Below are 133,984 nucleotides of genomic sequence, written 5' to 3' on the forward strand. Positions count from 1 at the left end.
GCCCCTGAATTGTCCCTTCCCGGGACTTCAAATTATCGCCGAAGATTAAGTCCTTAATTTTTTTGGCTGCAAACCCGGTAACAAAATCGCTCAGACTTTGTTTTTCTACTGCGCCCGGGGCTTGATTTATTGTGTCTCTGTTATCGCGCAATCAGGCTTCGTTCAAAATGTTTTTTCTGGGCTAATTCTATACCCCCGCTATTTATTTTGACTGTCCCTTCTCATTAGTGTTACTAATTTTTAATCGCTCCCCGCTCACTTTTAAATCACCCCTCATCCCCTCCGTGTTTAAACCCCGCGTTTGGACCCACGCGTGTGGGTCGGTCCCCACGGGGCGGGGGGGTGGTCCTGGGCAGCCACGACCCGCTCCCACCTTGGCTGCGGGACGGAGCCTCGCCCGGGGGGGGACCTCGGAAGGGACCCCCCCTGCTGCCCCGGGAACCTCCGGGAGCCGGAGAAGCGGCGACGGAGTGGAGAGAAACAACTCGCTTTTAACAAACCGTCGCCTGAGCCCCCAGCCCAGCGATTCAGTTTCTCTCCTCCAGCAAAACCGTTACTTTATCCCAAGAAAAACAGCGGGGACGGGGCGAGGGGCAGCGCGGAGCGCCGAGTCCCCCCCTCCCCGCTTCCCTCCCGGTGCGGCGGGGCCCGGCCGAGGGCCTGGGGGCGACCCGCGGGCGCTGCCGGTACCGGGGCCGGCAGAGAGGGAGGCGATGGGCGATGACCCCCCCCCTCCGCCCCCGACAGCTCCGTGATTAATGAGCCGCCCGCCCGGGAAGGGGCGGTCGTTGCCGCCCGGGCTGGCGGGGGGAGAACCCGGCCACCAGGTGCCACCCGGCCCCGCCGCACCCACCGCCCGCCCCGCGCTATAAACGGCGCCGCGGGGCCGGGCGCGACGGGACGGACGGAGCCGCACGCACCGCACCGCACCGCACCGCACCGCACCGGGCGGGAAGGGTAAGTTCATCACCGGACCGGGGACCGCGGGGTTATTTTCGTTACCCGAGTTACGCCAAGGGCAAGGTCTTTTTAAAAACGAAGCAAAATAATCCAGATATACCATGGTTTCCTCCTCCGCCCCACCCCACCCCAAGGAACAAGTGAAAAGGCTGTGGAGAACTTTGAGTTTTCCACCTGTTTCTGTTCAGTTTGCGCACTCTGCATCTTTTTTCTTCCTTTTCCTTCTCCATGGGGCAAGCTGCCTTCATCCCCATTTCATTCACACAGAACACAGGACTAAAATAACTCTTACGCTGTTTTCTTTGCTAAACTAACTCGATTTCAAACCGATCGTGTCTCTGTAATGTCATGTAAAAACAGGAACGCATCTGCCTGCATTAGAAATACTGCAATAGAAATGCTTTAGAAATTGTATAAATGCTTTGACTTACTTTCACGCCCCCATTTCCAGGTCTCTGCACACCAGGCAGCGAGTGGGTCCTGCAACAAATATTCCAATTATCATAAAAACCCCAAAACTCTTCTTTGCAAAATTTTAATGGAGATGAGATGGAAACCGACTGTTGCCCAGAGACATTTTATTTACTTTAGTTTTCAGCAACGGTTTTTTGGGCAACTCCTCGCTTTACAGAGAGCGCAGCACCCAGAAAGTCACCCAGTGTGACGAGTCACGCTCCCCAGCCCCACTGCGGAGCGAACCCAATCCTTAACCCAGGAGCCACCGCATTTCAGCTACACACATGGACATACCTGGAGCAGATCCCGTGTTTCTGCGTACTGGACTTTCCCGGGCCGTTGGGTATCGCTGCATGTGCTTGATGGGAAAATCTAATAGTGAAGAAATTAATTCAAAGTGAAATCTCTCACCTCCACAGCTGAAATTTTGCCTTTTTTTTTTTTTTTTTCCTTCCTTTTTTTCTGCAGGCTCGGGATTTAATCTGATGTAGATGTGAAGCTCCTCAAACAGAAACTTCTACTTCAAGGGGCGCCCAAGGAAATGAGGTTTTTAGGTATGTGCATTTCTATATACTCTTATGTCACACAAAGTCATTCTAGCGCTAAATTTGGTTCTACCCCAACACAGCAAAACCCAACCTGTGTGTAAACCAGCCTCAGCCCTGTGTTTCAGCAGATGAGCAGGTATTTATACTAACCCAGTTGGTCTGTATCCGTGGGTAATTGGGATTTTTCCAGTCATCAGGGAAGAATTCCTTGTTTCAGTGGGATTTCGACGGGATGGCAAATGAGAATTCCTGCTGATACACCTGAAACGATAGACTCTGCTGCCGTATTTCATGATTATATTGAGAAGTGGCAATAGAGATGATTTTTTTTTGCCACTAAAATGCATCTAGATCTGACTGTGACAGTGAGAAAAACCAGAAAAAAAGCACATGGGATCTTTGTTACTTTTAAGTTAAACGAAATAGCCAGTTTAAGGACCGTTTTTCAGCCCTCACTCAAGACTAGCTCATGTAGACTTAATGTGAGTTTTATTTTATATGGGTCATAATTATCACAATAAAAAAGACTTTTTTCCTTGGATTACAGTTATAACGCACACGGAATATTTCACAAATAATTTCAGTCTAAACTGTACTACTGTTTAAGAGAAGATTACCGGATAAAACTCTGATTATCAGCAAATTAATCACAATAAAACACCAAAAATATTAACGCCTTCTAAATACCATCAAATTAGAGCACTGCAAAAAAGATTGTTTAGAAATATTTCCTCTTTTCTGCTATAAATCTTTGACTTGGTTCATTGGCTCGGGGTTTTTTGGCATTGTCAGCCGCAATTACACAGGGACATCAGCAGGACTTTAGCACGTGGCTGAAATGCTTTGCAAAATACGGCCTGATTTTTGTAAATGCAGATCTTCAGTCATTCACATGCATCAGTTTTATTTAATTTCCTAAAATTATATTATATTTGAATGCAATTAAAAGTTTTAATAGCTTGTTCTTGCCCTTGTCGTCCAGCTGGGCCATCACAGAAGCAGCTGCTCCCAGGACGTGAAAGCCGGGATCTGCCCGAGTCTCCTGGAAGGGCTGCTTGACCGAGGACAAGAGGGTCAGGTATTATTCTAGCACTTTGGGGAATATTGATTGAATTGCATTTTGCTGTGGAATTGAAGGAATTAAAGGACTGAGGGTTTTACTCCAGGCAGAGCTGCCTGACTGTCTTTTCTGGGAGTTGGGAAAAGACTTTGCCATCATTCTTTTCGGTTTTGCTCAAAAGGAGCATTTTGCTGTTGTTTTTAAAAGGTTCTTTTGCCCCCCAATGGCCAAAAGCCAGTTTACAAGATGCTTTTTATGTTTGAAAACGTAGAAGCTACAGGATAAGCACGGAAATTCCTGAGTAGCATTAGGGGTGGGAGGACAGAAGTCGGTTCCTGAACCTCTAAAACAGCGGACCGAGCTTTGTTCCTTCAAAAACTCCGTACCGTGCTCTGTGGCTCCACTCACTGCTGCACCTGAACAGGGTATTTTTCTTTCTGTACTCCATGGAGCACTGGTCACTTAAAAGACTGTCAATAAGATGATGGCAGGTAAATCGAAAAAATATACAGACGGTCCCACATCTGAAGTTATACAAATAATGTGTTTAAAAAAAATAAAAATAAATAAACCTCATCTTTAGTTGGTTGTAAATGGAAACCGCTGTGGCAGCGCCACTCAGCGCTGCCTGTTGGGTTTCCTCAGAAGAGCCGGGTGACCTTTGGGCTACAATTCATTTCAGAGAAATTGCTCTGTGTGTCATACTGTCCCAAAGGAATTAATCTTTACGAAGAGCTTAACTTCTGTGTGTGTGATATCAAATTGCTAAGCAGGGAGCGGAAAAGCCACTCGCCCAGCTGCCCGGCGGCGTCCTGGCTTTTCCTGGCAGAGGCAGCACTTGCATTTCTGATAATCTTTATTTTTAGAAAGCATTGGCTTCGGCATAGCGCGGGTGGCTGCCTTTAGAGATGCTCTTGTTGGTTGCAGGACCCTCCCTGCCGGGGAAGTCACCGATGGACTGTGGACACTTGGCTGAGAGCAGTGAGGAGGTCTCCGGCCCAGGCTCGGAGCCCGATTCCCTGCTGCCTTCTGCTGCCGGCAGCAATTCCTGCCCGCCCTCAGCGGCTGGGCAGAGGGCTGCGACATCTCCTGGCAGACCCGCCGCTGCCAACGCCGCTCGAGAGCGCAGCCGGGTTCAGACCCTGCGCCATGCTTTCCTGGAGCTGCAGAAGACTCTCCCCTCTGTGCCGCCTGACACCAAGCTCTCCAAGCTGGATGTGCTCCTCCTGGCCACCACCTATATCGCACACCTCACCCGCAGCCTTCAGGATGAGGAAGAGTCACCGGGAGAAGGCTTGGGTACCCTCCGAGGGGACGGATACCTCCACCCTGTCAAGGTAGGACAGTTGAGGAGCAGCTACCACCTTCTCTCAGTGAAGTAGTAAATAGGTGTTACAGATACTTAGATGAATAAAGATTTCAAGCTTATTTACCTTGCCAGAGGTAATGCATGAAGACTGCCTAGACTAACCGTTGCATCTAGGTGCTAGGGGCCTGATGAAAATGTCCTGGAGCTTTGTCCCTCCAGCTTCAGGGACTTGGCACAAAAATATCAAATATAGCATACGTCCAAACCTAGTGGGACTGGTCCCTCGGAAGTGAAGGCGGAGGGCAGCACCAGAGGAGTACCAGCACCTCCTCGGTCCCCATGTGGAAACCTTGGTGATGCCCCACCAAAGCCATCAGAACCGGCCGTAGGAGATGTGTAGGAGGTGATGCTGCTGTCCCATGGCTGGCCCTGCTTTGCTTCTCCTGCCGAGGCAGCCAAGGTATGGGAGGTGACGGTAATTACCAGCCATGTGTTAATTCCTTCTGTGAAAGTGCTTTTCTGATTAATTGGTTTAATCTAGTTGGTATACGCTGCTCTTGCTCTCCCCTTCATCAAAAAATAAATCATGCCGATGCAGAGGGGACACGGAAGGGGAGCTGCTCTTGGAGGAGACCTGGGGCTGGAAACGGTTCTCAAATGCCTTGCTCACTGACTGACAGGACTCAAATACCACCCGGTATTTTCTTTGGCTCTGGTCTCAGGGAGTGAGTTAGAGCTCTGGGGTGTTTTCTTTTTTTGTTTGGGTTTCTTTTTTCCTTAAGAGTTTGATGAATTCAGAACGATTTTAATTAAGATTAATTTGTGAAATAATCTGCAATTCCTGTAAAGTGACTAATGCACAGAGAGTTTCTCGTTCATAGTGTTGGTCGTTGTAAAAAGCGTGATGTGAACGTAGGCTTCTGAGGCCATTTAAATGATTATCAGGCTCATTAAGAAAGCAAAACCTTTATATCGATTAGAAGATGTCTATAATTTAAGACAAAAAAACCCCTTGTGATGTATTTCAAAATAAGTTTGAAGCAGCTTCTGTTAGTTCCCTTGGTCGGAGTGAAAGGACACAGGTCTCTTACGGTACTTCTTATCAGCTGCCAACTATTACTGGCAGAAAAGTACTTTTAAATAGTTATTACAGCAGTTAAATGATCCAGATGCACATTTCCCGGGCTACTGTAATACAGCAATACTGGATTTATCTAGCAATTATTTTTTTTATAATCTTATTTCTGTGCCATTTACCTGTATTTCGTTTTGTAAAGATTCTGTGAGTCTAATCAATCTTTCTAATATTCCTGGTAGCAAATTAATTTTTCAGTTGGCTCTAGATCAAAAGAGTCACAGATAAATCATAGTACATGCTTCAAAATACCCCGAAGTGCAGGATATGAGACAACCAGTACAGATAAGGACTCTAACTACATATATCAAGCACAGTAAATACAAATAGTGAGGACAGTCAAATATCCAAGTACAGCTGTGTGTACAGCGAACAAAAAACATGGTTAATGACTTTAAACTCAGATGTCTTATTGGTGATGAATTCATAACATCACACTTGAAATAAAAACACTGAATGAGATCGTACGGTCTTTCCGAGAGAGAATATGCTGCTGCTTTATGTCTTTAAATAGAAGAGCTGAGATTTAACTGCAGTATTCAGCTCCTCTAGTTTTTAGAGCTCTCTTTCATTACCCAGCCTGTTCCCAAAAGTGTCTTAAAAAACCCTGTATTATTTTGGAACAACGTGCTGGCTGTGTTTCAGGTGTTTTTGCATCCGATGCGTATGACACATCATCTTTTCAGACATCCACCTCTCTACTAATGAACTTGGCACATCCAACTGGAGCTGAGTGCTTCCTCCCAAGGGAAGGGCACCCAGCGGCGGTCACCCTGCAGCCACCGCGGGGCCGTTTGCAGTAACTTGCTCGGGTTAAGAAACTGGAGCTAAAAGAATAAATATTTAACCCAGGCTGAGGTTCTCTTACCTGGCTTCCAATGACGTTTTCCAACAAATGAGAAAACGGGATCTTTCTGGTGATAGCAACGGTTTTCCTATTTTCTCGTACTGTGATTCCAACAACACTTAAAGTTTTGCCGAGAACTGCATTCAGACTGCAAAGGTGGCGGGTGTCTCAGCGCTGTCCTTGTCTCTTCTCTTGCAGAAGTGGCCGATGCGTTCCAGGTTATACATTGGAGCTACGGGACAGTTTTTGACTCACTCGGCACAAGGAGACGGCACAAACCAAGGAGAAACATCAACAACTTCCCAAATCTAATCTCCCTTCTCACTTTAAAAAAAAAAAAGTTATTTATTACACCTTATATATATTTAAGTTAAAAAGTAATATCTACAGACAAACTAATTCCTGAAATACTGTTTGTAGAAGAGAAGGATTCTTAAATGTAATTAATACCTCATTAAGTTAATGTGACGCATGGTGGGTTTCAATCATAGAGGATGTTGCTGGGATCTGAACTGCGGGGTTGGGAGGAGGCGACGGGTCAGGGCTTCATCCTCCGGGTAATCTTAAATGTGTGTTGTTATCCCTGAAAACGCGGGCGGGTGTTCACCTGGAGTAAAAATGTGCTGAAATCTGTCCTGCGCACACACAGCTGTGCGTGCCGCAGGCACAAACAAACCGCTCCATACATTAAGTATCACTTGTATTGATCCATACGGTTGTGTTGCATGTTGCGGGGTTTAAAATGTGTGTGTTAGCCCCAAAAACTATTTGTCTGCTGAAGGAACCACAGTTCCTTTATCTTGTCTTTTAACAAGTTCATGCTTTGAAGCGAATGATCCCAGAGGGCTGGCTTGGTCACAGCACAATTTTCTTCTTCTATATTTAGGCAAGAAAAGCTGAAACTAAATGCACAAATGCCATCTGATGTATCTGTCCTGTAAACCACTGTACTTCCCATATAGTCTGTTATTGCTGAGGTAAACGTTTTATTAAATATTATTCAGTGGACATTATGTATTTATTGAGTTGCAAAATCTGTATCCGTTTCTTGTTGTACAGGACTGATAGTTTCTAATAGCAATATTCTGCATTTATAGTAGCTTCTTTCGGAAGACTTCACAGTTTAAGTTTTAAAATGACACTTAGGAAAAAAATAATTTTATTGCTTTCAATCTTGAGTCAAACTTGTGATGTCTTTCAGAGGTGCTGAGCACGCCATCGCACGTCACTGTGAGTTGAGTGTCCAGCACCACAGAACATCAGGCCTCCAGTGTAAGAAAGAGCTTGGAGCTTCCATTTGGAAAGAGCTGGACAAACCATGTAGTAAATCACGTAAAAATGTGAACCATCATGTGAAACACGGTAAAATCTGGAACTCTTCCAGCACCCCTGCAGCATTCTGAGCTTTTAGCGAGATTATTCGTTTACATAGTAAACATACTTGAAATATTCTAAATACATTTAATATATATATTTATTTTAGGCATACATTTCTTATCTAAAATTGTAGTGTTTTAATAAAAGATTATAATTATATAGCCAGAGCACCACTCAACACGTGAGCTACTGCATTTTGTGAAAAAAAAAATATAAAAAAATATGTAGACAAGAGCTGCTTTGCACAGACAAGTATCTACTCATAAATAAGAGTCGGACTTTTTAAAGAACTGTACTTTCTGTAGGAGCATAAAGGGGTGAGCACAACCTCTTATTCTTGGGAAAGCTATTTGTATTGAGAGATATTAATGAGGAGACATGAAGGAGTTGTAAAGGTGACAATAATAAGTAAGATGAAAGAGTGAGAGAACAGCGAGGGTTTCCAGGAGTACTTTGCTGTACAAGATGAGGGTGTACGACACAGGCTACACGTCAGACTGATAAATGTCAAGGAGCAACACAGGAGCACAGAGAAGTCAGACAAGTTTTGTATGTAACTGAGGTCTAAGTGAATGGCATCAGGTCAGGGGAAAAAGGGCAAGCGAAATCTCAGCCAGAAGTCAGTATCAAACCTCAAGCTGCTTCAGTGTAGCAGCCGTCTGATAATAACAAACAAAACATGTATGAATCACGCATACGAAATGGCATGGGGAAAACACAAAATGTGGTAATGTTTTGCATCAATTGCACGCTTTTACCTAGCACAGGGGTGCTGGTCACTTCACAGGTTCTTAAATAATACACCTGGGAGGGACAGAATTCAAGCAAGAAAAAAAAAAAAAAAGAGACACCCTGCAGTTTTTAAAGGCTTCTTCTATTAAATGTAGTTGAAAGATTCTGATGGCTTATTCATGAAGCAAGCAAGAAAACTGGATAGGAATAAGGGCTAGAAACATGGAAAGTTATGAATGGGTGGCACAGAGAAAACAGCTCTACTGACTATAATATGGGTGGAGTATTGACAGCCAGTGAAATGCAGCAGCAAAGACAGGAGCTACTTTGTACCCACGACGTTGGTATAAATTGTGGCCACATCCATAACAATGCAAAGACCTCCGCAGCAGTTTATAGACATATTAAAGGCCAGTAAGAATGTGCAGAGTAACAACAGCAGATTTTCCACTTCAGAAGAACTCCCCATATCTATGAGTTGGGATTATTTATTTTTCTGAAACAAATTATTCTGCGTCAGCTGCAAATTTTTATGCCTTTTCTTCCAGAGTCTGGACACCAGGTTAGGCAACCCACTTCCTTTGACCAGTGCAAGAGCTCTCGTCTTCCAGAAATTTACACCAGGATCCAAACAGATCCTCGGAACCTGTTTGCTTCAAACCTGATATTTGGATCAAATGCTCATTTCTTAGGAACAGTTCATATCCTTGTATACTGAAATATAATAGTTCCACATTTGGCACTGGAAATAAGCATGTATTTAGGAATAAAATTCTACAATGTTGACACATTGTTATCAAAAGGAACCATTCTTCACAGAGTAACTTAAAGATCTTCGCAAACCTCAGTTATTGTTATCACAGCTTTTCCTTCAGAGGGATGTGACCAGTGAACTTCACGCGGCCATATGCAAATAACCTGCCTACACAAAACCTGCTGCATACAGATATTTTTTTCCTCATACACACAGCTGTAACTACAATACTGTGCCCTCCAGCCATATATTGCTTTATCTTAACACATACCCTGCCAATCACTCCTTTTCCCCTTAGAGACCTCTAGGCCAATGTATTCATTGTGCTTGTGTAAAGTAAAGAATGACAACACCAAAAAAAGATGAATTTTCCACGGCTTTGACTTCTAAAAGACTGACTATTCAGTGAGAATGGAAGCACGTTAAGGTTGAAAACACTGGGTTTTATTAAGAATATTGTTGTATATAAGACACACCAAAAAGAAAATGGACGAGCTTCCATCTCAGGTAGTCTCGTTTACTTTCTTAACCCACCTGCAATAAATTCTTCGCTTTTCTGAGTGAAACCGCGACCCCACAAACTGTCCAAAAAATACAGACTGCCGCGTTGGCTGCTGGCTCCCCAGGACCCGGCCCGGCACCGGGGGCTGCAGCAGGAGCCAGGCCGGATCCCGGCCCCGACCCGGCCCCGGCGCTCCCCTCAGCGGCGGCACCTCACCCGGCCCCTCCGCGCTCCCGTTTCACACCAACGAGGAGCCACTGTGGGTGTTCCGCTCCCTAAGCCACACGCCGGGTCCCCTGCCTGAGCTCGGCCGAAACCGCCGCTGTGACAGGATTCCCGCGGCCACCGGCCTCAACGGGTTGGGCCGCCCCTCTGCCAGGCCTCACAGGGCCGGCGACGAGCGCTGCCGAGGCAGCCTCAGGGCGGGTGCCAAGGCGCGGGGGGCGCAGCCAGGACGGGTGTCCGACCCTCCCCCCTCAACGCCGCACCAGCCTCCGAACTGCCACCCGCGGCCCAACCACCGGGAACTGGGCCGGTCACCGGGAACGGGGCCGGGCCGCGCCGGATCGTGCGCATGCGCAGAGCCGCGCCCAGGGCAGGCACCGCCCCGCCGCAAAGCACCGCGGTGCCGCGCGGACTATTTAAGGAGATCCCTCCGCCCACTTGCCCCTTCCGCCCGCTGTGCGGCCCTGAGAAGGGAGGACGCGGAGACATGGCGTGCGCGGTACCGGCCTGCCGTGGGGCTCCGGCGAAGGGCGGCCGAGAGCCCCCGGGGGCTCCGTGCCTCAGGGTCCGGTCTCGGGGCGGCCGTGTGCAGGGCCCTGCGGCAGCGGCAGGCCGCGGACTGGGTTCGCTTCCCTTCCCGGGAGCGGCCGGGCTCCGACCTGTCGCCGGCTGGGAGCGGCCGCTGCGCTCGTCGGTGCGAGCACATGCTGGGCTGAACAGCAGAGCCATCCCTGATGGGTGCTTTTCGGTGGAATTGGAAGTGTTCCCTGCTGTTTAATGTAAGAAATCCAATTCGGGCATTTCAAAACGATATATACAATCTCAGTAATTGACGGGACGGCGTGCTGGCACTGTTTCCTAAACAGCATAAGCCACCACTTGAAAGGTTGTAAAAGTCACGCTGTTGTAGCTGTGTCCTGGTTTCAGTTGCCGCCCATCATGGCTGTGTGCCACAACGGGCTTAGCCTGGGTGCCGGAGTGGATCAGTTCTGGCTGACGCTCATTAGCCACGCAGGCTTTCAGGGACCCGCGTGTGTCTTGAGACAAAGAGGGACCTAATTAGTATGTGCCGTGCCACTGGCAAGCCGTGGTGGTTACTTTGAATTATCTCTTGGTTTGTCAAGTCTTCAAAGCAGTGACAGATTGGACATCCAAAGGGACTTGGGTTTGCTGATAAATCACTTTCATCAGCAAACACATGTCCTAATTCTAAAGATAAATTACCTCTTTTTGCTTTGGGGAATTTGGCAAGTGTTGTATGGTGACCCTGACCATGCCCTTTTTGGGTTGTCGGCATGGATCCATAGTGGTGGGTTGTGACGGGGCAGGACCCCGGGGGTCTCTGTGGCCATGCTCTCCTGGCAGGGACACGGCCCCAGTGCTGACCTGAATTAACAGATAGCAAAACTCATCAGCAAGTTCCCCAGAGCGTGTCACGTTAATGAGGGTTAAAGGCCGTACCCTGCTGCGGTACTCCTCTCCCCAGCGATGGTTGTTCGTTAGGAGCAGTGTAATAGCCTTGCAATCAGTCATTTTTCATGCTGGAGCTTGCTTTGAGCAAAACAGTCATGCCTCTCTTTAACCTGGATCTCAGCTGATGCTGCCTGTGCTTTTCTCCCCAGGTAATAAAGCCAGCCATGAGGTTGCCCGGTACATTGGTATTTCTTTGACTGGTATATTTTCTCCAAGGAAGCAGTGATGCTTTCTGCTCCTGGCTCAGCAGTTCTCCAAATCAGGTATCTTTTTCTCTTTTCATTGTTTTAGGCAGCAAGTGAAGTTGAGAGATTAATTTGTTACTGACTTTGGGAATCTTCAATCTGGACTCTGCCACGCTGTTACCTTGCAAGCAGAAAGATGTCACGTGAATTCTAGAGCTACAGAAGTAATTATTTCTTATTGTACTTAAAGTTGGGGAAAGCCTCCTGAAACCTAGATCTCTAAAGCGTTTTATGGCTTGTAAACTCTCTTGCAGATGGAACAAGGAGGAATATGATTGTTTATACGTGCAGGGTTAAGAGGTTGAAGCTCTAACAAGAGGTATTATGACAGCTATAAAACCTCTAAGACTTGCTCCCTAGAACAAAGGGGGTGCAATCCCAGAATCCCAAAGGAATCAGGGGGGAGAGGTTTGTAATGCTACCAGAGCATCCAGTTTTTAACTGGGGAGAGAACCAGGACTTCTGTTTTGCAGAATTAACAGATGCTAGTTGGAAGTGAGAGACTTAAGTGATGAAAAGTGTGTTCAAATCGCTATCCCTGCTGGCACTTAGCCGTTTTGGCCTGTTGGAATATATTCCAAAGGGAAAGGCAGTGACCTTTGCCTCTAGAAAGATACTTGGCACCTGGGGCTTGAATATAACAACATGGAGGGGCTTGTGTTTTTGTGTTCCTGGCTATACTGAATCCATTCTGTGCTTAACTGTTAGAAACAGGGTGGTTCTTCAGTTCATAGAGACACATCTCTTAAAACAAACTTAACACATGCCCTTGTGTTTGGTACCTGGAAAAAATTACACCAGTCTTACCACAGGCAGGAGAACTGTTTGCTGGCATAATGATGATAACTCTTTGCCGTTTACCCAGCTGAATTTTGTGATGAGCAATGTTGTATCTGATGTGCCAGCTAATGCGCAGGATTTTTCCAGTTTGATTTGCTACCATCGTTTCTGATTTCATGTATTCTTTTAAAGGTGCTATGACATCAGATGACCTGCTCCCCTGTCTTTGAGCCTTGTGTGTGCGCATACAGCCAGCAGTAGGCTCCATCCACTTCTAGAAGTACGGGTGTTTAAGAAAGTAAGTTGCTTTTTTATGTCAGCTGAAGGTGCGGCCTGTTAGTCAAGGACACTTTTGGCCTACTGACTGACTTTACATCCTTTACTTGTTGTACTGGTACTATCTTCTAATTTTTGCTTAAAATGGAAGAATCTGGGGAGAGGTAAGGATAAAGAGTTGGGCTCTTTTTGCAGACTTTTTTTTTTTCTTAGGATGTACATTCCTTAATGTGGCTTGTCAAAAATAGTGATTTATAAAGGAATTCTATTGTAAATCTGTTCTAGAAGTAATCTTGCTGGCATAATGATGAAATCTTTGCCGTTTACCCATCTGAGTGTGTTTTGATGTGTATCTTTGAATCTGAAATGCCAGTGAAGTTAATAATGCTGTATATGATTGATTAAGGGTACAGAAAACTGACTGACTTATTTTGAAAACTTTTTTTTTCCAGGTTGAAAACAGCAGCCTGAAATGTGGAGTTTTAGTGCACTTGAAAATGCTCTCATGGCCCTTCCTGTGTCTCAGAAATACTGCTTGATTCAATAGTAAGGCAGAGGAGTAGCTGTCAAGTGAAAATGTGTGAATAATCCTCAAATGACATTCAGGTGAGAGTGTCACTCTAGAAAGGGAGTGGATACTCTTAGAACTTAGTATGAATATTTGAATGTACTAAATAAATTGATCAAAATTGACTAAATAAAGGGTTAAAACATGGAGGGAAAACTTAATGTGTTATCTTGTCTAAATTAGAGTGTTTTCAGTGTTAATGGTGGCAGCTTTTCTGCTTATCTTCAAGGCAATGTGTATACGAATAAAATCTTGTATTTCTATGTTCAGTGACAATGTTTTGTTGTGGCTATGTGAGCAGTAGGACCATGATCGTGCTGGATGACATCCTGGGTAGGAGTCACACCAAGCCTTTGCTATTCAGCTTATCCAGATTGGACCATTTTTCTGCCTTTTTTTTTTTTTTTTTTTTTAACATAGACCTCTTGGATGTAAAACTTGCTCAGTATCATGTGTACTGCCATATCCTTACTAGGAAGATAAAGTACAGGAAAGTCCATAGTTGGAGAAGCATACTGTATCTCAGACATCTCATTTTCTATCTACCACACCATTCTTTACATTTGTTATTGCAGTGATGTAGAGTTGAATTCACTGAGTTGCCTACCTACCAAGTAATCTAATAACAGGTTGGTTTGGTTTTTTTTTTTCACTTTGCGCTATCCCCTGCACACTCTCTCTCTATATATAAAGTAATGTGGAAACACTGGAGTGTTTTTTTCAGATTGCAGGAGCACACCACCATCCTGGTCTAATACTATGTTGCTGTGATGTAAAACAAAGACAGAGAACATCAAGGAGTATAGTGATACTTTTATACACTTAAAAATTTACAGGACATGAGTAATAATTTAAGAAAGTTAGCTTACACTAGATAAAAGTTTTAACGTACTTCAAAACTATTTAACCCTCAGTGGGTGACACATCTGAAAAGAAGCAACAAGAAAAACTGCAGAGAGGTGATGTCGTTGAAATGAAACATTAGACTCTAAACTCATGGTTTAATTGTTAGTTGTAGTCTCACTAAAAACCCTGCTTTTTACTCCTGTCACTTAACTGGATGAACAGCGGTAACCAGGAAGAGAAGTTCAGGTTGTGGGTTTACTCTGATGCCATGGCCTCCCACAATGAAGATGTCACTCCTCCCTTCAACAACACTTGTAATTAAATCTTTTCAACCATGCTTTATTCCTTAGCAAAACATCACTGAACTGTCTTACAAAAATATTAAAAACCTTCTTAGTTGTATGTTTCTAACTGCAGTCTCTCAAAAAGCTAAAGTAGGAGCCTCAGGTTTTACTTACAGAGTGGCGTTTTCACTCTTCATTAGTGTTAATGTGAATTCCTGGGCCATATGCCCCAATAAACTTCAGCAGCTGATGGTGACACTGCATGAGGTAACTATCTCTCTGTTGCAGGGAGTTTTCATCACTGAGGTCAAATGGAAATACAGGATTTGGTGCTATGCATAATGCAGACTTGCCTAAGCAAAGAAAAAAATAAAAAAGGCTTAGACTAAAAGACTTGAATAGCTTTTGCTAGGACTTTGAAGGAAAAAAACAACTGTGACACAAATTATGTAGTAATGCAATCTGGTATGTTACTATTTTTAAGTGTTACATGATAATTCTTGTCTCAGTGCCAAATTCGTGCGTGAACAAAGTGGATTGTGATACTAGATAAACAAAAAAAACCCAAACCCAACCCTTGTCTTCTGTTTCCCCAGGGAGAGAAATCTGTCTTTAGTTTAACCTGGACCAGTGTCAGCGGAGCGCTGCCTCAGATACGCCAGCATGAAGAATGGAGGCTTGGGGCTGGCCTGTGGCCTCCGTAGGTACAGCACTGAGACTCTTTGCGGGAAAGTCAACTGACAGACTTTTCTTATGTCATCAACGGTGGAAGTTGTGGACTCCAATTTGAAAAGAACTAACTATTACTGCAATCGATTGATGTAACTTTTTCCAAACTGACAAAATAGGAAAATGATGTACCTAAGACTAATGACCAAGTTATATTAATTACCGTGTTTTAGTGTAAGAGATGATTCAAGTAACAAGATGGCAATCAACGCATCTTCCTCAAGTACTTTCTTTCTTAAACTTAGTTTAGTATGAGCCTTAGACAGTGAGATCCTAAGAGATGAATGTAAGCATGTTAAACAAAAAATACTGCAGACATAAATACAATATGTATTGCACTGTTTCAAGCATTGCTGTAAATCGGAAGTTAACACTGAAGTGGGTTTTTTTCCATACTTCAGCTGTGTAAACTTCCCACAAATACTGTGCAGTTATACTTCTTGACAAAGTACATATTATTATGCATAACTGTGCTATGAAAGCAGTAGAACTTGGCATAATACCTATTGGTAATGTTGTGGGGTTTTTTTGCTTGCATAATACAAAGCCGTGATAATTTAAGTCCCATTTTTCTAGATAGCTTTAATAGTGATAATTGTTTCTTAAATCACTGGGTTGTGCCTGGCAAAGTTCTTTTTTTTTTTTTTGGCATTCATAAATGGTAAAGAAGATTCTTTATGCTTGAACTTTTCAAAACTTGAGTCTTGTCTAGATTTCTATTTAACAAGCTCTTGAGCAGGTTAGCACAATTTCTATTTGAAATGTAGATCTGTTTCCTTTACTTTGAAAAGTGGGACATACAGAATTTTTAGTGCAGATGTTGACAATGTTGATCCATGAATAGAATCTCTTCTCACTCTGCGACTTGCAACATAGTAGCCCTGAATGAGGTTTTCTGCTTCCGAACTCAGTTCAACATGAAGATTCTTAGCAAACAAAATAAACTAGAGAGAGGGTATACATTTTAAATATTTAACTGGAAAATAAAGAATTTACATTTTTCACACCTTTTAACATACCAGTGGCATAGTAATATAGTTTGGACAATATATTCTGCCAATGTTTTTTATAAAGAAAGACAGCTGTCACCATTCAGTTATGCATCAGGATAGATCTTGGATACTAAACACAATCATCTGTTAATTATGCTAGAGATATTGACAGTTTGTTTAGAATGGAATATTAACTTTTACTATGGATTATAAGGTATTCTGGTAAAAAATAGGTGCTGGAGTTCTGTTCTCATCTGATCAAACTGAATTTATTACGTTGGTCCTTTTGAAGAACCGAAGCTAATTTTATCAATGATCCTTTTTAGTGCTAGTGGCAATATGGAATATGGCAATCAGAATGTGCAGAGAGAACCTTCTGATTCCAGAAATAGTATGACATTCCCAAGTACAATGCATTTCAAAATCACTGGGTAATATCTGTTACCTCCTCATAATCCTGCATTCTGAACTGCTGTGAGACTTTGTACAGCACGGCTTCAGGATTAACGGCTTTTTTCAAGGTATGATGTACGACAGGAGAAGACAGTCGGCACGAAGGAAACTCATTGTATATCAAAAGTCCAAAAACATCTAGAAGATTAGGTGGAACCAAACTCAAGTCCTAAAGAGAAGACCCAGAGAAAGAAAACAATTATTTTAGCCTTTTGGCTTGTAGAAACATTGCAGGTTTTTTTTCAGTCTGAAATGTTCAATATCAATATATACTGAATCCTGCAAAATTATCCAATAAATTTTGTTTCAATAGTAGTTGTCAAAAGCTATTCTAAATAAAATAAGTTATACCTTACTTTGGGGAAAGCTAGCTCATTTTAGAAGATACTTGATTTAAAGTCACTTAAGTTGTGTCTTTTTGGGAAATACTAACAAATTTGATTGTTTTCGTTATTTTATAAGTTGAAATGACCATAAACACAGATGACTGCTATAGTACAGTTACTGTCATAACAAGGCATGTGCTTTACCATCTGTCCAATTAAAAAATTATCCTTTTGTATATGTTTCTTTGAGGAAGAATCCACATCTACAAAAGACCAAAAATTGGTCTGAATTGAAATAGTAACTTGTTGATCAGCTTCTTCTCCATACTTCTTCCCAGGAATGAACACGTTTGTCGTTCTGCTCTCTAGCACTAGGACAGGACAAAACATGTCAGTTAGTTAAGATAATTGATCTCGTTTAACTATAAATTCTTGTCCCCCACACACATTATCTGAAGTCAGTCATGATTATGTATTTCACTGAAATGTCACGATCAATGGCTCTCTGTAGTGGAGCCTGTGTAGTAAATGTAAGCTTATAAGACCTTGGCTCTTTTGTCCTTGTTTCTTACGCAGAATGGTTAAAAATAGCTTATAGATTTTCCCAGCATTTGAGGGCCATAAGCTGGGGAACAAACCTAGCCATGAGTTCGCATGTTTGTTTTGTTCTGTCCCCTCATGTGTTTGCAGGTGTGAAATTACCAGACTGTAGAAGTTCAAGTTTATCCTTTTTATGTGAAGATAAGTCTCCTATGTAACAGATACCACCCTTAGCCAGCACAGCACTGCAAGCGTGAATACTGGCCCTTCCAGTTCCATGTTTATCTTTGGACACAGACGGAAAAATTTCACTGGAAGGTGGGTGTCGGATACCACGAGGCAGAAGACATATGCTGTAATTCAGAAGCCTAGAGGATTAAATAATTTGGTCAGTCACAAACGGTTAAATTATTGTTCAGTTTTTCAAAACTTTAATAATGATACTATACTTTATACTGGTGTTTATATATATTCAGACTCACTTAGCAACAACACACCACCACCCCCCAACAGAAAATCAGTGTCAAAACTAAATATTTAAAGTAACTTTGAATACAAAGGTAGAAGTCCAACCTTTCCCACCAACAGCTGCCAACAAGACTGTATTTCTTACGGATTTAACAATGAGGCAAATCATGGTTTGCAATAGAAGTAACTCCTAGGAAGTCAAAGTCGTCTCATAATTTAACATCATATTGTTATCTCCTATTCTAGAGAAAATTTTCTAGTGATTTAAAAGGCTAGAGGATTAGCAGTCTTGGCCATCTGGGAAAAATGAAAAGTCTGGGAACTTGAAAGCTCTGCCTGCCTGGGTTAACATCCCTTCCCCCGACCCCTCCCAATCTTTTGGAAAAAGCGCATATAGAATTTCTTTTTCATGCCCTGTACTATGTTCCTTGGCACAAAAAGGTTGCAAATTGTCTGTCTGGTTCCACGATCAAAAGCTCATAATGATTTTAAGATGTCAGAGCACGATTTATCCTATTATTAATAATGGATAAAATTATTAATTAAAATTAATAATTATTAACAGGCTATCAAATTGATAAAATTATTAATAATTATTAATAAATAGGCTATCATACCAATAGAATTATGATGTAGGAAATGCCTACTTTGACAGGCTACTGACAATAAAATACTATGTGCACATGCAGACGACACACATGACAGAACTGACCAAGATTTACAGTGTGCAACTGTTTTAATATTAACCAGATGTTTTGATTCTCAAAACACTCTCGAGTTCCTATGATTTCTCTTATGAAATCTTACTCGCGACCTGGGGAAAAGTGTCCTGCAGCCCACGTTTTTTTCAAATTTGAACTCATTTCTACCGATAAATTTTGAAATTGTTCAAGTATTTTTTCCACAACTAAAAATACCAATGAATTTGCTCTCAAATAAAAATAAAATTCATGCCACTTTCAAAATAATATTTTTCAAAAATAAAAACGAAGCCCTGTTTTGGGTTGGGAAAAGGGAAAGTAATTTTATTTAAATTAATGCAAATTTAAAGCTGTGTACATTGTACTTTTCTGCAGTGTATGTGAAAATGTGTTAGCGGTTGTGTGAAGGGGTAAATACATAAAATGCATAAATACAGAAAAACATTTTGTTAAAGGCAACAACAGCCAGATTTTTGACTCACTTGTAAAGATGTACATGACTTTTGATACCTAATCAGTATAGTTTTTATGAAAAAGAGTGACAAAGTTGTAAGTATGTATTTACGCGCTGCTTATTAACTGAAAATGCTGATGGCTGGGAAGTGGTGATGAAAAGGCTTAAGTGACAAAAGAGTCCTCTGCTTTTATCATTACCAGCTTCTGGGACAGTCTTCAGTTTTGATTTTAGAAGAACGTTTTGTTTGAGCTCTGCTAAACAGTGCTAGTGTTAAAACCTTATTGAGATCATTACAAGAGTGTTAAGGGGTTTTATTATTAGTGAAGTTCTGATCTAGATATATCACTTGAAAGAAATAAAAATGTCCCACAGATAAAAAATTGGGTATTTTTACCAAGTCGGAGCCCTGTATATTCTTTTAAAATATAGTCTCTTTAGCCTTTCACGCAAGACTGATCCTATTATCATCTTTGAAAATAGTCATGGTTTTAATTCTAATTTACATGAAAAATAAGGAATCTCTTTACCGATCAATGACTAGTGTGTCACTTGTCACAATCAACAGATCCAGATAATCTGCATTTTCTTTTTCACCTGTCTGTACTAGACTCAGCAATATTGCAAGTTTAAGAGTATTGTAAGTGCCTGGTGGGACAACTTGAGAAGCAAAGATATTGGCAAGGATGGCAGTAAACCTCCAGCATGAACTTGAAGTCAGTGAGAGCAGATACTTAAAATTGTCACCGACAAATGAAGGACCTAATTAAAACAAAGCACAGGTTAACAAACACTTCATAAGAGAGCTATGTAGATATATTAGAACAAGTTGCCATTATAGTCTTGATACAAAGCTTACAAAGAAGGAATGTTTTTGTTACTAAGCACAAATTCAGAATGTAAACATCTGGCACTATTAATTTTACTACTAAAAAGGTAGCAGACGTGATCTGCTAAAGCTGATAGAATAAGAAAGGAATAACCAACTGAAATATCGGGTTCATTTAATGTATGATTTCGAAGTACCTTCCAATGGATAGGAGAAGTTGGAAAGAGAAGATGAAGAACTGCAGTCAGTAATAGTGTAGTTTCCCAATGTATGGAAACTGGGCAAAAGAAGATATTCTCAAATAACAATAACATACATTTCAGACTGTAAAAGGGAAGTCCCAGAGTGGTTTTGTAACCTGGACCTCTAGATAATAGAAAACTGGACCAGTTCTCAGGATTTTGTTCCAGAATGTTTTCCAACTTTTTTTAGTCAATTTTTAAAGGGAACTTCCTTACCATTTGGTTTACAGAGCTCTATGCTATTGACTTCTATACATGCTGTAGCTTGTAAGCCATTTTGTACAGAAGCTGGAATTCCTATAATCTTGTAGTGGTTTCCTATTTTCATTTTATTGGTGAGTTCATCTAGAAATAAAGAAAAATAATAAAAAAAAAAGTCGGGGTGGGAGGGGGGAGACAGGAGCCTACAGATGTGTTAGGGCATAAAAAACAGTTTTAAAGAAGTGGTCGGAAAACTTTTCTTCGCATTCTGAACAATTTGATTTTATGATTTAATTGCAGAAAACAAGTTGGATACCAGGTTTGCCATAATGAACTAGGGTAAATGAAGCATACAATTCTAATTAATGCAAAAAGTAAGGAAGGCACACTGGGTGAGGAAAAGTAGATTCTTGATAAAGAAAATGGATGATGCATTTAGTTCTGCATTGAAAAGAAAATGAGCAGTTGTTTGCAAGTATGTGTTCCTTTTCTGAAATTTGTGGTGACACCATCATCAGTTACTATCCTATAAAACATCAGAGAAAAAAAACACAGTAAAAAAAAAAAAAAAGATCCAAACTAAACAGATTTCAGAGACACACACAAACAGCTTTGGGAACCTTTGTATTTCTGTGCATTTAAAAAAAAAAAAAAATTACATTTATTGTTTGGAAATGAGAGTTAGGTCCAACCAAATATGAATCTCAGCAGTAAGACCCTGTCTAATCTCATTGATCCCTGAAGCCAGTGGAAATATAGTGCATGCATAACCCATAGATTATGTTTTATAACAATATACATATAGTGTCACTTTTAAAATGTTTCTTATTATCTTGGAGCTATTTAGTTTTTAGAATTGTATGGTGGTGTTTTTTTGGTTTTGGCTGGGTTTTTTAATTTTTTTTTTCTTTTTTTTAAGAGAATGAATGAATGCATGTTGGTGAGTTGTGATTTTAGTTGGATAGTCACATTAGAAATTATTTAGTGTTTGCAGTGGAACGTAGCGGTAGCCAAAAACCCTGATGGAATGTGGAAAACAGCTAGATTGAGGAAGGATGTTAAAAAGGCATGAAGTTAGTACAACACGGTATGAGCAGAGGAAGTAGAAAGGAGGAAAAAACAAGCTATGGTTAGAATGTGATACTGCAGAGCTGGCCAGGGGATTTTATTTAAATGAAGCTATAAAAGTGAACACAACAGTTTTGCTGTGTGCACTCTTTAATCACCTGTATATACTGTTTAGTCACCTAGCTGATTTTATATATTTTTTTCCCCTAATTTTATTAAAGAACTGCAATATAAATTATGACTTTCACAATTTTATCCAGAGAAATGGACCTATAAGAAAAATGCAAGGGATTATTACAGTTCAATTCTAAAACATTTTTGACAAATCTCAGAAATTTATCTTACCTCTCAAGAAAACTGTAAATGTCTGAATCCTGAAATGTGATTTATCACTGGAATATCCTTTCAAAGCATTGAGAACTTTTGCATCGATCATTTCAACTATTTGTTTATCTTTCAAAACAAAGGCAAAGAAAAGGTTAGTTCTCTTGAAAACAGTACAGTTTTTTTGGGTTTTTTTTTTTTTTTTTTTTTAAATGACTGGTGTATTTTGGAGCTTTTTCCACTTAACTATTTTGTTTACTTATTATGTAACGAAAGTACGAAAGTAATAGATCTAAAAATAAAACTACATAGATCCTACCACCAAGTACTCTAAATTTCATGTCTTCCTGCAGTGGTGAAGAACACAAACTACACACAAAATCATTCCTCACTGTGGCAGATTCCGTAGCTCCAGGCATATGCACTCTTATGTACCTAAACCCTAAAAAAAAGTTACCTATTAACTTACCAAACATTTAGAATGAGTACATGGCTTTCATTTTAAATTTCCCATTAAGAATAGAAATGATTACAATACTGGTCAGTGAAATTCCAGATTTGTCATGTGTTTCTTCAGATGATCATTCGTTCACATACCACCCATCCACTCAAGTGATCTGTATAATTTATTAGAGGGCGACCACAAGATGGCAGAATTTCCTATTGGACATTCCCAAGCGGAACAGCCCGGCTTTCTGAGCAGCAGGAGCGAGCAACTGCAGCTTCCACTTCGCGTGGAAATGGATATTCATTGTTAGAGGTACGTGCCCTCATAGAGACATCGTTATGATTTATTCTGCAGTGCCCTAACTTTGGCATTTGACTTCTCTCTTACAATTTTATGGCCTTTGTTACAGCAAGGAGCAAACAAAACAGCCTTAAATGTACCTAAGGCCTAATCCTGCAATGCTACAAGCAGTTCCGTCATTTTACTCAAAGAGGTAGTTCCACATAAGTCAGGCACTCATTAAAGCAAACCTGTTCTGTATTAGAAGCTTTTGATGGTCACTCGACCATACCGTTCTGTGGTATTTTTAAAGAAACAGAAACAGTTTCCAAGGTGTGTGTGCGGGGGAAGTCTTCTACTCGTATAGCTTTTTTTCTTTCAGATAATTTACTGAATTATATTGGTGACATATCTTTTCTCACATAAACTATCTTCAGCATTGGGAAAATGGCTGGCTGGCATAGCTGTGCTCCTAAAACATTTAGTAATGCTGAGCAACCACTGGCAAGGTCCGCTGCTTTCAATTAATAAAAGTCATGCTGTGCTCATTACAAAAATGTCTGCATAGGAAAATGCCTTTTCATGCCTTTTTCATGCTAGGTTTTTAATCTCTGTTAAGTTATCAAAATGATTAAGAAGCTTTTGAAATAGTAATGTGGTTTGTTTTTTTTTTTGTTTTTTTTTTTTTTTTTTAACTACCTTCAGAAAATGGACAGGTTTCCTCAGTACAAAGAAATCTTGCTCCTTGGGTATATTTTGTTACGCATCCCATTGCAATTGCTATTCCTTCAGATATATAAAATCTCTGAGATGTGTAATTAAAGGGAAATGCAGAAAGACTGAGAAGATAACTTGGTAAAGGTGGCAAATGCGTTGGTTTCAGCAGTATGCTAATCTAACAAGAGACACAATTACATTAGTACCATAAAGATATATTTTTTTATTTAAAACTATTTTAGTTATACACAATGTGATATATAGCTATTAGAAAAAAAAACTCAGAAACACTTGAAGTGTAAGAATAATTCAGTTTCATATTAATTATCTCAAAAGTTTCACAATATGGTTGGGTGAGACTTCCAGCTATTTTTAATTACAAATAATACTACAACCAGGGGGAAAATTAAAACTGAAGAGCTAATGCAAAAATAATATTTATTAATACTTCACCATACTTACAAGATTTAAGATCTAAATGGAGGGAAACAATGCAGACTCACCTGGTCCTCTGTCTGCAATTGTTCAATTAATGATAATGTCTTAATAGCTATGAAACATACCTATGATTGAAAAAATAACTTCATTTTAGAAAGGAAATGTCCAGTTAAAAATCTAGAAGATGTACTTTTGTCTACTCTTGTCTATGAATACACACTTACTGACTGAAAAATCTGTGCAGCTTGTATGGGATTATGAAGAATGTAGTTTCCAAGAGTTGCATCTAATTCAGCAATATCAGAAGGATTTATTGAAATAATGAAACGATAAACAGCATAACTTTGTTTTGAGTCTGTAGGTGCAAGAAGTATCTTAAATAAAAATAACAGATTTGTGTAACATATTTTTATGTTACACACTAACATAACATAGATATTTAACAGAATATCTATTGAGTAATACCATTATATTTTTTGCAATCATGCACGAATTTCTGAAGGCCACCGCTTCTGTCAAGGTAAACAAGGGAAATTTCCCTCATTTTCTGTATTTCTTGATGCATCTTCCAAGAAAGATCTTTGCGCTCTTTATCAAAATGTTGGAATAAACTGTGAAGAAATGACGTTAGAACTGTCCATACTATGATAATAATAAAGGTGTGTATTAACAAATCCATACAAAATTAAAAAAAAAAAAAGTCTCTTTTCTCCAACTATGCAATTCGTTAAGGATTTTTAAGATACCACCATTCAATTTAAAGTTCTTTCCAATGGCTGAAGCATACTACATTCCCAAAGTAAATTCCTGAAGAATGCTCTAGCATTTTCTCAGTGAATTATTTCGCTGCCAAATTCCCTAATCCATGAAAGTAAAGCTTGCATTTAATTTAACCTCCCCTATGTGTTTTATAGGTATAATCAGCCTATCAAAAGGAAGACTTAAATATCTCCCTTATCTGAGAAGTCTGTTGTAGCTGTTAAAAGTGTGAAACTGGGCAACATCTTTAAATCTGACTTTCTTACTCTGCTGTTACCTCCTGTAGAACCCACTTAAGGTGTTGATCTTGCAAACGCTTATTTCCATCCATGTACACAGAAGATCAATTCTGATTCCCACAGATAAAACCTTCACAAGTACAGTTTTGGTTTGGGGGCTGACCGTGCTCTTCAGTGCTGTTTTCATTGTGTATTATCCACACCTCTGTGATTAGAAGCATGGTCTTTACTGAGTTAAGTCTCATACTTTGCTGAATTTAGATGGAGAATTACTAAGGCCAAAATATGGCATTTTGTATATACATATCTGTTTTACCGTCTTACAGATTTTCTTCTACAAAGTGCCGTTTGTCTTCTCTGTAGATCACCAGTATGAAATGCCACTTCAATCTTCAAAAATATATTTAGCTACCTGGAGAAGAACAAGACAAAGAGTTATTGGGCTGATGAGGAAGCAATGCTCATAGCTCATGAAAGATCCCTCTGTGAACTCTGTAGTTCTTCAAGCTTTGGGAGGACAAAGAGACCAACATCTAAGAGAGGAGTAACTGGATACTAGTGCACCAGCATGCACACAGTGCCATGGTTTGCGGCTGGCGGAGGTGTTTAGTGCCCTGAAGTAACAAATTTTAAGCACAAGTTGAAAGAGAATTTATAGTAGGAATTATTTTTTTTCCATTTTTCTTTAGGATTACTCCTACACGATTACTGCTCCGTCCTTTAAATCTTCAACAAGAAGGGATTAAAAGAAACACGCACACAGATCCACCATATCTCCCCGGACTCTGCGTTCCCTGGGTTAGAAGGCAAGGACACCAAACACAACTAGGAGGGTCTAAGCTATAGCCCAGGTCGTTGTGCACCAAACACTACTGTCACCTAAACTTCAGAAAATAAAGTCTGACCAGTCCCAGTACTGGGACGACCGCCTTCCCCAGTGCCCCCACAGCTGGGTAACCCCACGCAGCTGCACTCCAGCGTGGGACACAGCACGATGCCTAAAGCCACCCCCCTGGCTTCAGACTCCTGCCATCAGCATCCCCTCATCACAAACCCCACCAGCACTCTCCTTCAAATTCTCTCCAGGCTTCCTATGCCCCTCTGCGTCTGCAGCAACGGGCAGTGAGGGCCACCAGGCTGCCCACACCACAGCAGAGAGAGGGGCCATGGCACCTTCTCTTTACAAGGGCACTGGTGTGCCTTCAGGAGAGGCGAGCAGGGACATTTATGGGGCAGTGGGGAGGGGCTCGACAGCTGCAGAACGGGGCTACCGAATCTGCTCCCTCAGCTAGCACCCACCGGGCCCAGCAGCACCGCGCGGCCCAGGTGGGAAGGGCCACAGAGCTCCCCTCAGCCCAGCATCTGCTTGCCCCGCCGGCCGCAGCCACCCAAGGAGGCCATTACCAGGCCCCTGAAGGGCAGCACCAGTGCTAAAACAACTCATTTCCCCCTGCCGCGTGAAGACAAGCCCCAAGCCCACCCGTCACCCACAAGGCCCACCAGCCGCCCACCTCTTCTGGATGGCCACCCCCCTGAGTGCATGACTACTGCGGGGTGCACTACCTTGGCTTTACTACTGCCACTAGAAAAGCGCTGTGTACTGACAGCGTAATCAACACCAAAAGACAATGTATTTGTAAAACCATTTTCTCCCTTTCATTAATATAATACTGCATATTTTACTGCTGCCTTTAGCATGCCAGCCATCTGCAAACTTACCTCCCAGGACAGCACCTCTAAACTCTCTTTTTCTGTCCTCTTTCAAGTCACGTTTTTACAACTGTCATGCATTTCAGTCAGTCCGTCTTCCTGTTGTCTCTCGCTCTCCTCCCAGGCCAAGAGGCCAGAGATCAGAAAGGCGGCACCGCTCCTTGGCTTCCACAGCGCTGGGAGAGACGACCTACTCCTCACGGGGCTCAGCTGCACCTCTGGAAGGGGAGGACAATCCCCTTTCGCAACGGACAGGTGAAAGCCCCTGCATTAGTCACAAAAAGACACACTTTTACCTCCCTTTATTACCTATCTGCCAAAACAGGAAGGGAGTACCACAGGTGGTTCCTGTGTTGGTTCTTCGACAATCTCCTGTGTAGGCTTCACCACAAGTGCTTCAGATTCCACTTGTCAGCTCAGCAGGGGTGAAGGGGCTACTACTGTAGCCTGAACCCAGCCATCTTACTCCGAAAAGCAGCATCATGAAACGCAGAGAGGTGCGGAACAAGAGCACTAGATCCTGAGGTATTGTGAGGCTTTACTGCCTGATGTTGTACACAAAGCCCGTTACCTTCAGAAGTCCTGATCTGACCGAGGCATTCCATAAGATGAACTTGTAGTAGAAGAAACAAAGTGAATTTAAGTTTTGCGAGTGATATGTTTAACACATTCACGCTTTGCCAAAAAGGCAGAACCTGCTAAATGAAAAAGCTCAATAAGCAATTATTAAGCTGCTTTCCCAGAAATAACTTCAACTACCACTGCCATCTTTTTATATATATTTTTATATATATATTTAATTAAAAGAAAATAACCCCCAAATTTATGACTAAAAAAAACTCCAAACCAAACCAAACCCCCTCACCCAGTCAGGCAGCTAGGGATAGGCATCTTGGAAATACAAGACAAAGAAACTAAGAGGGGTGCTAGCTCCCACAGCAACAACTTCTGAAGCACGCCCTCTCCTTCCCATCTCCCTACAGTACTGTACTTCCTTGCTGGGAGAAGCAGAAAGCAGCTACAGAAGGTGCTTCCTTGCCATAAAGAGAAGGTAGTTACAGTAGCCCGCATCATTTCAGGAGTATAGAGAGTAAAAATTCAATATGAGAATGGATACTTCCTTTCTAACATTCAATGTCTGCTTTCCAGTCCAAAGGTGTATGTTTAAAAATAAAAACAAAATACAAAAAGGGCAAGGCTGTTGCTTCCAAATGATTACAGCTGCAAGAACAGGATTCATGTAGTTGTTGGTTGTGCCGAAAGCTGCATAGCCATTTCTGAACCTCTCAAAACTTCACAGAGAGTACTATGGAAAATAAGCCCCAAGCCACGACTCCGCTCCCACAAATGACACAGTTCTTTCTTCCCTTCCATGCCAACGTCAATTCTTACTTCTTTTACCCAGCCATTCCTTCCAACACCTCACATAGCAACTGCTCAGCATCATTTAAGCACTACGCAGGAGATGGTGCTGTAGGAGATACTGCGTGAGGTAAGCAAGGAATCCAGTTTTATTTTCCACTTGTCTAATGTTTCACTGTTGACACAACACTAATTTCAAAATAATTATGATTTGATATATTCTTCTCCCCAGTATTCTCAATTTTTAACTGATCTTGATGCAATATAGACAGTATTTCTCTTAGCTAGTTCTTATTTTGTCAAAAATCTGAGGATTTAAATATTGAAATTTATCTAATGTGACTCTGGCTACTCATCAGTGTCTTATCAGACTTCTCTCAAATCAAGGCATTTAACTGAATGTATTTTTGAACAAAAAACATGGAACATTTTTGAAGTAACAGACAAAAATAAGTTGTTATTTACAAGTAATATATATAATAAAACCACTACCGTGACAAGCCTTTATACACTGTAACTCCAGTCAATTTTTGCATTGTTTAAAAAAATTTCCTTAAACAGAAATTGTTCAGTATTATCTGTTTGTCCATACACGTGTATGTTATGAGAAATACAATAGCTTTTCACATTTTTAAAGTTATCAGCGTAATTTACATTTTTTCCCCCTAATATCAAGTGAAGATTTAAAAATGGTGCAAACTGAAACACAAAGACAAGTAGCTATGAATGTTGAAATACAATCGATTTGGAACATTAGTGTTTCAAACTATAAATCCGTGAGAAAAATCCCTAATATTTGGCATGATCCCCTCACCATCCACCCCCAAAAGGTCAAAGTAAGATAGCCTTTCAAAATAACAGTTATTATTGCATATTATATCTTTGGAAAAGCAGAGTTTTAACCAAAAATATTTTAATGTAATTGAAATATAGACATGTTTATCTCGGGGAGGAAAGAAAAGCGGAACACACGATCAGTAATGTTATCAAATCAATCCAGTTAATTTGTTCCATCCTTGCTTTGAGTAATCCCCGATACCTCAGATAATCCAGTTGAGTGAATGGGTACTTCAGCAAGCGCAAGAGCAATAATCCAGTTTTACATGACCAACTTTTCATTCTGTAGAAGTCCTTTAAGAATCTTGGTCTTAACTTATATTAGCCCCTCATTTAAGTGCTGACAGGTAAATTAACATGTATTTCAAACTGATATAACAGGGAAAACATTTATCTTCTTTAAACCAGGATATACAAAAGACAATTTGCATAGTTACAATTCAAGCACAAAGTCACTGTAAATAGGTACAAAAGCATTTATAAATTTACTAAATTTGCTGCTGTTTGCCCCAGCCAAATCTTAGATAGGTATGAATGTAAACTTGAAGGGATTGAAGAGAACAGTCAGTGTTTTTGCTTTAAAAATATGTAGAGAACACTTTTTAAAGGTTTTAAAAAATATTTTCTGCAGCAGGAACAAACAGTTCAAACCCCAAAGAAAGCCATCCAAAATGCCCAAGTTCCTCCTATACAGCAGAGAAAGTTTGTTCATAGGTTTCAAACCTACAGACAAAACGAGGCACTAGTTACGCTATTTTGGAATGTGTCCATGACCCTAACATTTCAGTTCACCCCAACACTTCCAAAACACTGTTGGCTTTTAACTTCCTAGGAAAACATATCTTCAGAAGGTGGTGCATAAGAAAATCCAACAAATGCATCGTCCGCCTCTAGGACACTGGCATTAACAATGTTGTAATCAGAAGAAACGCAAACTGAGTATGGGACCATTTCTTCTGTAAACACTGCATCAAAATTCCCAATATCATCTGGTCCAACCTAGAAAACAGAAAGATCCATCAGTTGTCATAGCAATACTGTATTTTAAACTTGTGCTTGCCCTTTAGATTTCAAATTTAACTCCTGAGGCAATCTACTTTATGTCGTTCTTTCCTATTTAAGTACAGGAAATTTAAGAAAGCACACCATAGCATCCCTGAAAACAGCTATTAAAAGCCTGCTTGCTTCTTTTGGGCTGGAGTTCAGGCCAAAGCCTACACACCTTGTCACCCAATGTCTCTTTCTTAAATGACTGTTAGGGAGATGCAAAAAACTAAAAAAAAAAAAAAAAAACCAAAACACAAACAAACCACCAAACACACATAAACGACACCCCTACCCCCCCAAAAATAATCAAACCCAAACCAAACAATAATATCAAAAACCAAACCCTATCAAATTATCTTTCTCCCTTTTCCATCAATAATACTTTAAGTGTTAAATTCTACCAACAGTACTGTTGTTACGATACATTAGCTTCCCAGTAACACACTTAAGAACTAAAGCAGAATAATATTAGTCACAGAGAGGAGAGAAGACAGCTAAGGCTTCTTCACCAAACAGACATAAGACTCAACAGATGATGCTCTGATGTGACCTTAGGAAGGACTTCCTCCCCACCACCATCCTTCCCCCCTGAGTTTTTGGACAAGCAGTCACAAGTTGGCACAGTTTAAACTGATGGGAGGATAAAGAAAAGCTGCAACTAAGGGTTAATAACTACAAAAAAAGCTGGAAATCAGTCTTTTGGAAAGTCTCTGAATAAAGAGGCTATCTGTATTTTCTTCTTTGGTCTTCAGACCCCCAAAAAATTGACAGTACTTTGACAGGAATGAGCAGAGGAAAGAGTGATATGTCAAACTGAGTTTTAAATAAAGAAAAGACAGTATCACTGCTCAAAAGTACAACTGCTCAAAAGTCCAGTCAGCACTGGGAGAGTCTCACTCTTCACCATTCAGAAACAAACATTCTTTGCAAATAGATCAGCCCTCATAGGCAGAAATTTGGCAGGTATGAACTAGAACAGCACGAGGCACCTACCACATTAGGATTAAATGGTGGTGGAATTTTCTTCTGGAGAAGATCAGTCCAGCTGAGAGATTCAAAGAACGGGTGCTTTTGAATTTCAAGCTGCAGTAAGGAATAAAGATTTTAGATGTTTCAGAAATCCATCCTGTGCATCATAGTAAATACTACTTCAGACTGCATGCACGTAAGGAAATCGAGTCCTTCATCAGTTTATTTATTCAGTTTACTTTGCAATAAAAGCTGTAGTTGGTAAAAGCATCAATTAAAATTTGTTACCCTGCCTCTACAAACTGGTTTTGTTTTAAGATCATATTTTCTGCTTTTAAGCCCACAGAGCAAGATTGTTTTCTGTTAGTATCTCTGCTCCTGCCATAAAGGCATTTAATTTTTGGAAAGCAGATCATTGAGAAGTGGCTGCTTCAACAACTCTGCAATATGCTTACTAATTATGAATCAGCAAACAGCTACGCAAAACACTACTATCCTTTCATCTTGGCCCACACTGTGAGAAAGTACCACGTCATAGTCTAAATGCTCTGTTACAAGGTCAACAGACTAACGTTAAGGATGCAAACACAGGACTATGAAAGATCTCACTATTAATGGACAGAAGAAGTCCTTTCTAGACCACTCCTCACTGCACAGTTCTGAAGATATATATACTTTCTCACATCACCTTCTTGCAAACAAAGCTTTTGTTGTTACACTGGGAAAACATCTGCCATGATTTTCAGGCTTAAAAAAAAAAAAAAAGAGCTGCTGTTTGCACTAGTGTTTCTCTTTAGCTGAAGACTGTTTTTCATGTAGTTAGTTAAACTGACATTACCAGAAAATAGCTTTTTCTTTAGATTATTTCCCAGCTTCACTACAAACAGTGAAACCTATCGTAGTACATCTTAGTGACTACTACACCAGGAATTGTGTTTCCTTTGCTGGCAGGTACAGCAGCAACCAAGCTCAAAATATTTGTATCCCATGATAATCATCCCTCTTCTACCCCAAAAAACTTTAGGGGATTGACCACACTGGTGTCTTTAACAAAGAAATAAAAAGGACGAAAGACAGAGACAGACAGACATAACAGAGCAATCTGTCTCCACTTATTAAACCTGTGCTGTGCACATAAATTTAGTGATATCCCTTTATATGAAGTAGGGCTTGATAGACTAGGACATTACATACAAAATCTTCCCTTGCTCCAAGTCTGCTTTGCCGATCTTTCTCCAAAAGTTCTTCCAGAATAGACCAGGCTGTAAGACTAATTCCTGGGCGCAAAACTAGAGGTTTATGAAGAATATTCTCATACATCTCAGCAACATCACGGCAGTAAAAAGGAGGCTAAAAAAAAAAAAAGTTATACATGAATTTAAATCCACATGGGGCATTTTGTTTCATGTGTATGGATCAGTAAATAATTCTATAAGAAACACAAACTGCTAGCAATAAAGAAGTCTACCTCTTCTTATGTACTAACTTCTAATTTGGTCATCACCATTGCCAGATCTTTACACTCAATAGCTTCCCCATCCACCTCCTCTCCTCCTAAGATGTTTTCCCACTCCTAAATAGCCATAGATGCCATCCAGCTTCAAAGATCCCATTGAACTTGCCTGGAAAGAACTAAGAGTGGAAAAGCAAATCTATCTCCTTATTTAAGGTCCTACGGCAGGAGATAATACTCAAGAAAACTAACAGAACAGATTGTTACTGGAATAATTACAAATGATTAGAAGCAGCATAGTAAGATTTATTTTTTTTTGTTCTAATGCTGCATCAAGAGGTAGAAAAGCTAGGAGAAAACCTGGGAAACCTAAGTAAAAAAAAAGTCTTTCCATTTTACTTATTCCAGTATTTGGCAAAATTTTACTTATAAGTTGGTTTTTTTATTGGGTATTATCACTGTTGATTCAGTTTACTCTCACATTCCCTCAAAGCAATGACTACTTGTCTTCATTGCAGCTGATGTCTAGCAGTTCACTGGAAAGCAAAGTTTTAGACATCAAGAGACAATGCAAAATTCAAGACAGAAAAACAGGTGCTATGTTAAGTATAAGACAAACTGTTCATCCACTTAAGTGGAGTATTTCAATATTTTGCAAAAGTTAGTATCTTTAACACCACTCCAGGGTTATTTCACATGAAGGGAGAGAGGGGAGGGAAGCAACCCCTGCCCCCCACATATTAAGTACATACCAGCCCATAAAGCATTTCATAAAGAACTGCACCAAGGCACCACCAGTCTACTGTGTTGTCATAGGGCTGCTTTTTAATGACTTCTGGCGCAAGATACTGAAATAAAAAAAAAAAAAATTAGAGCATTAGGATAACAAGAATAAAACCTAGGTTTTAGTCACATCACACACCTTCAGGAAAAGCTGCTTCGTAGCAATTGTAAGACTGCTATGTAATTATCTTGTCCTTCAACAAACCTGGCAAATACTTCATCACCATCTGGTCATTCACCAAGTAGGACAGCGGTTTTCCCAACTGAAACAATACTTCCCACACACTATTGTTTTGCCAAATTACTTTGCCACCTCTATTATGAAACTTGCTTTACATTTCAGATAGGTTGCTGCAGAGGCAACGCCTCTTCACAAGCTGGCTACTAGCCATGCCTGTTCTGCCATCCTAAGCCTCTATGCTCCCCATCCAGTACATAAAAATGAAAGAAGATATTAATTTTGCCTCAAATATATCATTATTGAGAAACTGTATGACCTATATTAAGTTTCACTGTAAATCTTGATGAAGGCATGAGTTGTGAGTTGCTAAATTAGAGATTCTTGTGAAGTAGTCACTTGACTGATTTGTGATAAACGTCCGATACCATTGAACACTAAATGACAATGCTAATTGGTTTCCATCTGCCTTGCAAGAAATCTACTCAGCATCTCAGAGCTCACTAACGCTACAGCACAAGGACAGCCACTTCATAATATGAGACTATTCTTGGTGAATATGTAATATAAAATTACTATGCCTGGATCATCGTCATCTCTCTAACCTCTCAAAACAAGAGAACACTCACTTCTATCATTCTAGTATCCAAATTCTGAAATTTAATTTACAAATAAATGATAGCATCGTCAGACAAGGCATAGCCTGGAACTCAGTTTAATTAGATCAGTATTTCTCAAACTTTCTGTATGTAGTGCCCTATAACTCAGTTGTCTATAGATGACCCTGCAAAAGCATGACAAGCAGCTGAAGTATTTTGAACTCAACTACTTAAGCTTTTTCTAATCTTTCACAACCTCTTTGGGCTTCTCAGGTGTTGGAAGTCACCAAGTCATTCAACTCAGTTTTGAGAAACACTGGTAAGATCATTACATTTCTCATAGGATTATGAAAGATTTGAATCTAAATCTTGGATTAGAAAGGCTAATACACAATTGCCATGTTTTGTCTTGATATTTTTAAGAACTCATATGAAGCAACAGCATTAGCATCCTCTTATGTTGCAATTCATACAAGTCCAAGTAAGTGTGAAGACTATGCCTCTGCATATCAGAAAAAATCCCCCACAGATGTTCTCAAACAGATCCAGAGTTACCAGTGTTCTATATATTGTCCTTTGAACTTTCCAAAATATTCAACAAACACTGTTTCAACTCAAATTTACCACTCAGCTTTATGGATTCATACTCTGATCATAACAAGGATACGTTGTCACATGTTGCCACCTGCCTTTTTTTTTTTATTATTTCAAATGTTTCAGCTAAATACTACTCCTTGCTTACCCTTCATTGCCTCTATTCTGTAATTTAAAGTATTTCTATAACATTATCAAAGCCACTAATCCTGGCATTTCAGTGAATCCCTCGTACGTGTTCAAGGCTTCCAGATTTTAAGTTTCAGTGTGGTTTTCTCAGTAAAAAACCAACAGAGTTCAACAAACTCAGCAAGTTCAAAGTTTCATTTGTTGCAAAATTTGCTCAAGACTCACAGATATTAAGCCCCTATAAACTTACTAAAAATCAGTGGCAGAATATGGTAAGCAGATTCATTTTGGCAAATGTGTTGCAGCTGTTACACAAGCTAACTGTCCTGTGTCTAGCCAGCAGTTAGGAGACATGGGAGGAAACAATGTTTGAAAAGGGTTGGAAAAAGGGAGGAAGGAAGAGATGAGTTATGGGGATGTGGGTAGTAAGTAGGAGACACTGTGTATTAAAGGACACTGAAAAGGACAAAGAACAGATCTGCCGGAAGCTTGTCTTTGGTTTGGTTTCATGGAAGAGCTTGTTGAAAGAATGCACGTCTCCAACAGTACAAAACAGAATATTTGACCTTCCAGTTACACAAATATTAATAATAGTCAACAGTCATTAATTACTAGCCAAAAAACCCACAAAAGTTGTCAACATACCTCTGGTGTCCCACAAAATGTTGCAGTGGTATCAGAACTTGCAATTCCTTCTTTACAAAGTCCAAAGTCTGTCAACACAACGTGACCCTGTTTAAGAAAGAGTGGTATTTTAAACAGAACATGCTTAACATGTGATTACACAAAAGTGTCAGTTTTGTGAGAGGATAGAGAAACCCCAAAATAATGTTGCATACTTACTAGTGAATCAAGGAGAATGTTTTCTGGTTTTAAATCCCTATTTAAAAAAAAAATTTAAAAATTGTATTAATTTAAAACAGCAGTCACTAACACAAGAGCTTCAGAGGCAAAGACTTTAATTCTTCAGCTGAAAGCTTCAAATTTTGGTGAAATTGTTATTTTCAAGTTTCCCATAAGATGATTTCATGTAGTGGCTTTTATTCAGTAATTTGTCCTATTTTGAACTTCTGCAGGACAAGGATACATTTCAGAAACTTACCTGTATACTATATTTATGGAGTGTAAGTAGCCCAGTGCACTGGCTATTTCAGCAGCATAAAATCTGGCTCTGTGCTCAGGAAAGGAACGTTCTCTTTGTAAGTGAAAGAACAGCTGTAAATATGCAAATAGTAAATAAGAATATTACACACAACAAATCAGGTTAATAATGTGTCATTTTAACAGTAAAAAGTCATTCTATTTAGTTGTCCACTTTTTTTTAAAGAAATATAAAATGAAGTAAAATTGGTTTTGCTGCATGACATTGTCATTCCTTTACTCTCTTCCTTTCTTCTCTTTTGTAGCTCAGAAATGGACAGGTAACTCAAACATATAAGGACATCGCCCTAAAACCAAGACTAGTCAAAAGGAACTAGAGTAAACCACTAATCTGTGAATAGAAGTTGGCAAGATTAAATCACGCAACATAGCCTCCTAACAGAATATAACCTAGTGTCAAATAAGTAATCTTCCATTTCTGTATATCCTTGTATTCAACGCTTTGTGTATAAGTATTTATAGAATTGTGTTCTGAAATGACCTAGATGTAGATTACTTTGGGAGATGTATATTCTAAGCCGATCCACAAATCTTCTCAACTACAGAGAGCTGTCTGGCTTCAAATAGATACGGAAGCCTAGCCAAAGATTAAATCATAAACATACAGATTAAACTATACTACCCATTCAACTTCTAAAGATTTTAAGTAAAGCAGAAATTTTCTGTTTTCCACCTACAAAGTTTGGGAAGAAATAAGCAGCCATCAGAGCTTTCCAAGCACTTCATTCAAATTCAAAAGCTGTTCTGAACTGTATTTTAGTTTGTCTGGAAGAATGCCCAACTAAGTTGTGGCCAGGAATTCAGAGTAGAGCAAACGAGAAGTTTGCTAATATTGTCTAAATAAGGCAATGGTACATTAGACAAGAGAAAGGCCCATCTTGTCCCAACTCTGACACTTAAAGGGGTCAGAACACCAGCATCATAAATTCTGATAGTAGGCCACATGAATATGAACTAACGTATACCCCAGTTCCTATCTCATCCTGGTTTACTCAGCATACTTTATACTTGCCTGTGTATATTCAGATGCAGTGACATAATAGGAAACCTTGCGATATGCCGAAACAAACTATTTAAATTCTACTCCTTCTCCTGTGCTCTTTCAGCTACCAGAGTTTTTTTCATCTACAACAGTATCCTGTCTCATCCTTCTTTCCTGTTCCACTTTAAGTACCTGTAAGACCTTCCGAAACGTGTACATTTTACACCAATAAATTACAAAATTGAAAATACAAGTGACAAGACATAACAGCTCTTCTTTAAAGCACGCAGGTTGGATAGTTCTGTTCATACAATAATTTTTCACTACACTTTTTTATTCACTCACAACTAATTTCCTAGATAAGTCTAGGTATAATTAGTCTACAAGACTCTCGATTTTCCACAAAACCTTTTGGGGAAACGGAAGCAACACTTTATACCTTTCTCATGTGTACTGGCTATTCAACTGATAAAAGATTCCTGAGCACTTCTGGAAGTACTGGGTACTTCAAAAAGCAACAGGTCTTCAGCCGAAGACAAACTGTTCCACAACATTTTATTTAAACATATACAGACTTTCTCCATTTCTTTCACAAGTTTTCCCCCAAGTTACTTAATGGCTCTTCAGATTCAATAGCACTGCTTCAAGGGAAAGAATCCTGAGGATAAGGGTGTTTGGCAATAAGTAATTAGACAGTGCAAAGCTCCAGAATAAAGGTTCACAAAAACATCCACGTAGTAAATTCACTTGCCAGTTTCCTTCCTTCCACTTAACGAGATAGTAGTATCTCAGCAAACGCAGATGCAAGAGGAAAAGACAGTTTTACGTGGTGAAAAACATCAATGTAAGATTAATTTGTAGTAAAGGTAAGCTTACGTAACTGTAAAATACCATATTTGTATCTGACAACCATGAATAAATTTGGGATTAAAGTTGTCGATAAGAGGAATAGGGTCTGTATAGCTATAGAAGTCTGTAGTAACACCAGATAATAATAGGATTTTCAAAATTGGGAGAATGCTGATCACAGCCCATTGTAAAGGATCATTTTGTTTCTCCCACCAAGATAGTAGAAAAAGAGAGAGTCTCAAATCCAACCACAACCACCACATACCTCTCCTCCATTAACAAAATCCAGGACAAAGTAAAGCTTTTCCGTTGTTTGGAATGAGTAATGTAATCCAACCAAAAATGGATGTTTCACATTTTTCAAAAGCACATTACGTTCAGCCATAATATGTTTTTGCTGTAAGGAAGTAAGAGATCAATAAGTAAACAGGAATGATTTCGTAATTAAAGGAAAAAGGAAGGGAGGTGGGTGGAGAAAGAATGTTTCTCTTCACCTCTTTCCTATTAAGAACAATTTTTTTCTGCAGCACTTTGACAGCATAGTATTTCCCATCCAGTTTTCGTTTTGCAAGAAGAACCTGTGAAATCCAAAAGAAATGAAGAAATGTGATTGTTGCAGTTCACATTTGATTAGTAATATTTTCTAATTTCAGCATAATTAGAAAGTATTTGTACTATTTTTTTCACAATAAAGTTTCTTTGCTTTTAATATAGTCAATCAGCAATATAATAATCAGTAGAGTGAGCTTACAGTTCAGTAAAATCTGTCATGCTAGTGATATCATGAAAGACTGAATTATAACATTTATTTTTCAGGGCCTGATGAATCTCTATCAAGATCAATTTCAGATGGTTTTGTAAGTTTTAAGTATAATTTCATGGAAGCCAACTTGAAAAATAACCCAAAACCAAAGATTTCAAGAGGGATTATCTGTTGAATCTCTGTAGAGTATCAGTATTTAAGTCACTTTTCAATGGGCAGTTGCTCGCACTGCTCCATAGCATTAGGGGGTTGACAAAACAGCCCATGCCAACAACGGGAAATGCACAATTCATACTCCAGCTGCTGCAGAAGCGCAGGGGTACCTCCCTTCCTCTCTGGGGGAAACAGAGGATCCCTATTGCTCTTAATGAGAAAGGCAAATGCTCCCTTTTGTTACTCCCAACAAGTGACCAGGGCAGCCAACAACTGCCACACTAGTGAAAAAATGGCAGGGCTATAAAGCAGCAGCAACAGGGAACCGATATGACAGTTCATACGCCACCCTAGACTGATACCACTTCCAAAACTCTGGCGAAGTCTAGCCAACATTACTACACAGAAGACACCAGTTGGCATCCTTCCACCAGGAGAAGGCACAGTAATAAGAAAACTCACCTTGCCAAAGCTGCCTTTCCCAATAACTTTCAGGAAATCAAAGTCTGTTGGCTTAGCACTGAAAGATATTTAGGAAGGAGACAGGTCATTTGGGTAGAAATTACAAGCTTTATAGCCATACAGCAGTCTAGAGTAACACTTGAGGTGTAACGTGAGAAGGACGGTCTGTTAGCACCTTCCTTTATTCTTCATTCTACCCAACACCTAGACTTCTACAGACCTTCCATCGGAGATGACTCTGTTGTCCTCCAGGGAAAGTGTTCAAATTGCATCCTTTGAGTTTATTCTGTTTTGTAAATTTAAGATGTAAAGGGGGAGCAAGACTGCTCTTTTATTCTTTATAGTCTAGGTTCTTGTTATTTTTAAGTCTCCGTTTCCCCACGACTTTTCCTGGAGCTTTTTTCTCATTTCCAGAGGGCCAAATGGATTCTCAATCTTAGATGAGGGAATGATGGACCAAGTCTGTTATCTATTCTCTTTGCTTATCCCATTCTTCCCTCCATCCATTCCTCTCTCATTTTAAATTACAGCAAGAGGAGGGAGGCCCTAATGCCTTCCTCTTCTGTACATGTACCTATGAATTTGCTCTCAGTTTTTCCACTTCCCATATCACCACTCCTTTCAGTTATTTCCCAGGATTCCCTCATTTTTTCCTAAATACAATGCAGGGATATTTTTGTCAGCAAAACAATTATCCAGGTTTTCAAATTCCAAAACAACAGTTACATCACCATACACCTCTCCCTTTATCGCCCCTGAAGGGAAGTACTCTTAAATTTCATTTCTTACTGCAATCTATTAAGCATTTCCTCCTGTTAGCCCAGAACAAATTTGTGAGGAAAACAAAGCGAAAATAGCAGTCATCTCCTAGATGAGAAAAGCACAGATTCACACAGAACTGAGAACAGAAACTCCGCAGAAGACACCAAAGAGAGAAGCAAGTTCTGAGTGCAGTAACTAGCTTTGTAGTATCAACAAGGCAAAATGTTCCTTTGCCATGCATTAACCCAAATTTGTTTTCATAAACCGTTCGCATTCTTAACTGTTGTGTGACCACTCCCAAGACAGAGAGGTCATCTTTGCTATAGCATCCTTAACTAAAAGGACAGCAGACTAACAAAATCTGAAGGTGAAAGGGGGAAAAAGAATGTTTTAAAGGTAGTTGTTTATGTAGCACAGGAGTCAACGTTTTGCTTCCTCCAGAAAAACCAACAAACGCACATATCCAAGAAATTCTTCATACTATTAACACTCAGTGTAATTTTTCAGGTTTTAAAATTAAATTAAATTTTATTAAAATAAAAATTTTACATTAAATTGAATTACATTTTAATTCAATTTAATTGAAACCTACTGAGGATTTCCAGATGGTCCCAAGTTGATATTCTGTGAGGTAGAGTTTAACTGTTGGGAGAGACAAAGAGGTTTATTTTTAATTTTCTTTTTTTTTTTTTTTAATTCTCCCTTATATTTCAACCAATATTAACTTCAAAATACTTTACTAATTTGCTCAATCTATACCTTCACACTTGTTACATCAGATTTTTTAAAAGAGATCTAACATCCAGGTTGTGAACTTCGTATGTTGAAATATCTGGCCATCATCACCTTGTCACAAATTATTTCTACACACATCATATTCAAGGATGAAGGTAATAAAATAATTGTGTCCAGACACAGAGGACAAGGTTAGGAACAAAGATTTAAGAGCATCTGAACGGACAAACTTGTTCCTCATCCAGAACTTAACCCTTTCTGTATTTGCTCTAAGAATATATTTTCTCCTGTTTATTGTAAATTTTCCAAGATCTTACCAATAAAATAATTTTAAACTCAAACTGTTTATACAAGAGTAATTAGTGAAAGACACAGTGCTTTTTTAAAAAAAACAAAATTGAACAGTCTCCCCACCCCAAGAAAAACATTACCAACCTTTTCTATCCTGACATTAAAGGTTAACTAACTCAGTTCTGGGAATTCCATGAATCCTACCAGTACACACCCAGACCGAATTTGTAAATTACAGGGAGGGAGATGAGGAAGCCACTGTCATTTAAGTAATTTTCTCTGTTTTGTTTTTGATTAAAAAAAGCAGTATTTGTACCCTTATTACGGTTTTGGGCATTATGAGAGAAGGATAAACTGCATCCAAATACAAGTTACCTGGGGACAGGCTGGCAGACATCACAAAACCAGTACTCCTACAGGAGCAGAGAATGCCCTGACAGCAGCACTGGATGCTGCTATTCTCTAACAAGAGACAATCACACAATGGCACTGGACAGTTTTTAAAAAAGCGACTATATAAGTTTTACGATTTTTCTTTTCTTGAGAGCTTATTTTTGTTCCTTACTCTTCAGCTTTATCACTTACACTAACTATGGGAAGGTGAATTTACTATCAAAAAGTATGGCCACCATGCATTAGCTCTCTTCCTATTTTGCAATTTGTTGTGGCGTCATTAATTTTACACAGAAGGTTTAGATCATTCCACATTACTGAAAATACCTTTCAAAGGAGGAGGAAACCGGTATTTTAAATTAGAATTTTGCTGCATGCTCACAGTGCTGTCAAGCATCTAAAAAAAAAAAAAAGGCAGCAAAGACTGGCATCTTTGGAAGTGAAACTTTCAGGAAACACTAAATCTCCTCTGGATCACACACAAACCAAAATGACAACTCTTACATCTTTAACAGGGGCTGAATAACAAGAGAAGTACTAAGATCACATCTGTATGCTAAGAAGTAAGCCATAGAGAAAACAAGCTTAAAAATGGCACTTCTGCTTCCTAGAAATACTCCTTTTTTCAAACAGCACTGTTTCTGGAGGCTGTAAATTAATTTTCAGAGAATGCATCTAGCTATGTAGTGGCTTTTGTGACAAAAGAGGCTTCAGACCTCACACAGTGTTCTATGTGAAATGAAATCAAATCCATCCTTGCTCCTGAGTGACTTTTAGAAAGACTGCAGTTTTTTTCCCCCGAGAGAATTATATTTCTCCTCCTATTTAAAAAAAACCAAACCAACACACAAGCAAACAAAAAGACAATTAAACATTCAGTCTCCCCTGCTCCTTGCCAGATGTTTTTAGAAAGAATCTTTGAAAAGATTACAAAAACTGAGACAGCTAAGCTATGACTAAAGCTGTGTTTCTCTAACTCATATAGCAAGTGGGGAAGAAGCAAGACAAAGCTTTTATGGATTCATGGAATTTTTCAGAGTTGGAAGGGACCTCTAGAGATCATCTAGTCCAACTTCCAGGCTAAAGCAGGATTGCCTAGAGCACATTACTCAGGACTGCATCCAGGCGAGTCTTGAAAGTCTCCAGAGAAGGGGACTCCACAACCTCCCTGGGCAGCCTGTTCCAGTGCTGTCACCCTCACCGTAAAGAAGTTTCTTCTCATATTTGTTCCGAACTTCCTATGTTCCAGCTTGTGCCCGTTACCCCTTGTCCTGTTGCTGGGAACCACTGAAAAGAGTCTGGCTCCATCCTCCTTAAACCCACCCTTTAGATACTTGTAAACATTAATAAGGTCTCTCCTCAGCCTTCTCCTCTCCAGGCTAAAGAGTCCCAGCTCTCTCAGCCTTTCCTCATAAGGGAGATGCTCCAATCCCTCACTCATCTTTGTTGCCCTACGCTGGACTCTCTCCAGTAGTTGCCCGACTCTCTTGAACCGTGGAGCCCAGAACTGGACACAGTATTCCAGTTGTGGCCTCACCAGTACAGAGTAGAGGGGGAGAATAACCTCCCTTGACCTGCTGGCCACACTCTTCCCTATGCAGCCCAGAATTCCGTTGGCCTTCTTGGCAACAAGGGCACATTGCTTGCTCATGGATAATTTACTGTCTACCAAGACCCTCAGATCCTTTTCTTCAGAGCTGCTTTCCAGCAGGCCCACCCCTAACCTATACTGGTGCCTGACATTCTTCCTCCCCAAGAGGAACGGGGAGGAACCCCTCTCTGCTGTTCACATCTGACAGAAAAATATCTCACAGCCCACAGTGGAACACATTTATTTAAAAGAGCATGGCGGGGATATATTGCAAAACCAACCAGTAATTTTCAGTAAAGAATATATCAAAGATTGCCCTCAAGTAGCGAACATTTAGAAGACTGCTTTACTTATGTTTTATTACCTTCCGACTACTCCTTTCATCTTCATCTTCAGATGGATACGACTGGTGTTTTGGGTTATCCATCTGAAGAAATGCTCTGACATCTGGGCTAGAAACACAGTTAACTTCATTAGTACACCAATAATCTGCACGATTTTCAGCCATAACCATAGGAAGCATAGGATTAATCAGCAGCGTATAGAGGAGTTACTCACCACAAAGTTTTACATTTAAGTTCTGGTAATTAAGGACTGTGTACAAGAAATGCTTTTATAGCAACATAATTCAACTGCTGAATGTGTTACATAAGAGTACATAAAATTTTCCACTTGAAAAAAAAGACTTGTTAAAGTATATTTATGTGAAGACTTCATAAGGAAATTCTCTGCAGAACATCATTAAAGGTAAGAAGAAAGAACATTATCCAAAGCATGAGTTCTAACTGGCTAGCAACCACCAGGAAACCAACTTTCAAAAAAACTGAAGAGCTTAAAACCATTTTTAGTTTTCCAAAATTAATTAAATAGCCTAACACGATACAGAATTAAATACACAGTCTGTCTCCCAAAGACAGATGCATGTCCCAAGACATACATGGTAGTAACGTTCCTGTCCCTATTCGCTTTAAAGCCGAAGATGGTGTTTTTGTATTCAAAGTGCATTCTGGCTGGGCACTGACAAGACAATGTAAGGAATCCTTCCAGTCAGCTGCAGGACACAAACACTATCCTTCAAGAACCAGCAAGAGAGACTACAGACTTCCCACAGTACCTAAGGAGGTGCATTTTAACTTCAGCATTAGTTTCTAGCTTCTGTCTCAGCGGGGGCTGGGGAAGGAAGGATAGAAGAAAGGAGAGAAAGTAAGAGAATTCCAAGAACTCACTCCCAGGAAGCAAGCCTTACCCAACAGTAAGTTCAGAAGAATCATAGAGCAGTTTAGGTTGGAAGGAACCTTTAAAAGTCATCTAGTCCAACCCCTCTGCAATGAGTAGGGACATCTTCAACTAGATCATGTTGCTCAGAGCCCCGTCCAACGTGACCTTGAATGCTTCCAGGGATGGGGCATCTACCACCTCTCCGAGCAACCCGGGCCAGTGTTTCACCACCCTCATTGTGAAAGATTTCTTCCTTGTATCTAGTCTAAATCTACCCTCTTTTAGTTTAAAACCATTACCCCTTGTCCTATTGCAACAGGCCCTGCCAAGAAGTTTGAATATAATGTCTGTCTTAACTGCAGCACAGTGAGCGAGTAAAGAATAATTTAGTAACAAGCGAGGCAAAAATCAATTAATTCCTAAACAAATAGGTATCACCATTTGAAGAGATGAACCTGAACCTTTCAAGTTCTTTCGGTTGACTAAAAGGCAGCCTGCTTATCAAGGAAGAAATCTAACCTAAATTGCAGAGATAAAGTTCTTTGAGAAGGTCTCAGGGCAGCCACTGATAGGAAACTACATGAGCCATTCAGTACAAGAAAAGCACTAACTATGGAGCTACTCTTTGAACTTATTCCTAGTATATATAAAATAGGGTAGTTTTCTATAAGAAGCAGATATACTTGCTTTGCTATTTTCAATCTATTTCACTCTCCACACTTCTGCAAAGTGAGGATTAGAAGAACAAGATGAGCCATTTCTGACATTTCTCCAGCTCCTGCATTTCATAACTGAACCTAACTCACGCTCTATGCTATGTGAGGCTCCCAGTCTCCATCACTTACATTCTGTATTCCTAAACCCTGTCTGAAATCTGTTTCAGTTACCTTCATCCCTTCAGGTTTTAAGTACAGCAACAAGACTGTTCACACAATGTCCCACCATCATTTCAGTTTGATTCTTCCCATCTTATATGAACTCCAAATTCTGATCTATTTCAGGGTCTGTCTGGTATCCCGAGTGCCAGGAAGACAAAATCACTGTGGTTTGAATATTGTAGTAATACTGGCTCATGATGCAACAATTTAAGTTTCAGAATCTTTGGATATCATAAAAATCAAGAACAAAAAGTTACAGTTAATGCTTTTCACTAGACAGAAAACAGAACCAGACCTTAATTACCTTTCAGCATCAATTATTCTGGACAACCGGCTGATTAAATAGAGCATGTTGTAATAAAGCTCAAATAATTACTATAGTAACTTTGTCCACGACTGAATTCACAGCAGGAAAAAAAAATAATAATAAAAAAATCCGTTCACAGTAAAAGGCTTCTGTACAGTTGCAGGGCATTCAACAGTCTCCGCAATATATGGTGGCCAGATGCATAACTGATCAATGTTACATTGTTCACATTTGTAATTTTAAGAGCACTGCAAAGAGGTAGTGATTAAAAATAACAATTTTAATGTATCTATTTCTTAGCCAAGATTGCAGCATGTTATGCAAAATGCTATATAGTTTGGTAGGACTTTTATGCTGTATTAGCTCACATATTAACTCAATGTTATAATGATGTCCAGCTCCTCCCTCATCTCCACATACTTTAAAAAAAAAAAAGTAACACACTGCTTGCTTTCTTACAGAAAGCAAAGTCTCAAAATGCCATAATGTACACTAATGTTTTAAAAAAGCACAACTAATGTAATGCAAGGCTTGCTTTCCCCTACATGGACTGCAAGATCTTACAATCCAGGGGTTTCACATTAATTTTTATATTCATCAGATTGGAAACCAGAAAAATCTATTCACTCTGATTTTCTTCGAGGGAACAAATGCAGACCCCCACTTCTCACTTAAAGAACTGATAACTCATTTCCCCACAGAGATTTCAGGGTATTGTCATCCTTGAGATCTTCAAGTGTTATGCAAATGTTCTCATTTTCATTAAGGAGCTACTTTGAACTATTTAAAAATAACTACGTTACATCTTTAATGCATCCTCTATTATACATTTGGATTCAAACAGACTTTTTTTGGATATGTTCTGATAGACAATTAAATACATTAATTTTTCAGTGAAGACCTACATTTGAGGGGGCAAGCAGCCCAAATTTGAATAGTTGCTCAGTGATTTAGGAGGCCTCACAGTGCTCATAAGTAACAAACTCCCAGCTCAAGACATCAGTCAGCAAGGGGGAGGCATTATCAGATCTCTATCCCTTCTGTCTTTTTTTTTTTTTTTGGAACATCTGCATTCTCTCCATGACAGTAACGTCTCTATCAAATACAGTGAGGTGAGTAAATGCAGGTTGAAGCTAGTCCACTTAATTCCCAATTCAGTCTAAGCTAACGATCCATCTCCCTCCATATTCCACCTGGCAGCAATTACAGGAAAATCCTTATCAACCATTACAGTGTCTCTCTAACACACTTTAGGTTTTCAGTGGGTTTATTATTGAGCTTGGCTTTGATACAATATTCAACAAAGTCCACTGAAGGGGGGTGGGGGAGAACACAGTGCTGCATGTTTCAGAGAATAATGTAAATAGTACCATCTTGGATGCACTGCATCTGACATTTGTGCTTTTCAATTCAGATGTTCAGATGCCTTCCATCCAGAAGGGAGGACATCATCATGAACCATCCCTGAGCTTTTAGTGAAACACTTTTCCTAGTTAGGACTTAAAAATATGACATCCTGATACTGGTTTTAATGCCTAGAAGATGTAGTGGAAGATGGACTTCCTTAAAGTTCTGTAAGAACGCATAGCCCCCTATGTCTTCCTTGTACATTAATAACTTTACATAAGTTATTTTCCTAATATAAAGTTTAATTAGCACATTAAAGTAAAACAGTCTAATAAAGCAAGGATGTGGACTATCTGTGAAGACTCAGCCACCACATACTCCGTGAGCAGTTCCTAGCAGATTTAAAAAAAAACAACAAAACAACAAACCAAACAAAAAACCCACAAAGATCATAAAGTTTTTGTATTTCTTCACTAATAACATTCATTAGCTCATCACATATAAGGTGACAGATTATGCAATTATTAATATGATTTGTTGCAATGGAGCACTGCAAAAAGTAAGCTTGCTCCAGAAAAACAAATCGCCCTGCACTTATTAAAAGAATCACAGAAATGACTACAAAATTACATGCTTTTGCAATGAATTGTAAATTAAAGACTTGCTTTTTCTCCCACATAAATCACTGTTACTTTAAGGGTAGGGAGGAGAACAGCACAAGACAAACTTCAGTCTCTATTTTGTTTTTACTGGAGAACTATGCCTAATAAGCTTTTTATTTAACACACTTCCAACAGCACCAAAACATTTTATACAACACGTGTCTCTTAATACTGGTTCAAGTAAGTTTTAGTGGATCAGATAGGCTAAATGTCATGTTGAAGAACAGAGGCTCAGCTACAGATGCATTTGAGCTTACAACAATTTTAAAAGCTCACAAAAAATTAAGGCGGCAAGTGGATTTGAGGTTTGGTGGTGGTGGTGTTGGTTTTTTTTGGTTTGTTTTTGTTTTTTGTTTTTGTTTGTGTGTTTGTGGGTTTTTTTAGCACACAATTTTGAGATGCACATAAAAAAAGAAAAGTACCATTTTACCTTTGGAGAACAAATACAGCATGTTTTGAGACAAAATATTTGGTACTTGGACACACTGACAACCAAACACGGGAGGGGATTGTGCTAAATAAAGCCAGTGTCCTTTCCTAATGTAACATAACAGATTAGCTTTCAATAATTAGTTATTTTAAAGTGCTTTCTATTCTTTCCCAGAGAAGAACACTCAAAAGCACACTCACACTTCCCAGAGAAGAACAAACCTCAAACGTATTTATTTGTTCTAGTAGAAAACTATTCCACTGTAAAGACTTCGTTTCGAAATTTTTTCCACTTAACATAAGGAAGTATATATTAAAACTCCTTTTTTCCAAAAAAGAAAAGTAGTACATATTTCAGGTTAATAGCACATTAAATAGCTCATTTGTCGGAAAAAAAATAAAAATTATCTGACTACAAGCCACAGCAATATTCTGTCAGAGGGTTGTTTTTTTTTCCTGTGGGAAAAGGGCAGTTTCACACGTACAGATAGGCTAGTTCAACAACGTGTATGTAGTAAAGACATTTACTCAACACTAAAGCTGAACATAGAGCTTTACCATTTTACTAGTTCAAGCAACATAGAAAGCTGCGTAGATTTCGTTTAAACTCATTAGATATAAACTGAAAACAAATAAATAAATTCACACCCAGATATAAGTTCACACCCAGAACCGCTATCCTCCAGAATTAACTAGAGCTGACTCCAGTATATCACCATCTCTCATTCATCACTGCCCCACTGACGGAGGTTAACGCATCTGCAGTTCTTCTGATGGTACAGTATGTGCAAACTTACTCATTTGCTTTAGGTGGGTCAGCCTGGTTATCTCCCAAATCACCTAAGCAAGCTGATTAAGCTGCCGGTTGAAATACTTAAAACAAGTTCTGGAATACACACACGAACTGCTCTTACAAAAGGATGCCGGCAGTGACTTACTCCCAGCAACGCAGTAGCAAATAACAGCAGAGCTCTCAAACAGTAAAGCCATCGTCAAAACAGACACCTGCCCTACAGCAACAGAGTTTACACTGGAATCTGCACCCCTTGAATTAAGATCAGTTAATTGCTTGGAAGTTTATTTGTAGATCAGTTTTCAGAAAACAAAAACCTTCTTATAGTATTTATCAGTCTGTAAATTTTTCCTGAAGGAACGAACAGCCATATTAAAATTTAGTTATTATACTTAAGAGCACTGGGCAGGTAAAATACATTTTCTGGCTAAAAGTACTTAATTTGCAATTTTGCATTTGATATCTCATGTCTTTTAAATAGTCCTTATAAAACAGAAATGAAACTACTTACTGGTTGCATAGCTCTGGCTGTCTAACTAAATTTTGAATGAATTCATTCAGTCCTGCTCTTCTCTGTTTAATAAAATCTGGAAAAAAAAAAAAAAAGAGAGTTGGGTTTATTAGAATGATCAGTCAGCTTACGAAAAAGACTTATTTTCAAATTTAGGTTTTTTTAGGACTTAAAGTGCAATTAAAAAGAGACTGGTTCATGACTGGTTCAGAACAGGATTCTACATATAAAAGTCACAAGCTTAAAACATTCAAGTGAAGTGCGTTCAAATTTCTGTTTCTCTGCAACACTACTTGAAAACATAGAAAGCCAGGTGGATTATAAATGCACTGAAGTGCTTCAAGAACAGTGTGTAACGACAGTGGGCTAACCTGTGCAGCCTTTGTTGCACGGGTGAGCCCTTCAAGATCTGATTCTGCTCCAATAAAAAAAATAAATCAAAAACAACACAGGCAAAATTTGACATCAGTTGCACCAGTCAAGTTTTTACACGAACAGTCCCACCAAGCAGCATATTTCCATAATATATGTATGGCAGTTGGAAAGTTGCACAATTCATCCTGCCAGCAGGCACTCACATGTAACCATTAAAGATAACTAAACAAAATGCTTTTCTTTCCATTTTGGACATCATCTCTAATGTAAAAATAAAATAAAATTATAAATAATAATTATAAAAATTATAAATAATAATAAAAATAAAAATATATATCAGAATCTCCACCCTCATCCAAACTTAACTTTTCTTTAGCAATATAGAAAGACACACAGGGAATCTGAAATAGAAAGAGAGCTCTAACGTGAAATCAAGTGCAATCCAGAATGATCTTATCTGTAATTACTCATATCAACAATAATTTGTATAGAAAAAGAATATTTAACTTGTGTATTATCTTTTAAGATATTCCAATGAATCTATCACATAGATTATTGACAACTATTAGAATTTTAAATTAAAATTTAATTTCACTTAAAAGACGTATTTTAAATATTAAGAGAAATGTTCATATTGTTTCAGGGATATAACTCCTAAACCCTTGTTAGGGTATTTAATAATCCCAAATTACTGACATCAAACAGGAAAGTAAATTTGCATAAAGATGTAACGGGAGTCACCACCATCAGCAATTTCAGTACGGTGGTTGTACTGATTACAACATCATTAGTACATCAGCCGCTCTAAGCTTGCAGAGCTATCCATGTTGTCGAAGACAGAACACCTGCCTCGTGTCAGCTCAAATATACTCTGTTATTTTCTAGTTCTGTATTCTGACTGGTTTCTATGATTTCCCTCTGCCCCATTTTTGAAGTTAAAACAAGATTAATTTTTAAATAACCAGGTGACAATGAAAATGGAGCATTTAGATGACAATGTATGTTATGACAGTATTTTTGGTAGATTTTGGAAAAAGAGATTTATAAGTTTCATGCTACTGCACTCCAATGTCATAGCACAATGCTGCATACCCAAGCATGGATTGACAGAAGTAAAATACCTTTTCAGCATTTGTAAAATATGCGACTTATTTCAGAAACCAGTAGAAACATTACATCAAAGCTTCAATAAATCAGTGTTAAGACAAAGAATTATTTAAATGAGCATCACGGCTCCATCTCCACCTTGCCCCCCAGCAAGAAACATCTTGAGAACTATTTAGTTTCTCATGCTTCAAGGATTTCAGCATAGTTCACAGAAATTTAAAACAAGTTTGAGGACCTTGTTTTACATATATAGTTTTAATAAAGTTTTAGATTGGGTTCCCCCCCCGCCCCCCATTTAAACTCATTTCCTAAATTTGACTCTAAGAACTCCGCCTGTACATTTGGCTGTATAGCAGACCAGACTGCATGACATTACCAGGTCTTCAGCCAGCTCTGAAAACTCCAAGGTCAGAGAAAAGGAAAGAAACCAAAACCAAACAAGAAATCTCTATAGATACAATACATGTAGAACTTTTGGCAACTATTTACACCTTCATCAGAAGGGACCATCAGAGCCTGGATACTTGCATTTGATTATTTTAATAAAATAAAAAAAATAAGGAGGAGTTTCATGTCAGGATCCAGATGATTTGCTTTAACTGTCAAAATTAATTTGTGTGAAAGAACTCTAAAAAACTGAAAACAACACATCCCAAGAGTTCAACACGTTTGGATCCATTTATTCTTTAGCTAAGGAGAAAATGAAATGCTTGAAACAGGTGCAGGCAGAGGTGAAACTACAAACAGTCTGATCACATCGGCAAGCCAAGGGAGGGTGGGAGGCTCTCAATGACCATCAGGAAAACCCTGAAGTAAAAATGGCCTGAGTGAAGGGTATAAAAACACAGAGCAAAGCCTTGCCTTCCCACTTGCCTTTTTGTTTATTCATTGGTGTGCCACCTAGGTTAATTCAATGCACTTTAAAAGTGATTTTTCATTAGTATTTTGATGTGGACAGAGCAAGCTTAATTGGGACCTATCACTGCTAACTGGATCACATCATGTTCACATCAAACAGGCTTCTGTAAGTAGAAAAACAACAGGAAGAGGTTCATTTTTATCTGAACTGTACGAGGAAGCACATTTAGATACAGAGAGTTCAAAAGCCTTCAAAGATAAATCCTTTAGTTATTTCATTTTTCAGAGGTGGTGGGAGGGGGGAAATTCACGCAAAGAAAGTTTAAAATTTACTAGATATACATTTAGAGAAGTCGGGGTTTTGACTTTTGCTTTTATAGAAGAGAGATTACACCTGACAGTTCAGAATCTCTCACAATCCTGCACACGGAAGGGTTGGGAGGAACTATAGCCTTCAGCGCAAGAGAAGCACTGGGCCACTAAGCAATACTTTGCTCACGATCACAAGGTAGAACAGCTACCTACGCTAGTTCCTGTTCTTGACTGAAGCATGACTAAACTTTGGTTTAGTCATTGTTTTGAGGACTGGTGGAAAACTCATAAGATAGCTTCTTGTAGGCTGAAATAGACCAATTTTCGTATAAAGAAACTGACAAAATGAGTAACAAGATAACAACTTACCAGGATCAAAATTATCTCCAAATATTCTTTTAGCTGGAATCTTCAGGTTCATGGTGGGAAATTGCTTCTTTAGCTGAAAAGAAAATACATACAATTGGATTGTGCTTAGACATCAAAGTACCTAGAAATAATTGCATTTTGTTTATTTTCTGACAAACAGGTTGAACATCTGATTATTAGTAATTCTGTTCCTCTCTGCAATCTTCTCTAGTCATACACTTCAGGGAAAAAGAGCAAACTCAAAACAATCTGTACTCAGCTTGTTTGTACCAGTCATACCTTTTAAATTCAAAGGCCTTCTCACTTTAGAAAGCTACGGACTGTTGCAGCTATCTTCCGCAGTATTGACAAAATGATTTTCCACTTGCCCCAGATTAAAAAAAACATAGGCTAGACTTTCAATGTTGGTTCTCTTCTCCTCTTTACTTCCTTCCTCCATCAATTTTCTCTGTTTTTTTTTTTTGTTTTGTTTTGTTTTTTGCTTGCTTGCTTGCGTAGGGCTGTATGCGTGAGATTTAAAATGGGTTGGGGATACAGGCCTCTGGGTTTTGCCCCAAACAACATTCTTAAAGCTTTAGAAACCAGAGGTGGCCTACCTCTAAGTCAAAATTGTAAATTGATGAACAGCCTGTTTTACAATGCTGCATTTGATAACTTGATTATATTCTACACTTGATAAACTGACCTGAAGATAGTATACAATAGCATTGAATTTATCAAAAAAACCCTGATATTATCCAAGCCTTGATTACATTTGCTTCTTCAAGCACTCCAGAAGAGCAATGTTACTCTCATCCTCTTTAAGAGAACAGTTTTCTAATACTGGCAATTCTTCTTTCCTTAGAAACATCAGTATCCCTTTCAGTTAGCAGCACGAGTTCTTTTCAGTGTCCTATACTACATGAATTACACTGAACAGAAACCAGACTAAATGCCCTCCTGGTTACGCTTCCCCAGGACCTCCACCTCTATTTGCACTAGAAAGACCAGAGCTGAACAAACTTCAGCAGAGCAATGCTAATCTGTACAGCAAGAGAATGTGGCAAAGGGAACAGGATCACAACACTCACTCTGCAGGTACTGAGAAGGGGATACTTTTTTTTTTTCCACATCACTTGCAAGTCTATCCCAAGATGCAGGTAAAGCATAGCGTGGTGTGTCCAGGTTGACTTCAGCTCAGACCTTGCAAGACAGCTCCAAGCTCACTGTCTGCATTTGTATACTGCTGCCACATATAAATCCACATGTAGTGAGGCAGAAGGGAGAAAAGCCCAACTACTTCCCATAGCGGCAATGGAAGGGAAATGGAAGCACAGATAAGCAGCTGGTCTTTTTTTTTTTGTGGGGATCACAGCGGAATTTTTTCTTCTTTTGCTAAGTCAAAAATTGTGGGGTCTAAACATGGAGAATCAGAGAAAAGTACAGACATAGGACACGTAACAGACTGCACATCTGAGCAAGTATTTGCCCCGCTTGCCCACTATGTAAAAGGGGCAAAATCCTCTTCTAGCAACAAACCTAAGAAATCCATACTTATTTGCTGAAGAGGCCTATTTTATTTGGACCACTGCCACAAAATTTGGCTATGAAACTGCAGGTAGGAATTGCCATGACTGAAACTTTTATATTAAGAAACAAGTATTTGTTCATTGCTTTCAGTACTTCAATGTAAAACACTTATTTTAAGAGAAATTTATCTATCCAGATGTTTTAAGTTTTGCAATGATTTTTACCATCATGAACAAACACACATTTCAGATGTTTTGACAACCAGTAAATTGGAAGTTTCTCTCATTACATTATAATCCCAAGCAACAATTAAAAAAGTAACAAATAAGTGGATTTTGAGTTTGAAATTCAAACAAACCAAAGTTTAAAAAACCCACCCTGTCATTTTCTTTAAACAGGCTCCTATGGTTATTGAATGTTGACTGAAACTCCTCAAGAGGGAATTAACTCAAACCATAACACTGCAAACAAGTGTTACTCTGTGCTATTCTGGCATGACTTCATAGCTTCCCTTTTCCTTACCGTATTGTAGAGTTTATCAAACTCTGCATACCGTCTGAAGACAAACCATTCATTTCTGCCAACAGAGACCAACACTTTGTAAACCTGTAGTAACAAAGATAAAGTTATTGCCAACAGCAAAGTTTAATACAGCGTCCCAGATTTAATCCTGTGGTGGAAATAAGGGCAGGTTGTTAAATGTATTGTGTAAATGTACTTGTTGAGCTATGTATTTCTTACGGCTAAATCACATAGACATGCACACAAATGATTAAAAGAATTAGAAGAGTCTGGTATTTTACAGATTGTTTGGTGGTGTTTTGTTGTTTTGTTTTTTTTTTTAAAACACTAGGTGAGCAAAAACTAACACCAAATCTGATTTAATAGAGTTTCATCAATTAGCTCATATCCAACAAGAATACCTGGCCATCAGATAGTAGCCTATAAAAATTTGCTACTAAATTTGTTAACAACTTGATAATCCATAATATAGACTAATATTAAGGAAGTAAAGCATTTAAACACCGAAGACTGCCTTCACCAAAACTTAACGAGAAAGCATTTAACAGCATATATAAATGGCAGTTATAAAGAGAACTGTTCCTAGTGACATCTCGAATACCAGTTATAGTCAGAATCCTGGCAGATGGTTGGGGATTTAGACACAATTGTTCAGGGGGGAAAAATGTGGCAGTGGCTGAAATACAGCACAGGCTACATAATACACAGCACTGGGATCAAGGGAGGTGTAGCCTGAACCTGCTGCACGGTTCTGGCCATTCAAATCCCGTCGCAGCAGAGGACTCGAGTAACTAGACAGAATGCCAATACCTGGCTTCATAAATCTGATTGACAGCCAAGCGTCCAGCAGGCTTCTCCTGTCTCTTGTGCAACTAGTTCACCTCTCTTCTCCACCTTCTGTTACTTCTGGAAGGAGCCTGGCTATTCCTTCAGGGGAGAGGATGGGCACAGCAAGGAAATGAGCACAGAAGGCTGCTAATTCCTGATGTAGAAAACTGGACCAATGCCCCAGTCTCCCTTCTATCCTACAACAGCAACTTACCTCTCTTTTTAACTTCCTCTGCAGAAATGGCAACAGCCGCCATCAGTTCCTTAGCCTAAGATTTGCATTCATGCTATGTTAACTGCTCAAATAAGCTGCTCTCAGTCTTCCCTGGGGAACAGAGGAGGCTAGATAGAAGCATCCAGTAGGATGGATGCTGCTGAGACTCTTCTTAAAAAGCTAACTTTCCTTTATACTGCTAAACAAGCATTAGCATAAAACCTAGCCACACGCCTTTTAGAGCCTCCCTAGACTTAAACAGCAAAAGCTTCAGCTGCAGAGACTTAAGTACTGTCCTCCTGAACTAGGTATCTTATACAGCAATCAAGTCCTGCAATTAATGTACAAACACACAACATCTTCACTCCCCATGAGTGCATGGCAGATCAATGCCAACAAGCTTAAGAAGCAGGCCATGGACAACTTCTGAAATTAGCAGGCAAAATGCATAGACTGCAAAGTTCACAGGCAAGCATAACTTAGGATACAAGATGATATTCACCTCCTTGGCAGCCTCAAAATTAAGAGAGTTTTGTTCTCGAAGTAGCTAGCTGTAGAACGACACAGACAACAACTTTTTACATGAGAGCACATTAAAAGGAGGTCAGCCAGTTCACACCACCACCAAAGCTCTTGAGTAACCAACAAAGGAGAAACTGCAAGTTCAACAGTTATGGAAGCACTGAATGGTAAGAACACATATGATAGCTACAAACAATTTGGTAAGACCCCAAAACATAACATGTCTTTGGGCTGTGTTAAGTACTCTCAGCTACACTTAATGGAGTGATTTGAAAAGATGTGCAGCGCCTGTTTCTAGAAAGGCAGGAGGGAGAAATCTAGCTTTACTTAGGTAACAGCCTTACTTAGATAATAACCTAATCTAATTACTCCTAAACCAGTCTTAGAAATCTCCTAAAAGATGCATCCACACCTTGTAATATGCGGATAAATGACGTGAAGCTTTGAGAAAGGAAAAAGAAACTGAGTTCCTGAAAACATCACTGTTACAATCATCACCATAAACTGTCTTCCCAGATACAGACAGGGTAGGGTCCAGCTATTTCTGGATGCGATAGATTTCGTCACAAAAAAGTCACTGAAATTAAAAAGCTTCTAATGCTCCTGAATTAAATTTTCAATTTTTATTAAGCAAAGATAAGTAAAAAGGTAGGCTGTTTTCCAGTTTCAAGAGACCAAGCATTGAGGAAGTAAGGAAACTATTTAATATGTGTCAACAAAATAAAAAAAAAAAAACAAACTCCATAATTTCCACAAGGCTGGGGATCCGCATTATACATCACAGGTCTGAGACAAAGTTTCCAGATTTAATCAGACAAACAGCAACCTTGAAAGAGATTTCTTAATAAGAAAGATTTCTGTATAGGATGGGGGTATGAAGGGAGACAAGAACAGGTCATAAGAAAACATTAAGCCTCAGACATCAAACAGCATAGGGATAAAAGCGAGAAATCCAAAACAAAGCTCTTCAGCAGAACACACAAAAGAATGGCCCACTATGCAGCAAGGACAGAATAGTAATTAATATAGCCTAGATATGGCCCAAAACAAGCAAGTATTTTGCTCTTTTTATGAGGTGAATGCTGAATCTTCAGAAAAAGGTAGGACAATGAACTAGAGTGGATATACATAGAAGCTGGTTACCATGAATTAAGTGGAAGCAAAAAAGCTTCCCTGACAGAATGCTCAAAAAATTCAAATACAAAATTATTTGTCAAGAAAAAAATACTAGTAGCAAATATATAAAAAGCATGCAGTATTTAACAAAAACAAATCAAATATTCAATAAAAGATTAGGAAAATGCTCAAGAGGAATGAAAAGTTAATTTCCAAAGACAAAACTGAAAAGCTTCACTTATTCATCAGAATAAGGACTGCACATAGAAATGATTGTTTTTAAAAATGCTTCATCAGGGCAAGCGTGACGGGAAAAAGAACTAGTAAAAGCTAAGTTGCACATACTTGTCTTGTTTCCATGCCAGCATTAAGTGAGCCACTGTCAGGTTTGAGCTGGATTTCATAGTTTCTATTCAGACCAATAACGTTCTAGAATAGTCTCAGAAGCAGTAGTGATACATACTGTAAGTGACAGTAAGGTAAAGATTATACAAAACAGTGACCTGAACTCTTTCCCAGCCTTTACCACTTTAACCTTTCCTTTCACACCAAGGTTCTAACTGCTCTTTATGGAAATGGCCCTAACATTGCCATCAGAAACAGATAGCTAAATCTACCATAAATTTGTTAAAAAATATTTCCCCCTGCACCCTTCTGTCACTGCCCACCGAAAGAAGTACTGACGGGTTCCAGTCATTACAACACAGCTACAAAAGAGGAGACACAGTAAAAGCACTGACAGACACATGCTGGAATTCACAGTTCCTACCGCGATATTTAGTATGATCCTCACTGCTGTTACCAAATCCTAAAATATATCTGATAATACTCAAAAGCTTGGTGGTGAAAAGCAGTTCTTGTCAAGCTGCTAATTATTCCCTGATGCAGAAAGCAGAAGTCGCCAAGACAAAGTGTATCTCCACACAGTGCAAGCTGTGTCGGATTCCCTTTTCCCCTCCTCGGTCCTCTATTTCTGAAGTTTCCTACTCTTGCTTGTACAGCTTCCTAAAGGGCATGTCCAAACAAAGTGCCTTTAAGTCGCTAAGGTTGTCACACAGATTTTTAAGTAAAATGACGTGGAAATCACAACACTAGTATGTACCACAAATGTACCACACCAGCACATTTTAACAGCAGAACTGACAGCACTGAGGCAATAAAACAAACCTGTCTTGATCAAGTTTAGACTTTAATGAAGTTTTTCCTGCTTATTTGAGTGTCACATGCATGCAGCGCTTTAAAGTATTAATAATGTTCTCTTTTGCTTGTTCCCTTTACCAGGGCGCTGCTTCCCCAAATTACATCTTGATAAACTTGCAGAATCAAACAGCATTATTCTTCTCCAAGGAAGGGAGGTGAAGAGGAAAGGCAGAGATATAATAACTCAAAGTAAATCTTTGTTTTATTTTGTTCTTCAGACAGCAACTTTGTCTAAGGGTGTTCTCATTCCGCATCTGAAGAGTGACTAATCCACTCAAAAAAAAAAAAAAGGCAAAAGAAAAAAAAGCTTAGAGGAAGTTGCACAAGAGCAATGAAGCAGTTTGAGCTTTTAAAGGAAGTATTATGATGCTGCCTTTATATCCTAGCATACGTATAAGCAAAACAAATATCCATGCCACACTACTTTATTTTTCAGTATGCAATGCAAAGACTTTCCCCACAGAATGGGAAGACTTTACTTTCAGAAAGCAAGTCAAATTTGGAGGCCAAAAAAGGAAAAGGGAGGGGAATGACAAGGAGTGGAAATAGGAACAGCATAGGAAGAAACCCGTAGGCATTAGAATCAGAAAACAGGAAGGAAGACAGAAAAAAAGGTCTTTCAAAAATTTGATTTTTTTTTTTTTTACACACAAAAAGAATATCTATGAAAAAACTGGCCATCTAAAAAACAAAAACAAAAACAAATCACCAAACAAACCCACACTTTACTCCTTTACACATTAAATGTTTTCATGAAAAGTCATGCAGAATACCAAATCTTAATCTGATTTAGTACCAAAATGTCATCCCTGCATTTGGATACTTATGTATTTTCTATGAGAAAACACTGCTATTGGGGGGGTAAAAATACCAGAAATTTGTAAAGTCAAATTCTTTTTGCAGAAAGCAACACAGTTAAACACTGTAAAACATTCACAACTTCTCACACTGGACTATGGCCAGTACTCTCAAGAGCAAGTGAGCAGATTTCCATAAACCTGTTGAAAATAATACCAAGCTTACCAGCAAAAAAAGAAGAAAAAAAAAAAAAAAGAAAGTAGCACTTCTAGGCACTAACAGCCTACGCATTTGCCTGCAGTGCTTAGTCTTGCATACTTACAGTAAATCTCTTTTTCTTCTCTCTGTGTTCATCAGAGCTGGGAATGCTAACACTTGGGCAGCTTTCTTTGAGATCCATTGTATGTGTTCTTTTGACAAATTTGTTACAGGACCCTGCTTCGGGTGTTGCAATCAGAAGATATCTTCAGCGGTACTGATCCAAGATATGCAGCTTTTCTTGAGAAAATGTGCATTCCATCATGTAATCTTAAAGTGAACATAAAAGGAAAATTAAGTACGGGAACACTTAACTCACAGTGCTAAAACCTGTGTGACAAGAACTTTAACTATAAACTTTTGGCAGGAAATGAACTTTTATATGCACATACACAGCCATAATCATTATGCTTTTGCAAACTGTTTCGTGCTTGTGGTCCTTTGTTGTTTCACTGAGATCAGTCACGTTCTCTAAGGACACAAGTGCACCCAAAAAAAATCATTAAGTCGTGCAGACATACTAGAAACAGATTTGGGCCCACTACAGACAATACTCTGAAGGAACAAAGATAGAGCATGGAGAAGTAATTAAAGATGACAACCCAGTATCAGACATCTGAGAAAAGCCACTAATATGTACACTCAGAACAGTTTATTTCAAAAACAAAGGTTTTCAACTGCATGAGCATGTACCAGAAGGCATTTCAGATTTGTCAGAACATGCTGAGTGTATTTAATTATCACATCAGAGATGAAAGACAACATGAGAAAAAACAATTCTTCACATGAATTTTAGAGAGGGACACAGGTAGCATCATGTGTCTGAATATTTACCTTCTCTGCCCCCCATACTTGACATAATTTGCGTTCAGCAGAACAGTAAGGTCATCCATTCCCTTCAGCAGAACGGTTAGCTTCCTTGCAAAACTTGGGCACAAGATGAGATGATAAAGCCATCAAAAAGGCAGAGAGCTCAACATTAACTAGCAACTCGCTGAGGCACAGTACTCTCCACACCTGCCTTAAGCACAAGTAAATTGTGTACTGGACCCAAATGCAAACAACAGGAAATTAGGCAGTGCCTAAGAGCAGCTGAAATTTATGCTACGTAGCTACAATCCTCTGTTTAGCCCCGCACAGTCATCTGAAGTATTTTAGTGAATACAGCTCAGCTTTTAGAACATTATGTCTAACCAACTTACAAACATGATAATTTTTTTTTTTTTTTTTTTTTTTTTTTTTTAGAAAGAGGAGACCTCAGTTCTCTTCAAAACAGCCAGAGGAAAAAGGAGCACCTGGTTCAACATTTAGATCCCTATTTTCTCAAAACAGGGAAGGACAAAAGTGAACTGTATATTTCATATCATAAATTTCCAAAAAGCACAAACTAATCCAACACAATTCTGCTATTAGAGAGACACCCATATTTATGTTGGCACGAAGGCCAAAGCCCCTGGAATCCAGTGAAAAGATTTGTTCTTGATACCCAACTAGTCTCAGTCCGTCAGTTGACTATTTTTCTTGTTCTCAAAAGCCAAATCATCTCTCTGGTTCAAACTTCATGTTATTATTTCTCCTGTAGCCATTTAAAATTAAGTAATTTTCAGATCTGTCTAATAACTTTAAACAAAAAGCAGTGTTTGAAACCACTGTAATCACAGCTAAGTGATAGATCATCCATACTGCAAGATATTCAGAAAATTATTTTTAGTTACACCTGCATTTACTTTAATTCGATTGTTCCCTACTTCACCAATTAAGCAATTAAAAGGTTGGGGAGAGCCAAGCTCCCCCCCTGCCTTTATTTGACTATAACACAGCTTATCCAAGCACAGTTCCCATTTTCCACAATTTTATACTAGCGTGGGATCAAGACTGTTTTTCACTCATTGCCACACACCAAAATTAACATCTAAAGGTTAACTGTGCTCTTCTCCATCGTTAAGAGGTCCACTAAAATAGTCAATAAGCACCACTTTCAGTAAGTGTTTCGCTAAACTTAGACTTTACTAAGCACTTATGTCAATCTTTAGCCACTTCAGGTCCAGTGCCAGGAACTGAGCCCAAGTCCCTGTGTTTATCTGTCTTCCTGCTCATCACAGAAAAACAAGTAAAGCTTTAAAATGGATTAGGTGTTCCCTTACTAATATCACTCACCGTCTCTCTCCTCCTGTAAACTGACGTTCATTACAAAGGTTCCTAACACGCCTGCACTCATTCTTACAATATAGGCTGTACTTCTCTCATACCTTTCATTTTTTATTCTTGGTGTCATAGTTTTAAATACCAGCACAGGAACAGTATGGATTAAGAACTGTAGTCCAAAGAATATCACTTGGAAGACTGAGCTTTATTTCAGATCTGAAGTTGAAAGATGTACAGAAAACAAAAGGAGGAAGTGTCACCCAGATTAATTCAGGAAGAGTTTATTCATCTTACTGGGGAAAAGAGGAATAAATCATCTGAGAAGCTGAAACTGCAATGTTCATATTTCTTTCTTCAAGTCGTCTGGAAGATCACTGGCTGCGATTACTTTCTTTCCCTGAGGCATCTCCTCCGAGCTGTGCCTGGGTCACCAACACTATGCTGAACTGACAAACTTGGAAAAAATGCATTTTCAGTTTGCCACTAAGCTTCAGAGGACCAGAGCTTTCTTTCAATTTCTATTTGCCACATGCATATCAGTTCTTGAGAGCTTCTTATATCTGAACTGTAGGTCTGACCATAGAAATATGGATATACTTGCCTTAAAATTTGCCATGCTGTAGTTTAGGAACACAGCTGTAGTTTTAGTAGCAGGTAAAACCACTAATGCTGTGGTAACTACATGAAGCAATAATGGAGAGCAAACAGTAGAGATGTATTTTCATCCACAGCTTCAAAAGTGCAAACTGCAGTGTCTTGAGGGTTGCCAGATAGAAGTGAATTTAACCGACAGTGAATTTAACAGTTGAGAAGTCTCTGCCTCTGGTGACAGCTTTTCCGGATAACTAAGAAGTATCCCCTGGCCTCAACTTTGATAACAGGCACAAAGGAGAAGGAACTTTAGAAAACCAGGCAGCAAAATAAATACCCCTTGAATCACACTTGGGCACTAGTGAAAGTGCACGTAAATAATGTATTACAGGTTAACACTGAGACCAGTGCTGTCGAGAAACAGCTGAAACTTTTAAGTTGCAACAGTATCTAGGCCTGGAAGTGGGGGAAGGCAGAGATAAACGCTTCAGAGGAGAACAGAAGCCATGCATCCTCCTGGCAAAGTTTCAAGCCTATCAACAGCTACACTGTTTTCATTCTCTCCATGGTGGCTGTCAAAAAGCAAGCAGTATTTTCACTGTTTCCTGCAGGAAGCCACGACAATGTCAAATTTCAGGCTGACCCTTGCCTCTGGTGAAATAAGAGCATGGCAATAACAGAACCCTGACACTGAGAACATATACAGATCTACTATACCCGCAAATGAAGAATTTTCTGAATGCCTTACAATAAAGTATTTTGTGCAACCTCATAATAACCACAGGCAAACATTACGTAGGTTAGTGATACATGGCAACCTCCTTTTACTCCTTTCTACATAACATAAGCTCAAACTGTATTAGAAAAGGTTGCAGAAGTTTAATCAGGTTATTTTATTCTGTAGTGAAACATTGTCTTTTCTTTTTTAAATGATGGCCCAAAGATGATACCACTGTATAACCAGAGACTCTCATTCTGGGTGCTTAGAAGTCAATCTCTGCCAAGAACATTCAAAACTAGATTAGGAAGCCACGTACTCACCTAGTGCCTCCTCAGCTGTAGCCACATTGCCTTAAATGCCTCTAAGGCCAGTGCAAATCAGCTATCATACTCACTCCAACTCTTTGAGTAACACAAGGGAAGCAGAGACAAGAACAGTCAAGAAATCTGAACGATAGTGTCCCTGCAAACACACTTGGAAGAACCACCAGCATCCATACTCACCCATTGGAATAGAACAGACATTTCCCTACACACTAATCATCTGCCTAGAAATACTTACTTTAGGACTTAGTCACAGCAGCTGATGAAAATCCCACCTGAGTATCATTCCCATTACAGAAGGAACCTGCATATGCCAAAACACAAAGCAAGATACAGGAGACAGTCCTATTACTCGCTATAAACATTACTCTATTTCCTCTTACTTTAGAGAAAGTATCATCTTTGGCATACCTCTCATCACTTCCTCAGTCTTCTCCACAAATACCCTGATAATGACTCAACATACCACTGGACATTACACAATCTTTGAGAAAGCCCAGAAAGTCAACTTTTCTCAACCGCTGTATGATGAAATAGTGTCCCACTCTCTTGCTACCAGACAAGCAGCTGACACACAGGAAATCGGAGACAAGATATTCACAATCCAATGCAACAGAAACAGAGGATGAGGAGAACCAGGGACTGTAGGAGAAGTCACATGCTTCAGAAAGAGTCAAAAGCAAAACACAGATTTCTAATCTGTAAACAGAGAGATGGATGGCCAGAAGCTGCTGAATAACTAGGGTCTGAAGAAAACAGGTTTCATAAAGGCCATCCTTTTAAATACTACATACATATGATTTTTAACATGAGAATACTAAACACCAGTATAGGCTGCTAGAAATATTACAGCTGAAGAAAAAGGAAAGCACTAACCAAAATACTCTGGCCAGTCCTTGGCTAACCTCCACACTCCCTTCTAACAACAATTTGAGAGGGGAATTGAGAATTCAGCCATTGGTATAAAAGAAAAAGCCTGTTCCCTGTTTACACACCCACACACTACCTTGCATTTTTAAAAATCTTTAGTATCACCACTATGGAAAGCAAACCACTACTCCGCAGCAATGTGGGCAAAGTCCAATTCAACTGATTCTTTCTACTCATAGAAAAGGACAGCAGGTAAAGTGAAAACTCAACCAAGGCAAAGAAATAAGTAACTCCTCTCCTTTTTTTTTCTCTATCAAAATTACTTTGGAGAAGTCAGGCAAACATTCACTTCCGATGATTCTGCTGCATCCAAGAACATCCCTTCTGCCCCACCTCCCAAAATTACCCTAACTGGTATATAACAAGATTCATGGATTGGACTCGATCTGTTTGCATTCATGTTTATTACATGACATAACACAGGTCCTTTGCTGTGGTAAGCAAATCCTGAGTAATAAAATGTATCTAAAGAACAAATACTGCCAATTATACTGACTGTCTTTTAGTCCTGAACACAGGTTCATAATGATTTCATCTTTAGCCTGTGTCCATAGTATCTGGAAAGGTCACAATGTGCCTCAGACTGTATGACTTACACAAACAGCACAGCACCATAAAAAAAATTGAAATCAACTTTCCATTACACTTGCTACCTGTACATTTCTTGGCCTGCTTCCTCATCCTTCCCACACACCAGGTCCAATTAAAGTTAAATGTAGATGCCTAAGGATAGCTTAGATCAAAAGTTGCAGCAAGAGCACTGTGAGCTACTTTCAAGAAGTCTTACAGACAGCTGATACCAGCCACTTGCAACATAGTCAGTTCTACATAAGAGGGCAGTCAGGCTTCAGTAAACACAAAACAAATAATCCCAGACTCATTTTGCCCCTCTTGATGAAGATTAAGCAAGAGAATCCTAAATTCCAATTCCAGATGTACTGCCCACTTTTTTTACGTGGCCTTCAACAGAAGTCACTGTTCTCCCACTGTTTCACTACATAAACACAGGAGAATTCTGATCTATTTAAGATTTTATGTCATTGCTAATGCATCAAACTTGGAGAAAGTTACTGGATTTTATGTACTATAACTGGCCAAAGGGTAGAATCCATAAAACTGAATATATCTGGATTTTAAAATAATGAAATACATAAATCCAAGCTACAGTTCACAATCTAGAAAACACACTTTTGAAGTTTGTGCTCTACAAAATTCAAGGCTGCCTAGAACCATAAAGCTGTCAGATAATGAAAAGGCATCTGCTTAAATATTGGAATATAAAAGGCAAGTAAGAGAAAGAGGCTTTAGCAATATGAAAATTGCGTGCCCAGCTCACTACCACTTGATTCCTCACATTACATCAGTGCGACTACAGCTAGTATTTTATGACCATTCTTCAATGACAGCTTACAAACTCCTGCAGGTAAGAGCCTACATTGACCTCTCACATATTTTAGTGCTGCACAGAGAATAAGAAGGTGTTTCTATTCCATAAGGATTCAGAGAACAGTTGTTTATGTATATATAACAGAATTTGGTGCAATAACGTCAGATGTGGTGAGGCTGTAATTTACAATCAAAGGTGGGAATTAAGGTTGGAAAGCCATTCTAACACAATTCATCATCATCACATAACCATTAGTGACTACTACTTCAGCTTTAAAATTGTCAAGGTTGTTAAACCAACTACTACTTCTCACTGACACGTGCAGATTAAGCATGCTGTATTTCTGACCGAAACGAGTATCTCGAAATATCTTTTAAGAAACAGGTCAGTTTTCTAGCTTTAAGTTATTAGAAATACCATACATGGAGACTACCTTGACAACATTAACAGTGAACTTTCCACAATGCTTTCCAAAAGCTAGTAACGTTTTTTTCCTGAAATTTAAAGTATCTTACAGCCTTTAGGAAAGCACCCCTCCATACACACCTTTCTTTTTATAATTAGTTCTTATTACAGTAATTGAAGAGACTGATGGACAGATGAAGACTAAAAAAATTTAAAAAATCAGAACTATATTTAGACACTCAGATTGAAACAACACTAACATTGTAACACTAAAAGAACCCAAAATGGAGTAACAGCAGCCTTTCAAAATACAGATTCATTCTGCACAAGTCCCTAAACACACTTACTATATGTTTGAAAGGAGTTATAAAAAAAGCTTAGCTACAAGAATACTGCAGCAAGTGATATTCACACACATCTTCAGTGCCAAGTAACTGGAAGAACCATAACGGCGTTCAAGTGACATTACTGCGCTGAAACAAAATGCAGTAGCAGCACAAAAACGTACCTTGAGTTTAAAGGAGAATAAGAAATGAACATTCCATACCGCAAAATTTCAGCATATTTAGAAGAACAGTTACACCTTACAGAGCTGCTAGAGGAGGAAAACTCACGTAAATATTAAAAAAGAAAAAAAGACGAGCTGTCAGAACAGCTCTAGCCTTACTGCTTTACAACTGCCTTTTAATTAACCTCCACAAAATTAAATTCCTCGAGGGTACCTGAATGCTAGACAGCGTTGCCTACCAAGGTGTAATTCTTCAGGACAACACCTCAGTGGTATTCCCCCCTCAGGTTGGCAGAGCTTTTCCAAAACACCGGCTCCGTACTGGCTCCAAACCACCCGGAGAAAGAGGAGGAGGAGGAGGAGGAGGAGGCGGCGGCAACAGGGCGCCGGTCGGGCCCTGGGACCCGTCCCCGCTCCGGCGACGGGCTGAAGGAGCGCAGCGAGTCCCAGGGACCCGCACCGCCGGCCCCGCTCCCCTCCATCCGGCTGGGAAGCGACCCCGAGCTGCTCACCTTCACCCCCCGCCAATACTTCTCCGCTCCCTTCATTTCTAGGAAGTTACAAGTTTCTCACATTCCCGGTCCGGCCGCGCCGACCCCGCCGCCGCTCCCCAGCGCGGCCACCTCCTCCCCGTCCCGTAACCCTGCAGCCTACGGCGACCGCGGCCCCGACGGCGAAAGAAAAGCCGAAGAGGCGGCTCCCACCTGGGAGAGGAGGCCAGCGCCGCCGCGGGAAGGGCGCCCGGCAGGCCCCGGCGCCGCGCCTCGCCTCACCGCGGCGCCGAGCGGCAACGGCCGCCGCCGCCTCCCCCCCGCTCCTTCCCTCCCTCCTCCCTCCCACGCACCCCGCACGTGCGGCCGTCGCTCCTGAAGGGAGGAGGGGGAGGACCATTAACCCCCAATTAACTCCCTCCGAGGGAAAAATGAGCGCGGGGCCGACCCCACGGGTGGCGTGTGGCCGGCACCCCCCCCACAACGCCCCCCGCGGCCGCCCCCGCGGCGCCAGGCCGCGGCCCAGCCCGGCCCTCCGACGGCTGGCCCTGAGCTGTAGGCCGAGGGCGGGAGGCGAGGTGTTCCCCGCCTCCCCGGCTTTAATTAAAAAAAAAAAAAATTCAAAATAAATTAACTTTTTTTTTAATTACAACTTCCCACTTTCCCCTCTCCTCCCCGCAGCCCCCGGGGGGACGCTTCTGCTGGATGTCTCCCCATAGAAAGTCTGGAAAATAGGGAGCGTCGGGGTTTTTTTTTTTAGATTATTTTTACCAAAGTGGCAGCTTTGCCGTGGCAAAGTTTCAATACCCCAGTTAAAATTCAACTAGACCTCTTGGAAGCGTGACTTGGTAGTTTTTTCCTGAGCAGATTGAGGCCACAAAACAGTTATAAAAATACAAATTCCAGGAAAAAAAAAAGCCCTCTTTCAAAAAGCCCTCTTATCACTTCCTCTTTATTTTGTTAACTAGCTCTAAAAGCGCAGGACAGAGAGGAGTTAGTGTGGTTTCAGTTTAAAAGGACAGACCCCCGCATCCGTGAAGTTAAAACCTCGCGTTTATTGAGGATCTGGTATGATTTATTGAGGATCTGTGATGGTCTCTAAATGCGTATGTTCATCATTCAGACAAGGCTTAAGAGGCAAAGAATATCAAATGCAAGCGATAACACTCAGGATGAGGTAAAAGCTTGTGCCATTTTAGCTTCCTCCATATAAATACCTGAAATGATTCTCAGGATTTCAACTGCTGTGTAAAGAATGATCGAGTGAGAGAACACCGTAGCCCATTCCACCATCTTAACTGACGTAATACCTAGGAGCCCCCCAAAACCCCACAGGATTTTATCAGGAAATTGTTCTATTGATTACAGAGAAGCCCCGTGTTCTACAAGCGTGTCTTCACATGACTTGTGTTTGGGCCTGATGAGACATGACGATGCTCGTTTCAACAGTCACAGGTATTGGCAAGTATCTGGCAAACAGCAGTTTGGGAGATCCTGTTTCTGAACCCTCCTGCTGCAGAAGTATTTCTGCTTAATACTACACTCATGTGTCAGACACTGACAATCAGCCAAGCACTCTCCAAAAACAAACCAGAGAGGCAGCCTGGCATAATTTAAAATATGTCAGTGTTTGGATTAAATGGTGTCGTTAACCGTGTATGCACAAGCTACAGGTCAACCAGATCACAAGCTTCCATTCCAGTAGAGTCCGCACAGGAAGAAATGAGGAATTCTCCCATCCTAAGCTGCTCTTTCCTGGTTTTGGAATTTCAAGATTTTGGGTAGGCGCTGCAAGATCCAGAGATTGGATCGTAGCAACAGCTGCCCTTTGCTTGTTCAGGTTGGTCAAGGTATTTGCCTTACATTCATAAAGAGGTTTTAAAGAAACTTTGTTAGCGCTTCTCGTTGTGAACCCCAGAGCAAAACACTTTTGAACTTCAGTCAGTTAGAATAACCTGTTGGCAAATAATTTAATCAGGTAATTTTTATTCATGAGTTATTTTACTTCACAGCTGTTCAGCAGTGTTCATCTTCTGGCTGGTTGATAGTTTTCAGTTAATCATCGACTTGTCAGCAGATCAGTTGAATGGAGCCACAGACTGATTTACAGTAAGTAGAGGGGCCTCAGCCCAGGAAAGCTGCGAAGAAAACCCTGGCCTAGAGATAAATTAACTCCATCTACCTGGCCACACAGTCTAAGCCCTAAAGCTTTGAATAAAGGGCGGCTGTTTGTCCTTCCTCACAGCTGAAACCTCCCTGAAGACTGGGCTGTCAACGGGTTAATTTTATGCAGTTCCTTTCACTATTCTGGGGCTGTGCTCAGTCTCCAGTAACTAGGGAGCAGCAAAGTGGTACAAACCCTTAAACTGTAATTTGCCTGAATGAATTCCACAGCATGTTCATCTGTCTAGTGCATCATGCCATGCAAAACACTGTTAAGGTCCTAAAATTTAAATAAACTTTCATTTACAGATTTGCTTCATGAGCTTTTAAAAGCTAATATTCTAACGTCAACATGGGTACCTGGCGGTTAACTGCACAGCACACACAGAAACACATGGAACTCAACTTGCCTTTTCAGTGAAGTGAAAGGTCAGCATTCGCTCTGGCATTTCTGTCCCCGGGAACTCCCTCGCATTCCCCGTTTATGTTTCCTGGGCAAGTTATACACACAAAGAACCTCGCTTCCACTGCTTTGCAGCACTTTGCTTCTAAAGAATGTTACAAATCCACGTACTGTGCTGTCATCCCAACTATTTCAAGCCTTTGCTGAAGAATACCAGTGACTGGGTGGCAGGGGTGGAAAAGTAGAAAAAAAGGAAAAAGAAATGAAGGACCCATCTCAACCCACTGCAAGTGCAAGTGGTCACAGAAATGCAGGGCACCTTTTACATGTTTCTCCAAGCCGAGTATGAGCAGGCAGCAATAATCTGAACTATTAGGTTCTGAGAACTATACAGACAAAAATACGTTGTAAGATGTATAATGTATAAAAAACGCTGTAAGACAAAGACAAGCAGGAATGCAGATGACTTGTTTAAACATAGCCAGGGGCTTTGGTAGTGAACACTGTTCCATATGTATATTCTGTGGCACTTTAGTATATATTCAAATATTTACGCAACAAGCACCACCCAAACCACTTGACAAGGGTAGTCCAGTATTTTTAGTTACTGCTAAAACACAGTGGGTCAATTGAGTAACACCTTGAAATCACTACCTCACTATCAGCTTCAAACACCAACACCACAGCTTTCAGTTTCAGTTCCTGCATCTTCAAAAGAGTATCTTAGCCTATCACTTTTAACACCAAGCTTTCTATCCTACTCCTCACTCCCAGGGACAACACAACCTCCCTGCCTCAGAACAGACCACTGATAGTCATCAGGTTTGGACACTAAGATGAGATGGTGTCTGGAAGCAAGAACTCTGCTGTGACAGTATCTCGCATACCAGCAACTCCAGTTAAACCAAATGCATGTCTGTTTAAGGCCCTCTAAAAGGCATTAACATCACACTTCAATAGACATAAGCTGATCTTTTAAGTAATTATTGTTAGCCTTTAGCCTATAAAGCCCTGAACTTCACTCAGGAAACAACCGACAGCCATTGCATTTAACTTTGCATGTACCAATTGTTTTAGTCAAAGAAAATAACTCCAAGCAGGTTGTATCTGCCTACACATCATTGAGCAGATCGAGGACATCACCCTTTGGAAAGCATCAGGCAGCACTGGATGGGCCTCACAATGACACAGGCACAGAAACTCAGGGCAAACATTGTCTAACACCTGGGATTCTGGCAGCCACAAAGACCCCATAAAATGTATGAAGACAGATATGCACCCGCCCTCTTCGATCAATTACTCTCATGCTGCTTCCCAGCCTCTTGTTTGGATACACCTAATTAATCCATGTCCATACCCCACTGCCTGCTTAGGAACAGGGCTTTGAAGGGGCTTGGGAATAGGCCAGTTGGGACCAGGCATTCAGCACTGCAAAGCACAACACCCAAGTCATGTACTGGAGAAAACAGTCTTCTGATAGACTGCCTGGCCACGTGAGACTACCAGAAAACATGGGCTATCAAGGATAAAATGAAATAAGACAACTCTCAGTGGGAAAGTGATTTAGCGGAAAGCCTGAGAGTTAAAACCGTGGAAGAAACACCAGCTGGACAAGATTTAAACCTCACAGTTCATGTGCAAGCAACAGTGTCACCAAGTAACTGTTCTTTACCAAAGCTGCTTTTGTAACACTTAATGCATGTATGCATATTAATGGCTTTCATTCAACTCATTTTCATAGCTGCGTGCCTGTGCTTATTAGCAAAGTCTGAATAATGGTTCAGTTTTACATGAGCTGTGCAGGAGAAATGGTTATTTCCCTACTTTCTTTTTGTACGCTAGATCGACTACAAAATGTCTTCAGATTACAGAGACAGTCTTTTAATTTGAAAGAATGAAATGAATACTTAAGAGAGTGATTTGTAGTGAACATACACTTCAACGCCTTCTCCCAAACAAACCAACCAACCACCCAAAACTACCACAAGCCACCTAAAGAAGTATGACTGAAAGATTCATTATTATCTCTTGACAAAGCATAAGAACTTGGCAAGTAAAAAGAGGCTTCCCAACACTGAACCACAGTCATAGCGAACTGATAGTTTTCCAGCATTCCAGATACAAAGACGGTGATCCATGTATTACAAGAGGAGTGTCCTGGAGCACAGAGGCTGGTGGAGATCAAAACGAGGATCTACAACAACACTACAAGGACTCACACTTAGCATAGCAAACACCACAAACCAAAATAATGGCAAACTGTAGAAAAACAGTAATAAATTGCATTGTTTCACAAACATCATGGAGTACGCACAACATGGACCAGAAGAATGATAGCAGCACCGCATCAATGACAGCTTCACATTCTTAGATATAAGGAAGAGGGTGGTGAAACGCTGGCACAAGTTGCCCAGAGAGGTGGTAGATGCCCCAGCCCTGGAGACATTCAAGGTCAGGTTGGACAGGGCTCTGAGCAACCTGATCTAGTTGAAGATGTCCCTGCTTATGCAGGGAGGTTGGACTAGATGACCTTTAAAGGTCCCTTCCAACCCAACACATTCTGATTCTATGATCAAAGAAATTCTTCATAAGCTAAGAAAAAAAATAGTTTAAATCAATTGAAGCATATACTAAAGATGAACACTGGTACACAAGCAAGCATTGTTCCAAAAGCAGCAGTGTCACAATGAGTTAAGGTAAAATAGGTAAAGCTGAAAGATTAAGAAGGCAAGTTTATCCCTACCTAGGGGAACATGTACGCCAAGTACGTTGTTGTGTACCTTGGAAAATCAGATTCCCTGCCAGCGCTCTTCAGAGCAGTTGTGGTTTTTGTTAAAAATACATGAAGCTCTCAGTCTCTTCAGCAATGCATTTACACGCTGGGATGATGAAGCCAACATCTGAGAGTTTCTCTGAGCAAGAATAACTGTCACATGGAAAAGTACCACTAACAAGGAGTTCAGTGGCACCTCTGTCTTCAGCGCATTGACATATACATTGGTCAACGCTACAGCACATATATCTGGTCCTTCCGAGAAGCTGTACTCCGAACATTCAGCAGACCTATACGGGACTTCGTAACATCTACAGTCTGGGCTGAATGGCCACTCTTACTTGTCTGCCGGCTATCCAGAGCTCCAAAACAAAGACAAACAGTTAGATTATGTCCTCCTACCACCTCCAAGTGGAGGAAAAGAGGAGGCATCTCTGGAGAAAATCAGACATACGGCAGGTTTTACAGATCACATCTCATTCCAAGGATAGCCCTCATTCCTCACACGGTACCAGAGACTTTGCTGAGATGCCTCCCTTTCTCCTCACAAAGGACACTTTTATATCGCGGATTTTACTCCACTTCAAAGAATTTTCATTTCCTGAGGCACAGGGATCACTATATTCTAAGCTGCTTTCTTATGGGCCAGGGATTTCTGGCTGTACTTCATGTAACTTGTGCTCAGTTATGTCACATATGGTCTTATACAACAAGAAGAAAACTTTCAAGCAACAACTATGGGCAAATAGCCTGTAGAAAAGGGAGTTTATGGACCTGGCCACCACTTCATCATGGGGAATTACTTGATACGCATAACTATCTGGAGGTAGCAAATGGAGCAATATGAGTGGTGGTGGGGAGGAAACCTGAGGGATTCATTACAGCAGAAAAGCTGGAATGTACCTTAGACATAGCACTGACGTCCCTCATGAGCTTGATACCAACCTATAATCCATACCATAACCAGGTTCACATTTTATCCAAATACATGAATATTAGAGAAGACACATGCATGAAAATCAACTTATTGTGACAAGTGTTAGACAGGTTTTTAAAAGATGGAAAAAAATGAAACCGTGAAGCCAAGTAAGGCCATGAGTTACCCTTTTTTCCCTTAATGCAAGAGTTCTGCTTGTTTACATTTTGTGATTACTCGAAGCCTCTGTATACTTTCATAAATGTATTTAGGAAAATTCATTCCTTTTGCAAAACACTGTGTTGTAACTAACAACCCTCTGGGTAATTTGCTATAGGCAAGCAATTTTTGGTAGAAACTGCATAAATGCATGAAGGGATTTCAAGACAAAAAAGCAGTATCAGGCAGTGATATGTCTGCTTTTTACCTATACGCATCTTTATTTTCCTCACATCATCCTCCTCAAGTTCTTTATTTCTCACATATGTACATAAAAATGTATTATTATTGCCATATCAGTCATTTTAGGGTACTTTTTTCAGTTAGGGCAAGTTGAACAATGTATTTTGTTATAAAGCAAACAACATCAGGATTAGTTTCTAAAAATTCCTTATCATTCAAGGCATTCAAAGTCAACGGCGAGGTGCAAATGAACTGTCTGCCAAAGACCACTTCTGACCCAAACCCTGCTGTTTACACCCTGTTCACTTATCGGTGCATTTGCTGGCAGGGTTCCACCAGGAGACGTCTTCCACCTACAGCCATGTCGGTAGAAGCAGCACCACTAACCGAGGGGACGTGGACGTACACCCGTATTCATTGCCCCACTGGGCCCAGATGTCTTTTTGCCTTGCACCTACCCTCACTCACTCCAAGCGACATCTCCACAAACTAGTTCAGCTCCCAGAAGCAGAATAATAGTATCAATGCTAAACTCCTGATAGCCTAGTTTACCTTAGTTTTCAGTCATCTTAGAGGTGCCCAGTGTAGATACTGCCTCAAGCCACCTCCACTTGCTGACAGGGAAGCATGGAAAATTTACATGGGTTCCAAGAAAATGAGGAAAAAGGAGTTCATTGGACCTGACTTCATCACCAAGTCCTACACGGGTGAATACATATATAAGAAATGGACCAAGATAACCAGCTGCTTTATAGATATATAGCAACATATTTGCTTGACACGTCAAATATACACCTTACTGGTATACGCTAACATGTTCTGGGAGTAGTTTCAGCAGACACGCGTACAACACAGTAATAAACTACTGCACTGTTAAACACTGTGAAGCTGAAGTTATCCAATACAGCTCATAAAGTGTAAGTTGCTCAAAAACCTCCCAACTGATAGTACGGTAAGACCTGCATTTTGCTCTTAAAAAAGACTCTTTGGAATTCAGTTTATAAATACAGTTCTATAAAACAGGGCAAGTGTCTAAGTTTGCAGGAGATCTGAGCAGTTTCTGCAGGAAGGTATACCAAAGCTAAGCTAAGTATAAAAGTAAAAAAGCTCTCTAAGTAGTAATTCTGCATGGATGTTTCTTAATTCAGCCTCTGGAATCCCAGCTACAGCACGTTCTACTAGAATTGCAAATAAAGGCTGGGGTGGACAAACACGCTTTGGTAAACAAGGGCTCTGGCACACAATGTTATGTAGGTGGGGTCTACCCAGAATGTCAGTTCTTCCTCAGACTGTAGAGATGAGCAAGAACACAAGCACCATATTTGCATTTCCAAGCTCTTCAGTGGTATTCTATTCAAATGAAACTAAACAAGGGCTTGGTTTGGGGGGGTATGTCCCCCCTCACAAAAGGCTCACAGCCTTTTTCCAAAATGCCAGTATTTTAAAGGCAGCCTAGGATCTACAGAATAGACCAGATTTGTGTTTGCCATTCTATTAATACTTCTAACAAACTGTTCATGTCAAAAGACACGTGCACGCCACTAGAGCAACTGTTACACACCAACTTGGAGTAGAAAAAAGGTAGCAACAATTAAAAAACCCCACCACCAGAGCAAGAAGCTATATGTCATAATCCAAAGAGGACGAAGATTTAAGCAAAATATTGTAAGAGTTTATTATTTGCTGCCCTTACTTTGTTTACTTCTTTATCTAGCCATTTCCTCATGTTTGCCACATGCCCAACCTACTCCCAACCCACAGAGAAGATGTATTGCCATCTACCAACTACAGAGTCTGGCTTTTGTTCTCGAAGCACAAATACTCACATTTTCAGTCCTAGGAGGTGTGGGTCAGTGTTTTAAGATCGTATGTGGCTCTGAACTATTTAGTGAGTTTCAGCAATAGATCTATATAAAGATACGTCAGCAGTAGACGTATATAAAGATACATCCTGTCCTCTTATACCAGGTAAAACCAATACAACACAGGATGTCCAAGAACAAGCAGTGACAAAGGACAGATGATCAACTTTTGGACTCTACTAAACTGAATTTTTCTTTAATGTAGCTTTCTTTTTATAACATGGCAATCTAGCAGAAGCTAGTTAATGGAATATTGTAAATCTGAGTATGAAGCATACGCAGCAATTAAATAAATCCCTCTAACCTTGATATTAAATCAAGACCACCGTTCCATTATGCAATATTAAAAAGGAACATGGCAGTATTTAATCTTTCAGGCCAGCAATTTTTTGATGCTAGTTATGGTGTTGGGTGGCAATGACCACAGAGAACAAGGAAAGATATTGTAGGTTACAGCATGGAACATGAATACTAAGCAGGAGAAGTTGTCACAAAATTGTATCTATTGACATTTAGCTTTGATGTACATACAGCCATTTTAAAGGGACAATAAGAACCAGATTATTTAAAAGATATAGTATTTTCTTGCAGTCATTGTTCAAATCAGTCAAATGTTTCATAGGAAAATGTTCCTGAACACAAATGGAAGCTACTCTGTTTTCCTTCTATAAAGCGTGAGATCAAGAATAAGTCTTATTCCAACTACAGTTTTCTCCAACAATGCTGTACAAATTAAAGTAATTTTTGTACATGACAGCGCAATTTTAAGCTTGCATAAGAACACAAAAGAGCACAATGCCAAAGTTTTCTAATTACATGGCAATCTTTGTGTCAACCTGATTCATTAAATGTTTTTATAAATCTTCGAATTAAGCAGAGAAAAAATTTTGTTCTAGAAAGAAGATAAGGAATTTTGTAAAGCCATGAGAACTCGAGACGTACATCTCATGAACTGAAGCATTTCATAAATACGTTGTTACTGCATTGGTAGTAAAATACAGGAGCTGTACAGAATTTGTACAATGTTCAGGAAATGACAAATAATCAGCCTCTGTGGGGATGCAATTGCAAGGGTGATGAAGGTACCCAAACTGGAATATGCACCATGCTAGCAGATGCTAATACGAGCGGAGCTAATACCTTCCACTCTTGGATTAACTGCTGAAAATTTAACTTTAGTCTGAAGCAGATACCATGTAAGCGCTCAAAAGTCTCTCTGTGTCTCACTAGCTCTGTTTCCCCTCAGGTTTGGGATGAGTCACTAGCAGGTTTCTACACCAAATTGCTTCCGATTCAAATGTACCCTTCATTTATATAAAAAGTGTTGCGGTAACAGCCCTTCAAAATACCCACTTCAGAAATAATGTTTCATCGTTCACCTTTATATAAGTGCGGTTCTCCCAGGCCTACGCTGCTCATTTTTTTTGCTTTGTTTGCCACCAATTTATGCAGTCTTTAGTACACCAGAGCCACAGGGAACGCCCGCGCTGCTGGTGTGGTCACCTCCACGATGGTGGCAACATGTCCAGCCAACGGGTCCTCACCACATACCTCCGTTAAAATAAAGTCAGGGTAATTATGGGTATTTTCATTCCTTCACCCGTCTGCCTCCACTGATTCATTCAGAAGTGTCTTCAAAATCAGAAAATACAAGCACTGTTTATTTCTCACTCTTAGGAGAATAATGCCTAATTTTGAGAAGAGAAATGCAGAAGTACTGAGCACAAAAACATTTTTTTACTTAATCCTTTTAAAGTCAGAGCAAGCAAGATGGCTGTTTATACTGCTGATTCCTGTCTCCAGTGTTCCTACATGCATAATAGCTCAATAATAAAGCTTTTCATGTACATTTTATTACATTCATTGTGAACTTGCACAGTTAAAACTAGCACCATATTTTAAAATCTGGTTTTTTGGGAGGGATGCCTCAAGTCACAAAAGCCAGAGCAGCTTAACACTTTTATGGGATAATGGAGTGACAGTAGACTTTCTATCGACTAAGAAAAGGACCAGAGGCTGAAGGAGACAAAAAAGAGAACAAACAAGACACTAAGCTAACACCAAAGGGAAAGACATTTTGGACATTTCACATAAATGTAAGTTGGAAAGCAGTAATATGGTGGGCAGGTGCAGAGTCAAACTATACCTGCGTGGATGCTACAATTGTGGGAATATGTAAACAAGAAGATGTGAGGATTAGTTATTTAATTTACATGGGAGAATACGAAGTCTTGCTTTACTGCATGTCCAGGAAAGTTGAGGGCAAAGCCCATGACTTCCTGTAGTGTCTAGGGGAAGGGAGAGGAAAACACACAGAAGCCGCACTCCTCTACTTTATAACAACAACAACAAATTATATGGAGATTTTCTTTTGCAAGGAAAAAAAAATATATATATACAAGCATATGGGGGGGGGAATTTACTATGAAGAAAAGTAAATCAGATACTAGCAAAAAGTCATTTCAGAAAATACTTGCCAGTGTCTTCTGAACACATAACTCATCTTACATTTTAAAAGTTTTCAAATACTGACAGATAATCGGCCCAGAGCTGAAAATTTCAACAGTCAATTTACTGAAGAGCCTTAAAAGGAAAATAGGTCTGACACCAGTCTGTGGTTAATTCTGTTGCCACAGAATGTATCACAAATTTGGAAGGCAGCCAGATTAAAGAAGCAAACAACATCACAGATATTGGCTAAGGAGAATAAATAAATAAACCAAGGTCTGAATCCCAATAAATGGAGTAAGTAGTATTTTCTTCGTCAGTAGCAGCATTTTCCTGGCCAAGACTATTCAGATTCCAGTGAACGATAAAATTAAGACCTGCTACATTGTAAAACATGAAAACAGCAATAAAAATGTGCCTGCAACACAGACTTAAAAATTCAACCAAGGCATGAGGGAAGTTTTAGCAGTAGAACTAGGAAGAGATCTCAAGTCTTCCACACTCCCAGCGTGTCTTATTCATTATCCCACAGTGGAGGAAGATTACTTGCAAAGGACAGCCTTTTCACTCAGCTAGGAAAAAATACTCTACTTCTAACTTCCTTCCAAAAGCAGCCTAGCTCTAATTCTCTAGCGCGCCGTAACATTGATCGCTCATCTGTGCAGAGCAACAGCAGAGCCCCCAGGTTACATACAGATGTTTGGAAGACCACTTGCCAACCCCAGCAAGATCAGAGCTCCCTAGGAGTGTCTGGGTGCACGTGTCAATATGCTCAGTCAATTAGTTTCCTAAAACTAGTCTCTAATTAGGCACAGGGTAGGAAGGGCTGCAAATAAATTACCATCAAAATCACAGTAAGTGTTATTGGTTCTGGAAATGTTTGTGCAAGTGGAAGAAAAGGAGACAGAAACATAAAAAAGCAGTTTCAAGGACAAGCTGGCAGAGCTTTGCCTACTTAATTATTATATTAAACTCTAAATAATGTTTTATTTTGGGCACCTCCTTCATCAGCACAAGAAAAAAGGTTAGAGGCAGTTGCACACGCTCCGCAAACAGTAATATCAAATAGTAGGCAATGAAAAAGAATATCTTCCCATTTTTGTTGTATCATCTTTCTCATTTACCTTCGCTGGGAGGACAACATCTGTCTACCCTGTTACATCCTGCCTCTCCGCTTGCCTGTTCTCTGTAACTTGGCCTCACACGAGGAAACCTGCAGGGTTTCAGCCCTCAAGAGGTGCAGCTCCTCGCTCACAACCCCTCTCCCCCTGCTGTCCCCACACTCGAGTGCCACCGTCACCCGCTCTGCTCAGGATCCTGTTCACACTGCAGCTGTGACTTGTCTTATCTCACCAGCCAGGGATCAAAGCCAGAGCAGAGTTCTTTGGAAAAGAGGTGACCTTTATTAATTTTGTGCAAGACATCCAGCATAATGTGGACATGATGCAGTTTCGAGTGCTACCAGCTGCCGATGACCAAGATAACTACGTAAATTTATACATACAGATATGTATTATTGCACACAGCCCTCTTATCATACTCAAGAGACTACATAGTAATCCTTCAAAGTTTCAAAATCTTTCTATTCCTAGCTCTTAAGCCCCTGGTCAGGACAACCAGATGCCTTTTTTTTTTTTTTTTAAATAGCATCAGCACATGTCGCAGCTTTAATTCAAAGAAAACGCTGCACAGACTGGCTTCCTGTAGCCAGGGGTGGGAGCACCTTTCTGCCTTTTTCACTCACCCTGCATTTGAAGACAGTCAACAGTAAGCTTTTAGCATCGTTGGTGTCACTAAGGGTGAACATGCAAAGGCTCGGTTCTCTCTCCCTGTGAGCGGCATGCAGTACAGCACTCCCCTTTCAGAACAGCAAGGGGTAGGCATTTACAGTTAATTGCCGAGGTCACTCAAGACACACAAGTGCTCATTCTGATGAAGTGGTTCTGTTAAAATTTTTTACTTTCACTGCTGTTAACAAGCAGTAGAAATAATTCCACAGTTGGAAGAATTTGGATCCAGCATCTGACCCTTGTATGGTATCAACAACTTGTGGAATGAAATCTGGACCCACCACGGATGGGCTCCTGTTACACACCAGAAACGGAGACAGGGTTAGACTAGATTATCATTAAGGTCCCTTCCAACCCAAACGATTCTGTGATTCCGTAAATATGAAAGCACAGCCCTCTCTTTTATTTTTTAAACTGATATTTCCCACCGTGGTAGATCCCCTGGCACTGGGGACAATGACAGACAACGCGCGGCAGGCAGTCGGCAGAGTCCGAAGCGTTGCAAGAACAAGCCATTTGCACTAACAGGGCTAATCAGTTTAAACAACGACCAAGCCATAAAAAAATAGCTAGCAGCACCAGGGTTATTTGTTTGATATCTCAAATCTACATTTTAGATATCTCAAATCTAAAATTTGTTTGATATCTCAAATCTAGCAACTTGGAAATAAAACAGAAAAGCCTGAAATGGGAGTCCAACAACATGTGGTATCTTGATAGCCACACGATATCAGGAGCAAAGGCCCACAAATTGACATTAAGCTTTATCGTTGTTTAGACTCAAACTTCTTTTATTTCAAAAGCAGCAATTTTTAAATTAAAAAACGGAGAAAATACAGAAGGCAGCAGATCCTCTAGATTTGTTTCTAGACAAATGGAGAGCAACCAGTTCAGAAGACAAGTTGACTAAACCTCATGAAAGGGGAGGAGAGGGAGCTCATAAATGTAGCGAAGATAAATGGGAACACACTCAGGTAGAGAGAAGACCTCACAAGAGACACCACTAAGAGGAGAGACAAGAAAGCAGCAGCACTTCCACCAAGAAACAATACAACAGGATAATCTGTGCTTGTGCCCTGTAAAAATAAGCAGCAGAAGCTGTAGCACAAGATTTATTTGTCAAGACAGACACAGAATGTGAAAACATGGTCAAATTGCTAGCAGTAAGTATAAAATCTGCATAAGTACACAGGTGTGAGAATCAGCATGGTTAAGATAGAATTATAATGCAAATTAAAAAAACTGGCTAGCAACAAAAACCAAATCCTTATTATGAATAAGTTTATAGCTCAAGAGCAAGAAAAACTTTGCTGCCCTAGCCAACACAAAGAAAAACTGGTAAGAGATGACATCCAGAAGGCTACCATGTTTAGGACATCAGTCTTCACCAAGAGGGTCAAATGCAAGCAGTGATTAGCATAAACAATAGCAATGACAGGTAAGATTTCAGGGGGAACAGGGGAGAGAGAGAGAGTGAGAGAACGTGAATGAAAGTGTGTGCACGTGTGCACGATGGAGAAAAACAAACAAGTAACCAAACCAAAGCAACAAAAAACAAGAAGTAAGAATATTAGAGACCCTATGAGTCAGTTTAACTTCAAATTCATGGGGAAAACAACCCAGAACAAATTAATTAGCAGCACCTGGAAGATAATTTTAACTTGCAGCCAAAAGAGATTTGTTAAATCACATTGCTAACTTCCTCTGACAGGCCTTCCAGATAGGTAGGAGAGAAACCACAGATGTCACATCTTCCCTTTAGTAAGGCTTTGAAACTGCCTCAAGATACTTTAACAATCAGACTGCAGATGCCGGAAGAATAAGTATTAGTTCAGGGTGTGAGAAACAAAGGTTAAATATATCATCGTCAGGATAGTGATCTGGAAGGACGGAGTGAAATGTAGTGGGTTATGTACAAGATACTGCCCACAGGCAGGAAACATCAAATGTAGAAATACAGGATGGGAGACAACAAGGCAGGAGACTACAGCGGGTCGCAAGAGACAAATCTTACGCTGTTGTAAGAAAGACAAACATTGCTATGAGATATGAAATAAAAAAAAAAAGGAATCGTTGGAGTGCAAAGCCTGAGCATAATCTGCTGAACTCAAAAAAAATCCTTCTGCTTTATTCTGTGGGTGTCTGAATACCCAGGAAAGATGTGGACCCACCAGAGAGGGCCCAGGGAACAGTGATGAGAATGCAAAGTAGTCTAGAAAATGTGACTTATGAGGAGGTGGGATGGACAAACTAATTGTTAGTACAGGGGGGAAAAAAAGCACTTAAGGGATAGCTGTTACGTTGGAAGACTACTACAAAGAGAAGGGAATTGTCTCTTCAGTCAGCTACGGATAGGGCAAGTCCTAATGAGCTTAAAATGTGCACATAAGAGGTTCAGGTTAAACTCTGGAGGAGGGGAGACAATAAAATAAAATAAATTAATGGAAGCATAGTGAAGCACTGGAAGAGATTCCGCCAGGAAAGAGCTCTGAAAGCAGCTGAGGCAAACATTTCTTCATAAAAGACAGATTCCACCTTTGGGGCAGAGACAGTTAATGACCTCTTGAGACTGAGACTTATGGCTGGGAGCAACGTTCTAGGAAAGAGATGGTGGCAAACAAGAAGTGAGGGGAGGGAAAAGTGGTTTGAAAGCACAGAGAGGAGAAGCACTGAGGGAAGTCAAGTGGCAGGCAGGAAACTGAGAAGAAGAAAGATGAAAAATGAGACCGCCATTTGCAGGGAGAGCCTTTCAGAGGCGTTACACCGTCATGAGCAGCTACTTAGGAGGTTGCATCTGAAGTCAAGAGAAAAGGCAGGCTCCAGGTGCTTCCATCTGCCCTTGCTGTAGTTTTTGTTCCAGTGTCTACCTTAGTAAGTAATGCAGTGCAAGAAAAGCACATCCACAGAGAGGAAACCAGTTGATGTTGAGGATGCAGCCTCCACGCTACCCATGTTGGCGTGGCAGGATTCGCATGTTTTGCTTCAGGCCAGCTCTAGGCTGGTCCTGTGGGCAGGACACCCGTTCATGGTCGGTAGGTGTTAAAAGCACTCCTGCAGAACACCTTCCAGTCTGACTTCATCTGAAAGGAACCCAGCTCATGTTCCCCAAGATCACACAGCAAAGTGAAGCAAAATGCGGTGAGGGACGTACTTCAAAAGCAGGCTCCTGAACGGAACTCATCCGGTAACCCAGACTCACCCTAGGCCAAACCGGAGGAATCCAGGAACCAACAGTGGCACCCATATGGCAGAGAGCAAAGCAGGACAGGTCAGCTGTAGCAGACCAGAACAACACTGCTTGCCTCAACTGTTAGACAGAACTCAATACTTTGCAGCAATGAGCATTAGGTATCTAGAAACACTGACTGTTGCAAGACAGCATATTGACCATTTTAACTGACATCTGATGTGACATATGGACATCTCTGGTAGGTCTGTAAATAAACTGTAAGAAACCATCACCATGTTTTCACTTAACAACTGCATTTGCTTTAAAATACCATTGGTAATAATCTATCTTTTTCTTTCTTGCTTTTCTTTAAATGAGGACGTACGTCTAGGGACTTTCTGACTCAAATAAATTACAGCAGAACCAAAACAAAAGGCCAAGCACCCAAGCCATCAATCTTTTCCAGCTGCCAAGTCATAAAGCAGTAACAAAGACAAAGAACGTTCCAGTTTCCCATTGCCAGTTCCTCATTTCTTATCAACTTATTTTAATTTCATGATGCAATTTTCTTTTCCTAAAGAATGGTCAAATTATGCATGTCTCTGTGTGTGTGTGTGCCTGTTTAGATTCTGAGCTGCCAGGCCATTCTCTGTTCCTTATGAGACCATGGCTCTGTCGCTTCTGAAATACTCGGCACCTTTGGATTCCTTGTCAAGGACTGTTTTGTTTCTTACTCTGTGCACATCACGCATCCAGCATGCTTCCCTGAATAATTATCTGGGCTTTGACTGTGTGGCTGATGATAAAATTTCTTTCAGGTCACTTCAAGTGATGCTCCAATGTAAAACAGCAAACTGATTTTTGCACACATTGACAAGTTTACAGTTTCATTTCTGACTAAAACCCTGTAAGTGTTATGAGATTCCTCCTTCCACCTCTAATTTAATTCTTTATAAACAGACATACATGAAACATGGGGGAAAAAAACCCCAAAGAACCTCAATTAACATCAACAAATACAATTAAAATGTTTGCACAGAAATTCTAGGCACATTTTAAGACATGAGAGAAGCTTCAGAATTCTGCTTTTATTCCCTTATAATTAAACAATGGGAAAAATGGCTGAGGGCATCAAACATAAGAATATCTTAACCAAGGATCCCAGCCAGCTCATGTTGCAGAGCTACGTTTGCAAGACAGGCACTATTTACACATTCTGGTGAAGTACTCCACAAGTTTAACATTTTATGAATTTCTAATAGCCTCTGTCAATTCACATAAAATGTGCTTAAACACTCAGATGCCATAAGCGAAACAAAATGAATCATGAATCTGAAGGTCGTCTGAACTGGTGAGGTTAAGTCAAGCTCCCAGTTTACATTTACATTGCCCTGGATACGTAAATTACCATCCAAGCAGCAAGACTTACTTTTAATTGGCTTGGACGGTAGATGAACTCTTTCCTTTTCAGTCTGCCTTCTGATTTTAATTGGGTAGAAAACTACTGTAAATATTTTCTCCTTTCTCACCCCTTCTTCCCAAGGTTTTTTTTATAAACAAGTGAGGTATTGTTTAGCTGCTATGCGCTACACTCCACACACCCCAAACCAAAACAAGAGCAAAAGTACGCCTTCGGATTGCTACAGAGCACTTGGGGTTTTATAGATTTTTTTGATCACACACCGCAGAACAATTTTGCATACCTCCAAAAAAATTGCCTAGTGCAACTTATGGCATCTTTTAGTTTTGCTTTTCATTTTCTGCATAAGAAAAGTCATCTTGGAAACTTTGGCAAGTGAACCTAGAAAGATTTGCTCAGCAGTCTCCGAGTCTCTGGTCAACAGCTCTGTTCAAAGCCCAAGCACAAGTGCATCACTGTTCTCTCATTTAAATGTAGAATAATTCTAGGATTCATGGCAATGCCAGCTTAAACTTAGCTCTAAAGAAACCCTTTGTTTTCAAATAAATCAGTGCCTGGTTTTAGATAATTCTATAAAGAATCCTATTCATCCACCACATAACATATTAGTTAACATGAAAAGCGCACCAAAGAGGCAGCCAACCTCCAAAAAATTCTGAAGAAAAGTGAAGTTAAATCAATCTATCTGGCATATGCCTTTAGAGTTACATATAATATGTGTGGACGCATACACAAGATGTAAAACCTCATTGGAAACGGCACAGTTTGTTTCTGATACAAACACTTTACACTAAGATGGTTGAACATTTTGGAGCACACTGGCCACACTCTCTTGCCAGAGCAATGTAATCGCTCAGGTTTTCTGTCATTGCTGCAAGTATCACACGGTTCTTAAGGGACACCATCAAGGGACAGTTTTGCGGTCCCCTGACAGAGAAACCCCGTATGTTTTCAATCAGGGCTCCGAACACAGAAGGATGGCAGAAAAAAGACCCAGCAATTCCAAAGACAACAGATACTCTTTTACCAAGGGCTGATTTGGGATGGATGGGGGTGAAATTTAGATGTTTTAATATTAAAGTGCTGCTTAAGTATTTCCATGATAGTCTGAAAATCCAGAATCCCTTGTCAGAGCAATTGATCAAGCTAAATTACTTATTTACAAGAAATTTACCATAAGTACCAAGAGATTAGATTAACACCATTAGATATATTACTTAAATGAAATGCTTGAATGAACCAAGAGGGCCCAGTATTTGGGGGAAAAAAAGCAGGAGGCAAATGGGATTCTAGGCTGTCAGCATCTACTATGACTCTAGATAACCCCCTTCTGTTTCCCTTCTTACCCCTCATAAAACATTGCTACGTACTTTTTAATGCTACGTGCTCTTTTTACTTCCTTTTATGAAAACATAGCTTTTTTCTTTTTTTTCTATAATATTACCAAGATGCATCGTTACTACTGCAGCAAGGAAGCAGAAGTCTTCCTAGTTGTTTGATGCACTTGTCTTCAGGTGTTTAATAGTCTGGGCTCTTTTGCCAGATAGCTTTTATTTCTGAACTGTTCTAAATTTTCTCCGTTTTGTAGTTTTGGTAACATTCCAAACTCGTAGACTTAATGCAACTTGCTTTTGCAAGGTATGGTTAAATCCCATCCAAAGGGAATACAAAAGTTACTTTTTTCTTTAATTACCTCCCATCCCTATTCCATGCTCTTCCCAACGTTAAAGCAAAACACATACCATAAACTGGAAATTCCACAGCATTTAAGTAAAAGCATTCATTTTCTGAATGCTCAGTCCTTACTTATTTACTAAACTTAGTATGAGACATATTTTAGGGCTTGATAGTGATCCCAGTTCATAAATAACTAACACTAAGATGCCAAAAAAAAAAAAGTCTAAATCTAAACTATCATAATCCAAATACATGCTTTTTCTGTCAGAGTCCTGTGGACTGAGTACATTCACATTTAAAGACATATGTCTGACATTCCTGCACTTAAGCAGGAACTACACAGGGCATGGAAGAAGCCAGAAGACAGACAGTCGAGGTGAGTCGGAGGCGACTGGACTCACTTAGCCTTGAGAAGAGGAGGCTTCATGGGTACCTCGCAGCAGCCTCCCCATGCCTTTGAGAAGGTTACTGAGAAGACAGAGACAGACTCTTTGCTTGCGGTGCATTGCACGAGAAAGGAAATCGAAAGGAAATCGAAAGGAAATCCTTACGAGGATAATTGACCACTAGGACAGGTTGCCCAGAGGGGCTGTGGAGCCTCTGCCTTTGGAGGTTTTCAAAACCCAGCTTGACAAAGCCCTGAGCAACCCTGCCTGAACTCAGGGCACTTAACCCTTTTTGGATCAGGAGATCACACTCAACGCTTCCCAAGGTTCCTTCTAACCTGAGTAACTGCATGATTTAAGATGTTTAGCCCCAAGCACCACTTACCCCTTCAGTGAATCTTCCGAGCTGAATCCAAAAATGTCACTGTGACGCAATGTTATATGCAACATCACAGGACAATAATCCTCACAAGTCCCCCCCCTGCACAATTTCTCATTAAAATACCAATTTGAGCAAAGACTAATGGTGCAAAGCCCTGAAACAGCCATAGTTTCTGAAAAATAAGAACTGTGTTTCCAACCGGTGCCTTATTTTAACAGCAAACAGAAAAGTTACAAGACCTCAAAAATTGACCCACAGTTGGCAAATATTTAGATATCCGATTTTGTACCCTCTATTAATTAGATGAATGTAAATACTTTGGGAGTGACTTCAATTCCACCGTTGTTCAACAAACACTCAAATATGAGGTATAACTCCATGAGGCACTGCAAATCTCTTTTGATGCAATTAACAATAAAATGAAAAAGTTTTAAATAGTTCTGGTTCTTCAGTTACTTCGCAACAGCGAACAAGAGATGGAGAAGTACTGTTGAAGGAAAACTGACTGCAAGAAGTAGAAGAGATGGCAGCAGCAAAGCTGGTGCCTCGGAAACAGCTGGAAACGTGCCGGTCTTGCTTCTCAGCAGAGGCAAAGGATCAGAAGTTGGCACCCCTTTGGTTTACTCCAAGAGAAACGTAACGGTCTGTAAAGTTACCCAACTTCTGCAGTAGCAGTATTTTGCAACAGCATTTGGCAAGGCAGTTAGCACTAGCGGCTTGCCAGTCGCCCTCGGAGTTTCAAATGACTGCCAAAAAATAAGATGTGGTATCTCTTTAAATAAAGGAGCTTTTAAATAAATTTAGACACCAGTCTCACTTATCCACACCCCACTCCCCCCCCCCCCCCCCCCGCCCAGGTCCTTTCCTGCGCTAGAAGAAAGAAACGCTGTAGTACCAAAGCAAAGCTTTCCAAATATGAGGGAATGAGGAATTTCCTTGTCAGGTGACGCTCACAGGGTGTCTGAAAGTACCAAGCGATAAGATCACGTGAAGATACAACCTTACTTCTTCCTTTGCTAAAGGCCAGGGAAGACAACTCTCACCGCAGAGCTGGGTGAGGGAATGGAGTTACAGGTCAGGTCACAGACACCCCAACCAGTGGACTGGATCGGTTGTGACAAGAACTGAACACCTGCATAATACAGAACTGCCAGGCTGGCACCTACGACCACACAGCTAGACCACGAGAGAGAGGTGGCCTAGGATGAATATTTCTGCCCTGGAAAGGAAATATGGGGTGCTCTCCCCACTTCAACTTCAGGGCTTAAACTAAACCAGGACTACAAACAGCTGTCACCACCTACGCCAGAGCTCAGAGACCATTCTTCTCCTGGACACAGTTTTCTCTAGAGCAACTAGGCAAGTGTTGCTCCTCTCTTGAAACATGGAGGATGTTGTGGAAATTCCCACCTCTGATAAGAATCTCCTCATCAGCAACCAAGCACTAGATCCCAGCCCTCCTCCCAGGAGAACCCACAAACTGCAGGAACACACCAGCAGGAACCCAACTCTTGCTGGTGCTCCTTCAGGTCAGCCTTGGGTGACCTGCTGCATCTTCCACAAGAAGTCCCAGGTTAAACACGAGGAGAGAAGTGTGGCCTCCCACTCACTCCAGCCTGGGCGACAGCTGTGGAGGTGGGGGAAGATGTGGGCTTGAACCCCTTGGCTGCAGGGATCAGGAGCCCGGGTTTCAACTCCTAAAACCCAGTCTACTCTTCAGACAAGTCCCACCACCACCGGCTCTCAGGGAAAGGTGAGCACTGGCTCCTCTTCTGGTGATGTTTTAAAAAGAAAGCCCATACCACTGCGTTTCAAGACGCAACCAATCCAATCAGCATGTGTGTTTACAGTGTGCTTGCCAGGTGTCCTAGTTTCTTGATCTCCTAAGGGCTTTGATGCTCAGCTACAACAGCTCTAGATAAGGCGCTTAAGAACTTTCTGCTTAAAGAGGGAGATTCAATACATTTAAGACACTTTCAGAGTCAGGCAGACACTGTGTTAGGTGATTTGGAAGGCTTGGGGGGATAAATTCTGTTTGAGAATTAGGAATGCAAGCAGGAACCTGATTAACACATTTTAAAATGTTCTTACAATATGCTGAAGCCCTTCAGTTCTACTTTGGAAAGCGTAAGTGTTTGCTTTGCAGGTTACTTTAACATATGGATACTACTTAAACTAGAACAAAATGAATCCTTCAATATAAACACTCGAAGTGCTAACTTCAAATAAAAACAACATATTGCTTTACTACATCTCAGTCTATATAAATACATAGATGACTTATGCTAGTTTCTAGTTCCTTGGTCTACAGAAAAGAATATTCATGGCAGTGTAAGTCTTCGATGACTTATGAGCATCCAAAAATTAAGTGGCAAAACCAACCAGTGACTTTTCTTTTGGAGAGTGCTCACTCCTTAAAAATAACATTTTTCTAAATGACAAATTAGACAGCCAAAAATAAATATTCATTTACAATTACAAATATGTGTCATCTGATCTCAATTTATGTGCAGAAATGCTGGGCATCTGTGTATAAAATGGCTTGTAGCCATGGGACAAAAATGCCCTAGTACTTGCATGCAAATTATAAAACTGAAACCATCTGGAAAATGATCTGGGATACAGGCAGGGTAACCCAGGAGAGAGCTGATGTGGATGTGGCTGAAGGATCACAGCTTATTAGAAGCTTATCCTGTATAGATGGGATGGAAAATAAGATTTGACATACCCTCTTACACAGTGATGATTGAACCTGCAATTAGCATGCATGGCATTATAAAATGACAGATGATTTCCATCATAAATCCCAGATCCCAGGGGAGACAAGAGCTGCTTTGCATCTATTTTTATTTGTTAATACCTGTGACATTTTATTTAATATACTTTATTTTTGGCTCTCAATGTACCCTATTCAAATATCTTGTTGCTGGGTCAAGTCAGCTTTGGAGGCTTGCAGCTACTCCAGCTAGCTAGGCTGAAACAATTCTGCATATTAAAACCCAGCAATCGCTATTTTAAACACATGCCGTTACAGTCAAATTATCCACCTACTTGTGGATTGACTTTAAACAAGTCAAAAACTGAACAGACTAGTAATTTTAAAGTGCCCACATCTTAAAACTTCAACGACTAGCTCCCTGCAATACATTATTTTATAAGGAGAGTGGGCTAGGAACCGCCCAACTAATGTCCCCCGTAGGTTCTTTGAAGACCTCTGCTGAATGAGACTTGTGCATCCAGCTTTGACAGGCTTCTTAGAAAGCTACTTGTCCTTAGAGAATGAAAATGCAGAGAGCAATAATAAAAAGCAACAACTCCTACCAGTTGTTGACTATCAGAATTAAGATCCCCTCCGAACAACGTGACAAATCTTGCAGTACTCTGGATGCAGCCCATCTACACACCAGTCTGCCTAACTCTCATTCCCCTCAAGAAATCTTTAATCCTCTTTTAAGATAACAATAGATGCTGAATTTACAAGATTTAGCATGAAAGAAATTAAATGCAAGGGCTGTCAGCATCTATTTTGAGTGTCCAATATAAACGTCAATGCTATTTCAATGCTCAGAGCGCGTAACAAAGAGGCCGTAGCACTTACTAGAGAGAAATAATAGAGATCACTAACTGTTTTTTGCTGCCAAGAAGCGCACACTCCTGCTTTTCATACACTCCCAAAAATTAAGGGAAACAGCCTGGAAGAATTCAGACAAAAAACAGCTCTGCAGGATCACATAAATCTCAGGAAAGGGAAGCCAAGGAGCTCTGACCAATACTCACGAAAGAACAGAGCCAAAGACATCCATCAAATACTGAGTGAGGCAGGTGAATGTTGTGGGACACTCCTTCAAGCTCCACTAGTTCTCTCCCTAATGCAAATCCTGTCAGAAGTCTACGTCAGAATTTTACCTTCCCCGTAAAAGACCTGTGCAGAAAGTACCAATGCTCTGCAACTCCTTCTGCAGGGGAGGAGAAAACGTTACTTTAATTTTCTCCCTGCGTCCAACCTTCTGTCATACTGAAGGTGTTTAAAGGGGTAAAGAGGCAATTCCAGCCCTTGCCTCTGGCACAGAGACCACTAGAGAGAGCGGTGGCAGACCCGAACCGCGTTAACCGCCTTTCCTCTGCAAAGCGAACGGGGGTCTCCCCACACTATGGGGGCAGGGGGAAAGGGTTCTTTCAGCTGCTCGAAATGTAAATGTCAACCCACGCCTCACCTCTTAAATGTCTGCTGACAGGGATGCTGAGCATCCCTGTCTATATTGGAATTAAGTAGAGCAGCGGAACTGAAATGGAGTTTGGCGGCGTCTGTAGTTACAACCCAGAAATCAAACCCTCCCAAACCCAGCCAGCCATGGGAAGTAAAGCATCACATGTAAAACTTCACATGCACACAGTATCAGATAAAAACATTAGGGCAGGGGCAAGTAACGCTGCTGGAGAAGGGTGGGAAGAAAAAAAAGGCGAGCGAAATGCAGAACGACTTTGCGACTTCTTTGCAGATATAAGATCTATCACTGTTAGAGCTGGGGGAAAAGAAAAAAAAAAAAAAAGCAGAAGTTTCTCCACAGTTGCTTGTTTATTCTCCGCCAGCACTTTGCCCCGGGCCGCCGCCGGACCCGCCGCCGGAGCCGCACGCCCACGCGGGGCCGCCGTGTCCTGCGCGGACACTTCAGCGTGTGTGTGTCCCGCGGGCGGGGAGGGGGGTCCGCGCCGAACACCCTCCGCAGGCACCGCTGGGGACGCCAGAAAAACACACCTACGTCCTTCGGGCTGCAACAACAGGCAGCCAAAACAGCCCGGTGCCCGCGTCCCCGCGGCCGGTGAACCGCGGGTGGCTCCGGGCGGCCCCTCTTCGACGTGCCCGTAGCTGTCCCCAAGCCACCGCCACCCGCACCCCGCGTACCTGCCGGCCGGGGGGCGTCCGTCCCTCCGTCTGTCCGTCCGCCCGCCCGAGCGGCCTCTTCCTCCTGCCGCGTCAGCCGCGCTCCTCCCGCCGGGCTCCCGCCCGCGGCGGCTCCCCCCGACCGGGGCCGCGCTCGGTGCCGCGGCCGCCGCCGCCCGCCCCGCCCCGCCCCGCCCCGCGCCCCCCCACCGGCGGCGGGGTCAGGCGGGGACTCGCGGCCGCCGCCGGCCCCACGCCCGTTCCGCTCCGGCCTGTCCCCGGCCCCGCTCCCGCCGAGGGCCCCGCGGCCCGGGGGAGAGAGGGGCAGAGCCCGCGGCTGCCGGCCAGCGCTGGGATAAGAGAGCCAAGGCCGGATTACCGGGATCCTGCGGTTAAAGCGGCGGATAATCCCGGGGGACGCGGTCCGGCGCACAGCGGAGGGCTGGGGAGCGGGATTGCCAGGGGTGAGGCTGCGGTGCCTTCGCAGAGACCATTATTCCTAAATATCAGCCTCCATAAAGCTGGGTCGCTCTGCCAAGCGCAGAGCTGGCACGCCCGGGCACAGGAAGCTAAAATGGGGTTTCGATGCCAGGATTTCATGCATCTGGCCAGCGAAAAAAATTAATTAATCAGGCTGAATTGGAGGAAAGAGATACTGGAGACATTAGCGAGGGTGCAGAAGCATCCTTCTGTCTGCTAGGCATCATTTTGCCTTTTTTCTTCTATAGTCACTTTCAGTCATCGTTTCTTATGGCAGGATGTGGTAAAAATAGAGTTATCAGTTTGTCTCAAGCAACATTTGTTGTCTCTTTTCTGGCTGCTTCTTCTGTGCTTCCTGCCACGCTTTCTTCTCCACACATTACCACAGGATGCAGCACAGAGAAACCCACCCCACCCTTAATTTGCACAATCCCACTCAAAACTCTTCTGTGTATCAGATTCGTGGTTCTTAGTGTGGCCAGCTGAGGTTCCTGCATGGTGCACCTAAGGAGATGGTACCACCTTGGAGGCTTCACAAAACAAGCAGAATTTCAGGAAGGCCTCTGAGACGGGATGCGAGGTGAGAGATGTTGTTCCAAGCACAGACGGGGCATGGCTGAAACTTTTGGGGTGGCAAAAAGAGGGAAGGCAGGAGACTACTGAGAAAGGCAACAGCTCTTGCATCCTGAGATGCAAGGAAGAAAATAGAGAGTATAGTATGGGCAAAAGTGAATCCTAGTCAGAGCTCCATCTGATGGTCTGGTATAGCTAACCTGATGTCCTCGTATATCTTAAAAGAATGATCGCTACATTACAGCATCCCTTCAATACAGTTTGGATAGTTCCTTCCTTCCCCACTTCTAATTAAGCAAAGGAGTGAGATGAGAAGGTACAGCTAAAAGCCATGTCCCTGACGAAGGATAGGAATAAGCACTTCTTGCCAAGATGGTGTGATTTCATGCAAGCTTCCTTTTTCGCTCTCCTCATTTAAGGATTTTGTTAACACATATTTAATGGGAATGCTGTTTAGCCCATCATTACAGTCAGTCATTTGATTGCATCTATAATTCATTCCTGGTCTTGGTCTTTTCTTTAGCCTACCACCACTTGCTGGAATTGTACACTCCAGCTGCTACAACAATTGCTGTTCTGTCTAACATTTCTCTTCCTGACTGACAGCTTCTTTAAAACTGTGCCGATGGTCCAAAATACAAACTTGGGAAAATGCCAGATTATTTAGATCATTTATCATAGAAAGCTGAAGTACATTCAGACATCATCATAAACTTCTGTTTCTCATAAGTCCTGCATACATTTAACATTACGTCCACGTGGGTGTCCTTGATCCATCTTCCATGTGTAATTATTTACAGTCCCACAGAAAACTATTTTCAGGACAACTTCCAAAAGGCAAATCTCCAGACAAAAAGGTTATGCAGTTCGACCCATTCAAGAGATCCACCCCGGTTATGCAGAAGTAATGCTACAAGGTGACAAGAGAGATTCTTGCCGTATTATATACTTGGAAGAAAATGTTTGATTAACACAACTAAACCTTTCCTGTAAGGCCTGGATTTTCAGGAATTAATCTTTCAGTATTCGAACACTATTTCTGCATTGGATTAAATTGGTAGAGACAAGACTGAATAACAGATATATTGTTCTCTCCTTTCCCTTCTCGCCCAAAGAACCTGAATGAGGAAAAAGTGTTGGAAGGTTTTCCCTTGTATCAGGACAAAACCAAAAAACAGAACAAAACATGTTCTTTTCCCCTCCCCAAAAAGGAAAGAGCTGTTCAATCCCAGAGTAACGTACAACCTCATGGATCATTACAACTTTCTTGTGCTTCCTAACCACTGGATAAAGTACCCAGTTTTTGTTGGTGCTCATCCCATACTGGCACCACGATTTCTACTTCCAAAGGTCTAACAAGGTATTCTTGTATTGTTTGTTCCTTGTCTGAACTTAAAAATTGTAAAAAGCATCCATTTTAAGTGAAACCCACCTCGGCTATCTAACAATAACATGCAACTCCTTCTAGAGTTTTCCTGCCACTTAAAAAGAATACAGAGCTAGCAGGAAGAAAAACAAAAGGAAGGCCATAAACAGCAGCTTTTATCAGTTGAGGAGCCTGAACCACTGGAAGTCTCTTCTAGTCCTTTTTGTGTGTGTGTGTGCGTAAGAACACTACAAATCTTTCTTTGACCTGATAGAATCCATTTGTCCTGCTTCACATGCAGTTTGACACAAACTAGGTGTCTTAAGGAAGACATGGTCCTCCTGCAAGTGATGTGTTGGCTTGCTGACAGCCTGGGAAAAAGTTTCCAGTCTGGACCACAACCTGCAGACGCAGCCCTGGCCCCTCCATGACATCGCTGTGGTGGTGGAGCCCCTGGGCAGCTGTAAATTCACACTCTTTCCAAGTTCAGTTCTCTGCACCAGAGACTCTTCTGTCGCTGCTCAGGGCTATCACACTCCTGTACAGCCACAGCACAAGACCTAAATATCAGCGAGAATCTTAACTTCCCCCCCCCCCGCTTCAATATAAGCACATTTCACCTAAGGTGAAAGCCTCTTAAAAAATAAAAAAAAGGAATAAAGAAAAAAATTTTCTTCCATCGTAATTGCCCTGGAAGAACAGCATGTTTTCTTCTTGCTCTGGTATTCCGCTGCGAGGGCATAAGTACACACTCAAGGTCCCTAATGCTACACCATGCATAATAGGAAGCACTAAACCTAGAAAAACTTTAAAAGGTCGGTCTTAGTCCTGCTGCTGAACAAACAAAGCTAATAGATGTGCCTCATTTGTTCCGTCATCTGTTTGCTCTGCCGTGTGTTTTCTTTTCTTACACATATCCTTGCAGACAGGTTGATTTGTTTAACTACACACAGGTCAATGTCTGAATAGCTCACCTAGAAGCACCAGCAACACAGAAAGAGAAAATGGGGGAAAAACAGATGATGATGATGATGACGACATACTGCTTTTAAAGCACAACAAAACTCCTATCAACATCAGCAGTCTGGTGCGCAGGCTGAGGTCAAAGCGAACCCTTTGTGCACCGAGTAGTGGTAGAGATGACAGATTCTCCACCTTATTGTGAGACACGAAACAAAAGGGGGAAACATCTTTTGCGAGGTCACCATTACTTCTGCCTTCTTGCTATATCTTCTTTCATTCTCTTTCTCGCTTCACCTATTTGCGTGTCTCCACCTTTCTTCCCTTTTCACTTCTTTCCCCATAGCAACTCTGCCCCCATACATCCTACTTCTGCCTCCTCCCACATCGAGAAGCTGTGTAATAGTGCAGGCTGAACTTTAGAAGGGAAAATTGCGAAGACAAATGATCGTTAGCTGATGGAGACTGGTAGCGAACTTCCTAGCGCTATAGGCTATGAGCCAAAGTAGGGAGAAAAAACATAGACCAAGGACAAGCGGAATAAAAGAAGTTAAGAAAGTTTTAAAGTACAGAGCAGAAAGTTATACAAGGTGATCTCTCACCGAGGATTGTCTGTTCATCAGACCTGACAGTACACGCTCAGGCTAGTTGGATGCCCCACAACCACATACTAGCGGGGAAATAAATCAATGATTACGTATCATGCGAAAGGCTTGTTGTGACATGGCATTCATCTGCCACTGAATCCATGTTCATGAAGAGGTTCCTATCTTGACGCACACGAATTCCCATTTTTTCAGAGCAAGTTCCTGAAGGAATGATAAAATTTGTCTTCAGGGGGCTAGCTAACTATTCATATTTCTAGTAAGCGTAGAGCTTTACAAAGTATAGGTATTGAATTTACTTTCCTCCAGTAAGGTAGTGTAACACTTACATGTTTTATTGAACATTTGAAACTGGACTACAGCAATTAAGATGAAAGTTCAGCACAAATGTTAAATAAAAAGAAACTTAAGTGCTCTCCAAAGCATTGCCATTAGGCTTTCATATCAATACCCAAACCAGAACAGGTTGAGAAGAGTGGAGGCCACCCTTCTCAAAGCCACCATTTCAAGTTGGTTTCACTTGGTTGTATTTCCTACACTTGTTGGATCCTTTGAGTTTCGTACTTTAGTTTGAACTCGTCCGGGTCATGAGTAAATCCAGATCAGGTTTTGCAGAACTGATACTCAGGTGAGGTGCCCACCTCCAGAGTGTAAACAGAGACATCTTTCCAGGTCTTAATTGTTATTAAATAATGGTCATTAGCAGTCTAATCCTGCGATAAGGTGCATAACGATGAATTGAGTGGGAGGAAGATATTACCAAGTTTGTGGGTGATATTTCAGAACATGTCAGCACTGTAACCAGGAGCAGCTTTCAATGCAGTAAGTACAGTTCTTTTCCTGAAATGGTGAGAAGTAAGCAATTAAGCATGGGATCATCAATCTAGGTAGCTACTAAACACACTTCATTTTCTCTCCCTCCTTCCAAAAAGTAAATCTGTTATTCTTTTATCATATCCTCTTACTCAACTGTTGTGGCATGTTACATTATTGTTAAATGTTTAAGCATGTTCTCTGTAAAGTTCAAGGTTAATTAGACCAGAAGGTTCACTGCCCGTTAGTTTTTGTTACTGGACAGACTGTAAGGTTCATCCGTTCACACCACAAGCCAGTTTAATTTTTGCATACAAAGTAGAGCCTGTTTTTTGCATTCAGGATCCCTGCTGTCCCTGCTGCTATGAACTATTTTTCACAGGAAACACCAGTGACATCGGCTACAGCACCTAACAACCTCCGCAAGCAGAATTAACTAAAATAATGGAAGACGGTATATTCTTTAAATCTGTTAATAAACTTCTTTAAAAATAATAAAACTACTTATCTCTAATATATTAAGTGACAATTCTCAAACATCCAGCCAAGAATTTGAACCTATTTCTCTACAAACAGATGCAAGGAAAAAAGGCAGTATGGGATGTATTACAAGGGTGCTACATAATTATCTTATCTAGATATCTCTACACGGAAAATGAAAGGATACAGCAAAGAAAACATGAGAGGATGTACAGTAATCTTACTCACTGTAACATGTAATAATTAAGCAGATAGTAAGTTAGAGGCCCTAAGTAAAACTCTCAGCTTACTTTTGCTTCTTAAGATAGTTTTATAAAAGGGAATTGGGATTAAATCTTAGTGGTATGGGAAAAAAATACATCATGTGATGTAACAATGAAAGTCTCCAAGAAGTTAAAATTGAACTAACTTACTGAAGTTTCAGTGTAAGAAAACATCCCACTTAGAAAATAGATTTATTAAATGAAGTTGGTTTTTTGTTTCTTCTCTCTTTTCATTTTCATTCCAGCTGTGGTTGCCATTTTAAGGAACAAGAAAGTCCCTGCCTCACGTGTTTCCCATGAGTTATCAGGAAGTACCAAAGATGAAGCAACAGCTTTCCCAGAAACAAAATCTGAAAACCTACCACAAATTCATGGAGGTATTCTTATTTGTCTTAATATAGGAGCTGGGATGTAAAGTTTTTAACAGAAGAAAATAAGCCTTTTCAGTAAGCAAAAGTAGAAGGCTGTAAGGAAGCTAAATTACCCATTTCTAAGTGGAGGGGTTAATAAAGTTCATATATGTAAAGTCATTATTACATATGCATAAATTGGAAGTGTTGTTGCTTAATGCTCACTCTTCATTAACACAGGCAGTCTTTTCAGCCCTGCTGATCATGAGAGTACACCTTAAGAATGAAAATAAAATTTTCATTTTCCTTCGGTTTTGTTATTCTGCATTCTCATCTTTACTGTCTTCTGTTCTATGAACTTTTGTGCACTGTAATGCAATACAGATGAAACCAGATTAAGGAAACTGATGAAATCTCTTCTGTAGGGTAAAGTGGAAGAGACCTGAAGTTACTCATCTTTGTTTTATAAACTTGCACACAGAAATAAGCATAGTGAAATACAATGGGCCTACAACGAAAGGATAACTGAACTGGGCACATGAAGGAGAAATATCTATGTTATTAAAATGCTAAAATTTACAGCCCTGGGGTGTGTAACGTGCTGTAACTCCATTCTAAAAGCATCTATTTTGTAATCAACTCTTGCAGAGCTCCAGCAGCAAGAACAGAGCGTGTGTCCCCCATGTGCTAACCAACTGGTACCTGGATCTGCTCTCAGCAGAGCATGTTTCAAACACCGGTAGCTATCTGCATCTGAAGTAGCTTTTTGCTGGTGGGAACTGCTGCAAGTTTACAAGAAATCCTTTTGCACACATGATAGGAGATAGCTGCTCACAAAAGCTCTGTTTGGGAAGTGTCTGGAGTCCTAGGAAGCGACTGAGGCACAATATTTAAAGCAAGGATTAGATAAAGCTAAACCAATGTTAAACCTGTGGTTAAAATGCCATGTTCTCCACTTCCAAGTATTTTCAGGTCCCATCTACTTCTAAAGAGTTATTTGGAGAAACTATCCGCTGTCTCTCCTACACCTAGACTTGAAAGCCAAAGTTTTGGGTGCAGTTACATATCCTCTAGTTTCTTCTCCATCTTATTCAGACAACTGTAGTAAAAATACCTGCCTGAGGCCTTCTTCCAGGGCTCTGGTGTTGTGCAACAGGGAACAGGGATTGCTGGGGCTACCTTTCTTTGGAGTTGCTGTTTCCCATCCTGCCAGAGGCTGCTTATGTTGTCTCCCCATACCAAAGGTCCCATGTGTATCTCTTTCCTCCTCCACTACCCCACCGATTTGCTGAATCTCTGTAGTCCCCGGATACTTTAATTCATTTTTCCGTCATGGAAGGAAACACATCAGAGAGACAGTGAAGTGCTTTGGAAGACCTGAGCTGGGAACAACACTCTTGGGAGGGATAACAGCTTCGGTCAAATATTCTTTGATCTGTCGGTTATTATAAAACTAGCTGAAACTCTCAGCTCTGCTAACCCACATACAAGAAGGTAAGCTCTCCGTCTCTTTTTCTCAAATTCTCATTTTGCTTTTTTCTATTTTGCAACATAGTCAGCACGTTTTTGTTTGTCTTTGTCGGGAACGTTCCCCCAAATTTCACGGTTCACCTGGGCTGGCTGCTCATGCTGTAAATAGGAGGTGAACAAAACTTAACTATCAGAGGGGTGAGCTTAGCAGTCATAGACACAAATAGAAAAACAAGAAAGGGCTGGGAGTAAAGCAGATTATTTATCTTGAAGCAATATAATCTCTGACATATTTTTTCTCATAGCCTCTAATTTTGTACCATCTTTCTTTGCTGACATCTTGACTCCTACTTCCAGCCTGTGTGTGATACCAGCCTCAGTTACCTCACTCTTGCATGCTTATGTGAGGACATCCATTCTTTCTCTCATGTCTTTTTTTTTTTCCTCGACAATTATTATTTTTTCTTCATCTAGCTTGGACTTTTCCCTATTGGTTCACATGCTTCTTGAAATGAGGTACCAACACACACTGGGCTTGCTGCAAGGTCGCCACATCGTTCATTTTGTCTCACCTGTGATGCTCATTCTCTGGATCCTCTTAAAAGGCTTTCTTTTTCATAACAATATGACATGGCTGACTTGCAATCACTTTGTGATTCACTGTAGGCCCTGATCCTTTCTGAAGGTTTCCAATAAATTTACTCCCTCACCTTGTGATTATAAGTGGGAATAAAGTATTACATATGCTAATCCTATTTATTTCACCAGCTTGTCAAGATAATTTTGAACTATAAATTTCTCCCTCAAAGTGCTTGCAACTCTTTCCAGCTTAGTGTTTCCCACAAGTTTAATAACTATAATCTTGTGTGTAATTAATGGTCGGACTGAGGACAGATGCCATTATAACCTCATTTTGATATGCTTTTACAGTTTGGTAGTGACCAGCTGCTCTGCGTATGCTGTGGTGACGTAGGTACGTTCTAATCATGGCTTTTCTGTCGAGCACAGCAGTATCCGATCCGCGCATCTTCTGCTAGCTTGATTGTAAGGTGTAACGTCAGAGGATACCAGGACACACAAATGCCAAGATAAGACAGCTATCACTTCTTCTCATGTATGTGGCCTGCTGTCACCGAGAGAAAATTGGTTACCATATTGGGCTGGCATTGCCAACCATTCCTCACAGCAATAATGCGTTTGCAGAATGTCCTCCTTATATACCCTTAATTGTGTCTTACTTTCTGCTTTGGCAATGTCGGATTTTTTTAACCCTATTGCTTTCTGTTTGGTAATTTGATTTAGTGTTTTTATTTTTGTTATGGTTCTTCTTGAGTTTTGGCGTCAATATCATTATTTAACCAAGCTGATTTTTTCTGCACTTCACTGTTCCTTGGATCGGGATGTTTTGTGCATGTAACCTTTGAGTTTTTCAGGTTTATTTTTGATTTTTACTTTCTTCCCATGAAATCTTATCTAGCAACGTGGAGCATTTCAAAGATGTTTTACTAAAGTCCATTTTCTTTCTTTGTCTCTCTTGTCATTTCATGAACAGTTGTGCAACTTGTTTGCTACTTTTGTTGACTCAGCTAGATTTGCTCAGATTCAATTCTAGAAAGCCTTCCCTATAGGACGTCCTACATCTTCTATATTGACAGAATCTCTCTCAAACTTTCTACCTGTCAGCCAACTTTTTCCCACTGTACCCATTTGCCAGCAGATACCTGTCAATTTGATTAGTGAACTTGGTGGTAATCATAGAATCATAGAATGGTTTAGGTCGGAAGGGACCTTAAAGATCATCTAGTTCCAACCCCCTGCACCTCCCACTAGACCGGGCTGCTCAAAGCCCCATCCAGCCTGGCCTTGAACACTTCCAGGGATGGGGCATCCACAACCTCCCTGGGCAACCTGTTCCAGTGCCTCACTACCCTCATAGTGAAAAAATTCTTCCTGATATCTAAATCTTCCCTCTTCCAGTTTGAAGATATTACCCCTCATCCTATCACTACATGCCCTTGTAAAAAGTCCCTCTCCAGCTAATGAAGGACCTTAGTATGCTTTTATTTGAAATCCTCCCCTTAAAATTATATCCCCTGAATCTTCCTTATGCAGTACTCTATAATAAAGTCATACCATAGTGGGATCTTTCCTCTGCTTCCTCTTCACCTCCATTTTGTTGCAGCTATTTGAACAGATCTCCTGATGAGTTCTGGACCTCAGAAGAGGCACAGGCACTCATGTTCTTGATTTGCAAATCACGGTTTCCCATCATTCTTCAGCACGCAATGTTCTTCTACAGCAATATGTGTCTTGTGAACTACCCCACCACGCTTGCCGTGCTTATGAAATCCTACGGTGTAAGAAAAGCTTGTCTTGCTTATTTGCTCAGTGGTGTACAATCATCGAGGATGTTCAGCAGTTGGACCCTCCGTTTTTCTTTATTTGATTAGTCAGATAAAAGGCAATAGAGTGACAAAGTAGCTGTGCCTTAGAGCACCGATGTGTCTATCCCCCGTGCAGCGAGGCAGTCCCTGGATGAGTGGGAAAGTTCTCTGGGTTGGCTTCTGCTGACACCTACTGCCAGAGCTGAATGCAGCAAAACAGCACAGGAGGCGGCTTTGGCGCTGTCCCACATGATGCCCGGTACGTAGCTTCGGGTTCTGACCACCAGTATTGTACTTAAAGAGATAAACCCCGTCCATAGTTTTAAGGAAATAAGAGTAATACAGTTCAGAATGGCAATGGCAACTTGGGTTTTTTTATTGCTGTTTTTTCTAGTAAAATTAGTGAAGGACAAGAGTTAAAGTCTTTTTATGCATTTTCCATGATAGAAGCTAATGAGTTTATGGCTAGAAGTAAATACTTCTCAATGGCCAAAGAAGATGTAACTTTTTTTTTTTTAAATAGATGATACATCTTCATTGTTACTGCAAATGGTTTTACATCAGGTTGCAGAAAAAGCTTCTCCTCAAAGCAATTCCTACCCAGTAGTAGGGACCTGTTTCTCTTTTTTTACAAACCTCCTTTTCACTTATTTCAATACTGAGAAATCACATCCAGGGCAAGGAAGTGTGGTAGAAGATCCCACTTACTGGAAGGCTGTATGGTTTAGTGAACTGCAATGAATTTACGCACACAAGAGCTGCATTTCAGACCTTTATAGGTGTATAAAGGGCTAAGAACCTCCTGAGCTATCAGAAAACTAGAAATTATTATGATATCTAGCTACTGGTGCATTTTGGAAGATGGGATATTATGCTCGGTTTTTAAAGGACAGGGCAACGAACCAGTTTGAAGGGTTCATCTAGTTTATATTTGAAGTGTTATAACATCCAGGTTAAAACCCTTAGGAGAAAATCTGAGGATAGAGGGGCTTTGTTTGTTTTTCTTTTTTTCAGCCTGTGGATCCACCCCCACCATTTCATATTTGTGTACCAGGTTCTCTCCTATGTGTTCAAATCTGAAAAATTCAGGCTCTCAACCAGTCAGTACTTCCAAATTTAAGCGTAATCACAAGGCAGGCATCACTGCTATGTGTTCTCTGTAACAAGTGTTCATTGCCTTTGCCACCTATCTACATCCTTGACTTGGGAATTCTTCTGTACTGGAAACAGTTGTTCATTCTTCTCTACTAAACTGGGTATTTGCAGAGAGACTTTCACTACGGACCAGATAGTAAATCGGGACGCTTAAATACACGTGAATGTCAAATAGATTTAACTAAACCTTTATCAGCTGACAAGATCAGTGACTGTGCAAACGCTGTGAACATACAAATCAATACGGCAGTGGGTGTGTTAGTCGCTCAACCTATTTTATTTTGAGGCATTTATCTTCTAGTGTAATGGGATTGTACCATTCCTTCAATTTGTATTTGACAGAGCACTATGGAAAGCAGATAAATATTCACAGTAATTGCTGTTGAGACTTCCATGTAATCAGGTTACACATCTAAGCTAATAACACTTACATTCATTTCTTTTTTAATGGTCTACTGCCCTAAAGATTGATTTTCTGTTGACAGTTGCTGGACACTGACAGTTCTGATGAATCAATTCTCTTTGCCAGTTGTGCTGGCATCACCTCTCAGAGAGATATTCAGAAGAAAAGATGTGGGCCCTTAATTTTGCAGAGGAGTTTGCATGTGAAATCAATTTAACCTGCTTGAAAGACAGGGCCTCAGAACCAGGTTTTGAGACAAGAAATAAAAGGAAAGCATAGGTAAAAAAAAAAAAACCACCAGTGTTCCCATTGAGCAGCTTGTCTTGGATGCCGAGATTGTCCCTGCATGGGAGTCAGCTGTAGAGCTGTTCTTACCAGACAAGGCTGTACCTGAACAAACACTGGGAACATTGAGTTTGCAGCAGCAAAGCCTTTGAGCAGGTTATTTGGATAGTTCTAATTAGTATTAGAACCTCTGCCCAGTATTTGCCTTTTCATGTTGTTTTCCCAACATGCTCATGATTTGCTAACACACATATCACATCTTGAGCAGCCCAGCTTTGGTCTCGTGCGCAGGAATGACATCAATGTCAACAAAGTGTATCTATTAGTGGCGTGAAATGGCAATGGCTCGTTGCAATGGCAGCAGCTCAAGCTCTGATTCTGTGAAAGCACTGTAGGAAAACAGTTTTTTATTCTGGAGATCATTGGAAGGCAGTAGAAGAGGGATATGGAAGTTATTCAGTTGGATGTATCTAGTACAAGAGTTACCAGTCCAGGTCCTCAAAATATGCCAGATGCTGTTTCCTAACCACCATCGACTAACTATTAATTAACCCAAAGGTTTATGAAAGCTTTGGGCTGAAGTTGCTCAGTGGTGATTCCTGTCTTTCCAGAACTCTGTGCTCAGCTGTGCGCTGCCTCTGAGGACAAGGACGTGAGGAGGCTTGTGACCAACACCCCTCTGGCATACCGCAGTAAGTGTGGTGGCTAGCACTCAGGCTTTTAATAACGCCTGCTCAAGTGAAGGGCAACAAAATATATGCAGTTCGGCAGCAGCAGTTTGGAAGCAAGCGCAGAATTAGTTTAACAAGAGTGATAAATACAAGAGTCCACACTGCATGGAACTCGAAGCTGTGCTGTGGGGGGAAGTACATACTGTCATTGACTCCTTGTAGACAGCTGGTACTGCTAATAGGACTTATGATAACGTAAGTACTATCCAGTTGAGGGCCTGCCCATGCTTTTTAGACACTAGGGTGTCATATCTAAATAGAAAAAAGTTGCATTCATAGTGGGTCACGATGATACTACCATCTTCCCTCTAGCTCACACTTGTGTTTTCTCTCTCCTCTTTCTGGAACGTAAGGCTGAAATGTGGGGTGCCTTTAGGGCCAGGTCAGGCAAAACTGCTACTTTTGGAGGCTGGGCAGGATCAGCTCTGCCAGGGATTCGATGAAGACAACACCAGATTTTAGCTGTCCTTTCTCCATAATGCGTGGTATGGAGAGCGCGCTGAGTTGTAGCTGAAGGCTGATAATAGCTTTCACTTCTTGAGAAAAGAGAGTATCTTCTAGCTTATCACGATCTGTTCTTTGGCACGCTGCACGAGCCTTTTGTTTCTGTTTAGCTGGAAACTTCTGTCATTGCTCATCCAAAGAAACAAGTCCCTCTGAGAAATAATTGCTTTCGCCTAGGAATGACCCATTTCCTGAGGGTGAATGACAGAGAAGAGAGGGAATAGCACTGGGTGAAGATCAAACTTAAAATTTTCGATCTTCCATCCTGGGCCTGAAATGAATGCCTGGTATTTTGCCTGGCAGTCCTCGGTTCTCATCAACGGAGTGGCGTGGATTCAGATACATCCTGTCACTGGCAATTAACCACTCTTCTGACCCATTATAAATAGATTTAACTTTGTAATCAGTGTGATCTTCAAGTATGTGGTAGATTTGAAAGTAATCCTACTTTCCTGACTGTGACGTTGCTGTTCGCATTGCCTGTGAAAATAAAGTGGTTATTGCCGTGATCTTTGGTAGGACTCATTGACAGACTTCCGTAGGGTATCTGCTAACACGGCAGACACTGTATTTCCTGAATTTTCCTTTAAGGCTGCTTAAAGATTCAGTTACTCGCATGACCTGTATTTGGTGATATAACACAGAACTTCCTTATCCCATTTGCCAGATACAGTGTATAAAGCTTGTAAATAAACATGCATTTAATTTGCATAAATTATTAGCTTGCCAGAGAATTGTGATTTTTATCAAAGATTCTGTAATGGAAGTGTATTGTTGCAGAAATTGCTTGGGCAATCTTTCATGATGGTAAGTCTGCGTATAGCTGGAATACTTACAAATGTCATTCATTGAAAACATTGATGTTAATTAGGGTCAAGTGACCATAAAAGATAGAGTCCTCTATTGAATATCAGTTATCAATGAAATTCATGTAGGGAATAGGAAGAAGAAATGCTTTGGACTTTACAGTCATAGTTTATCAAGTGCTTTCATAAAAACATCTGGCTAGAGAAGTAAACAAACCATCGAAATTTCCCTTGGCTTTGACAGTAAAAGCTAATTATTTCACCAGGCTGCTACCTATTATTTACTACGAAGTACTATTAAACAATGACAGAAGTGTTTATTTCCCATATGCGAAGAAATGGATTGCTCCAGCGGCCAGCGATGCTACAGAAGAATTCTTTTGACGTTCCTTCAAAATGCAGGCCGGGTTAGCACAGGATTGTCACCGTCCAATGCCCTGAATGGTGCCCATTCTCAATAGCTGCCACGCAGCTTCACAGAGGACAGAGGCTTCCCTATTTGCATTTTTACTGCGTTCCTGCTACTTATGAAGGGAAGGCTAAGGAATGAATGGGCACAGACTGCTGATTTATCCCCAAGTACAAGGCACACTGGCAGGATTATGGAGCTGGTGATGCTGCTACCTTACCACCATACACATAAAAAAGAATTAGTAGCAGGCAAGAATGAAAACCTGTCCCATAATTTTCACCTTTTCCTCTTCAAACTCGTCCCGGGCTTTGAAAGATTAGATAAAAGACTGTGCTGTGGAACGCATGCATTTACACATACATGTATATTTTCTATGCTTGACAAATTACTGTAACCGAGAGGGAACGAGCATGCACAGCTCCGCTGCTGTCACTGGAAGCTGGCAGTGCTCAGTCTGTCAGAGGGCCAGGCCTGGAGCCATTTTTTTTCCTTAAGACTGTGATAAAGCACACAAACAGATTTTTTCAGTATGTATTAATCATCCGAATCTTTATGATTTAAATGTCAGCTGCATAAATCACTTTTCATGGATTAATGAAAATGAAACATGATCTTTGTGTTGAGAAGTACAAGCACAATACGTTCTCAATGATTTTTATTCTAGTTTTAAATTGTTTGGGTGACTATAGAATAGGTAAGGCCCTGGGATGTAAATGCCAGTTGTTTGTTTGGTGAACTGGGATGACGGAGGAGGAAGGAAGGGGTCGTTTTTGCCCTTGTATTTGTTGGGCTGGGTGGCTCTAGTACTTGGCAATACCCAGTGAGGTGCTACCTCATGCTTCAGTAGTTCAGCTTTTGTTTTCCTTTATTAAAGGACAAATCTCTGTCTGGAATGGCTTTCAGAGAACTTTAAAAACCCCATGTGCGGACAGTAACCCTCCTTGAGCTCTCTGCATGGATCTGCTGCCAGCCCACCATAATTAGGCTGGAAATTGTGAACATTATTCCCTTTCATTTTTGTGAAGTATCATTTCAGACGGCCACTGGAGATAACGTAAGCACCAGCTCCATTCCCTCATTATCTCCTTATGTAGTGCCAGCAGGAGGGATCACTTGTGTTAAGAACCTGCTCTCGCGTCTCCTCATGTCTTGTTCTGGCGCTATCAGCAGTGGGCAGCTGGGGAACACCTCTGTTTGTTTAGATAGCTCACCTCCCGGAGCAGCAGCCTGGTAGCTGCTCGGGAAGCGAAACCCTGCCGAGGCTCTATCGAGCTCCAGAAAGCCTGGGGAGTTCAAACAGCAGGCACAGCCCCGTGTCGGCCATGGCTATGGTGGCTCGTTGTGGGCCAGAGCCTGTGTGCCCACATCAGAAGGGGACTGCAGCCTGGGAGGACGCACTGCTGGCAGTGCTGCTCTTTGAAAGCCTCCATGCCCAGGAAGCCCCCGGGGCTCACCCCCGCGCACTCAGGCCCTCCCTGGGCAGCAGCCGTGAGGCTCAGGCTGGGGCCCGGCTGCCATGCCCGGGCCCTGTCCGCCCTCCCTGCCCCTTTCTCTCAGCGTCCAACAGGCAACCCGGTGGAGCTCGGCCGGGCGGCGCCGTGAGGAGACGGAGCCCAAGCCGGGAGGACAAGGCCCGGCACCGAGCCCCCTCGGCTTCGGGCAACGTGAGCAGCCGCCGTCCCCGGCTGCCTGTCCAGAGGTGACACGGGGCGGGTGGCCTTGCTCCAGCGTTCGTGCCGCCGGGGGTGGGGACGGGGACAGAAGAGAAATATCTACGTGGGGGTGTCCCCTTAAACACCGCAGCCGGCCCCTTCCCCGCGCCCTGGAAAAGGAAGCGCAACAGGCGCTCGCAAAGCGCCCTCGGCGCGTCCCTCCCGGCCCCCCCGGCAGAAGACTACACTTCCCACAAGCCCCGCGGGGCCGGCCCGGCCCGGCCCGGCTCGACCCGCCCCCGCCCTCCCCTCTCCCGCCCGGCATCGCGGTCCCTGTAGTCTCCCCGCCCGCTGCCGCTCCCTTCCCCACGCAGGGCCGGGGCGGCGGACAAGACTACGACTCCCGACTATCCCCGCGGCGCCGCGCCTGCGCCCTCAGCGGGGAAGTGCGAGGGGCCGTTGCGCTGCGGGCAACGGCTGAGGCAGCGGAGAGGCTGTAAGCGGCGGCGCCGGCGGCTTCCGCGTTCGCCGGGGCGGGGCGGGGGGGCGAGCAGGCGGGGGTGGGGGCGAGGAGCGGCCCCGGCGGGAGGGCGCCGGGTGGATGGGCGGTTGGCGGCCGGCGGCGGTATCTGTCAGGCGGCGGCGTTCGGCCGGGGCGCAGGGGATGAGCCTGTGAGGGCGGAGGAGCGCGGGTGGGGGTGAAGCCCGGGCAGAGCGGAGCGATGTCTCAGCCGCAGCAGCAGCAACAGCCGCCGCCGCCGCCGCCACCGTCGCCTCAGCAGCAGCCGCAGCCGCCGCCACCGGCAGCCGCCAAGAAGCGGGACCGGCGCATCTTCTCCGGCACCTGCCCCGACCCCAAATGCCAGGCGCGGCTCTTCTTCCCGGCCCACGGGCCGCAGAGCGGCGGCAGCATCGAGTGCACGGACTGCGGGCAGCGCCACGAGCAGCGGCAGCTGCTGGCCGTGGAGGAGGTGACCGACCCCGACCTGGTGCTGCACAACCTGCTGCGGAACGCGCTGCTGGGCGTCAGCGGCGCCGGCCCCCCCCCGCAGGAACACCGAGCTCGTCAAAGTCATGGGCCTCTCCAACTACCACTGCAAGCTCCTGGCCCCCATCCTGGCCCGCTACGGTATGGATAAGCAGACTGGCAAAGCCAAGCTCCTCACGGAGATGAACCAGGGAGACATCTTTGACTGCTCCCTCTTGGGTGACCGCGCCTTCCTCATTGAGCCCGAGCACGTTGAAACCATCGGTTATGGGAAGGACCGCTCCGGCAGCCTCATCTACCTGCACGACACCTTGGAAGACATCAAGAAGGCCAACAACAGTCAGGAGTGCCTCATTCCTGTCCATGTGGATGGAGATGGCCACTGCCTCGTCCACGCGGTCTCACGGGCGCTTGTTGGCAGAGAACTGTTCTGGCATGCTCTGCGAGAGAATCTAAAGAAGCATTTTGAGGAGAATCTGAGTCACTACAAGGCGCTTTTCCATGACTTTATTGATGCAGCAGAGTGGGAGGACATTATCAATGAATGTGACCCTTTGTTTGTTCCTCCAGAAGGTGTGCCAATGGGCCTTAGGAATATTCACATCTTTGGTCTGGCCAACGTGCTTCACCGGCCTATCATCCTGTTAGACTCATTAAGCGGAATGCGAAGCTCTGGAGATTATTCAGCGACGTTCCTCCCTGGTCTGGTACCCCTAGAAAAATGCATGGGAAAAGATGGCATGTTGAACAAGCCAATCTGCATCGCGTGGAGTAGCTCAGGACGTAACCATTATATTCCTCTAGTTGGAATAAAAGGTGCTGCTTTACCTAAACTGCCTAGGAAGCTACTTCCTAAAGCCTGGGGAGTTCCTCAAGACCTCATCAAAAAGTACATCAAGTTAGAGGAGGACGGTGGTTGTGTCATTGGAGGAGACAGAAGTTTGCAAGATAAGTACTTGATGAGGCTCGTTGCTGCGATGGAGGAGGTTTTCATGAGTAAACACGGTATCCACCCCAGTCTTGTAGCTGATGTACATCAGTATTTCTACAGAAGGACTGGTGTAATAGGAGTCCAGCCTGAAGAAGTCACCGCAGCTGCCAAAAAAGCAGTGATGGACAACCGCCTTCACAGGTGCCTCATCTGCGGGGCCCTTTCTGAGCATCATGTTCCTCCAGAGTGGCTGGCTCCTGGGGGGAAACTCTACAACCTGGCAAAAAGTACCCATGGCCAACTAAGGCCTGACAAAAATTACAGTTTTCCCCTGAACAGTTTGGTGTGTTCTTACAACCCCGCAAAGGATGTGCTGGTACCAGACTATAACCTGAGTAGTTTGACTGCTTGTAACTGGTGTCATGGTAACCTGGTGCGTCGTGTCAGAGAAGATGGATCTGTTTCGTATTTGGACGGAGACAGAACTAATACCAGGTCTACAGGTGGCAAATGTGGCTGTGGATTCAAGCACTACTGGGAAGGTAAAGAATACGATAATCTCCCTGAAGCTTTTCCTATTACTCTGGAGTGGGGTGGAAGAGTGGTGAGAGAGACAGTGTACTGGTTCCAGTATGAAAGCGACACATCTCTGAACAGCAATGTGTATGATGTCGCCATGAAACTTGTTACCAAGCACTTCCCTGGTGAATTTGGTAGTGAGATTCTTGTTCAGAAAGTTGTCAACACAATATTGCATCAAACTGCCAAAAAGAACCCTGATGATTATACCCCTGTAAATATCGATGGTGCTCACGCCCAAAGAGCTGATGATGTGCAGCAAGGACAAGAGTTAGAGTCACAACTTCCAACCAAAATTATTTTGACTGGACAGAAGACAAAAACTTTGCACAAGGAGGAACTGAATATGAGCAAAGCTGAAAGAACTATTCAGCAGAACATTGCAGACCAGGCTTCTGTAATGCAAAAACGGAAAAGTGAAAAATTGAAACAAGAGCATAAAGGCCAACCTAGGACTGCTTCTCCCGGGGCTGTTCGAGAGGGGCCATCATCTGCACCTGCTACACCAACAAAAACCCCGTATTCTCCAACATCTACAAAAGAAAAGAAAATTCGAATAACGACAAATGATGGGAGGCAGTCAATGCTTACCCTAAAGTGCACTACCACCTTCTTGGAACTACAGGAAAGCATAGCAAGAGAATTTAACATTCCTCCGTATTTGCAATGCATTCGCTATGGCTTTCCTCCTAAAGAGCTTCTGCCTCCCAAAGAAGGCATGGAAAATGAGCCCGTTCCTTTGCAGCATGGTGACAGGATTGCGATAGAAATCCTGAAAGGTAAGGAGGAAGGCAGGCAGTCTGCTTCAGCACACTCTGCCCGTCCTGTGAAGCATGAAGATGTTGCTGTGACTAGTAAAATCTCGTCAAAGGAATTGCAAGAGCAAGTTGATAAGGAGATGTATTCTCTCTGTCTTCTAGCAACATTAATGGGTAAGGCTGACTTCAAGTTATACTTTAAAATTGTATTTTTAAGTAGAAGATAACATTTTACAAAGCGTGGTTACATACATATCTTTTTTTTCCCTCACTTTCCTGTAACCACGGAGAAGGTTAGTTCCTTTATTCCTCTATTAGAGCATTAAATATGCTGTCAGTCATATGTTGAGTGTCATGACTTTTAGAAATATGTATACAAGATACTTGTTTTTAATTTGCTATAAAGTTCTCTTTTAAAAATTGCAGTTCAGAAGTTGTTGCGTTTCTTCTTCTGTCTGTCTCTCTAGTTGTTTTTCCTGCCTCTCATTAGGCACACATCTGATGTGTATGTGTGAGCTACATGCTCTCTTTTTTTCCTATGTTTCAGAAAATAAATTTAGAGCAGAGGTGAGAAGGGAACACTGAATGTCTTGCTCATTGGAAGTTTGAGGGCCAAATTGTCACCTTTGTAGTAGGGTAGAGTCCTGCCATTTCTCCCCACAGGGAGTTGTGTTGGTTTAAGCAAATCAACACAACATTGTATCCTTAGCTAATCTGCTAATTTTAAGTGAAGATGTGGTCTTCTTGAAGAGCTGTGAAAAGTATTATTTCAGAATGTAAGCAGAGGAGAAACTGAAAGAAGCTAAACATAGATTTGAATCCCGAAGGTGGACATAGGGTTGCAGAGCTATGCTTATAAATTGTCAGCCACATAAATCTGACTAACTGTTAATAATTCAAGACAAAAGGACTTTTCTCAGGTGCCTGTGGTTTTTATTTTCTTATTTGGACTCGGGAGGCTTGGACCTTCATTTGTGTACTTTCTTCATCAGGTTTCACAGTTCTTGCTGCTTACTGGCAGGAAGCAGAACAGTAATTATCATACATTTAGCTCTATGAACCAGTTGAATAGTAATGTTTATAGGTTGTGTTTTTTTTTTTTGTGGGCGACTTCTCTTTTGCTGGAGGGATTTGGTGTGGCTAAAGCATGTGATGTTTTAGAAACAAAACCATTACATAATCACAGAATGGTATGTCAGAAGTTCATCAAGCAGAACTTTGATTCTTTTCTGAGCCTAATTGTTTACTCCTGTGTCTCTCGCAAGATAGCATGCTGAATCACTAGCCACTAGTCACACTGACATTTACACCACAGTTCCAAAGTGCAGGAAAAGCTTAGGTTTAAAAGCTGTCTTAATTTTGAGATGAAGCTTCAGAGTCCTTTCCTGTTTGCAGGAAATATTCCTGAAAATGTAGTTATTGGCTTACAAAAAACTCTGAGAGGCTTTAAAAGTAGCTCAGTGACTTCAGTATTAAAGTGTCTCACTTTTTTAGAAGTATTTATAAGTCGTGAGCTGATCTTGTATTCAAGAATCAGTTTTTGTCTTTGACTTTCATTGCTGTTAGATTCTGCTTTCAAAGCACAGGTGAGAATAGAATTTACCTCACCCTTCTCTGACTGCATCCATTTTGCATTACTAATAGAAGTAAAAGTGTCAGCAAATGGTAAAGCAGCCAGTTATAACAACTTATGCAGCTACTGAATAAGATGCTATTTTTATATAATCACTTTACTCATCAGGACTTCATTTTCTTGCAAAGATACTTGCAGAAAAAATCTGGACAGTTGACTGTTTACAATTGTGATTTTTTTCAATGGGGAAACAAACTCTTAAGAAACTTTTTAAGTCCTTGCACTTTCTTAAAAGTGCTGGGGTGGCAGTTCCTCAAGGTGGTTTATTCAGCCTTTCTGGGACAAGAGGCTTCAGTGTTTCTCAGTGATGCTTCTGTAGGGCTAAGAACCAATGCTGCAAAGTTCCGAAGAATCGGCTTATCCTACACGCTCGTGCTGTAACTTTGTCCTGCTACAAGCAGTCATCTAATGCAGTCAGATTAGAACGTGTAGGGGGGGAATGCTATTGGAATAGCTCTCTGGGCCAGGCATGCTTTGCCTTTCCCCGTGCCCCCCCACAATGCCCATAGTGAAAGTGTGTCTTCAAACATCTGTAACTATTCATTCTGCATGTTTAAAAGCTTTTCTTTCATACAGGGTCTCCAGTAGGCTGACTTTATGCTTCTTTCATATTTCAGTTACTAGAATTCTTTCTCTAGTCTCAGCTAGTTAACTTATTGAAATTTTAGACCATGTTCTTTACTTTTTATGTATATAACTTAAAAATAACCCTTGGGAAATTACATGCTGTAATTTCTGGACTATTTAGCTTTACAAAAAATCATGCATAATATGTTTTCTCCCCTATTTTTGTTTAGCTCAAGATACAGATTTCTATAAGGAAATAACTAAGGGAATTTTAATTTTACATTAACATAATTAAAACATTGTATCTTAAAACTGATTTTATATACATTCATGCAGAAGCATTCTGGATACATGCAAGCCAAGTATGAATCTATTTTGATCGGGTTTGTTTGCACTGATTAATTTGTCAGTGCACAAGAAATCAAAATACCCAGGTTTAAATTTGAGGTATTGATACCAGGATTTGTTCGGATTTAAACAGCTTGTTTTTAAGCCAGCTGTAGTTTCCTGTAACCTATGTTTATTAACTGAGCTTTTGATTTGTTTTACACTCCTGTGTGTCCTCTCTGCTGTATGAAGTGATGGTCTTGGGCTTCCACTGGCGTAGGTTAGCCTGAACCTGCTCTTTTTCAGCAGTGTATGAGGCATACTTGTGGGCAGGATAGTCTTCATTTGTTGTCACACCTTAGTGTTGTGGGGCTGAGGTCTGGTCTGAGGGAGTGCAGGGAACATCATCATGTAGTGTCTTGAGGGTGTTTTTTAGTCTAGCTAAATGATCACCCAAATTAACTTGTGACTATAAACATCTTACTCCCATGGTAAACAAAACCAAAACAAACAGTAAAACCCAACTAGCAACAGAAATGTGCAAACCTCAAATATAGTTTAGCTGAATCACACACACTACTTCATCTGATCTGGGAAAGTCCAGTTGTAATTGTGGGTTTTTTTGGTGTTCCAATCTGAGATCTCTTTATCAAAACAGCATAGTTAGTTTGTATTTCTTTCAGTGGCTGATGCTTTTGTTTTTTGAGCCCTGCTCTCCATACTTTTCTGCATGTAGTCCTTGTTAGTGTTGCATAAAAGGCTATCTAAACAATGATGCTTATCTGGTGCAAGGCTTGAAAATTCACGCTCAGAGTGAATAGGGAATCTTTCCTTGGAGAATGACACTAACATGTAAAACTGAACAACTTCTAGAAGCCTGGTGGTTGCCTTGTGGAAGGGAAGAAGGGAGCCCTTCAAATAAGAATGGGTTGCTAGATGCAGCAGTGTAGGAGTCCTTAGTATGGAGTCAGCCACTGCGTGGCTGCTGTCTTCCCAGGCTTTGGCGGACTGATGGCTGTATTCTGTTACTTATCAGTGTAGTGGTTACTTTGATTCCTGTGGGCAGTATTTAAACCATCAGGAAGACTTCAGCTTGCTGCTGCTTCAGGGGAAAATGAAGAGACAGCAGCAGTGATGCTCTGGAGCCATTGTGTACAGGGATGTGTATTTCAAAATGTAAATGAGAATAGGGATGCAGGGTGGCAGTGAACACCTTTTGAAATACCAAAAACTTGAGAGAGTGTTATTAGCAGTAATTGTCCTCCCTCCATACAGCTGTTTGAAGAAGAGGGAAAGCGGTGCCATTAGTGGGGAGGAGAAGAGAATGCTCCTTTTAAATTTTTTTATTTTAGTGGGTCAGTGAGAGCTGGAGAGGAGGTTCAAATTTATTAGTAAGTCAGTAGAGAGGAATTATCAGGATAAAGTCAAAAGACGAGACCTCTTTCTTCAGTAGATCATGGAAAATAAGAAAGACGAGTAGTTGGTTTTACTTGGATGTTCTTGCTAGGAAGTAAAGGCCAAATCTGTGAGTTTGATGTGCAAATGAATGCAATCAACCGAGCATATATGGTTCAAGGAAATGCATTTAAAATGAATCAGATTATGTAGATCTTCTGCCTTTAAAATGTCTTTAAAGACAAAACATCATGAAGATGCGCCGTACCTTTTTATAGAGAACGGGGACTTGAATAACACCTGAAGTGGAGAGGTGAGAGACAGAATCCTTCTAGTGGGGGGACAGATGAGCAGGGGAGTGTGCGGAGTCCCGTGCCTGTCAGGGAAGGGAAACAGAAAAGTCAGAGAGTGGCTTGAAGGGTTTCAAAGCGTAATGTAGCACATAATGTCACTGTCATGAAGGTGAAACACTTTCTCACCTGATATGGGTGGGATAGGAGAGTAGCCACAGTCACCTTGTGGGATGTGCAGTAAAGAAATGCAAGGAGGGATTTAGATGTGTCCTATATTCAGTATGGGGAAGCTATTAAAAATAACTTTTTACTTTTATTTTGTTCTGAACAAGAACCAAGGAAATACTGGTGGGTGGCATTTTACAGCCTCACGTGCTGCAGCTCTCTCTGTTCCAAGTAGTAAGCACATCCAGTTGACTTTTGTTGATGATTTACATTCTCCAGTTTTAATAGAAAATTGAGAGACATGGTTATTGAGATTTTGATGCCTAAAGAAGGGTGCAGTTTCTATTTAAAGTATCTTTGTGTGTTCTCTGAATGTTTGATGTAAAGTGGGAAATGCAATTTTTTTCTGAATATGTATATATGCAGTAGTTGTTTCTGCATCAGGAGAACGTAATTCATCGGTACTTTTTGTTTGCACTACTTTGACGGCTGCATCACACGTCGTTTCTCTGAAGCAGGTAAGTGGTTAGTAAAATGAGGAAAGGGTAAAAGGTAAAAATGCAGATCTGAACTGATTCAGCAGGTGCTGTTAGGCCACTGATCTTCTGTCATTGTAACACAGTTTTTCTGTTCTTTACATTCCTTTCCTTACATAGTCTAGGCTTTTTCCCCCTTCTCAGTGGCATTTAAAGTTGTCACATTTCAATGCCATTTTTGGCACTTCTGAAAAATGCCAGTTACACAGGACTGCTGGCGCCTCACAGTTGGTATTTTGTTTGTAGCTCTCAAGAAAAGCAAGGTACAGGCGCAGCTTCTAACGCAACTGCCTGGGTGGACGTTTGTATCTCAGCATAAAGTCTGCTGTATGGCAGCTGTGAAATTGAGATCTGATTTTTGAGAAGGTGTAGGGATATGGAATCGAGGTTTTAATGTGCAAGGATATGCGCTTGAATTTTGGAAGTGTGTTAGTCATTTCCTAGTTTTATGTTGAAAGGATGGGTAGGAGAGGGATGGAGACTTTTGTGTAGGGCCTGGCAAAGGACCAGGAGCTGCAGCTTGGATCAAATCAAATTTGGGAACGTTTGTACTAGAACATGTAGGATAATTGACTGCAGACAGTGGTATGTTTTCCTGAAAGTTTCTCAGTGCCCTGGGCTCCTGCTCTGTAAATTTACATTAAAAATTCAAATTCTTAATTGCATAGAAGAGAGTGGGGATTCAGCATTTAATTCAGAGAGTTACATTTTCAGCCATTGTCTATAATGTTAAAATACAACTGTTTAATTCAAATGATTGTGCTTGATATTTACAGGAGAAGATGTTTGGTCTTACGCAAAGGGGCTTCCCCAATTGTTTCAGCAGGGTGGAGTGTTCTACAGCATAATGAAGAAAACCACAGGTATATTTTGGTTTTGCTTTTATCCCTTCCTTCCTCTGTTTTCAAATATTAAAATTGAAAATTGGTATTGAATCACTTGTAACCATAAATATATTTTTATTTTATTACCATGGAACATTTTCATAATATTTTAAAACTCCTTATGCTCCCTCAGAGAGCCTAAGACTAGGGAATCTAAGACTAGTTCATTCAACTTAAATCTCTTCTTTTCTGAAACTTTCTCTACAACCATACATCTCCATTTAAACTTCCTGAATTGTACAAACAACTTCAGTAAGTGAACTGATTTCCGCCCCCCCCCTCCCCCGCAAAGATCAAACAAAGAGAAGACCATGCAACCTATTCCTGTTACACTTTAGAACACTTACTGGATAAGCAGTTCGTCTTTCTAATGTGCTTCTTAGTAGATATTTTTTACAGGGGTACTGCATGTTTTAAATTTAAATGGTTGGTAAAATTTGTCTTTTGTATTCCTAAGATTATTGTTCAATGGCAAAGCTTATCCATCCCGTTCTTGCATTGATAAATGTTACGTCTTGGACTACGTGCAGAATAACCAAGCAAGTAGTTAGAGTTTATTTGATTTTTTTTTTTTAGATGGCTTTACAAATACAACCTGCAAAGAATGACATCTATTTCTTTAGAGAAGAAAGTACTATTCAGTTATTTTCTCCCATTTAAAATTTATTTTCTTATTGAAGTCTTTGCATTCATATTTTAGTTCTTGTGGTTTAATCTGTAATAATGATTCCTTTGCTGCTTTCTTACTGTTTGATTTCTTCTTAGGCAGTTTCATCAACCTTAACTTAATCTTGATTATTTCTGGAAACAGGTATTTTACCACGTAATTTCTGTTCTATTTGCAGTAATTAAAATGCGTGGTATACTCAATGCCCACTACCTCTCACTGAATTATTAGCCTGAGTAATAGAATTAGCATGCAAGTGTCTTATAGCAGATTTGTTTCCTTTTAGTTTTCTTTCTTTTACTATGCTTGTACAATAGAGACTGGTGAATTTCTTGTGGCAAGTGAATTAGCCTAAACAGTGCCTGATGGAAGGGAAATTCTGGACCGATTAATGACTAGCCAGAGTTGAGAACCTGAAATGAATTCTAGGGATTTTAACCCAGCTGGTCGTTAATTCACAGAAAACACCTGACTTCAAAGTCATTTTTGCCAACTGACAATATAAGAACTAGGGCTATGGGAGGTGATGTTCAAATTCTGAATTTGAACATCATTGCATTTCACTGTGTGCAGTTATTTTGCGTTACCTTGGTAGGTAGAATTATTATTTCAGCATTAACGTATTTTTATGATTCTAATATTTTATGAACTGCTAAATCTCCACATTAAACAATTACAGAGTGCAATAATCTAACTATTTTTTTCATTCAAAGAAGCTCCTTACCTGTTTGTAATATTTTAGTTAGTGTAATAATGCACCTATTATACTGAACATTTGGATCAAAGCTTCCTATCAAGTGTAGGTACTGTTAATCAATTGAAATTTGATTTAGTAGATCTTGTTTAAGATCTTATTTTGAGATTTCAGGATTGCAATTTCAGAGGCGGTTTTGGTCTATTGTAGAAGCTATTACAGCTCCCTCTTTGGCAAATTAAGGTTGAGTTGGTAAATTATGTAGTTAAAATATGTTCTTCGGCCTAAGTAGATGGATAGGTGTTTGGGGTTAAACTTTGTGAGTTTTGGCTGTTTGGTTGTTGGTTCCCACGGTTATGTAAAGAAAGGAGCTAAGCGTCTGAAGTTCTCAAAATAAAATCTCATCTGTAGATTCTCTGCAACTGTAAAAGTGTGTGAATCAGAAGCGTGGGGAATGAGTGAGTGGTCAGTTGGTTCATCAGTTTAAAAACTGTTTAATAACGTTCCAAATTATGAGTGACCTTTTTCATTGATGCCCAGAATACTTGTTTTGACAAGTTATTTGATAACACAGAAGTAGGATTTGCTTGTTGTGTTTCTTCCCTTCAGCATAATTTCTGGTGGTTTTCTTCAAGAATTGTAAGAGAATATGAGGAAAAATCCCATTCATTTACCTATTCCTGGCACTTATTAAAAAGTGTTTTGTTTTGTTTTTTAATTGTAGCTCTCCTTGCATAGCTGATAGAACTGAAGAGAGCTAGTTGTTGCAGCCAAGTTTTCATCTGCAGATAGCTTTTTAACTCGGAGATAGCCATCAACCACTGAAGTGGTACCTTACTGCTTTCACCACAACCTGTATGGGACAGAGCTGGAAGAGTTATTTTGTATTTTATGATAATAAACTGGAAAACCGAATGTTGCCCACTTTTGACACAGAGCAGCTTCAGAACTTAAATTTGTCTACTGAAATCTCAGTTTTAGCAGATCGGTCAAATTGTAAGGGGGACAATGAAACAAACAGCAGATCAAAAATATTACGCCACATATTTGTTTTGTAAAGGCTAATGATTATGATCTCCAGGACTACTGAACATAGTAATCTTGAAACACTTTTGTTTATCTAGTAACACTTCCTCTCTGAGAAGAAGACAAATAGCAAATTTGAAATTCCTCAGGCTCAGCAGCAGTTGTACACCCTGAAATCGTACTACAGTTTTAACTAGTGTGGAAGTGGTCTTAAATAGTACTTCTCCAGATAGGCAGTGATTTCAAATGTGCTCTTTGGCAGTTTTCTGGGGGTTGGTTGGTTTGTTTTTTGTGTGGTTTTGGGGCGGGTGGTGATAGTGATGGGGTTTGGCTTATTTTGTGTTACTGCAAGCATATAGTATTTCTTTAACTTCTATTGTATTAGAACTGCAACTCCCAGCAAGGTGGTTATTTTATCTGGTAAGTTCTGTCTCTTCATTAGAGTCACCATAGAAGGCAGCAGCATTTTAGGGGTATGCTGTGATTGCTATCATATGGCATACAAGTCTGAATTGTTTCTCTCCCACAATAGTAAGTTTCAGTGTGTTCATTTTTACATACTTGATGCAATAAGTTTTAAATACAATAATTACTGTGTATTCAGAGCATGCTTTAAAATATGTTAGCACTTTGAATAACTTTTTCTATCTTCCTAGGTTTGGCTGATGGCAAGCACTGTACTTTTCCACATCTGCCTGGTAAAAACTTTGTGTACAATGCAGCAGAAGACAGATTAGAGCTGTGTGTGGATGCTGCTGGGCACTTTCCTATTGGTCCTGATGTTGAAGAGTTGGTTAAAGAGGCCTTAAGTCAAGTGCGAGCAGAAGCTACTTCAAGAAGCCGGGAAGCAAGTCCTTCACATGGAATGCTGAAGCTGGGTAGTGGTGGAGTAGTGAAAAAGAAATCTGAACAACTACATAACATAACTGCGTTTCAAGGAAAGGGCCATTCCCTAGGAACTGCATCCAGTAGTCAACAGCATGATCAAAGAGCCAGGGAAACACCACTTTTAAGAAAGCATAGCACAGAAACGGACTTCAGTCCTTCTGCTAAAATTGAGCCTTCTGTATTCACAGCTGCCTCTGGTAACAGTGAGCTTATCCGAATTGCGCCGGGAGTTGTGACAATGAGAGACAGCAGGCAGCTTGACCCCACTTTGATTGAGGCACAGAGAAAAAAGTTGCAGGAAATGGTCTCTTCTATTCAGGCTTCAATGGATAGACATTTGCGGGATCAGAATACAGAGCAGTCAGCATCAGTTGATCTATCTCCAAGAAAAGTAGAGGCAGCGAGTTCAACTGCTAAAACTGGGAGCTTTCAGACTGGCTTGCCCGAATCGTTCTCTGCACCAGGTGGTACTGAACACTTGAATACCGAATCAACTGATGGTAATGTGGTGAATTCTGTGGGAACAACATTCCCTGCAAGGTCTAAAGCACAAAAGGGAAATTCTGTTGAGGAGCTTGAGGAGATGGATAGTCAAGATGCAGGAATCACTAATACAACTGAGCCAATGGATCACTCTTGATAGGTTAAATCTAATAAGGGTAGAAGAAATTACTGTTCAAATGTTTATTGGCTGGGCCACACAAAGTGATTAGTTATTAAATCTTGTATGTATGTCAAAGATTATATCATCTTATTCGGTGCATGATAAGCGTGTGATTGGCAATAGCTTTCAATATTACCATACTGCTGCCCAGGCTGGCTCTGTTACCTGTAAATTAGTTATTAGGAAATGCACTGAGATGAATATCTGCTGTAAATGTGGGTTCTTGAAAACTCTTTGTAATTTTGAATTCCTTAAAAGTCTTAAAATTTAAGCCCATGCAACGTTCTTACCATGCTAGTTTAAGGTTACTGGAAAGGCTAGAACAGGCAAAACTAGAAACATGACAAAGTTAATCGTGTCCCAGGTACTTAATTCCATTCAAAAATACACTATAAACATGAATTATACATAAATTTCAAAAAGCAAATGAAACCAAATTTCTGCTAAATTTGATAATGCAGCATATACAGTGTTTTAATTACATTGTACTAGCACTTCCTCCGATTTAAAAACTTTTTTATTCATACAGCTGTATACGCTTGTCAGAAATCTTGGAATAAGTGTAACTTTAGTAAACTCTCTAATTTCTGCATATTGTCAGTTTAAGCAAGTTAGAAAAAAGGCTACTTAGTGTATGATGAAGATAAAGTGAATGTGGTGTGGTTATGCATGGCTGTCTGAGCCAACACAACCATTTTGGTGCTCTGTTAGTAAGTGATAGCATGTTTTTATTTCCTCCCAAATACTGAGCCGGTCAGATGTTGTGCAACTTTTAATACAACTACAGGAGAGAAGAAGTTGGCAATTGAAAGAAACAACAAATGTTCAATGGCAAGTCCGTTTCTTTGAAAAGACTTTGATTGCTAGCATTGGTTAGTAATGGCAAAAATTAAATAACAGCTGTCCTCTTCAGAGCAAATTAACAATTTATTGGAAGGAAATGACTCTCTAACATACATTATCCTAAAGTGTTCTGTGATAATTGAGCTTTTGGAAGCTTACTGTTTACTCCGTGGAAACAAGGAATACATGCCCACCTCTATTAGCTTCACTTTAGTTTGTGATGCAGATTTCCCTGCGTCAGTGATAATATAGCTGGTATCCAATTAAGTAGCGTGTTCATCAGCCCTGCAGTGCTAGTTCTTAAGACACAGCCATTGTGCTTGCTCCCTAAGGATGGAATGTGTATCTGATACTGCACTTTGCTTCCTATCTTCATAGTCCTACTTAAGTGCACTATTGTTGCTTCCTCTAATGGTAAAATAACATTGAATGGATGAAAGATGTTAATACAGCTTCAAAGGAATTAAGAGCATTTAAATATTGAAGTCTGTGTTTGTGCACATGTGGGTTTTTAGCAGTTCGCAAATGTTGTTTGTATTGTATATGTTTATATTCAGAAAAGTCTCCTCACTTTTTACATTTCTAATCACTTAAACAGTTCTAAGCATTAGTATGGTAAAACGTCCCATGAGGGAGGATTTATTTTTGTATGTAAAAATTAACTGAAGCAAGTAACTTAAAGAATAGCCCCCGTTTTGTCAAAGTAGATTAAAATGCCTCTGTTGGTTAACTTTTTATGTAGAGGGAATAAATATTTTATGATTTAGTACACTACTTATAGGTTAAAAAATAAGAATCACCTTTTCACAGATAAATGAAAAATTTTAAGATCTCAAATTGCTAACCTGTAAGTTGGCAATTTGGAAGCTTGGAATGTATGAGGTAATTTGGCTCACCAGAACTGACCTTGCTGATGCACTGATTAACTGGCAGGGCTTATTCAATGAGAAACAGGATGCACATGCAGCAGCTGGAAGCCTGCCACGACTTCTGAAAACACTTAGTCTCCCATGAATCAGTCTGGCTGTCTGAAGGCTACTTCTATATAGAAAATGTTGAGGAGAGGCTTGTGCTTTGTCACAGTGTGAGGTTGAGAAAAGTATAGCAGTGGCATGTTCCTGGGAAGGAGATCAAGTCAAGAGAGGCTGAGGGGGAGGAATCTCCTGGATCTCTTGCATTTTAGACAAGGTAACTATCACTTAGACATTTTTAACCTTTTCTTTAGAAAAATAAGTCTTCCTTGTCTGAAAAAAAATATGGGCAGTATATATGAGAGAATCCTAAGTTTGAAAGAAATTGAAATATTTGTTGCACGTCATCCTTATTTCAAGGGAAGATGCTTCCTTCTTTCATGCCTTTCTGATAAGACTACAGAAGTTTGTGTGCCTTTTACTGTGTAAAGAGGAAGGCTTGGTTTAAGTTTGACACACTTCCCATTTTAGCAGTAGTTTGACATTTTCCTTCTTATCTAAATAGAAATAGACACAGATAATAGCTCTGTTTGAGTCACCCTTAGTGTCATCTTGGGTCCACTCAAGTCACGTAGATCAGAACTCTCTAGTTCCTAAAGCAAACTGGTCTCAAAAAGGTATGGCAAAATGGTGTAAAAATCACAAGATCCACTGATGTGAATTGCTCTGGTGTAAAGCAGGATTTTGCATATTTCTTTGCAGTGTTCTTATTTCACGTAGCTTTCTCATGCGTTTAAATATCAATGTTTTTGAGAAAGATGGCTTTTGATACTCTCAAGTGAAGCTAAACTTCATCTACGTGCCCGTGAGATGTGTAACTGTACAGGAGAAGTGAAATAAAGAACACTGAAGTGTAAGTTCGAACAGATTTTTTTCATTTGATTGCTAGCAGTGGGTACAAATGTAAGTTGAGGCAAAAGTGCGTGCCTGTCTTAGGAGCACCCATGTGCTTGTTAAATTTCCCTGTCAGAGTCAGGAAAATGGTGGTGGGGTACAAGGGCAGGGAAGATGTTGACTCATTGTGGATGTGAAGCCGTGTCAATAGGACTTCTCAAATAACGTGAAGAGTGTCCCTTTCTCAAAAAACAAAAAAAAAAAAACAAAAAAAAAAAACAAAAACAAAAAAAAACCCACCCCAATTTTTTGATACCAAATTGCCTGTGAACAGAGGCTGTGGCTCTCAATTCTTTTTGAGTACCTGCCTTGATTACTTTCTTGGCTAGGGGCCGACCACCTTCTACACAGTGTCTCATGGCAAAGATGACTTAAATTACTTGAAAATCCTAAACTTTACTATGGGTGTGTATGTATAACCTAAATGAAAGATGATTAATGAAAATACAGGCCCAGTACAAAAAAAAAAAAAAAAAGGGGGGGTGAGGGGGGAGAATGAACTAGATTGCTGATGAGCATATGGGAAACCTCAGGAAAACAGATCAGTTTTCCAGGTGAATGCAAGATTTTTACTGCTTCAAATGGCTGGGTGCGTAGTAAGGTTGACTTTTTGATAGTGCTGTTTCTCTGTGAATTGTTTGCATTTTAGCGAGGGGAAAATAAATAGCAGCTTTTCAAATGAAATCACATGAATACATTTGGGATGTCTTCACTGTTCTAGTCACAAAACAGCAATGTATATTGTTGGGTTTGGGAATCCCGTATAGTTTACTAGTCTTCTGATAGATGCAAAATGTGAGCTAGGCATTGCCTCCGACGGAATGCTCTAGCAGTGTCACGGAGACACGGTGTCACAAGGCTGGACGCTAACAACCCTGTACAACAGGCACACTTTCAAGACGGAAATGCTTCATTTAGAATCTTTCAAAAAGTAGAATCTATTGTCACTGTCACGAAGTTAGCAGAGTTGCTTGCTACTTTTTCAATGCGCTGAAAATGCCAGATAATAAACTTCATAGTATGCTTACGATTGGGAGAGCGATGCTCAATCTGAAATGTATGAAAAATTAATGATTTAAGATGCCACTGTTATCTCTGCATTTGTTTGGCTCCCATTTTCAAATAGCAGAATCTACATGCTTTTGTAAAATAATAACAATATGAAGTTGATCCTTCTGTTAAAAAAGCCACAGCGGTAAGTGGTTTCTTTGTTTTGCTTGTGGATATCAGTTTAGCTTCTTAAATTGAAGAAATTGCTTAAGATCTTTAGAATGCAGGATTCCCTCTGAGCCCTTATGCCTGCGGTTGAGCAATAAAAGGTTGAAACAAGAGTGGTATTTTCAGAATTATTTTACGTTTAACGAGGATTATTGCCAAGAAATGAGAGAGTGCACTTTTAGGAGGGAATGCTATTTAAAATGTATAAATAAGAATTAAAATAGTGTATATATTTAGAAAACAAATCTTTTTAAACAGCAAGTGCTTTACATGTTGAATTAAAAATAAATTAGCATAGAAACTATACCATCTTCACAGTACTGGCTGTTATCCAGCACAGTTTGGTTTGTTTTATTTGTGATTGCTGTACTAATTATATTTGATTTTTTTTATCTGTAATGTAACAATAGTGTATTATAACAGTATATAGTGTACTATACTACACTTCACTGTACAGTATTTGGAATTTTCTTTGATTGCTATATTAAAACTATAAGTTAAAACATCTGCTTTGGTTTTATAAGGTGCAACTTTTATCTAGCCTTTCACACATTAGCCTGTTTAATTAACACTGATTTGACTGCAAAATGAATGAGTTGTAATTATATTAGCTTCTGCATTCTACATATAAATTGCATTATACTTGCACACATGAGTACTACTACAGAAGTTGAAAAACTGGTATGAATCTTGGAAAAGTAAACTCTGATGTCATCCATTTTGATTTAGTTATGTTTCTGTTTAACAGAAACTTTTTTGAAAGAAAAACTATTTATAGAAACCTTTTGTTTTTTACCTCATACTTGTTCTGAATATTTCATTAAACACATAGGACCCTTGAATTTGAGAGATTTTTAAAACAGGTTTTTACGTATTTGAGACCAAAATCTGAGATCTGAATCTTTTTTCAAAGTTGTCACCGGGAAGAAGGTGTAGAAAAACACTGACCAAGTCATACGTGACATTTAAGATATCTTGCAATCTGTGGTTTCAAACATAGGTCAAAAGTGTATGTCAAAGCAAAATTTTAATGCATGCATGTAATACGCAAGTACAATTTGGAAGAACTAGGCTTTTGAAAATTTGGCAATGCTCAAAGATGAACACGTTGACAACTCCTTAAATTACCTCTCTGCTTTTTCCACCAGCTACATGTGGTACTTTGTTTCAAAAATTGGCTGTAATCATAACTCGAGCCTAAAAAGAAGTCATAAAGCCCATCTGCAAAACTCCGTGTTACTTCTTCCTGTACTTATTGAAAGGCTTTAATTCGAAGTGTGCTAGCATTAAAGCATTCTTTAAAACGATAGGTGTAAATATATGGAGTTAATTTTGATTGCATGTCGTATCGTGAAGATTTGAAAATTATCCTTGGAAGATTTGTATTTAAAAGGTTTAAACGCTTAATGCTAAACTAGAAATTTACTCATCTTTATTAATGCAGTGTTTATAATCTGAGGCAAAACCAGTACTGAATGTATGAAGAGTGCTTCCAAAGTGTTTTCTTTTTTCTTCTGCTGTTAATTGTACAGCCTTAATATCTGTCTAATTTCTTTTTTTTTATTTTAGATTGGAATTGTTGGGGTTGTTGGGTTTGGGTTTTTGTTTGCTTGTTTTTTGTTTTGTTTTTGGTTTGGTTTTTTTTAAGGTATATCCATAGCAAATCTGTTCTAACATCCCTGCAAAACCCCAGCTTCCTGCCAGAACAAGACCTCTCACAAATAATTTTGTCCCTGGGATCAGGGTGACAGCGAGCCTTGGATGTTCGGCAGCATGGGTAGTGAGTTGTGGAAGGTGCTTCTGGTATTACCAAGAGTCAATTCAAACACATATATTGACTGCAGAAGTTAATAGACACCGTGTCGCTTTGCTTGATGTGGAGTTTATTCTACTGAGGCTTTGGTATACGTTGGCTTCTATTGATTTGTGGTTTTTGAGTATTTACTACTTAACGATAGATAAAGAAATGTAGTAGTGTTTGGATCCATAGTAGACTTGATGGCCAAGATGACATTACAGAAACCCGGTTGCCACAACTGATTTGAAATGTGTTATTCTGATTTGAATTACTTAAATTGATGTACACTGGGTGATTCTGAACACTTACTAATATCATCAAAAGCGTTAGGCTTCAGTGTAAGGATGACCTCCGTTCCAGTAACTTGCAGACACTTTAAGAGGCTTCAGAAAAGATTATTAGTCTTTGTTCTGTTGATGAAAGGCATTGATTTGGTGATTACGAGATAGCTGCACAGACTTGTATTTGGATTTTATCCACCTCTGTTTTTTTTAAATTACTACCTAATTTTGTTTACTGTTGCAAATAATACTTCTAGTGGCTTGTCTTGCTGGTGGCAAATCTAATTTCACTTCTAAAGTGATCCTGTAGATCTGGACTGGGTCTGTGCTGTTTGGAAACTTGTATTCAGTAAGTAAAAAATTAAAAGAAAGACAGCAGGTGGAAGGAAGTTGCCAGAAATTAGAAGGTTTAGAAGGTGCTATGGTTCTTATTAGCCAATAGCCTGTGGAGCCTGGCTGCATGAAATGCACAGTCATTTCTTATAAGGCTTTAAGGCATGGTTCAAGCAACTTCTTACAGAATAAGAAAACTTGATTTTATAGGCTATTTTGTCAACTGGGTATATAAGATTTTCTTTAAAAGTAATCTTCTTTCAGATTGTCACATTGTTGTATAAATGTAGATACTTCCCAGACGCTACCTCCTAATCCTAACCCCTCTCTTCTTTCCCACGTGCATTTGTGCAGACTCTGCAAATCCTAAAGAGATCCCTTCTGATGTTGGGCTAGCTTTCCTGTTTGCTTTTCATCTGCCATTTGGACTTACACACTGGATCATTTTTACCACAGGCATTTTTGTAAGGTTGTTGTCCTCTGTTTATACTGTTGCTCTTAGAGACAGTAAAAGGCAACAGATAAATGATCCAATTTCACACGAATTAGACTGATAGAAATGAAAACCCTGTTTGACTTCCTCCAAGATCCGTACGTGTGGGACAGAAAGGAATAAAGGGAGATTCCTAACACAGCAGAGGACTTGTGGGCTTATTCAGGAGAGGGAAGAAGATAAGTAAGGATTTATCAATGATTCTAAAAACCACCTAGTAGTTCTGTAGGGCAATCATGTTTTGTGTTGTTCCACCTCCAGGGTGGTGAGCTTTAGAAGCTGTAGTGTCTCACTTTAAATCTGGGGATTTCCCCGAGATACACAGGCTGCCAAATACATACTTTTCCACACGGTGAGAAGGGTGAGACCTCACCAGTTGTTGCCACGTGATGGTGTAGGGTTTGTGGCAGCAAGAAAAAAGCCAAAACACAGAGAAAAGGCAAGGGCCTAACTTAAAATTGTGGGATATGAAATAACTCCTGTTTCTAATTATTTGTATGTTCAAATCTGCGCAAGTATTGCTCAGTACATACCCAATCCTACATTTGAACATTGTACATACAAGAATACTACCTTTTTCCCCTACTATGCTTTTCTTAAAATAAGGTCATTGTTGAGCTTCTGAGTCTGCTCAAAACCAAGAGAAGTGTACCAGAGATGGAAAAGCAGATGACTCCACGTCGAGAACTACAAGGGCATTATCAGTGTGTGCAGAGATGCAGTTAGAAAAGCAACAGCTCAGCTCAAATTGAAATTGGCCAGAGATGTCAAAAACTACAAGAAAGGGTTCTTCAGGTATGTAAACAACAATCAGAAACAGAAGGAAAATATTGGCCTGCTGTTAAAGAGGAGAGATGAATTAGTCACCAACAGTGCTGAAAGGGCAGAGGTTCTCAACACGTTCTTCACTTCTGTCTTTACCAGCACTGTTGGGCGCCAGGCCTTGGGAACAACAGTCCAGGTTGATGCACAGACCCACCACCAGTGGAGGAAGAGCTGTTATGCGACCTATTGCAGGAGCTCGGCCCCCACAAATCAATGGGCCCTGATGTTATCCACCTGAAGGTGTTCAGAGAGCTGGCTGACCTCGTTGCAAGGCTGCTCTCTGCAATCTTTGAGAAGTCGTAGAGACTGGGACACATCCCAAAAGACAGCAAGAAGGCTAATGTCGCCCCCATCAACAAGAACGGCTTAAAGGAGGATGCATAAACTGTAGGTCCATTAGTCTTATTTCAGTCCCTGGGAAAGTTATTGAACAAATCCTAATGGGGACTATCACAAGTCAAATGAAGCACGTGATTGGGAAAAGCCAGCATGGATTCACCAAGGGCAAATCGTGCTTGACAAACCTGATCACCTTCTACGACAAAGTAACCTGCTCAGTCGATGTGGGGTGAGTGGTGGATATTGTTTACATAGATTTCTCCAAGACTTTTGATGTGGTTCCCCTCAGCCTCCTCGTAGAGAAACTGATGTGTTACGGTCTAGACAAGTGGTCTGTGCGGTGGGTGGGGAACTCGCTGACAGGACACACCGAAAGGGTGGTGGGAAATAGCTCCTTTTCAAACTGGCAACTGTCACCCTCCCCCAGGGATCCATACTAGGCCCAACGCTGTTTAATATCTTGATTATTGATCGGGATGATGGGATCAAGTGTACTCTGATGAAGTTTGCTGATGATGTGAGACTGACAGGGGAAGTAGACACTTCAGGAGGGAGAGACACCCTGCAGGAAGACCTGGGTAGGCTGGAAGAGTGGACTAACATGAACCTTGTGATGTTCGACAGACAAATGTAAGGTCTTGCAGCTGGGAAAACATAATCCAGGAGTGCAGTTCCAGGAGGCTGGAGTCTACCCGAATGGGGAGCAGGGCAGATGGAAAGGGACCTGGGGATCCTGGTGGACAACAAACTCAATATGAGTGAACAGTGAGCTGCTGCAGCAAAGCAAGCCAACAGGATGCTGGGTTGTATCAACAAGGGCATCACCAGCAGAGGTAAAGAAGTCATTATCCCACTCTGCTCAGCGCTTGTCAGACCACACCTGGAAAATTCTGTTCAGTTTTGGTCCCTGCTATACAAAAAAAGCTGTGGACAGGCTGAAGAGGGTCCAGAGAAGGGCCAAGACAATCAAAGGACTGGAAAGCCTGCCATTCGAGGAAAGGCTGAGAGAATTGGGTTTGTTCAGCCTTGAGAAAAGAAGGCTTGGCTTAGGGGAGACCTTATCACCATGTTCTAGTATTTAAAGGGTGTATACAAAGATGGAGAGTCTCCTTTTACAATGAGTCACGTGAAAAAGACGAGGGGTAATGGGTACAAGTTACTCTGGGGGAAATTCCAACTGGACAGAAGAGGACAATTTTTCACAATAAGAACAATCAGCCATTGGAATAATCTTCCCTAGGGAAGTGCTGGATTCCCCATCATTGGACACTTCTAAGATCCAGCTGGACAGGGTGCTGGGCCATCTTGTCTAGACCTTGCTGTTGCCAAGAAAGATTGGACCAAATGATCCTTGAGGTCCCTTCCAACCTGTTATACTATGGTTCTCTGGTTGGCTTCTGAAGACAGATGCTGGTTTTGTGCATTATTTTTGCAGACAGCGGGAGGGGTGGAGGAAATAAGGGTCAAGAGTACCTGCTTCCTTTTGCTTTCAATATAAGAAAACTCAAAGCATGGTACAATGGAAGACACTAAATACTGGTATTTATTTCTTTCCTCCCTCTGTTTCTCCTAACCTTAACTACTTCTTTGTGAGTGTAATGATAGGGCACGGGGTAATGGCTTCAAATTGAAAGAGGGTACATTTAGATTGGATATCAGGAAGAAATTCTTTGCTGTGAGGGTGGTGAGTCACTGGAACAGGTTGTCCAGGGAAGCTGTGGATGCCCCATCCCTGGAAGTGTTCAAGGTCAGGCTAGATGGGCCTTGGAGCAGTCTGGTCTAGTGGGAGGTGGAGGTGTCCCTGTCCATTGGAAATAGATGGTCTTTAAGTTCCCTTCCAACCTAAACCATTCTATCATTCTTTACCCTGCCATATTCACTAATTTATTTTTTTGTTTTCTTCCCTGCATTTGAAGTCAGCCAAGCTAGCCCATGCTCTTCATAGTTTGCAAACTTTGAGCTGTCTCAGGTCTCTAGTAAGCCAGCAGCCCCAAAACCCCCAGTTACCTATTGTCTACTTTAAATGTCATCTTTTTTTTATTTAACACTTTGGGTCTTTCCAACCGTAACCCTGAGGTTCTACATTTGAAACTCTCATACACTCACATCCTTGCACAAACACAGAAAATACATTTGCAATAACTGAGGACCTTTCATGAGCGCTCACCGCTGACTGCAGAAGTGGAGCAAGGATAGACGTATGCAGTCTTTCGCATCTCTAAGCACTCCCCCCGCCTGCCCCCACCCCCCCCCTCCTCCTGGAATTCTGCAGGCACAGGAGCAACACTGCCTTGGAAAAAGAGGTAAACTGCAGTTGTGCAAGCAGCAGAGGCCAGCATCTCTGGGATTGCCAGCTGCGATACTGGAAGATTTGTCTCCATGACTTCTGTTAGGAGTGGGAAGGAGAGAATGAGAAGGTAGGGGATCGGAACACTATTCTTTTTATAAAGTGGTTTTTATTTTGGATTTAGAAAGTCAAGCCAGCGCTCTCCATTTATCACCAGGATACTCTTGACCTTAGGCTGTTTGCTTGAATCTGGCTCAGGCTGCTGCTGGGACACTGTTACTGCTGCCTGACTACTGTTCACCCACCTCACCGTTTGGTTGGCTCAGTCTGGCTTCAACTGCTTTAAAAAGCCTTTGCATTAGGACTAATTGTTTACCCCTGGAGTTAGCAAAATCTAAGGATTAAGTTGACTTCTCTTGCATTTATAGTGAGGACTTTCTAGGGTGTAATTCTAAAACAGCATGGGAAAATGCATACTGGTAATACATGATTAACAGGTGACTTCTAAACAATCTCTTTGGTTTCCAAAGTTGTATGTATGTTTGTGAAAGGAGTAAATCCTTTTTCTAAAAAACATTTGCATGTCTGACTAGCCCTACTAGTAAAAGTATCCCTCCCTGATTTCCAAAATAAACAAATGGCATCTGAGAAATTAGTAAAGCCTATTAATTGAGATGAATATTATAATTTAATCTTGCAGCAGCATCATTATTATTTATTGGGAGAACTGATAGCAAGATCCTAGGTAATGTCTGAGTGTAAATTTGGGAATGTTTTTTTCCCCCTTTGATTGATTCAAGGCTGTTCCACTTTTAACCTCTAAAAAACGATCTGTTTGCCTATATAGTGTCTCATATAAATTAATACCCATGCCACTGAAACCATAGGTGGTTGCCAGCCAGATGTTTGTCTCTTCAAAGGAGTGCTGTCAGCGTAGCTGCTGCTGTACTTGTATAAGCAAGTCAGGTGAGGCTTAGGACTTGGTTTCTAAGAGAGGCTCTGGTCTACCACAGCCATGCACTGACACCATTTCCTCACATCCTGTGCAAGAGACAGCAAGAAGTGTGAGCTCAGGATGACCCCAGTTTCTTCTAAAGCCGGTGCCCGCTGAGGATTGCCAGAAGCAGGGATACAGAGCAGCTCATGAGATCTGAAATATAATCTCATCCCCAAGAACTACAATTATTCTACAGTAACTAACTTGTTCTTCGTGTACATACCTGATCAGATCCTAGTGTAGGTCCCTGGCTGGGCTATATTCCTGGAGCTGCTTTATTGATCTCCCAAACTTGGGAACTGCGGTTGTTTTTTTCAGTCCAAGGCTTGATCCAAAGGCCACTTCAGAATTCTTTGAGAAATCGTACAGCCTCCTTGAGAAGTTGATGTAGGCTGCTTTGGGAATGTGCAAGAGGATGTTTTTTGGGCACAGCGGTCACGGAGGTTAATGCACTGGTATAAATTATAAGCCCATCCAGATATACTCAATTATTTTGATATTTTTGTGATATGGTTGCCTTTAAGCTTTACATTTCCACCCTCCCTACACTAGCATGAATAATGTAGACCTGTCAATACAGTAAAGCAAAACTCATGAAATCACAAAGTACATACAGTTCTTCTGTGTCATGGTTAACAGAATACAGGCTAATTGAGGTAGGCAGAGGTATTAGCACCTTTTCCCCTATCCGAAAGGCTGTACAAATAGATTGAGTCAAAGTGCACAGAGATTGCTAATGCTTAGCATCTCAGGAAAATGTTGTAAGGAGTGTTTAGTGAGAATTCCAACAAAAGCAGATCATTTTCAGCAGCCATGAATAGAATATTGCCCTTCAGAAACTTTGATACTAAGAAGTTTAAGAAAAGGAAAAAACAAAGACTAATTATGACTCTGAAGGCACACAGCCAGCTGAAATTGGTCTGAACTGCAGCTTCACTGAACTGACTGTGACATTACTCAAGTACAAATGACAAGCTGGGATCTTTAGTACTGAGACACGGAGCAGATGCTGATAATAATGTGCTGTCCATACGGAGAACTATTTTAATTTAAAAGAGTATCTGGTGAATATCCTTGTGCTCTTCATCGGGACTTTCTCTAGACATGGGGAGGAAGCTCAACCCCCACAGGGCTGATGCAAGCAAGATCACTTTGGGCGCTGAATGAGTGGTACGGTGACATTGCATCTAGACCAAGTCAAGTAGCTGGGCTGAAGACTTGTTGGATGCATGTGGTGTCGATTGACGTATTTGGAGTTTCTGCCAGTGTAGAGCTCTGAAGATTGTAGTCACTAGAGGAACTGGTGTTAGGGCATTGAAGACTACTGAAAGGAAAGTATCTGGTAAAAAGCCCATAAGCTCACCTACACTGAGCTTGGTCTTTATGTTAGCAATCATCACGTGTTTCTTTTACTTTATAGACCTTAGTGCTATGAGACTGGCAGCAATTGCTTTTGAGTTGGGAAACTGCTGAGGAAATAAGATGCTTGTTTTTCACAATTCAAAAAACCTATTTGCTGAGCTCGCCTTGTAGGAATTTTGCTAGATTCAAAGGTTGAAGCTCTCGTAGCAAGAAGTCAGTTGCGTGCCTTGTTCCTATGCTGGGAATCATCTTCACAAAGACTCGGGGTTCCGCTGTTGTGAGGTTTCTGAACGACCTACAGGGAGATCATTTAGGATAGACTAATTATTCTTAACTTTGTGTCAGGGTGTTAAGCCCTGTGCCTTCTGGGGAATATCCTTGCATTGCTTAGTTGTCCAGATAAATGTCGAACTGGCTGCCTGAATTCACAATGAGATTCTGATGAGCACAGCAGCAAAGAATTCCAAACTTCTGCACATGACTTCAGAGTTTTTCCATGATTTCAGCTCTGTGACAATATGAAATGGGATCATGGCTGGTATTTTTTTATTCATTAAAGGTTTTGGCAGGGAATAGATCGAACTCTCACAGAATTGGAGCGGTAATAAATGAGCCTGGTAATACACATATGGACTTAACATATGGCCTAATAGTGGTACCTTCATACCACTGCAGCTGAGTGAAAATTTTTGAAGCATCAGCAGCGCATGGAAAGGGACCTGTTTCCCAGCAAGAACAGAGTCACCGATCTGCTGTTGGTTAGGGTCATAATGAATGCCTAATAGAATTTTTTCTCCCTGCAGATCATCAGGAAGCTTAGCAACAAGGAATAAATAACTGGGCAAATTACGGGATCCTCACTGTCTCTTCCAGGGTACTTCACCTATCAAATCATCTGGGTAAGAGTGTGAGTGAGTGTCCTGTCTTTGGAAGTGGGATGCCCACTGCTGTTAGCACTTGGGGAACACCACAAAACCCAAGCATCCAAATTCCAACAGGTGGTTCTAGTGATGTTTGGTTTTGATTTGTCAGGAGACCCAACTGAGCAGTCCTATGGCAACGGGGAAGTGGCAAAGTGCCACTGGAATATGCTCACTGTCACTCAAGGTCCATGAGTATGGAGCAATGGTGACATTTGCCTCATCCTGCCACCCTGAACCTGCAGTGGTGTCTTTGCACCTGGTCATGCTCTTCAGGTCTAGGGTGGAATCGAGCTCTCCTTTCACAAGGGTGTCTTGGGAAGGGCAAGCAAAGGCAGAAAGCACTTCTTGCATAATGGGACTCAGATATTGCAGGCTGGTGAGTGTCCTACCAGAAGTTTACTGAGGCTGAGCCTGATGGCTTCTGGGCCATGACAGCCCTGGTGGGATGGGACAGTCCCTGAAAAAGACATTTGGGGGATCCCGCTACAGAGACAGACTGCCAGTTTGCGCCTTCTTTCTTAGGGATGCTATTGAATGTACAGTTGGGAAAAATGACTTGTAGGGTTTCTGAAGAAAGAAGTAGCTAGACCTCTGTTTTTGCGAAGCTACTAGAAGCTGAGAAGAGGTGGAGAGGGAGGATGCATCTCCATCCTTTTTTTTGTCATGTAGGAGCACAAGAAACTCGGAACATTAGACTTTGTCACACAGTGATACATACAAGACTTAAACAACAACAAACAAGTGTGGTGTATATGTGCTTTGTGTTATACTCCAAGGAGAATGTTTACTGGATGTCATAAGAAACTGCATCTTTAGATGATTATTTTTTTTTAACAATAGGACCAGCAGTACTTACTAATTTAGTAGTTTGACTCAGCTAATGCTTTCAGGATCTATTTACTACAAATTAAGAACACATGTATTACTATGGTAATACACAAGAAGGTACTTATTTAAACAACAACATTTTTATTTCAGGCTCCTTCCACTTTGAATTAAATATAAATGAACGCTAAAAGATGACATTTCATACCATATG

At 40.8% G+C, this 133,984-nt stretch overlaps 4 protein-coding genes, 1 long non-coding RNA gene and 2 other non-coding genes across 13 annotated transcripts; 5 read left to right on the top strand and 2 right to left on the bottom strand.

Moving 5' to 3' along the window:
- The first annotated feature begins 878 nt into the window (after positions 1–878).
- On the top strand, positions 879–7,265 carry TCF24 (transcription factor 24). Its single transcript, XM_054190237.1, has 5 exons — positions 879–957; positions 1,885–1,970; positions 2,947–3,042; positions 3,952–4,361; positions 6,514–7,265. The coding sequence occupies exons 4-5, from the start codon at positions 3,978–3,980 to the stop codon at positions 6,625–6,627; spliced, it is 498 nt and encodes a 165-aa protein (XP_054046212.1). The 5' UTR covers positions 879–957; positions 1,885–1,970; positions 2,947–3,042; positions 3,952–3,977; the 3' UTR covers positions 6,628–7,265.
- Positions 7,266–10,363: 3,098 nt separating this feature from the next.
- Positions 10,364–17,586, top strand: LOC128904986 (uncharacterized). 2 transcript variants are annotated; one of them, XR_008464718.1, is made up of 6 exons: positions 10,364–10,684; positions 11,528–11,641; positions 12,596–12,701; positions 13,132–13,285; positions 13,823–13,876; positions 14,974–17,586. It is a non-coding gene; the product is annotated as an uncharacterized LOC128904986 (long non-coding RNA). The 2 variants fall into 2 exon arrangements; XR_008464717.1 differs by lacking the exon at positions 13,823–13,876 and having other exon boundaries at positions 14,974–17,095.
- Positions 12,451–12,529, top strand: LOC128906427 (small nucleolar RNA SNORD87). The gene has a single exon (XR_008465171.1). It is a non-coding gene; the product is annotated as a small nucleolar RNA SNORD87 (small nucleolar RNA).
- On the top strand, positions 12,975–13,053 carry LOC128906426 (small nucleolar RNA SNORD87). The gene has a single exon (XR_008465170.1). It is a non-coding gene; the product is annotated as a small nucleolar RNA SNORD87 (small nucleolar RNA).
- On the bottom strand, positions 15,262–27,109 carry MCMDC2 (minichromosome maintenance domain containing 2). The gene is made up of 14 exons (XM_054190238.1): positions 26,304–27,109; positions 24,052–24,996; positions 23,811–23,941; positions 23,652–23,711; positions 23,131–23,326; positions 22,024–22,146; positions 21,726–21,833; positions 20,328–20,456; positions 19,571–19,802; positions 17,580–17,785; positions 17,082–17,248; positions 16,544–16,720; positions 15,908–16,050; positions 15,262–15,379 (listed from the first exon to the last, which is right to left on the bottom strand). Exons 2-14 carry the CDS (start codon positions 24,263–24,265, stop codon positions 15,262–15,264), a joined length of 2,004 nt encoding a protein of 667 aa, XP_054046213.1. The 5' UTR covers positions 24,266–24,996; positions 26,304–27,109.
- Positions 27,110–28,084: 975 nt separating this feature from the next.
- SGK3 (serum/glucocorticoid regulated kinase family member 3) lies at positions 28,085–90,852 on the bottom strand. 6 transcript variants are annotated; one of them, XM_054190231.1, is made up of 17 exons: positions 90,716–90,852; positions 58,585–58,790; positions 53,585–53,668; positions 51,554–51,626; positions 48,533–48,608; positions 42,752–42,839; positions 39,970–40,019; positions 38,616–38,673; positions 37,732–37,815; positions 37,503–37,634; positions 35,348–35,460; positions 35,089–35,125; positions 34,891–34,977; positions 32,715–32,810; positions 31,704–31,859; positions 30,534–30,623; positions 28,085–29,492 (listed from the first exon to the last, which is right to left on the bottom strand). In XM_054190231.1, the coding sequence occupies exons 2-17, from the start codon at positions 58,660–58,662 to the stop codon at positions 29,322–29,324; spliced, it is 1,473 nt and encodes a 490-aa protein (XP_054046206.1). In that variant the 5' UTR covers positions 58,663–58,790; positions 90,716–90,852; the 3' UTR covers positions 28,085–29,321. The 6 variants fall into 6 exon arrangements, with proteins under 6 accessions (XP_054046206.1, XP_054046211.1, XP_054046207.1 ...); XM_054190236.1 differs by lacking the exon at positions 90,716–90,852 and adding an exon at positions 66,375–66,490; XM_054190232.1 differs by lacking the exon at positions 90,716–90,852 and adding an exon at positions 66,235–66,367.
- A 16,109-nt stretch (positions 90,853–106,961) lies between these two features.
- Positions 106,962–123,812, top strand: VCPIP1 (valosin containing protein interacting protein 1). Its single transcript, XM_054190981.1, is given in 4 exon segments — positions 106,962–107,423; positions 107,425–109,816; positions 115,335–115,421; positions 118,486–123,812. Coding segments are annotated over 4 exon segments (3,666 nt in total). The 5' UTR covers positions 106,962–107,108; the 3' UTR covers positions 119,358–123,812.
- Positions 123,813–133,984: the final 10,172 nt, after the last annotated feature.

The sequence above is a fragment of the Rissa tridactyla genome, chromosome 2, assembly GCF_028500815.1.
Source record: "Rissa tridactyla isolate bRisTri1 chromosome 2, bRisTri1.patW.cur.20221130, whole genome shotgun sequence".
In the NCBI taxonomy this organism is placed as follows: domain Eukaryota; kingdom Metazoa; phylum Chordata; class Aves; order Charadriiformes; family Laridae; genus Rissa; species Rissa tridactyla.

Bases quoted from the DNA above. Each gene is read 5' to 3' on its own strand.
- TCF24 (XM_054190237.1), top strand. From the start codon at position 3,978: ATGGACTGTGGACACTTGGCTGAGAGCAGTGAGGAGGTCTCCGGCCCA. The intron at 4,362-6,513 runs GTAGGACAGTTG...CTTCTCTTGCAG, and splicing joins GATACCTCCACCCTGTCAAG to AAGTGGCCGATGCGTTCCAG.
- MCMDC2 (XM_054190238.1), bottom strand. From the start codon at position 24,265: ATGGATTTGTTAATACACACCTTTATTATTATCATAGTATGGACAGTT. The intron at 22,147-23,130 runs GTAGTTAAAAAA...ACTTTTTTTTAG, and splicing joins AACCTGTCCATTTTCTGAAG to GGTTTAGGTACATAAGAGTG. The intron at 20,457-21,725 runs GTAAGATAAATT...CTTTATTTCTAG, and splicing joins ATTTACAGTTTTCTTGAGAG to ATGAACTCACCAATAAAATG.
- SGK3 (XM_054190231.1), bottom strand. From the start codon at position 58,662: ATGGATCTCAAAGAAAGCTGCCCAAGTGTTAGCATTCCCAGCTCTGAT. The intron at 40,020-42,751 runs GTAATAAAACAT...CTCTCCCAACAG, and splicing joins ATGAAAGGAGTAGTCGGAAG to TTAAACTCTACCTCACAGAA. The intron at 35,126-35,347 runs GTAAGTTTCTGA...TTTTTTAAATAG, and splicing joins TCCATAAATATAGTATACAG to GGATTTAAAACCAGAAAACA.